The sequence below is a fragment of the Esox lucius genome, chromosome 2, assembly GCF_011004845.1.
Source record: "Esox lucius isolate fEsoLuc1 chromosome 2, fEsoLuc1.pri, whole genome shotgun sequence".
Classification (NCBI taxonomy): domain Eukaryota; kingdom Metazoa; phylum Chordata; class Actinopteri; order Esociformes; family Esocidae; genus Esox; species Esox lucius.
Genome location: NC_047570.1, coordinates 17042284 through 17157543, shown reverse-complemented (window position 1 = coordinate 17157543; position 115260 = coordinate 17042284). Strand labels below are relative to the sequence as shown.

General features: G+C 41.7%; 3 protein-coding genes across 14 annotated transcripts; 2 read left to right on the top strand and 1 right to left on the bottom strand.

The window, feature by feature from the left end:
- The first annotated feature begins 4707 nt into the window (after positions 1-4707).
- On the top strand, positions 4708-54632 carry rnf111 (ring finger protein 111). Of its 11 annotated transcripts, none has more exons than XM_034297250.1 (17): positions 4710-5008; positions 5274-5316; positions 10364-10567; positions 10646-11625; positions 28647-28773; positions 37667-37824; positions 42664-42861; positions 42986-43344; positions 45589-45841; positions 49888-50248; positions 50397-50522; positions 50666-50783; positions 51316-51396; positions 51586-51681; positions 51886-51978; positions 52447-52550; positions 52932-54632. In XM_034297250.1, exons 4-17 carry the CDS (start codon positions 10731-10733, stop codon positions 53050-53052), a joined length of 3090 nt encoding a protein of 1029 aa, XP_034153141.1. In that variant the 5' UTR covers positions 4710-5008; positions 5274-5316; positions 10364-10567; positions 10646-10730; the 3' UTR covers positions 53053-54632. The 11 variants fall into 11 exon arrangements, with proteins under 11 accessions (XP_010878821.2, XP_010878795.2, XP_010878805.2 ...); XM_020053512.3 differs by having other exon boundaries at positions 4710-5048; XM_010880467.5 differs by having other exon boundaries at positions 4710-5107.
- A 537-nt stretch (positions 54633-55169) lies between these two features.
- Positions 55170-57739, top strand: ccnb2 (cyclin B2). The gene is made up of 8 exons (XM_010880529.4): positions 55170-55338; positions 55658-55774; positions 55855-56115; positions 56195-56353; positions 56445-56681; positions 56788-56928; positions 57259-57369; positions 57478-57739. The coding sequence occupies exons 1-8, from the start codon at positions 55312-55314 to the stop codon at positions 57592-57594; spliced, it is 1170 nt and encodes a 389-aa protein (XP_010878831.1). The 5' UTR covers positions 55170-55311; the 3' UTR covers positions 57595-57739.
- Positions 57740-58246: 507 nt separating this feature from the next.
- On the bottom strand, positions 58247-110486 carry myo1ea (myosin IEa). Of its 2 annotated transcripts, XM_010880538.4 has the most exons (29): positions 110158-110486; positions 87448-87591; positions 85976-86065; positions 85444-85538; positions 79969-80056; positions 78016-78105; positions 77068-77199; positions 76481-76615; positions 76110-76242; positions 74666-74862; positions 74490-74570; positions 73443-73529; positions 73233-73319; positions 72007-72174; positions 71342-71427; positions 69823-69904; positions 69344-69450; positions 68137-68235; positions 67339-67483; positions 65186-65300; positions 64927-65096; positions 64676-64821; positions 63108-63254; positions 62744-62901; positions 62535-62624; positions 62225-62429; positions 61875-61910; positions 60243-60412; positions 58247-60087 (listed from the first exon to the last, which is right to left on the bottom strand). In XM_010880538.4, the coding sequence occupies exons 1-29, from the start codon at positions 110158-110160 to the stop codon at positions 60011-60013; spliced, it is 3363 nt and encodes a 1120-aa protein (XP_010878840.1). In that variant the 5' UTR covers positions 110161-110486; the 3' UTR covers positions 58247-60010. The 2 variants fall into 2 exon arrangements, with proteins under 2 accessions (XP_010878840.1, XP_010878847.1); XM_010880545.4 differs by lacking the exon at positions 61875-61910.
- Positions 110487-115260: the final 4774 nt, after the last annotated feature.

Below are 115260 nucleotides of genomic sequence, written 5' to 3'. Positions count from 1 at the left end.
GATCAACCTGTACCAGAATGATGGGAAGAAAAAAGTATGGAGGAGGCTTGGAACGGCTTATGATCCAAAGCATACCACATCATCTGTAAAACACGGTGGGGGCAGTGTGATGATGGGTATGCATGGCTTCCAATGGCAATGGGTCACTAGTGTTTATTGATGATGTGACCAAAGCAGCAGGATGAATTCTGAAGTGTACAGAGATAAATTGTCTGCTCAGATTCAGCCAAATTCAGCGAAGTTGATTGGACGGCGCTTCACTTTACAGCGGGACAATGACCCACAACATACTTCGAAAGCAACTCAGGTGTTTTTTAAGGCAAAGAAGTGGAATATTCTGCAGTGGCTTTGTCATTCACCTGATCTCAACCCGATCAAGCATGTATTTCACTTGCTGAAGACAACTTAAGGCAGAAAGACCCACGAACACAGCAACTGAAGAAAGCTGCAGTAAATGCCTTGCAAAGCATCACAGAGGAGGAACCCCAGCATTTGGTGATGTCCATGCGTTCCAGATTTCAAGCCTGCGAAGGATTCTCAACAAACTATTGAAAATTGAAATTTTATTTAGGATTGTGTTAATTTGTCCAATTATATTTGAGCCTCTGAAATAAAGGGACTGCGTATGAAAATGGTCTCCATTAGTTATTGGATATTCACTTGTCGAGTATTTTAGTTGTGTGTGCGTTACTAAGAAGGAAAAAACCTGAAAAGTATCCGAGATGGGCAAAAACCTGCAGGTTTGACAAAAAGTTATGTATTCTTTATTGATTCTTTCCATCCAGGGATTTGAATGTGTCCCTTCCCAAGGCAAAAAAATCTGTATACTTAGTGTTATTTTGGAAACATTTATGTTGTACTTTTGTACACTAAATACTATTACACTACTATTTAAATAGTAATAGGTATACTTCAATGTGTTAAAATTGAACCACTTATTTCCACTTCCAGTATACTTATATAATACATTATTGGAATGGCATTCAAGTAGACTGAAAATATACTCCTAAGGTATTTAGAATATATTAATTACATTTTACAAATTATGTGTACATTTGCAACTTTGTCCAACCAAAGAAATGTTCCAATGCAAAGTCTGAGGGGTAAAAATTAGGGTCGTAGAGAACTTCAGTTTTGTAATGAGTTCCGATAAAGAAACAATGCAGCTGCAGCACTCTGCAGCTGCAACACACTGTCAGTATATTAACTTAACTGGGTAGATTGGTTGTCTATACAGAAACACATAGGTTGGCAGAGGTTGACCTGTGTCTTCACAAGGAACACCCACACTCCAATCCATTTGCTCAATCCTCTTAATGACATCCTCTCAACTCAATTTGAGTAAATCAGAATTCCTAGCTATTGTTGATTTAGCAATCAATCAAAACTTTGTTGAGGCCATGTCATTTTTTTCAGATAACAACATAATAACAAACAGGGTTGGGTAGGTTACTTTTTAAATGTAATCCGTTACAGTTACAAATTACCTGTCCACATTTGTGATCAGTAATGTAACTTTTTGATTACTCGAACTCAGTAATGTAATCTGAATTAGTTTTCGATTACTTTCATATTAAGAGGCATTAGGAAAAAAATAGGAATAGCCTATAACCAATTGAACACCTTTTGCAGGATAAATCAATGCTAGAGTTTACATAGATGGCCAAAAACAGAATTTGGATTTTACCTTATGGGTTATGTACAGTGCCTTTTTGAAAGGGTTTCTAAACCATTTCTTTCTACTTCAATATGATTTGGCTACATCTCTACATTACACGCTAAAGGTCTGTCAGATATTCAGTCATTCCAATTAATCAAATAACCCTAGATTTTCCAGAATCTGACTTTTTATCTGAACATAACCCAAAATCTAAGGATTTTAGCCTTTTCTGTTCTTTGTTTCATTCATGTTTTTAATTGCTTAAAAACATTGAAAAATTGTATAAAAATATCAAGATATCCTTAGTTTTTCGCACATGCACTAAATCTACAGTAGTCTGTTTTGCTCCCCAACCACTAACATGGTCAAAATGTTGCAGAAACCCCAGGCATGCGAATGCACGTTTGCAATCGTGAACACCCGCATAGAAATAAGATTTACCAGAGCGAACATAACCTGTGATTATTAGGGCCACCAGTGATGGATTTTCAAAACGCAAACAAAATAAATATATTGTAATCATAAACCTGCACTCTTAGCCAATGATTACCAATGAACCCAATTTTCAGAGATGCAAAGCCAGATGCAAAGCAGAATCACATGGCCTACCTGTATGGGATTTGATGTGGCTGCATCAAATGCAAATAATCATCCTTTGGCAGAGTGCTTCCCAAGACATCTTTTCTCCTCAAATTTCATGGTAAATTCCATATAATATTTTATCTTGAAGGCAGCGCCATTTTACAGATATTTAACAAATAGTTGCCTAATCTATTAAACAACTCCTCCTGGCTGTGTTGTTCAGGTGCATTTGACAAAAAACCTTGAAACTTGAAAGATATAACACCAGGTAGGCCTATCATTGTTCTGAGAAAGATGTGTAGAGTAGATAACTGAATAACATTTTATACGGATTGGCTAATATTGTCGTAGATATACTCTGTTTTTACCAGCCATCCAACCAACCAAAACCGGAGAAAATTGCGAGGCCACCTTTGCGCGCCATTTAAAAAATAATTACATTTCCCCTGACATTTTGCTAACATGAACCACATAAGATGCAAACTCCATCATAAATTTAAGACAAACTGTCAGTTTCTGAAGATACCAGATAATGAATCTGCAAAAACTGATTGCCACAAATTACATTTGTTGAGTCAATGTTTTCACCTTCACAAGAAGCATATTGGACCAATGTTATGTTTGCAGAACAAGAAATGCGTTAACTTCTCCCACAGGGAAGTTCTTGCTTAATTCGACCTCATAAATTGGGATAAAATTATATTACAGTAGGTAGTCGGAAAATAAAAAAACATTGCATTTATTGCTAAAGGCTATAATTAGCTGGTTAGATTCTCTTTTGTATTGGAAAATGTGTGTGATTGAAGCATTCCAATTACTGTTCAAATGTAGCTGTATTTTTATAATTGATTATGAAGTCACACCTCATGGTATTTTAATTCACTAAAATCAAAACAAAAGTATTTTACTCCGTAGGGTTACTCCTATAGAATGTTAAGGCCAACATCGAATTGTAACTGTTCCTGGCTTTTATTAATTGTGCACATTAGCCTGTGGGTGATGTTGTTACAAGATTTTCTGTCATCATTTTGTGATGCCCTTAGCTTCAGAATAAGTTATTTTAATTAAATCTTTGACCGATTAATTTGTAAGATGTTACATTACCTTCATTCCAGTGGTTTTAAGTTTGAATCCATGGAGATATAATTATTATTTCTAATTATAACCCTAACCTTAACTATATTAATGTAATAACTAATCTTAAACCTAACCTTTGTTAACCTTAACACAAGCATTAACCCTAACCTCAGTACTTAACTATCTAAATTGAATTTGTAACATCATACATTTTTGTAATTCATAAGGTATGAATTACATGTTTTATGTTTCATGTTTTTGTTGCCCATTGTAGTGCAGTGGCGAACTGTGATTATAGGGCCTTGGCCTTCTGTGGTGGACAATATCTTCTAAAACATAGTAGAAAAATCACATCATTTCTTTTATGTGCCTGATATATAATCCAACTCTAATGCAAGAGAATCAATGCTTTTCGAAGAGATCTTAAATTAATCAAACAGGCCTCAGCCAGAGTACATGTGCAGTGAAGCAGGAAATGGGCATCTGCACTGGCGTAGCTAACGGGGGTGTAGGCAGTGCTGCTGCACCAGGGCCCACGGTGGGTGGGGGGCCCGGGTTTGGCCTCTGATAAAATAAAAATTGTTGCATTTTTATTTTGTTGTTGTTCTATGTGGTTATCTCTGTCAGATGTCAGCTGTGAGGTTATATAGCTGCTTTGTTTTATGCTTTTAGCAGCAAGACAACAGTATGGCTTAGAATAATGTGACAATTGCTACACTCACATGGGACACTGAGACAAACTATGGTACGCCTGCACTAATATGTACACCTGCACTAACCCATCTGTGACAGTTGATGGTGAGAGTAACCATATCCACTCCATGTAGCCTAGGCACTTTTTATGAAACATATCTACTGGGTTGATAGAAATTCACTCTCAGTTAGTGATGGTTTTTGGGTCCCTCTAGAAGTCCTAATGTCTCATTTGCCCCCTCCAAAACAGTCCCTTGCATTGCAAGTCTGTCGTTGATTTTACAATAATTACAATATTTTTTCGAGATTCTGAAAGCCTGGCTGAGCAGCTTAGAGACGACGAAAGAAATATTTGAAATTGATACTCTTTCCAACCCAATCCAAACTGAAGAAATTTGATCAGAAGACTTTAAAAGAAGAGATTCAAATGATTGATAAATTATTATATTTAAAATTACAATACAAATAAAAATACATATTTGTATCTATTGTGTCTCAAAGATTAACATAATGTATTACGTATTTCTCTGAGACCAGGTTGATATGAAGGTTTTATTTTACGTGTTTAAACAGGTGGCACTAACGCTACACCATTGCTGCTCTCAATGGCGCTACCCATGCTGAAAACGCAATTTTTGCCACTAGAGGCCTCTATCACCCTCTATGCTAGGCAGAGACCAGGCCTACTGCACATATAGAGTTAATGATATCTGATCAAAATAAAGAAATGTATACACTTAAAAACCAAACAGGTATAATGATTAGGAATTAATCGGTAACAATTTGTTTCAATATAAATCTGCCAGTGATTCAGTAACGTCGTGAAGTGTCGTGAAACGTTGAAGGCAACGCTCCCTGTGGATTTGATGAAAACATATCAGGCGAATGCAATAGCCTGTGCTGCGAGAATAGACTAGACCGACGAGTCGATCTGGCTGGGTAAACAACAGTGGACGCCTCGAAGAGGCAGGAATGGGGACTTCATCGAGGGCCCTGGTGACAAATGAAATGGAATTTGTGTTTTATACAGAAATCTGTATGTCTGGTGTGCGATATATTTTGTAACGTCAGCGTGTTAAATACAGCCACATAGAGGTAGGGAAAATTGCAAGTATATTTTCTGTGTTCTCTACTGATGTGTAACGTTGCTATTTCCACGGGCCCACTTCGATTTTGTGTTGTCAGTTTCACAACCCGGTTACTGTCGCGATTTACTTTTGCCTTTTTTCTTTTTTACTTCCAATGCATTTGCACTTCAAAGGGAGACATAAAATAACACTGAAGTCCGTCGCCAAGAGAATAAGGTATGTGTTGGTTTAATATACCTAGCAAACTTAACAAGCTGCTGTCTTTGTTTTTTCCCCCTTCTACTTAGCTAGTGAACGTTAGCTAGCTATCTAGCAAACACGGAGAATTCAGTAGGACCAAGTGCAGCTGTAGCTAGCTGGTATCTTAACTAACGTTAGCAAGCCATTGTTTGCGCTGATTCAGTAACGTTGCTAACATTAGCCAGTGTTAACTATAGTCGCTTCTAATGTAACATTCAAAATACAATATTGATTAAGCTGCCATGTTAGCCATTTTTGGGTTGGATAGCTAACTAGCTACTGTAGCAATTTATCTACTCAGCTTCATTGGTTATTATCAGGGATGATGTTATCAGAGAGTTCATTAGAGAAACCCAAATGTGAAGCGTTGCAGCCCTGCCATCTTGCTAACTAACCAAACTAGCTACGTTAGCGTTCAGGCCATGTTTATTTTGCCTTTTATCACCTCGGAGGCTCTGAGACGCAACCCAAGCTAACTAGTTAAATAAGTTAACCAAATAATAACGATATACAATTTAATTTAAACAAGTAACTATAATAGTGCTTGCTAACGTTGAGCAACATCAACGTATTTGGCTTTTATGACTGACATGCATCAATCAGATGGGTGATAGTGATGAATGATTAATTTCCATGAAATGATCAGCCTTTTATCAAGCAATGATAGACATGCTAGAGAGGCATACTGTGGCCCAGGTACTGACATTGTTAGCAGCAGATTGCTTTATGGTTAGAGCATTAGGTCATTTTATATGAAGGTAACTGATTTGAATGTCCAACCTGATAAGGTAAAGCTGTACAGTGCACGTGCCCTTGAGCCAGGCACTGTGCATTAATTGCTCTGAATATGAGTATGTACTTAATTACTGGGAGAAAATTAGTGGGACCCTCACAACATGGTTCTTTGGCTTTTAAAAAAAATGTCATCTTGATTTGAACAGTGATATGGGCCTGTTGAAGTTTACCTAATCAAAATGTAAACGTTCTGTTCTCTTTTGAACTTGTCAATCTGCAATGTAGACTAACATTGTGCCTTAACTATGTACAACACACTATTAGAAAAGCAATGCTCAATCTCTGTTTATCAGGATGTTCCACCTACTTTGCATGCAGAAAGGAGTTTATTACAAATGGCCATCAATGTCAGCACATTTTTTTTGCAATATTAAATTCTTTCCATATTAGTAATACTGATTTGTTGTGTAAGGTATTGATTAGGACAATCCCTGTGACTGTGATGAGGATGACTAGAAATTGACAATCAGAGAGCTAATATTAATAGTATGGATGCCAGAGACTGGTTCTAACACTGCTTGTTTTTATGGGTTTTACACTCTTTGAAAGTGATGTGTGCAAACATCATACTGGATCGTCTTCCAGCAATTGCTCCACCTGGCTCAAATGTGAACTCGGTCCTACCACTTGCCGTATTGAATGGGCTTTCAGATGGGTTTTGTCCGCAGGCCTTAGATTGCCAACACCTGACATCGAGTCATGACTACATGGAAGTCTCCAAATGCGGTAGCCCAGATGAGCTATACATGAGCTTGAGTTCTTGATTAAAAACAACAGCTCATGACAAAACGGGGACTGTGAGGACCCACGCAATAGTTGTATTTCATTTCTTAATTATTTAGTCTCGTGTACTTTTGTTTTTATTTTGTCTGTAATGTTTAATCTACATCTTGACATTTCTGTTAAATGTATGCCCATTGTAATGTTTTGTTTGTTGTCGGATCCCAAGAAGACAGTTTTTGCCATGGTGTTATGGAGATCCAAATCATGATAATCCCTGCATCTTAGCTGTCCCGTATTAAGCACTGTTTAGTACCCTTTGTTACGAGCTGTTTCAGTTCATGGCTTTGTCCTTCAGAGACAGATACTGATGATTGTTGGAATATTTCTTCATGGCTATCATGTTGGCTGACTTGAGCAACTCTCTTATACTGTTTGATAAAGCATAGCCAGGTAGGAATAGTTATTTTGGTTATAGCATTTATAGTGACAAGAATGTGTAATTTCCTGTTCTGAACTTCATTGCATTTTTGTTGTTTACTACAATCATTGACTGGTAGTTCTATGTCCTACATAATGGCAAGTCATGAGTCACCCCATAATTTGACTCACAATTTCCATAAACCACTTTATCTAACTTGCATTCCAAATACAAAACCAAAAATTAGGTAAAGGTTTGAGTGGCTTTTTATCTAGCTCACTTCCCCTGAGTCAGATTAACTTTTAGATACCATTTTTATGTTGCTGCGCACAGTCTGAAGGAATGCGCAAAGTAGCTCCAGCACAAGTATTGTAGCATGTTAACAGATACTATAGAGTTCCAGTCAATGCCCTTATGCTAATTAGTGTTAGCTTGCAAGACTGCCTCAGACATACACATGGTTTCCCTGAGTTAATCTAAAAAAGGCACAAAATTCATATAATGCTATAATCTGGGTCCTTACATAGGTGGTACATTTTGTTTTGCCGCAGCCGTTCGTGAAATGTCTGTTACTGAAGCTCAAGACACATTAGGTCTATGCTATGTTCCTCAAGGAATGAATTAAAGCAGCTTCCCATAAATGCCCTCCTCTTTTGAAATGTCTCCACCTTGATGCCATTGGGGATTGTTTGCCACGGTGGCTGTTTTCCGAGGCCGCTGTGTTGCTTTGTGTCATGTTGCTGTTTGCCCCGTGGCACAGGGGCTCATCAGTGGCGCACAGGGGGAGCCCCAGAGGAACATGGTTTGGGGCTTTGGTTCCTTGGCAGCAGTTCCACATCTGAACCTAAGGGACTCTCCATATTCCCCCACAAGCCCCTCTTCCCAGAAGTCTCCACCTGCTGCATTCTCTTCTCTCTGCTCATGTGATAGAAACAGATATTCATGTTTTTATAAATACTGTCAATCAGTTATGTCTAATTATACTCACTTTCTAGTTCTTTTAGTGTGGATATATGCTTGATTAAACTGTGGCGGCATTGTTATTTTATTTCTGGTGAGCAGTCAATGGCCATGCTTAGTGTTTGTAAGGAATTGTTGATTGTGGACAGAACCCCCTCCTGTTATCTAGTTTGGTGTGGATGTGTTTGTGGTAGTCAGCTCAGGGCCATATCGTTTTTTTCTTTTGCTCAGCTTAGCTCTGGAGAAATCGTGATGGAACTTGTCAGTCCAGATTCTCTACCTGCCTCCAGTGGTAGGGTTTCTACAACATGTACAAAGAGTCCTTGCTTTGACTGAAAAGTCTGGTAAAGGCGGAACCAAAATTATAATCCAGATTATTCTGTCAGTTCTCATATGAACTTCATTGAGAGGAAGCACATTTTATTTACTTTTTACCTTTTTATATTATAGGCCAAATCATACATAGTCATGATGAATGTGGCACTTTTTTTTTTCCATCGTTGGGTTAACATTTTAAACAAATGGGCCAAGCTGTCTTGTATAAGAGACTGTGATTTATTTTTTTTGCGGAGTGTGTATTGGATTCCCACAAATCTTGGGATTTTTGGCCACCTGGGTATAAAAGCTTCATTTCGCTGAAGTGGGTCCCCTGAAAGTGGCATGTGCCATGTGAATAAGTTGCTCTAGTTACCCAGAACTTTAAATTCTTTAGTTGATTTAAAAAACAAACAGAAAGCAATAGCCCAAATTTAGATTGTTACAAACAATATTTTTGTTTAGCTACAGTTAACTAACTATATTGGAAACGTTAGCGGTTCCTGTTGGATGTACATGCAGGCTATGTTCTGAACTCTGGTCTGCACTAATGGCATCACTTCAGAAATGGAACTGACTTAAATATTTTAAGTCGCTTTGTTTTAGCAGACTTTATGTGCACTGCCCAAAATGCTGCGTGAATCGAATTTTTGCATCCTAGCCTTTATTTAAAATGAACAGGCCACCATGTCTACCACATGTCTGTGAGCACCATGCGTGACTACAGGGCATACGGTAAAGCTCCTTTGTCACCAATCCTTGCTTCGTTTAAGCCTACCTACAGAGGAAAGATTATGATGTCTTGAATTAGGACTAGGTAAGACACTTGGTGAAAATGCATGAATATTTCTGTTTTTGTGGCATCTTCATTAGAATTCATTGAAACAGGGCCAAACCTTACTGGGTTGTTTGTGTTGTGGGATGCATTGTTGAATGTTTTAGCCTATGCCAGGAACAATACTGTTCTGTGTTTTTATAATGTGCCTTGTCAAGTCACTAGACATTGCTGTTTGGAGTGAGGCAATTAATATGCCTTCAATAGGTCTACCATTACATGCGTCTGAAATATACCTTACTGTGTTCATTTCAGTAAAACAATACAGTGACCATGAATATGCACATCAGCTTATCTTCTTGATTTAAGGTGTTTACTGGTGGATCTCTTATTCTTTGAGGTGTTTACTGGTTGATCAAGTGAAGACAAGTACCACACTACCAGCTGGGTGCACTCTTGTTGTTCCACTCCACTCCACCACACCAAGAAGTAGGCTAATGAACGGAGCCCATGTGCCTTTTTAAACAGATGGCTGCTTTCATAATGCAAAGGAAAGGACTTGAGGTGCCTGCACTGACGCAGAATGCATTTGGCTCTGTCCTTCCCTTGGTGGAAGGCTTCTTTTTGAAGAGGAAACGGTGTGATAAGACTAGACAATTTATGGAATTGAGGATGTGTGTGATAAATGGTAAGGGATTCAGAGGGGCAGGAAGTAGGCTAACCAGAGAGGGTGGATGGATAGGAGGGAAGCTGTGAGATTAGGTCTATGTGATTTGGGTCCTACAATTGGAATCTTGGTGTGTCCTCTAGGGTAGTGCTTTGTTGACAACATGCTTCTTTTTAACTGCAAAATGTTGATCAGATATTGATGCTTTTTTTTTTGCATGGTTTGATTGGTGCTTTTACTTTGTGAGGAATCGGAAGCAAATTCTGCTGTGCATTCTTTTCCAAAAATGTTGCTTCAGTGTTTGCCCTTTTTCCATATTGGCATGCTGCATGACCTTATATTGCTCTTCACTTTCCTGCTTTCATTACAGCATCCAGCCTAGTGAGCGTACTGAGCTGAGGCCCAGATTTCCACCCTGCCTGAGTCATGCACTGCCAGGAATGGGCAACAAAACAAACGCTATACAACTGACTCAGCCCAAGGCCTCGATTCAGTTGCTCTTGCAAACATGCCACGCTCCACCTTTCTCATCATGCACCACAGGATAGCAAGTTTCACCAGTACTTTCCACAGGGTGCCGTTCTCTACTTCCTGTTTCCTAAATTACCCATTTTGTACTTTCTTAGTCTCTTATCTTGTCTTTTCTTCACAGGTCTAGGATTGTTGCGGTGCTACCAATGGAACTATAGGAGCTGGTGGAAGTGTTCTGGCGATTGTGTCTGTGTGGACCAGGCACAATGAAGAGTGAGTTGCCCTCTGAGGCCCAGGGCAGACAGGAGCACCTGAAGGGACCGCTGGCCAACCCAGAGCCCATTGAGACCGCCAAGAGCTTCCCTGACAACATGGAGGTAATTGGCAAGGCAGGGAGTGAGTTTGCACCACTTTGTGCCGAGACCAGGCACCGGTCCCTGAGGGACACAGGGGCCCGCAGAGACACAGACAGGGTCCTGCCGGGACGTAAAAAGCGCAAGAGCCAACAGGCAGGTCCCTCAGACTGCACCCTGAAGGAGGGTCGGATCGGTGAGGATTCTCTGCCCCCTCAGCATCACCGAACAGAACTCATAGAGCATCAGAGCGAGGATGAACGCAACCCGGAGTCCTCGTTTAGTGACTGTGCCTCTTCCCCCTCCTCTAGCTTGCGCTTCGGGGACTCTGACACTATGAGCTCAGAGGAAGAGGTGGAGGCAGGAGGGGCGGGAGCAGCACTTGGACAACACAAGGCTCCTGTCTCCACCACAGAGGGTGGGGCTGGGACAGGGGTTGGGCTGCGCACCATACTTGGTCGGACTCGGGGAACCCGTTCTCATAAGTGGGTGCGGTCAGAGACTGAGCCCGTGCTGCTCAAGCGTCCCTGTCTGAGTGGACGCCGTCCGCTGCACAGAAAGCGCTTTGTGAAGGCAGGTCCCGGTGGAACACAGCGGACTCAGAAACAGAAGGAGCGCCTGCTGCTACAGAGGAAGAAGCGTGAGGTGATCGCTCGCCGGAAGTATGCACTTCTCCACAGCACCAGCAGCTCTAGTGAGGAGCTGACCGGTGATTCGTCCTCAGCCTCATCCACAGAGGCAGAGGATGAGCTGTATGTGGATGTCAGCAGCAGCAGCAGTCAGCCTGGCAGCGCAGCTGTGGCCACAGGTAATATAATCTCTCCTGGTGCACTCTGGTGTGTGCTGTAGGCACACATCAGAACATATACCTTTTGTCTCGCACACATTCACATAGTTATGTTTATATTGGAGCAAGCCATGCATGTGTGTGCTTTTATACTCCTATTGTTTATTGACTGTTATTCAATACTGTTATATCACTGTCTCATATACAACAACGTCCTGGGGAATAGTTACAGGGGAGGAGGGAGGATGTAGGAGCCTATTTCTAATCTTTGCCAGCTAATTAGTTACAGTAGCTAATAACTAGCTAACACAACCATACAGAACACAAAGAGCTGTTAGCTCATGGCTAACCTATGTAAAATAGTCAGACAATTTGAGTAATGGCAGATCTCATAGGCTGGCCCCAGCCTCAACATGATCATACTTCAATTAAACATAAAATGCATGTTTGCTATAATAAAGATTAAGTCACTGTATAGGTATGAAAGCCAGATAGGCAATGTGGCCCTGACACTGGGGGTAACACACCTACTATTACGATCAGTTCCATGAGATCTTTAGTGACCACAGAGTCAGGAAGCCTGTTTAATATTCCATCAGAAAAATGGAAAGAGAGCAGGTCTGTTTTTTTGCTATGAGATTTCTCTAATATTTCTCCCTAGTAGCCCTCCGACACCCTGTCACTGGTCTCACAGCAGCCTGTCACTGGTCTCACATCATGGGACACCTGGAACTGCTTTAAGGATGAACCGATCCAATATTGGGATCAGAAATATGTCCAATACTGGTCAAAAATGAGATTGGGTCTCTGTGACAGCGAGTCAACGTAATGAGCTGATGCCACAAAGCAGCTTGTCCCAATGTGCCGTATATACTCCAACTGTTGATGATGGGCGGACCAGAAACATGAGGGCTTTACCTAGTGTACAATAACCACAGTCATGGAATTGACATCTGGAATTGACATTTGAAACAGCAACTAGTAAAACTGGTAGTTGCAATCTTTGCGACGCAAGTGTTTGAAGGGGTGATAGTACTCTAGTAACTAGATACCTCGGTAATGTCAGACTAATTGAAAATAAAACACTTGTCTGTAGAGTTGGTGACTGAAGTTGCAGACTTGGACTCAAGTCGCACTTAAGTCACCAATAAATTGACTTGTGACTTGATTTGCGACCTGTTCAAAAGACTTGAGACTTTACTTGGACTTGTAATACCTCCTTATTCTGGTCTGGTACCTCATGCGATTACATTTGAAAGTCACCTAGGTAACGTTAGCAACAGTGCAACTGTTCCATTCGTGGTAGTATTTTGCTACAAAGATGTTTTACATTCAGTGAGAAGCCTAATGGTAGCTCGCTGTCAAGAATTGGGCCCATTTCTAATCTTTGCCAGCTAATTAGTTACAGTAGCTAATAACTAGCTAACACAACCATACAGAACACAAAGAGCTGTTAGCTCATGGCTAACCTATGTAAAATAGTCAGACAATTTGAGTAATGGCAGATCTCATAGGCTGGCCCCAGCCTCAACATGATCATACTTCAATTAAACATAAAATGCATATTTGCAATAATAAATTAAATGTTGCAATTCAGTATTAGTGTACTAGATTATCAACTGATGATTTAAAATAGTCCATAAAATAAGTCATCCCTAAAAAGTGCACTTTAAGTTGAAAATACTTGCTTTAGACTAATGTACTATAACTATAGCCTATAGTGCTTAAAAGACTTGACTTGGACTGAAGTAACTTAAAGACATGTCTGCTTGACTGTGTGATTCCTAATCTCCAAATCCATTCAAATCCATAGCTAAATAGCAAGCCTATCTGTTTGGTGCCATAGCCATTCATTTTAGCTTCATCTTCATTTAATTAGGTTCCTGAAGTTAATCTAGTGCCACATTAATTATGTTGTGATTGGAGGACAACAAATGTTCCAAATGGGAATTGTTTTTTTTTATATTTTTTTTTTTACCAAATACCAATAAGAAAATGTCTGTAATAACTTTAATGACAATTGCCAGTTTGTCACTGTGGTTCTTTGTCCTATATCCAGTTTCTCATTCTACATTGCTATTGAATGTCCACAAATGCCTTTTTCCTACCTTAGTGTCCATGAAGTGTATTGGAACATGTTTTAATTAGATTTGATGTGGTTAACATGGTTAATATAAGACAGTTGTAAATATAAATATGTATGACAAACTATAGTCTTGTAATCATTTTAATGGCACTATTGCATCAGTACTCTGAATCTGTATCGACAATTTATCGATGCATTCATTTTGCTTAGCTTCGGAGGCAAACCTGCAGTGGGTCTTATGCTGCTGGCACATTGTGCTGGTGGAAGTTTCACACAGTGTCTTTTAGTTTGTGTTGATGATCTTTTACGAGGCTGCCTTACATGTGCTAGGCTACTTCAGTTTACGTCTCCAAGATCCGTCCACGATGGGAGACTCAGAGTTTAGAATGCTAATCCTGCACACCCAAAAATAACGTGTGATTAGAACTAGACTATTCATTTTTGTAATGGGAAGTTCGACTCTTTCTACTGACTCGGATCTTGTCGAATCGTTCAGTAAAAAGTTTAATGTAGTTAGTCAGTAATGCCTACAGCCCCCCATCATCATACTGTCGTTTACGCTTCTTTTCTACTTATATAAACGCTTGTTTTACTCTGATTACAACTATGTATATCATTACGATCAAATACAAAAAACAAATACTACATTAATTACTCTGTCATGCGTCCAGTTATCTGTTACAAACATGTATTTACAATGCTAGTCGCTTGATCATCTTTTGAGAACGTCACACTAATCCCCGTTGTACGGAGAGTAGGAAGCCAGCGTAATCGGCTGGAAGCCAGCGCTCAGGTAGTACTCAGCTGGCGACGTTGAAATGAACGAAACAACCGTTCAATTGGACGATTAAAGTGACAGAGTCGGTCGCTCACGAGTCTTTACTTCACAGATTTCATCTGTGTTTATCATTACAATCAACTACTACGTTAATGGTTTTAGACCTACCATGTGTCAGATTATGTTATATACATGCATGCATGCATGCATCCATGCATGCATGCATGCATGCATACATTGTCTTGATCTATTTTTCTTTGCCAACGTAAAACTAACAGCGTATTCCGTGGTTGGGTAGAACTCCGCTGCCAGTTGTTCAAATGAACGAAACAACCGTTCAATTGAACGATAAAACTGACCAAGTCATTCGTTTACGAGTCTTTTTTACTTAGGCAACAGCAGCGGCTCCGTGCTTGTTTTCATCTGTTTTTTCTTTCATGGCGTCAGTAATCAAATTACTATATTAAATATTAGTCTGTGTTCAATTATAAATTATAAACATGTCTTTATGAAGTTCCTGCCTTGAGTTATTTTTCCTGCAAATGTAGATATCAGCTGTCAAATGAACGATACACTTGAATGAGTCACTAGAAAAAAGGACTTGTGAGTCCCGAGTCACTGAAAAGATTTGTTCAAATTCGGATCATTACACGAATACATGTACCTTTACACCCCTAGTAAACACACAGTTTACAATCTAGGCTTTCTTTTTCTGATCATATTGGTGCAAATATAACACCTTCACTTTTGGCAAGTTCCAATCTGTAGTTAGTATGCTTTGCCCTATGTAAGTGCATTATCTAAGCTATATGGCCTTTAGCTAACATTAGCTGACCCGATAACCATCTAACAAATTAAATTATTTTAGGCAAAGCCTGCTTACTAAACCTAAAGCCGACTAACTGTTATCTCAACCCACTCTCTTCCCTTTGCGTACAAATAACACAGGTTTACACTTCACAATTTCGTGCTATGCATACGCCAACGTCCTTTTTTGCGTGCAGTTCAGACGCGATCTCCTCCAATTAAGAACAATTTAGAATAAATGCGATATTAAAGTTTTACCTTTACCCTTTTACGTTCTTTCAAGAAAAAAGTTAATCTACGGCTTTTAAACGATTAGTCACTCTTCGGGGAATCCGTGCCTCGATGATGGTGACGTCAAATAGGTTTCAGTTGGTGCGTGTAAATGAAACGATTTTATTGACCACCATTATTATTAATGGGAGGAGATCGTGTCGCAAATGCAAAAAAGGACTTTGGCGGATGCATAGCACGACATTGTGTGAACCTGTGTTATATGTACGCAAAAGGAAGAGAGTGGGTTGGTTATCTGGTGTTCCAAGCGCATCACACATATTTACAAACAACATAGTAGCATTTTTCTTGGTTTAGAGTTGTAATAGGAAAATTGTTAGCATGCTAAACAAAAAGGCAAAAGGTAGTTTAATGGCGGTAGTGTAGTGTTGTGCTGGATGCTAGGCAGCCACGAGTCCCTGAAAGAAGAGATTTATTTCAGAGAAAGAGCACGCAACGGTGAGTGGCTTGTTTATTCCAGGACCCAAATGATGACAGGGCAGATTTTTTTTCAGGCAGCCTAATGATCATACACTTTACAGCATGAAATAGGACATTTTTATTTATGAGACCACCTTCAAGAGACCAACCTTTTGAGTAGAGCTATGGGTTATTGAAATACATGGAATAGGGGTGTAGCCGCATATTTGTGAACTGGTACGGGACAGCCCAGTTTGGTTTGCACTTTTAACACAAGTACATAAAAACACAATATAATTGCAAATTGAAAAATTTAGGCCACTTGCCTTTTCGATCTGTTTGCTTGTTAGAACAAATGTTTTGCAACTAAATGGTTTTATTTGGTTAAATTAAAACTCCTCAGAGGGGCACTTATAACCGTTATAATTAGTTGGCTAGTAGCAGTGTGCTGAAATGTGGGTGTAACAAGTTCAGTGTCCTGAGCTTATACATATTTTGTTCAAATGTCTTTATTCAGGACAGGGCTTGGCGATGTGGTGGAAAATCATGACTGTATTTAGAATTTTGGATGATAATATAGCACACTATATTAATCTGTACCTTTTCGTTGTGTTTCTGCTGTGCTGTTCCTTTAGTATGCTACAATAAATGTCAGAACAATAAAATTAACAGATAACGGTCTTCATATAAAGGTTATTTAATGTACTGTATGTATGGGTATTGCGCTGCACAATTCAATTCAAAGTATTATATTTAAGAAAATGAACACTAGAAAATGTACTTTTCATTAGCTTATTATAGTTTCTCTTCCTTGTTTGAGCTGTCTCATATGTTTTGGTGTAATTATGTAAAGCTGCACTTCTTACTTTGAATGCATCTCCTTTTGGAAGGGGTTGATGGCTGATCAGAACTAAAAGGTTGCACACCTTAACCAGTCATCAGCATTGGCTCTCAAATATAAATTGCTTGGAAAACACTACCACTCCACTTTTACTGCAGATACATTTTTAGAATTTACAGTGCGAAATAAATAACCCCAAATAGCACTTTTCATTAGAAGGCCTTTTTGCCGGACCACGTAAGCAGAGCTGGCCCAGAAGAGTGAGTGGCTCTTACTGTCTTGTTAAGTAGCGTTGTGGTTCGAGACATGGACCTGCAAACAATTGTTCACGCGTTCGCATCTCATCATAGTCAAAACAATTTATACATTAGAGTTTGTTCTGGATAGACAAACACTTTGCTGGATACAACATTCAGTAGGTAAGTTATAGTAAGCCTAAACTAAAATTATTTGCGGTTATATTGCAATTATTTCTGGTGGATTTTCCAAGTATGCATCCGTGCATGCTTTTTGGGGTAATACCGTCTTGATCACAAACCCTTGGGCTGTAAAAGAGGAGGGGTTTCCACAATTCTCTGTTCTTTTCAGCATGTTTTTGTGCCATGAAATGGCTTTGGCATCTTCAGTCTCGCTAACAATTGCTCAATTCGTATACATTTTCCAAGTGGTAAGTTAGTAGATTCTAGTAAGCCTATTACTGGCTAATAAGCTGTTAAAACGTCTAGTGGCAAAAGACATACATTTTATAGACACTTTGTGGTGGAGGTAAACTTAAGAAACATTAGTCAGTTTAACACAATGCTTAATGGTGTCTAGCGAAAAATTCAAACTTGGTGTGATGTTAATGTGTGGCAAAATTATCTAATGTCGAGATGCTATACCGACCTTGGGTAGCCATATAGCATCGTGGTGTAGTGGTTAAGGACACAGCCTCTCACCTCGGGGACCCGGGTTTGATTCCAGTTAGGGCAACAATATTTATCACTTTTAATTGCGGGCTGGCTGAACTAGGCTTGACCGCTGAATGTATGCACTTCAGTTGTTTTATGGACCCTTGGAAAATAGAATGTATTTTCTAGGTCACAGGCTACCTTTTCTGATGCCTTCTTTTAATGAGTATCCCCTAGTCTGCATTACCTTTGTCCACATTAGCCAAAGTAATACATCTGTGTTGCATCATACCCCACAAGAATAAATGTTTAATCAATATGGTCAAATCTATTATTTGATTAATAATATAATGTTGCAGTCTTCAGTTTTTTCCTCAAATGAGATTAGTTGATGTTTTTATATCCTTATGACTGAGCTAGAGTGTTCATGCATGGGCTTAAGTGTTTTATTCAAAGACTAACAGTATTAGGAATTATTTTTGGCCTATGTCTTGCTGAACATTTTATGTATAACCTGGAGGCCTAGCATGTTTTTGTTCAAGCTTGCTTTGAGCTGTTTGAATATGCTCAGAATTGTGATTTTTTTAGTTTGTTTCACAAGGTCAGATGCACCCAATAATTGGTCATGTAGCTGAGAGCATCTGAAGATCTGTCTTAGATTGTATTTACAGGGTTTGAGCTCTGTGCAGCAGTTGCAGGTGACAGGGCTAAAGCCGTTGAAAAGGCCAGCATTTTCCATTCTGTTGACATAGCTCTTGTGCACTGGAATACACAGTGAAACTAAGCTAGGACGCTCACACTGACACCCAGGCCACTCCCTCTTTTTCTACATTGTAGGGCTGGAATCCATGGCCAAGCATGTTAGAATTTTTGTAAGCATACATAGGCTGAAAATTTCAGAAACAAAGAGACCTCTGTTCAAGAGTTTTTGCTAAAAAAACAACAACATTTTACTCGTCATTATGAAGGATCTTCAGCATTTACCATTAAAAGGAAATGTCCCTGCTGTTTTACATATCTGTGTTTGTAGATGAATGTGGTATAGAATTTCCTGATATAATGCAAATATGGGTATTACTGCATTTCACTGGTAGAAACGGTACCTTTCCTAAACCACAATATCCAGAATTCATTGTGTTATCATAGCAATTTTCAATCATCCGAAGCAGCCATTAATTTGCAATCTCAAATTGACTAGCTAGTTATTAAGCACACACATCTTTCAAATAGTACTGGCCCGTTACTAGGAAGTACACAACAAAAAAGTTTTTGGATTATCCTTTAATTTGATACTGGGATCATCCATATAAATTCTTAAAGGGAACATTTCAATGGTTATTGTAAATAACTATTTGTACTTAAAGAACCATATGAACACCCCACCTGCCCCAAAATGAGGAACTGTTAACAATTGTTTATAAGAAAACCTCTTTAAAGGGTTCTTGGAAGAATTTAGGGGTTCCCCCACAGTTTCAATGTAAAGAACCCCAAAGGACACTACAGTGGTTTTGTAGGTGGTGGACATGGAGTTGTTCTCTCCTTATCCTTCCTCATTGGTTCTCCTCTAGGTTTCTCCTCTAGTTGTCCCATCACTGTTGGTAGAATGAGGCGGTACCTTCAGTCCCTTTTGGTTGGCCTGTAGGTAGTCCTGCTTCGCCAGGATGGCACATCCGTACGTGCTGTCACAAGAAGGTTTGCTGTGTTTCCCAGTACAGTCTCAAGAGCATGGAGGAGATCCCAGGAGACCAAACTGTCAGAAACCGACTTTATGAGGGTGGCATGAGGGCCCGACATCTTCTAGTGGAACCTGTGCTCACAGCCTAGCATGGTGCTGCTCGATTGGCATTCGCTAGAGAATGCAAGAATTGGCAGGTCCACCATTGGTGCCCCGTTCTCTTGACAGATGAGACCAGGTTCACACTGAGTATATGTGAAAGAATCTGGGGACACTGTGGTGAACATTATGCTGCCTGCAACATCATCCACCTTGACCGGTTTGGCAATGGCTCAGTGATTGTCTGGGGCGGCCTATCCTTGGAGAGTCGCACAGACCTCCACGTGCTAGCCAACAGTACCGTGACAGTACCTTGCCAAATAGCGCCGCAGACTGTCCTGGAACTCACTGATGCCCTGATCCAGGTCTGGGAAGAGATCGACTTATGTTGTTTTGTTCTCAACTAATTACCCAGTGTTCAGTGAACATTTTGGTCTTTAATATATTTCATTCATGGAGACCAGATGTGATTCAATTGTTCCCTTAATTTTTTTGGGTCAGTGTATTTGATTCTGCATGCTTTGATGACATTCTTATCGATGTGATCTGCTTTGAGACATACAAATGACTAGGGCATTGCAAAATGGGAAGGTAAAAAAAACTAAAATGTTGTGCCGTGCTTAGACACAGTGCTTAGCTGTGATATTTTTCCAATGTGTGCGCAACCAGTTTTTTTATTTTATATATATATATATATATATATATATAAACAATTTAAAAAACTGGTTGTGTACATAATTAGCTGTAAAAAATTAAGTTACGTCATACCTGTTGGGATATGGTCTCATATATTACTGCTGACCGATTCAAACCACCTGCTTATAGTATGCCTTATCACATACCAGTCCCCTCTTCGCACTGCTGAATTAGTCAAGTCAAACACTGTGGACCTTCACTCAGCCATTCAGATCTACATCTATTAATGTTATTGTAGTACAGAACATGTGCTGGATGTCTACTGCTGCCTTCTTCTAACTCATGATTGGTAGCTTCAGAGCTAGCCTTTATGCATTAGAAAAGGCTAAATGGTAGCTAATGAATACAATTCAAACTCAGCGGCTGTAAATGGACTGAATACAAAGGATGCAAACGGTGACAGACGTAAAATTGATGTAAAAGATAATATATTGCAAGAGCTTTTAGAAAGGAAACCTCTCCCCCCACGAATTACATCATTGCTGAGAGCTATTCCCAGGGAACTGAACCTAATGCCAAGATCTGATATGTCATTCTAATAAATGTTTAGACAAATTGTGTCACTGTGTGGGAACTTATGTAGGGTATCAGCAAGACTAGTTTGCATGGTTGATGTAGAATGAATTTCCTGTTAATTGTCAGTTCTACAAATGAGGGCTGTGTGCTTGGGTACAAGGTGCTATTGTGTGGCCTGGTGCTGCACACCCACATGTTAAGTTGGAGACTTTCACATTTGAATTTCCTTTTGAGTAACAACATCACCCTCCTTCCAAAAATAACACTAACCCACTTTTTATTGTGTGTCGCGTTCTCTTTGTTTGACCAAGGTCACTTACTCTCTACTCTTTATCACACCTCTCAGTCACCCTCAGCTGTGAATAGGTAGGTATTGCTGACTGGGGATAACCGACCTTGCAGCAAAAGGGCATTATGTTCCATTTCTGCTCTGCTACCTCGAGCTCAAATCCTGGCACTCCAGAAACCAGGCCGCTGCCAACGTCTGGCTTCATGATTCCAACTCGTCCTCCTACACATGGCGCAGCATGGCGCAGCATAGCGCGCCTCTGACAAACACCTGATTTTTCTGGACTTGCATTGCAACTTACAAAACCTAAAACACGTAATTTTTAATTGCTGCCTTTCTCCTCTCTGAATGTCTTCATGTAGCTGAGCTGCAATAGGGTTTCCACTTTATTAGACTTGGGGAGGGATGAAGGGGGCCATGGGGAGAGCCTGCTCTCTGTCTCTTTGCTATGGGAAGTAGGTGGGTGGAAAGGACTGACTGGAGCACTCTGAGCTCGAAGCCCTGCTGCAGCCTGCATGGAAACAACAAGGGCTTTCAGATGCGCAACGGAGCCATTGTTTATTGTAGTTGCGCCAACTCTATTGCTAGGGTTTAACTCAAGTTCGTAAGTTCAATAGAAATCCCCCCACTATCCAGCCAATATCCCTCCAATATTGATCACAATGTGCAAAGCAACATAATTTGAGGTATTTAAAATACTCCCTCTTATTATCAACTGTAAACTGAAATGAAAACCGCTATAAAAATGGATTTTTATCATAGCCATTTACATAGGAAATTAGAGGATTTTTTTTGGGGGTCTGTGTTGATTGTTTGTTAGTTATATCCGGTGCTCAGAAAACATTAACTTATTTTGGCCAAATCATACCTACCTGTTCTGTTCATTCTTGAACTCAAATGTTCGCCGCGGGCCTCTTCCAATCTCAGCCTGGAACGGAATGAAAAAAGCCAATCTCAGATCCTGTTTGTATCTGACGTGTTCACTCCAAGGAAGGTCTGTCTACTAACGGCCTAACTGGGAGTCTGCCCCCCCCCCCCCCCCCGTGTGTTTATAATCTACCAGCCCTGAAATACTCAATAGCAGATCTGCTACTTCTGAACTCCCAGAGCTACACTGCTCCCCCTGTCTTGTTTGCTAGCAGTGACATTTTCTGCCAACCAAGATCTATTCACCGTGGATGTAGTTGAAACTTCACACAATGTAAGAGTTCCATGATCCGTTCTTTTTGTCCAATCTGTGTACTGTTCTGAACAATTGCCGCAGTGCTGGTCACCGGAATTGTGGGCTTTGTGTTATAAAGTATGTCGCATAACCTGTTCATAATGTGAACTGTTTAAGATTCGGTCTCATTAACAAAGTCTTACTGATGAATGAGTATCTCTGACAATAAACTGGACATAATGTGCCTCAAGGAGACCTGGCAACAGCCAAATTAGTTTTACAAGCTTAATCAAGCAATCCCTACTGGTTACACATACAGTAGGAAAGAAAAAGGTGCAGTGGTCTCTTAAGTTTTTCCAGAGCTGTACATCAGCCAACCTCGCACTTCTGGATTTGGAGGGCAGTATTGCCAGATTTGACTGTAAACCGCACAATCACCCGCAGACTCCAGAAAAAAAATGCCTGAACCTATACTAACTTATCTGTAAATCGCCCCGCCCAAGCCCATTTTTGCCCGCACACTGTCGTTAAAAATAGCCCAATTTTGCGGGAAACCTCCCCATCTGGCAAGACTGGTGGTGGTGGTGTCGGTATACTTTCGTGAGGAGCTCAATGTTAAATTTGTCAATTTACCTCAAAACCTCATTTCAATATCTCGCAGTTAAACTCATTGTCCCTCAATCTCTGTTCATTTTAACCATTTATAGATCTCCAAAACCATCTTAACTCGTTTTAACTGAACTTTCTTCATTGCTGACTTCTGTCTGTGCCATGTCTCCCAATATGTCTTGTATGCGATTTAATACTCATGTTGACAAAATAGCCTGCTGTAATTGTGCTGCAGATTTTATGTCCCTACTTGATGGCCTCAATATCACACACAATGTCACTTTCCCCACTCATTACAAAGGTCACATATTAGATTTACAACCCTGTTTCCATAAAGTTGGGACACTGTGTAAAATGTAAAGAAAAACAGAATGTAGTGATGTTCAAATCATTTAAACCCTCAATTCAATACAAAATAGTACAAAGACAACATATCAAATGTTGAATCTGTGATATGTAGGTTTTAAAAAAAAATATACAAACCCGATTCCAAAAAAGTTGGGACACTGTACAATTGTGAATAAAAACAGAATGCAATAATTTTATTCAGAATACAACATAGATGACATATCAAATGTTTAAACTGAGAAAATGTATCCCTTTTAAGGGAAAAATAAGTTTATTTTAAATAAATCAACACATCTCAAAGTTGGGACAAGGCCATGTTTACCACTGTGTGGCATCCCCTCTTCTTTTTATAACAGACTGCAAATGTCTGGGGACAGAGGAGACCAGTTGCTCAAGTTTATGAATAGGAATGTTGTCCCATTCTTGTCTAATACAGGCTTCTAGTTGCTCAACTGTCTTAGGTCTTCTTTGTCGCACCTTCCTCTTTATGATGCCCCAAATGTTTTCTATGGGGGAAAGATCTGGACTGCAGGCTGGCCATTTCAATACCCGGATCCTCCTCCTATGCAGCCATGACATTGTAATTGATGCAGTGTGTGGTCTGGCATTGTCATGTTGGAAAATGCAAGGTCTTCCCTGAAAGAGACGACGTCTGGATGGGAGCATATGTTCTAGAACTTGGATATAACTGTCAACATTGATGGTGCCTTTCCAGATGTGTAGGCTGCCCATGCCACACGCACTCATGCAGGCTTGTGAACTGAGCGCTGATAACAACTTGGGTTGTCCTTGTCCTCTTTAGTCCGGATGGCATGGCGTCCCAGTTTTCCAAAATGATCATCAAATTTTGATTTGTCTGACCACAGAACACTTTTCCACTTTGCCACAGTCCATTTTAAATGATCCTTGGCCCAGAGAAAATGCCTGCGCTTCTGGATCCTGTTTAGAAACGGCTTCTTTTTTTGACCTATAGTGTTTTAGCCGGCATCGGCGAATGGCACGGTGGGTTGTGTTCACCGACAATGTTTTCTGGAAGTATTCCTGAGCCCATGTTGTGATTTCCATTACAGTATCATTCCTGTATGAACGGGAGATTGACAGACGGATCGGTGCAGCTTCTGCAGTAATGCGGTCAATGTATCGGTCTGTCGTGGTGAAGAAAGAGCTGAGCCGCAAGGCGAAGCTCTCGATTTACCAGTCAATCTACGTTTCTACTCTCACCTATGGTCATGAGCTTTGGGTCATGACCGAAAGGACAAGATCCCGGATACAGGCGGCCGAAATGAGCTTTCTCCGCAGGGTGGCTGGTCACCCGGGAGGAGCTCAGAGTAGAGCCGCTGCTCCTCCACATCGAGAGGGGTCAGCTGAGGTGGCTTGGGCATCTGTTTCGGATGCCTCCGGAACGCCTTCCCGGGGAAGACCTAGGACACGCTGGTGGGACTATGTCTCCCGGCTGGCCTGGGAACACCTCAGTGTCCCCCCGGAAGAGCTGGAGGAAGTGTCTGGGGAGAGGGAAGTCTGGGCATCTTTGCTTAGACTGCTGCCCCCGTGACCCGGCCCCGGATGAAGCGGAAGATGTATGCATGTATCATTCCTGTATGTGATGCAGTGCCGTCTGAGGGCCCGAAAATCACGGGCATCCAGTATGGTTTTCCGGCCTTGACCGTTACGCACAGAGATTGTTCCAGATTCTCTGAATCTTTGGATGATTATTATGCACTGTAGAGGATGATAACTTCAAACTCTTAGCAATTTTTCTCTAAGAAAATCCTTTCTGATATTGCTCCACTATTTTTCGCCGCAGCATTGGGGGAATTGGTGCGCCTCTTATTGCTACCTGTCCCAACTTTTTTGGAATGTGTAGCTCTCATGAAATCCAAAATGAGCCAGTATTTGGCATGACATTACAAAATGTCTCACTTTCAACATTCCATATGTTATCTATATTCTATTGTGAATTAAATATAAGTTTGCGATTTGTAAATTATTCCATTCCTTTTTTACTCACAATTTGTACAGTGTCCCAACTTTTTTGGACTCGGGTTTGTATGTCCACATGGAATTTGATGCCAGCCAAAAAAGCAGGGGAAACAAAACACTGGGAAAGTTGTGTAATGCTTAAATAGCAACTCTGGAGGAACATCTCGCAACACTGTCAAATGTCATTTCTGTAGCATCCCTTCACTAAAACTAAGGAGCTTAGGCCCAACCATGAAAAAGCCCCTTACGTATATTCCTCCTTCACCGAACATTACTGTTGGCACTATGCTTTTGGGAAGTTAGTGTTCTCCTGGTGTCCACAAAATCCAGATTTGTTCTTTGGACTGCAAGATGGTAAAGCGTGATTCATCACACCCGATAATTTTTCCACTATTCCAGAGTCCAATGGCATCGAGCTTTTCACTGTTCCATTTGACGTTTGGCACTGTCTTGTGTAGCTCATGGAATTAAAACTACATTGTATTCCTTAAAGGAGTTCCTCTGGTAAAAATGTTGCGGTCATATATTGTTACTATGAATAACTAGTCTGAACTGACAGAACGTTTACTGAGTCACAGTAAATTTGAATGAAGGTTAATGCGGAATGTGTCACAACACGCAGTGCATTGCACCCTGCTGCCAATGAGGCTGTGTAGCCGCAGACCGGTCAGAGTGCCCATGATGAACCTTGTCCACAGTCAAAAGCGCCTTGAATAGACGTGTGCATCAGAACTTCGAGCAGTGGAAGATGATCGCCTGGTACGATGAGTCCTGTTTTCTTTGACATCACATGGGCAACTGTGTACCTGTATGCAGTTTACCTAGGGAAGTGATGGGTGCACTGTGGCAAGATGACAAGCTGGTGGAGGGAGTGTGATGCTCTGGACAATGTTCTGCTGGGAAACTCTGGGCCTGGGCATTCATATGGAGGCGATGGCCTCTTTCAGCAGATAATGCGCCCTGCCACACTGCATACATTGTTCAGGAATGGTTTGAGGAACATGAGGAAGAGTTCAAGAGTGCACTGACCTCCAAATTCCCCTTATCTCAATCGTATTTGGGCATCTTTGGGGTGTGCTGGACCAACAAGTCCGATCCACGGTGGCTCCACCTCACAACTTACAGGACGTGAAGGATCTGCTGCTAATGTCTTCGTGCCAGATTCCACAAGATACCTTCAGGAGTGTTGTAGAGTCCATGCTTTGACACGTCAGCGCTGTTTTCATGGCTTGCAAAGGACCAACAGCATGTTAGGCAGATGGTCATAATGTTTTGTCTCTTCAGTACTCAAATCTCTGAATGTGGTCATCATTCAGCCTTGCGTTTTATAATGTTTTTTTTAATAAATGTTCACACTCATTGCTGTCTTATATGCTTCAGTTGGAATGGAGTCACTGATAGCTGGGATGCCAGACATTGGTTGAAAACAAATGTCCTGACCATCTAACAGAGAATTTATTGGAAGAACAGCAGTTACCGAACACCCTCTCAAGACAACATACCGCAGGCTTATTCAGAACTACGTAAAACCGATTTTGAAAATGTTGCCCCCCACTCATGGAATGCCATTGAGGGAGTCTGGGTATGCCATGTCTTACTGATTATGTTTCTGTTAACTGTGATTGTTTCTCTTCATGCATGTTTTTTTTCTAATTAGTATGTGTTTTTATTGTTGTTATTCAGGGCTTAGCTGTATTTCTCTCTTGATCTCTCAGTATTAATGAAGGTGAATAAATACTATACATTGAAATTATGATTTCTTCAAATCTCTTAGCCAGCATGGTTTCTTTTTGTTACTATAAATCAGGGCCGTGCACAGACCATTCGAGGCATTTTCTGATATTGAAACATATGTGCTAATGTATTACATGTGTAACGAGAACAGACAGGCCCATGTCAATGGGAAACGGCACTGTATAGCAAAGGAGCTTCTCTTCTGCTCCGGTTGACTGTTACCTGTGTACGTTCCAGCTTTAAATTGTCAAACTGTGTTTTTAGGGTTAGTTTAAACGGTCTTCTAAAAAATTCCCAAACCAGGTATTGTGTACCACGTTGATACATGAAGGAGAGTGGTAGCTAGGCTGTGAGAGGAGAGGGTGCTAAGCAGCAGCACCCAGTGGACCACTGGAATAGAATTGACTCCGGGGAGTGCTGATGTTCACTAGAGCAAAAAGCCACTGCTTACTGCAGAGACACAACAACAAAACAGGATTACACAATCAATGAGGCAATACATGTCATCCAAAAAGCGTGACTTTCACTCAAGAAATGGACAAACAAAGTTGAAGTGAAATGTAATGCAGTGTAGGGTCTGTACACCCCACCCACCCAAAGTGGACTTTTAAATATTGGCATCAGTCTAATTAGAACCATTATGGATGTTTCAAGGAATGGAAAAGATGTTCAAGTCGACTGAACAAATGAGCAAAGTCTCTGTGAAACGTGTTGCCATTTCAAAGAAAACCTTAGCTGAACACGAAACAGAATGTTGTCATCTTACTTTGGAGAGGATAATTGACCTTTTAAGAATGTTTCACCCCACTGAGTTATTCCTCAAGGCATAGTAGCATTTGGATTTTAGAACTACGGCTTTTAGAACTACAGATTTTAGAACGGAAGTTTAGGCATATTCAATCCCACACTGCAGTAGTTCATGTGCAGTACAGGCAGCTGGGGAGAGAGATGTTGAAGTTGGTGATCTCTCGGTAACAGTCTTGTTTCACTAACGCAGTGCCCCAGTTCTGACCGTGTGCTTTGCAAAGGAAACAAATCCGCAAGAAGTAGTGGAGATCGCAATGCTAGAAGTGACTTAATCTTGTCAGGGGGCGCTGAGGCTACAATGTGGCGCACTGAGGTTAATGGTGTGGTTATTCACCCAGCTTCCAATAGGCTCGTTCATCCCTTTTCCTCCCCCCATGTATAATGTATTTGGTTTATGTAGTTCAGTGCTAATGTGCTAAATGTAAGAGAATTAATGTAGGTTGCTCTTGATAAGTGTGTCTATTAAATGACTCAAATTTAAATGGTGTCAGGGAAACTGAAACTCTCTTTACAATGTTCCTGGTTGCAGCATTATGAAATGTTAAGCATGCACATTGGGTATGCCAGGAATGAGAGGTCCTGGAGATGGAACCAATCCTGGTGAAGTTACAGAGATCGGACTGCAAATTCCCAGTCCTGCAAATAGTGGAGATCAGAGCAGCATTATTTGACCTACATTTCACGTAGGCACTGTACAGAGAATGTTAGCCTGCACACCATAAACACTGTTTATACAGATACTCTTTCCTTTCTTGGTGAAGATAAAACACTTGAGGAGCTTGTTCAACCTGCTTTGTCAATTCCGTGCAATAGACTAACAAACTTATATTAATGTAATTTAGTGCACATAAAATATTGTGTAATGTAAATTTCTGGTCCCTTTATGTGCATACAGTTCTAGCTTCGTACATAACAAATAATCGAATCTGTTCATTTGATTACCAGTTCTACAGTGTTTACACCAGGACTAGATGATGACCAGGTCTTTCTCCTCTGTATCTGACATTTTTTATTTTCTTGGTTTTCCTGTTGAAGGTGCTCTAGACGAGGATGTGGTGGTGATTGAGGCGACCCCTGCAACCGCTGTCCCAGCTAGCGAAGAGATCAATGTCACCTCCACTGACAGTGAGGTCGAGATTGTCACTGTCGGTGATGGCTTCAGGTGAGCACCGTCACGTCGCCTCTATGCGGACATCGACACTGTACAGTGATAATTAATCACAGTGGAATATCAGATAATGTGAGGTGTTAAAGGATATTGATTGGCAGTGTTTTTCTAATAGGAGTAAACACTGTAAAAGCAATCTAAATTGCGCCAGCTTTCATAAAATGTCTTAAGAGCAGCCTGGCAGTATTGGTTGCTTTGGTGATCATTTTGATAAGTACATCTAGTAGTGTATGCTTCTCATCCCAATCCTGAGTGTCAGAACATTTACTTCCACTTGAACATTGGGTTGGGCTATTTTTCAGTTACCTCAGAAATGCCGTATTGGCTATGAGTTTTGTTTCCATGACCCTTCTTTCACTCTTATCCCTAGTCAGTGAACTTCAGGTTCAGCTTAAGGTTCTTCCTGGGTGCGTTTAAGATCTTGAGAGCCTGGAAAGTGTGGTTTAATTTTTGTGGCTGGTTCTTTGATATTACTTCTTAAACACAAGAAGTTGCATTTTAAGTGCTTTTGACCAAATTCATTATGTTAGAAAATACATCATTTTCTGACAATGTCCTCAAGTAAATTGTTTTCAGTGTGGGCAGAAAGGACTCTGTACCAAATTTCTAAACTTTGTCAAACTGGTGAGTAGTGTGAGTTATTCCACCACCATCTGGTGTTTTCATGCCAGATCTCTATTGCAAGACTCATGATAAAATATGGAGTTAATGGTGTCTAAGATTGTATGTAACGGACAGAGAACAATCCTACTTCCCGCCTTTATTTCATATTGGGGGACAGCTTTCTTTTCCTCAAGTGTGTTATCCTTTGACACCGCTTTGATAGTGTTGATATAATTTATTGGACCTTTTCCAATAGTGCCAGTTTGAGAGTTCTTTGCTACTGATGCTAACTACACAGCTATGACACTGCTTTCTGTTGTCTGTTGTCTCCCCCGTCTTCCTCTCTCTGCATCCCCCCTCCTTCACTTTAATTATTATTGAGGTGCCTTAGTCCATGGTGCTGAAAATCATTTCCACCAGATTGATTTCATTATCCCACCCTCTGTTGCCAGAAATAGCAAGCCCTGTGAATTTTACTCCTGCCAGCAAAGTCACTGTCAACCCAAATGAATTGCTCTATGTTTGGGGTATGCAATGTCTCTCATGCTTCAGGAATCAAATGGTCAGGTTCTATTACTGTAGCAACATAGAAATTGTATGGAGTAGGTTCCAGATGATATTATAGTAAATAAAATATGGTCAATTCTTTTACGGTCAGTCTTTTATTTCAATTGACAATTTCATTTCAATTGGAATTTCCTTCAGTCCACAAGAACAAACATTTGAATCACATTTAAAAAAATAAAAATAAAAGATGATTAATGTCAATGTAATTGAAACGGTATGTGTTTAATGTGTATTAATATGTAGCTTCCTGTTGAAGTGTTGGTCCAATTAATGAGACATTCCTTGGTGATGATTCATTTGGATTGTTTAAAATCGGTTTAAATGTAATTATACTTCCTTCAATCCAAATTCAATTAAAACGTTGTTTCTTGTGGAGCTGGGAATATTCACATTTATTGTTTGAATATTGAACCAAACGTTAATCTTTGTTCCCATTCAAGGTCAGAACCTTGTTTTAACACACACTTTATATATATTTTGTATATACTTCAGACAGTTGATGCTTTTTTTGAAAATTGGGAAAACAGCCTTTGCTGAAACAGTAGTGGGCCGGTTTCAAACCCATGGTACAGCAGTAAATCAGTAGCAGAGGCTGCAGCTTAGACTGCTGAACCACCCTAGGTCACTACCTTTTTCAATAGTGTTGTTTCTATGGACACTTTCACAAGAAGCAAAGTAGCTTTAGACACAGACTCATCTAACCGGAATATATTTCAGATATCTGCATGCTACGAACCAGAAGATGTGGGAACAGGAGTGTCTGGTTTATGCAGCTGTTCCGGGATCATGACCTTATTAAACAAATTCTGGGCTCATAGACGGAATATGTAATTGAAAAGTACACATTTTGGGGAAATGCATGCCAGTTCATTGTAAATAGAAAAAAGGGAAGTATCTCATGGTATCTCGATTGCATTCCGACCCTTTATTCACTCCTTTGTAGAAGTGCTTTTGGCACTCATCAAAGCTTCAAGTTTTCTTAGGTATTCCTCTGTCAGCTTTGCACACCTGGATTTGGGCAACATTTTATGAATAAAGCATACTTCTTCCAAAACAGAGTTCAGTTTTCCTCCCTGTTTGCTTAAGCCATGCCTTCAATGAGCATGTGGGGTGAGGTTTCTGGAAATGTAACATCCAATTGAAATCTTAGCATATGCAGTGAGTTCTCTATTCAAAGCCAGCTCTCTATTTTTGTATTCCAATTGTTTCCAAACCTCCAGGGATGCATGGTGCGATTTGGAGGTATGGCCTTGCAAGAATACATTGATGTTAACGTAAGAGGGTTATGTCATTCCGCTTGCACATAGATTGGTGGATGCGTGTTAGTGTATTGTTGGCTAAATCACAAATGTACCTTGTGTAATCGTGGTCTACTCCTCACTGATCCATAGAATAGCCTGCTAGCATTGCTAGCCTTAAACTTCATTATGTTAAACCCTGTCATTAGGTTTTCAGGAAGACAATAAGCCAAACAGCCTCCGATTTGCAGGCTAGCAGTGTGCACAACTCTTCCATGTCATGGAGTGTTCTGTGTGGACAGGCCCATAGAGCCTCAGGACAGAAGGTTCTAGAAGTCTGTCTCTCTGCCCTGACCTGTCATGTGGTATCATTCATTTTAGCCCCCTCATTCTAAATACAACAATTAGATTCTGATGATACTAGATATTGATCTATCTTATAATACATGTGGTCTCTGAGATGTGAACATGTTGTTTTCAAGGGTAGGTTTTTAGATTTAGGGTATTTGTTCAGTATGTAGGGCAGTGTTTTTGGTTTGGTTGTTCCCAGATCGGGGCCCTGGGTGTGAAACCTAAGGTCATTTGATGGGGCTCCCTCTCTCAGGCTCTGACTGTTTATATGTTTCATCTCCAGGCTTCCAGCTCTCTCTCTCTCTATCTCTGTGAGTCTGTGTTAGTGTGCACTTTTTCTGTGGATGTGAACTGTGTGGAATGTGGGTTTGAACCCCTGTAGGAGAACTGAAATTGTCTGGCCTGATTGACTGGAGCTTTTTAGAGGCCCTGTAAACATTCTCTCTTCTCTTTCTCACTCTTCATTCTCTGTCGCTTCATATGTTTCTAGTAGGGATGCACTTATATATCTGCCAGCAAACGGTATCTGCAAATTGCTTTAAACTTACAGGATATATTGGACCAATTGTGCTTTCCAGCGTTCTGGCAAAACCTTAGCCGCCACAACACTGTACACTGTACATGTGAATATAATTTTTTGTTTATAGATAATCTGTCGAGTTACAACACTGTTCTTTGTGGGTATTGAGCTCCTGGTGCTATTGTATTCATCTGCAACTTACAGAGCACACTGGATCCAGCCAATGAACCAAGCACACTATGCCTACCACCCGCACAAACAACTTCAGTGTTTGCATGATAGGGGAAAGGGAAAGAGAGCATGCAGCAACACCCTGTGCAGTATCGTGGCTTACCGGAGTGGATTATTGAACGATTAATGTCCAGCGCACAATACTTTTCACCTGAAAATCTCTTGAAATCCAGGGTTTCTGTTTTTGTTTTCCATTTTTTGTTCACACGCATTGTGCTTTTTAATGTTAGTTTGAGCATAAACTGTAACTGCTCTCAATGACCTGAAATTACTACAGGACTGTCAGATTTTAGCCAGCTAGCGACTGGTGGCAAACAGACGCACAGAAAAATGCTATTGTCTCCAATATCTCTATAACATCCTTTCAGGCATAGCACCACATTTCCCACCTGTGATATTTTGGATTAGTGTAAACTTAGGTGAGATCACAAGATTTTTTTGTAAATTGAGCAGCAATATACAATGTTACTTGATATTAGTATTATTTCTATTTATTTTATATAGAGTAATTACAGAGCATACTTGTTTTGTGTTTCTTGGTGTAAAGAGATTGGGGTTGGCTGAGTGGCTGGCAGATTTTGAATCTACCTGGTACGTTTGCTGGCAAACCAACAAGTTAACTTGATGCCATGTCTCGAAGAATTCATTGCTTTTAAGGCAGCAAATTATGTCAGACCACTTAATACTCTTCAGAAACACAGCGAATTTAACAAATTACTCCTTATCCAAAGACCAACAATGACAGTTGTGAGTTAAATACCTTATTTAATACATTTATATCCAGCATTGTATAATGTACAATTACAGATGGGGACTATGTATTTATCATATAATCTATACATTTTCCATTCATTATTGAACTGATGTTGAAAAGACTGTTATTAAAATATATAGAAAGATACATTTTGTATTATTTGAATTTGGATGTTTTGAAGCATTGTCTGAAGCAACATTGTTTATTAAATTCATGCCCGGGTATGCAGGTACAGAAATGACAAAACACTGGCATTGGCAGATTGTGGTATATGAATATCGGCTATTGGTGTCGGACAGTTTGTATTGCTCTATACCTAGTTACTACAGTGCATATGATGTTCTTCCCTCATTGTGCTGCTCTGTAGCTTCAGTCAGTCAGTGCAAAATTACTTATTTTCAACAAGGAGTTAATAGACAAATTTGACCTGGCATTTTCAGTAATGTGCCGAGAAGAAGGGCCTTCTAAGAAATGGATGAAGGCTGTCTCTTTCTGAGAATAGCTAAATATTTGGAGTGTGATACAGTTGGGTTTACATAAGCATTGCTGTCTCTCCCTCACTATCACAGCCTTCCCCACCCCCATCCCTATCTCTTGCGCTGTTTTTCACTCACTCTCTTTTACTCTCTCGCTCTCTCCCTTAATATCCAGGCTTCCCCCATCTCTCTTAATATCCAGGCTTCCCCACCCCCATCTTTTTCTCTTCCCCTCTATCGCGGTCTTCTACTCTACTCTATCGCTGTCTTCTACTCTACTCTATCGCTGTCTTCTACTCTATCGCTGTCTTCTACTCTCTCTTTATCCTTTCTCATTTCTATCTAAAGGCTTTATTGGAGTGGAACCCATCTGTTTGTGTGGGAAAGTGGAAAATAAGAAAGGTATCATAACAGAAGTAAAAAAAAAAAAATTCTTAGTAAATATGGATGAATGCATTTGAAATGTTATAGTATTAGCTATGTATAATCAGGGCTCCAGGCTAATCTTTTCCACTAGTGAGTCTTTCAGTTGATTGAACCAGCACATAATTCAAAAATAAACCTTATTGCGTCATTAGAATAGAAATGACATATATGGCTTAGTTTTGTTTTTGTACGTATAGATTAATTGATTTATTTCATTCGATTTTATGTTTGGGGTGTTGTCCTTTACATCTATGATTGGGTTAGCATTAGCCTACTTCATACAGCTCTTTATTTTTTGTTAAGAATGCAATCATGGCTAGACTTAATAGAGCTATTGTAAAATGTAATTTTCATGGGTGGTTTTACCTATTATAATCATACATTTATGTTAATGCTTTTTGCAAGCATTAGCTAGATTTCGATCTGTCCAAAAAGGACTAGTGATAGGAAGTTCAAATCTATTTACTGACTGGGCCTTTGAGTTATTCAGTGAAAGTAATTGAGTTAATGTGAGTCACTAACACCCAGATTATGCCGCCACAGGACTTCGTACTGCCGAACGACAAACAGAATCTCATGGAAAGTTACTATTCATAGAGGGATGTCTGTGTCACTATGCAGTGGGACGAGGCAACTTGATCTGTGCTTTAATTGTTTATGTTGGCCAGTGTGACATCAATAAACCAGGCTCATAATGTGTCTTTAACGTACGTTGGATTGAGTGGGAGCCAGTCGTTTTTAAAGAATTGTATCTGATTTGATTTGTCAAAGGCATCTTTTCTTTGGCAAAATGATAGGCCTTCGCGCTCACTTTGCTAGGTTTCCTTGTGCTCACATTGCTCTGTCCTGTCTATTCTGCCTCTTCCTTTGGTAAATTCTCTTTGCTCAGCTAAACGACAGCATGTTGAACGACTGCATACTGTCTAATCCTACCTAGGATTTGTTTTGTGCGGTATCAGAATACTGTTGTTATAGTGACTCCGTCATCGTAAGGAGGGGTGAATGAGAGTGGTTCATACACATGCAGCCACAAATGCACCTACAAATACTCATTTTCATTTTTGATATCTGCACAAGAATTATGAACTTCTTCTGTTTCAAAGGGCAGCATTGTATGTTTTTCTGCAAAAAAAGTCCTTTGTTTTCAAAGCAGAGAGGACCCGTTGGTAGGGAAGAACATGCGTCTCACTTCTCAGCGTCTGTGCAGTCAGTCCTTCGATTGTCCCCATTCCTCCTCTTCCACTGCCTTCCCTTTGTACACCCAGTCTGCAGATCCAGTCCCTGCAGTCAGTCCATCATTACCCCGCCCCCTGTAAGCCCCCGGGCATTTGGCAGAGTTCACTTGGAGATGGAACAACCCTGGGGCTGCCAAGCCCCCTGTTCCCAAAGGGTTCATGTTTACTGTGTTATGTTTTCCCCTCACCTCCACCCCTCAGAGGCCACAGTGGTAAACAGGTATTTACAAAATAATCCCTGGTCTACATTGTGGGTAATTAGGCACTCATTCCTGGTGGGCTAGCCAGCTCCCTGAGCCCCATGGTGGGAGAGAGGAAGTGGGCTTGCCTGCTCCCTGAGCCCCATGGTTGGAGAGAGGAGGTGGGCTAGCCTGCTCCCGGAGCCCCTTGGTGAAGGAGACGAGGAGGTGGGCTAACCTACTCCCTGAGCTCAGTACTGAGCAATGTACCACCCATTGCTCAGTATGCTTCTGTGTGTGTGTTTGCGAATGTGTGCCAGATAAAAGGTGAATGTCTTTTGACATGTCTACAGCACACACCAGAGTGCATCAGGAGGTTGAGATGATATTACCTGTGGCCGCTTTCTTTAGCTTTGCTATGGCCCTCTGGCCCTGTTTACTGCTTTTTCTGTGGGTGAAACGGCTGTTGCCCAGCCTTGTCTCTCCATGACAGGCTGCTTTACGGAAGGCACACTATCCCCTAGGCTCATCCCTTACCTCCCCATTCTTCCTGCTTTACGGCAAACTGCTACTCCCTTGACTCCCACATAACACATAGAAATTCAACGAGAGACAAGGAAGGCAGGAAGAATGAGTGAAAGGGAGGCGTAGAGATGGAAAGAGGCAGCAGAAAGGGGAGAGGGGGGGGGGAGAGGGGGAAAGAGCGGAATGGATAGCATAGAGATGGGGACGGTGCTCTGCGACTGCAGCTGAGAGAAAAAATGCTTTGCCTGAGTTATCAGAGCGGAGATAATAAGGTCTCTGTACCTGGTTTTATATACTCTATTCATGTATCACAGTTTTTTTTTTTCTCACATGATTTCTTAAAATGAGTCTCCTCTCCAAAAATGTATTTGATTACATGATTTTGGGTTCTTTAAAGAAAGAACATTGGCGTTTAAGTTATGAAAAAAAACCTAATAATTCATATGGATTATTGCCAGAAGTCCAAGAATTGCCAGATGTATTTAGTTTTTTTAAACAATCTACATGTTTTTTAGGAACTGTTCATATTTACATCAGGGTAGAGGCGCTGAGCTCAAAGTTCAAATAATGACCACTGAAGTCGCTAATGTCAAAGTGCAACCAATCGGGCTACCACTGAGACAAGACTTCACTGAAGGGTATACCAGGACCTTGCTAAGGCACATGGTTGGGGAAGGTTGGCACTCATGGGGCTGCCAAGTAATAAATATAACAGCCATCAAATTTGAAGTTATAGATTTATTTTCGTTCCTAGCCATGATAGTTATTCAATGAGGGCTGGTATAGTTCCTAGCTAATATCAGTTAATGCCTTTCTTGTGCTTTGCCCTATCATTTGTGTTTTGACTGGAGTAGGAACTGGGGAGAGTACTGTAGGTGAGTGGGCAATGGGGCTTGGGTGAAGAATAATGTGTAAATTTGCCTGTTCCTTAGCTTGGTATTATTTATGTTTGATAATGTAGATATCTATGATATTTGAGAATTTTTGAAATTCGCCCTCAAACCTTTTTCCCATTATGCTGATTTTCATCAGATTTTAACTTAAGTTGCCACAAGCAAAACCAAGAAACAAAAACAACATCCCTAACGTTTTCCAGGTTGGCAGGTCTACTGTGTAGTTGCCGTCAAATTAGTGTGATAGGTCTCATTTACTTTAGTCAATCTGATTGTATGTGTTGGATGTTGAACATGTTTTGGTGTTTGTTATTGGGTGTGTGGGAAACATGTCAGTTTCTCCAAGGTGTACACAGCTGAATGGGTGGGTGTGGATGTGTGGGTGTCTTTTTGAGTTAACTGCATCGCCTGCCTTCATGTCAGCTGGCTCTTATTTACATTCCAGCCGTGCTTTCCAGCAGCTCCCAAAGTGAGCTTTATTTCTGTTCCCTGTACAGAAACACTAGAGCAGACTGGTCCTGTCCCCTGCCTCCTTGTGACAACCCTTTTTATTTTATTTCCTCATTACTACATGATAAAATTATACAAAATGTTCAGTTTTTCATGTTTATTTCCAGGACCAATCTGGCTTGGATAAACACAAGATTTGCTTAGAAGACAAATGGGCCAACTTTAATTGTTTGTTTTAAGCTTTTGAGTTTTGTCATCTGAGGTACTTTGGACTGGATTTCATCTACCACTAACCTCCAGTATCATAGAACTGTTAATGTTCTAGCACCATAGTCCTGGCCCAGGACAAAATGATTAGGCCCGTAGACTGAAGCCTGCTTTAATTTGGTTGTTTGATCCCATCTCCTTCCCGTCTAACTGACCGTGTTTGTGTCCACAGGCCTCGATCTGTCGGGGGGCATGGCAGGATGCACTGGGGCCCCAGCTGCTCTCAGAACCGGCCCCAAGAGTTGCGTGGCCGCCACCGTCTCTCCACAGTCATCCAGCCGCTGCGGCAGAGCGCTGGTGAGGTGGTGGACCTCACCGTGGACGAGGACGGTGAGCATTGGGATGGGCCTGAATATAAGGTCCTAGACTTTAGTGTGATTGGCCCACTGTCCATCTTACTGCCTTCTGTGGAAATGACAATGATTCTCTCTGAAATAAAAAGGCAAAGTCTTTTTCTCTCTGACCAACCTACAAAGACAATCTCTTTATTGAGGAACAGCTTCTTCGTAGATGCAGCATACAATATCGGGCCTGCCAGCACTGCATATGAATGTGGGCGTCCAATCCTAGGATTTAGATGAGTTTAATGCTTTGTTAGATGATCCAGCTCAACACAGCATTGGGGGTTGGAAAATATTTCATGTCAAATTAAATACTCTAATTTACACACTGTTTAATGGGATTAGCTGGCTAGCCTCCTCTATGCATATCTCTGCACACTTTGGGGAGAAAGGGTGTCGCCAACCTGAATAACAGTTGTCCTGTCTTCACAATTCCATTTAAATCTTCTCGTTACAGAGTACTTCATATGACATTAATGTTTAATCTATATTTTCATAAAATGGAATATTAATAGGGACTGTGCCCCTAGGGGAGATGAGACTGTCATTGGTTGGCCTTTATACATCAAGCCAGTGTGTTTCAGATTCATGCGGTTTCCTACTGTAAAGTCTGTTCTGTTTGTGCCATTATGGAACATGACAGTAGTAATGCCTGCCACTGCAGCAATGGCCAAATTCAAGCTCTTTATTGGAAAAATGTAAGCGGTAGGTCCAATGATTGACAATTATTAATGCTTAATGTGGCACTAACTGGATTTAATGGCAGTAGACCCGACACCAGATTACTATAGCCTGCAATTAGTGAGTGAAAGGTCCATGTAAGATCAGCGCACCTCTGAAAAGAAAAAGATGTGTACATCTGTTCATCCCCACCATATACATACATTTGTTCATCCCCACCATATACGTACATTTGTTCATCCCCACCATATACGTACATCTGTTCATCCCCACCATATACGTACATCTGTTCATCCCCACCATATACGTACATCTGTTCATCCCCACCATATACGTACATCTGTTCATCCCCACCATATACGTACATCTGTTCATCCCCACCATATACGTACATCTGTTCATCCCCACCATATACGTACATCTGTTCATCCCCACCATATACGTACATCTCTTCATCCCCACCATATACGAACATCTCTTCATCCCCACCATATACGTACATCTGTTCATCCCGACCATATACGTACATCTGTTCATCCCCACCATATACGTACATCTCTTCATCCCCACCATATACGTACATCTCTTCATCCCCACCATATACGAACATCTCTTCATCCCCACCATATACACGTACATCTCTTCATCCCCACCATATACACGTACATGTCTTCACCCCCACCATATACGTACATGTCTTCATCCCCACCATATACGTACATGTCTTCATCCCCACCATATACGTACATGTCTTCATCCCCACCATATACGTACATCTGTTCATCCCCACCATATACGTACATGTCTTCATCCCCACCATATACGTACATGTCTTCATCCCCACCATATACGTACATGTCTTCATCCCCACCATATACGTACAGGTCTTCATCCCCACCATATACGTACAGGTCTTCATCCCCACCATATACGTACAGGTCTTCATCCCCACCATATACGTACAGGTCTTCATCCCCACCATATACGTACAGGTCTTCATCCCCACCATATACGTACAGGTCTTCATCCCCACCATATACGTACAGGTCTTCATCCCCACCATATACGTACAGGTCTTCATCCCCACCATATACGTACAGGTCTTCATCCCCACCATATACGTACAGGTCTTCATCCCCACCATATACGTACAGGTCTTCATCCCCACCATATACGTACAGGTCTTCATCCCCACCATATACGTACAGGTCTTCATCCCCACCATATACGTACAGGTCTTCATCCCCACCATATACGTACAGGTCTTCATCCCCACCATATACGTACAGGTCTTCATCCCCACCATATACGTACAGGTCTTCATCCCCACCATATACGTACAGGTCTTCATCCCCACCATATACACGTGCATCTCTTCATCCCCACCATATACACGTGCATCTCTTCATCCCCACCATATACACGTGCATCTCTTCATCCCCACCATATACACGTGCATCTCTTCATCCCCACCATATACACGTGCATCTCTTCATCCCCACCATATACACGTGCATCTCTTCATCCCCACCATATACACGTGCATCTCTTCATCCCCACCATATACACGTGCATCTCTTCATCCCCACCATATACACGTGCATCTCTTCATCCCCACCATATACACGTGCATCTCTTCATCCCCACCATATACACGTACATCTCTTCATCCCCACCATATACACGTACATCTCTTCATCCCCACCATATACACGTACATCTCTTCATCCCCACCATATACACGTACATCTCTTCATCCCCACCATATACACGTACATCTCTTCATCCCCACCATATACACGTACATCTCTTCATCCCCACCATATATACGTACATCTCTTCATCCCCACCATATATACGTAGTCATGGCCAAAAGTACTGGCACTCACTCACTTCACAATGCACTTTTCCTTCTGTAAAACTTTTGAAATCTATGTATCCACATACAGATTTCTTTATTGAGTTGCACATATAAGTCACCTGAGCTCACTCACACTGAGTTGAAAGTTAAAGCACATATTTTAGTAGAATAGAGCTCCTCGGGTCTGCATCGTCACATGCACAAATACAGACAATGAATACATGTCACAGCCAAGTGTATAATCGGTGTCTGATCATTCTACACACGTCATTACACTTGCTGATCCAATCGTCGGTACACAGAGAGAGCCAGAAAATCACTTGTGACCTAAAGCCAGCACTTACATGAGGAAGACTCCTCTGATCTGTCTGGAATCAACCCTGAGGCCAGAACAGTGGTCAGCCTGAATCACTGAAGGTCAGCCACTAACACTAGAATATATCAACTTTACAGTCCTACTGGTCAATACTAATACATATATCTCTGTCTCTTATTCTACATTAGCATTACATTTCATGTGTATTGTCCTTTCATGGGTGATGTGATAAGAACTTCCTAATGTCAGAAGTTTAAAATGTATGTTAACAGTTTGCTGTTGAGCAAAACCAAAACATCTGAATAATTGACTAAATCTTAGCTTATGCCATATTAAAATCCCTAAAATGGTCCAGACTATAATTTTGAAACCTTTCAGAAGTAATTAGAAATAATTAGATTTTAAGACAGTGATGTATGAAAATTACACATACAGGCCATTCGAATAGAGAAAATGACGCGTTCTCCTGTTTTGTGCCACTGTTTTTACCACAATGAGCATGGCGAAAAGAAAGAGCCTGAGAATTGTCTGAGGTCAAACACCACATTGTAGCTCAGCATTGGCCATCTCAAGGCTACAATGCTTCTGTTTCCACCATATGTAATGTTATCTGGCCGTATAAGGCCCATGCCACTGTACCCAACTTCCCTGGATGTGGCTGTAAGAGATTTTGATGGAAGATCGCAGCGCTGTCACACCTTCAGTCTGGACCATCCGTCACCAGCTCAATGAAAGAGGAGACCCAGGAGGTCCTTACTGCTTAGATATAAGAGAGCCTGCAATTGGCCAAAACACACCTGAACATACATAACACAATCTCTTATGGAGAAATGTGACAATTTCACAGCTTTTTGGCAAAAGCACACAATCTTTACAGGAGAGAAAATGTAGCCTTCAAAGGAATAAACACTTTCCCCACAGTCAAACATGGAGGAGCTTCAGTGAGGTTTTGGAACCTTTGGCGCTGGGTGCGTTCAATGTGTGTATGGCATCATGAAACCTAGAGAAAACCAAGACATTTTGGAATGCAATGCAGAACCACAACCGCAATGTGTCACAAAGCTCGGTCTCTGTGGAAGGTGTTGGGTCATCCAGTAGAACAATGATCCCAAAACCTCAAAAAGCACCAGGGCATGGTTTATGACAAAAATGCTAGAATGTTCTGATGAGGCCAGCAGATTAGTCCTATTGAAAACCTCTGGTGAGATCTGAAAACATCGGCTTGGTGGAACCCTTCCTAGTTGTTAGAACTGGAGCAGTATGCACAATAATAGTGGACCAAACTGCCAGGACAGAGGTGCAGGAAGCTCATCCATGGATTTAGGAAGTGCTTGATTGTACTTATTTGTAAGTCTTCTTGGGTGTACATTTTGTAAATGCCAATTCTGTTTATTTTCTGATTTAAAAGGATATGTTAGGTTCTGAATCAAAAACTGTTCAGTCATTAAAACAGTGAAATAAAGAATTTTGGAGCACATATCCTTTAGTCAATAAAAAAAATGGAAACGTGTGAGTTACTTGATGAAAGTGATAGGGTCCCAATACTTTAAGCCTCAATTGTACATTGTTCTCATCAGTTATATAGTACAGTGCACATGTTCCTGACAGTCCCAAGCTATTGCATGTGTTGACTGATTGTATTTGTATTGGCCTTTGCTTGTATTGCATTGGTTTTCCTACACTAATTTACCCTCTTTAACTGGAGGCGTTAGGAAACCAGACCAAAGCATTCATGTGACTTAGAGCAGAACACGAAAACTGTGTGATATATAGCATTAGCATTTATTTGGAGGAGGAGAAATTAATTTGAGTTTGAATAACAGATGGAAGACATGCTCCAGAATGCTAATGAAGCATCTCTCTGACTGCCAAGCCACTGTAGCCAGTGGTAACATATGCAACACAGATGACAGATAGGAGGACCTAAGGAATTCCATCCTATTTACTCTGGTCATCTGTCTCTTCCTCAGATCTCTCTGTAGTGCCAACCACCTCTGACAGCTTTCACCCGCAGACTGTCAGCTCGTCCTCTTCATTCTCCCATCATGCCTCTACCTCAGAGCCCCACGATGCCCCAGGACCCTCCACTAGCTGCCCCGGTCCTGGCCCAGTCCCTGACAGCACCCTGGCACAGGGGCCTAGTGGCAGTGCGGGCACAATCACAGAGGGTAAGCCGGACCAGATACTATATGAACAGCCATGAATGAATTGACCTACTGTGCCTTAAAAAGTCATTTCCAATCTATGAGTAATGATTGAAGCTTAAAGGTGTTATCCATCTCCCTGTGTCAGACGAGAGCAGAAGAGGCCCGTCCAGCGTTTCAGGAGAAAGTGGTGGCACGGCCATGCCAAGGTTACCCTCCTGCTGCCCCCAGCACTCCCCCTGCGGGGGCCCCTCCCCTGGTCACATGACCCTGGGCCACTCCCACTCCAGCTGCCTCCAGGCCCAGCCCTCCCAGCAGCCGACCTCCCAGCCGAACAGTCACGGCCACGCCCACCACTTCCACCATCACCATCACCACACACCCCAGCACCCGCCCCCACCCACTCTGCCTTTCTCTGAGCCCAGCTGCCCCCTAGAAAGGCCCACAGCCCTGCCTGCACCCTGTGGAGGGGGAGGTGTCAGCAGCTCCAGCCAGTACCATGACCAGGTAGGCCTGAGGGTCTCAGCCCCTTGTATTTTACACTGCAGCATTGATGGAGATTTGGCTTTTACTTCATGTTTTGGTTTCCCCAGTAAATTAGCTTGACCAGCACAGAGAATGTATGCACTCTTTGAACAGTTATATTTTATAAATAGCCTTCTTGTAAAAGATTAAAGAGTAATTTAACTATGAAAACATTAAAAGTATTTGATCGCATTCCTTTTTTTTTGTTTAAATGTTTAAAAAGTAGGCTAGGGATGCTTGAGAGATTAATAGGTTTTCTTTTCCTCCCATGGAAGCTAGAGACCATTTAGAAATAATTCAGAAGCCTGCACATACCCCATGGTTTTAAATATGCAAGTCATGTTCTTCCTGGCAGATGGCAGGAGATTGAGACCATATGCAATAGTTGGGAATCTTCAAGGGCGCCTTCACATTCTAATATGTCTTTGACTGAAGATACATCCGACTTTGTGTATCTTCACAAATGGAGGCACTGACATCTGCCCGAGCCATGGACCCATCCAGCTACATTCATTTGGACTGAAAAGGATATAACAGGGCAGAACAACATTTTGAACGTGTACATACAAATAACGACTTTCCGATGAAGTTTCTGGTAGCCTCCGTTGAAGTCAAATTCACGACTGAATAATTCAAATTCTACTAATTGTTGGGAGCTGCTGCGTTTTATTTTTCCCCATCAAAGGGGGGTGGTGTGTATTTAACGCATAATGAGTGGAGTTGGAACAGGGCTGAGAGCGCCGTATCTGCAGGTCAGGTTAGGGGCTCCCTCTATGGACACTGTCTCTCTGTCTGGATGCTCTAGGATTCCTACATAATTAATTCAAGTCATGGGCAAGAATTCAACACTGGCTCTTCAGGTCCCTACCATGAAAAGTAGAAAGTTGTTTACGTCATGTCATTTCATTTCAGGCAAGGCGTGTGTTAGGCATATGTGTAAAGACTGTTCCTAGCTAAGGCTCAGGGAATTGAGGCATATTGGCTGAATAAGGTGAAAGAATCATGTTTTATGTATCAAAGTCTGAGACATGAAAATATTTAATGAGCCAGGACTTCTGTGCTGTTATAAAAAAAGTTGCGTTTTGTTCCAGCTGGACTAAATAGCCCTGTTGTCTAAGTGTTTACTCTTAGTTACATAACTCCATCACTATAGTAATCAAAGTCAATAAAATCATTGTCTGGCTCTACTCAGTTCCCAACAGCCCTGTAACTTTGTTTTCTCTAACCCTCCTCTATCTCTCCTCTCTAACCCTCCTAGATCTCTAACCCTCCTCTATCTCTCCTCTCTAACCCTCCTAGATCTCTAACCCTCCTCTATCTCTCCTCTCTAACCCTCCTAGATCTCTAACCCTCCTCTATCTCTCCTCTCTAACCCTCCTAGATCTCTAACCCTCCTCTATCTCTCCTCTCTAACCCTCCTAGATCTCTAACTCTCCTCTATCTCTCCTCTCTAACCCTCCTCTATCTCTCCTCTCTAACCCTCCTCTATCTCTCCTCTCTAACCCTCCTCTATCTCTCCTCTCTAACCCTCCTCTATCTCTCCTCTCTAACCCTCCTAGATCTCTCCTCTCTAACCCTCCTAGATCTCTCCTCTCTAACCCTCCTAGATCTCTCCTCTCTAACCCTCCTCTATCTCTCCTCTCTAACCCTCCTCGATCTCTCCTCTCTAACCCTCCTCGATCTCTCCTCTCTAACCCTCCTCGATCTCTCCTCTCTAACCCTCCTCGATCTCTCCTCTCTAACCCTCCTAGATCTCTCCTCTCTAACCCTCCTAGATCTCTCCTCTCTAACCCTCCTAGATCTCTCCTCTCTAACCCTCCTAGATCTCTCCTCTCTAACCCTCCTAGATCTCTCCTCTCTAACCCTCCTAGATCTCTCCTCTCTAACCCTCCTAGATCTCTCCTCTCTAACCCTCCTAGATCTCTCCTCTCTAACCCTCCTAGATCTCTCCTCTCTAACCCTCCTAGATCTCTCCTCTCTAACCCTCCTAGATCTCTCCTCTCTAACCCTCCTAGATCTCTCCTCTCTAACCCTCCTAGATCTCTCCTCTCTAACCCTCCTAGATCTCTCCTCTCTAACCCTCCTAGATCTCTCCTCTCTAACCCTCCTAGATCTCTTACCCTCCTCTATCTCTCCTCTCTAACTCTCCTGGATCTCTAACCCTCCTCTATCTCTCCTCTCTAACTCTCCTGGATCTCTAACCCTCCTCTATCTCTCCTTTCCCAGCAGACACTGCCGGTGGACCTGAGCAGCAGTGGTGTGCGGAGTAGTGGGGCTGGTGGTTTACATGGCACTTCAGCCTTTGATCCATGCTGCCCCGGCTCCATGTCCCGGCCCCCTGCCTACAACCCCCAGAATTCAATGGGGCCAGGGCCCAGCCAGCCCAGCCCAGTGGTGGATTCGTTCAGCTCAGCCATGGTGGCCCAGCCACAGCCCCAGCCACAGCTGTCCACCTGCAGGCACTACATGCACCCCTCCTGTGAGTAGTTATTATTTTATTTTGTTAATTTATGTGGTTTGTTTTTTGTCATGTATTTTATTTTTTGATGCTGCAGGAGTAACTATATTATTTCCTTGCAGAACCTGCATACCACTGTCTTGTACACAAGATCCTTTAGGCTGTATAACTGTGTATCAGTGCTTGAAGCGATAAAATTATGCATAGAACGGCACGCTTCAAACCCCGTGTTAATAGTAATTAGGAGAAACACCTGATGTTTATTGTGCTAAGTGCTGCGGATGCACTACCAAACAGGGCCTGTTAATTGCTGATTTTCCTCAGAATAGCTCTATGTAGAAGGGGGGAGAGTGTCTGGGCTCCCTGGTGGGGACATATTTAGAGTGATAATTGGAGCTGGTTGGAGCACCTGCCTGGTTACCTATACTCAGTCATATTAGTCAGCCCTGCTCCTGCCCTCATCCATCTGTGAGTGGAAAGGAGTGACAGACTGACGGAGAGAGGTAGGTGGGTGTGTCTGTCTGGGAACTCGTGGGATATCTGGTCGGCACACAAACCAGCCAGAACCACACCTCCAGTTTCAGAGAATAGTCATTACTGATCACCATCAGGTGTCCTCATTTGGTAGGGTACTTTGTGGAACTGATAGCTGTGTAGAAACATGTATTAAATATGTTAATGTATATCCCAGGAATAATGCCGGTTTTTACGTGTTCTGTTTTGCAAGCATGGAGAGCATGCTAATTTAAGTATTCATACTTTCGTAGAATGTTTGGGAATGACAGAGAAAAGTATTTGTAAAATCTCTAACAACATACTGAAGAATGGAAAAGCTGTAAATAAAAACTTGGCAGTCTAATTTTAGCCTGGACCATAAAACAAACTGGAATGCGATAGCCAATCAGAGCCACTGTAGGTTTATAAGCAAATAAGCCATTTGACCCATGCACTTTATGATTGACTTTGAACTCAACTGTGTTTACAGTGCGACTTTAGATCTTCGGAAGCAATCGAAAAGCCACCAAACATATCTGAATGTTTTTAAATACTGGGTCCTCTAACAGTTGGGAGCAAACCAGTCAAACCTGATCAAACTTCAAACAGCCATGAACAAGTAGACTAACTCCCCCGTTAGTTGTGTTGGTCAACAAGAATAATAACTAGAAAGTATTCGACCGAGTGAGATGAGCTAAAAATGAACAAGGGATCAGTAAATGAGCCGTCTGAAACTCTCAATGTCGCTTCTGTCCCAACCCACCTAACAAAGGCTGCATTTACACAGGCAGCTCAATTCAGGTGTGTAATTTCAAAGTAATTGTCAATTCACAATATTTTTCATAGAAGGCTTAATCATCGCCTGATTTGCCTTTTCCTACCCAGCCATACAGTGGGGCAAAAAAGTATTTAGTCAGCCACCAATTGTGCTGAAAGACCCAGCCACGTTCCATCTTCAATGCCCTTGCTGATGGAAGGAGGTTTTCACTCAAAATCTCACAATACATGGCGCCATTCTTTCCTTTACACGGATCAGTCGTCCTGGTCCCTTTGCAGAACAGCCCCAAAGCATGATGTTTCCACCCCCATGCTTCACAGTAGGTATGGTATTCCATGTCCAGGCCCGTCTAACCTCAGACGGGCCTGGACATGGCCTAAGCAGGGGGACACATCTGGCACTGCAGGATTTGAGTCCCTGGCGGCGTAGTGTGTTACTGATGGTAGCCTTTGTTACTTTGGTCCCAGCTCTCTGCTGGTCATTCACTAGGTTCCCCCGTGTGGTTCTGGGATTTTTGCTTACTTGAGATCATTTTGACCCCCATGGGGTGAGATCTTGCAAGGAGCCCCGGATCGAGGGAGATTATCAGTGGTCTTGTATGTCTTCCATTTTTTTTATAATTGTTCCCACAGTTGATTTCTTCACACCAAGCTGCTTACCTATTGCAGATTCAGTCTTCCCAGCCTGGTGCAGGTGTACAATTTTGTTTCTGGTGTCCTTTGACAGCTGTTTGGTCTTGGCCATAGTGGAGTTTGGAGTATGACTGTTTGAGGTTGTGGACAGGTGTCTTTTATACTGATAAGAAGTTCAAACAGGTGCCATTAATACAGGTAACGAGTGGAGGACAGAGGAGCCTCTTAAAGAAGTTGTTACAGGTCTGTGCGAGCCAGAAATTCAGCCTGTTTGTAGGTGACCAAATACTTATTTTACAGAGGAATTTACCAATAAATTCATAAAACATCCTACAATGTGATTTTCTGGATTTTTTTTCCTCATTTTGTCTCTCATCATTGAAGTGTGCAGACAATGAAAATTACAGGCCTCTCTCTTCTTTTTAAGTGGGAGAACTTTCACAATTGGTGGCTGACTAAATACTTTTTTGCCCCACTGTATATTTTAATTTCAACACAATATTTCACACAACATTATGAGTAGTACGATTTATTTATTGACTACCTTAGTCATCCATCACCATGGGTTAAACCAAAGAGCTTTCGGCTGAAAGGAGATGGATGTTGACTGACATAGATCAGGTTATATAAAAAATTAACAGTTGAAAATACCACTAAATACAGTCAGGTCAATAATCAAAACGAGGAGGCATGTTGCTCCCACGCACGGTGAAAAAGATGGTGACGGAGGCAAAGAAGAATCCAATGATTCAGAACTGCACAGTCTTGTGGAATCATGTGGTAATCAAACTTCAAAATCAAGTATTTGACGCCACCTGCATGTCAACAAGCACTTACTGAGCCCAAACCAGAAGTTGCAGCGCCTGAACTTTGCCAAGGATAATTGGAACTAAAATTGGTAATGTGTGTCGTGGTACGATGGAGGAACATTTTCATTCTTAGCCGTACACACAGATGGAATTTTTGGCAATAAATGGGTGCTGCATACAAGGAAAATGACCTGATACAATAAAATATGGTGGTGTATAATTGATGCTTTGGGGCTGTTTTGCTACTAATGGTCAAGTGGCTTTTGTTAAGATCGATGGCATAATGAATTCCACAAATTGCCTCTGCCAGGAGATTGAGACTTGGCCATGGATGGATCATTCAACAAGACAATTGCGTCAAACATACATCAAAATCAACAGTTTGCGTGATCACTAAATTAATGTTTTACTATGGCCTCAGTCTATGGACTGGAAGCCAATTGAAAACGTACTGGCTGAATGGAACACGGCAGCCCACAAGTGCAAACCTAAGACTATTTGGGATGTGCTGCTTGGAGTAGAGGTGCAAGATGCCTCAAAAAGTATGCACCAACCTTGTCAGTCTTTACCGAAAGAGGCTCAGTGCTGTTATACACTCTAGGGGAGGCTTCCCAAAATATTGATTGTAGGTGTGCCAGTCATTTTGAAACCTATTTTTCAGACAATTATGCTGCTCATTAATACATTTTGTGTTTGAGAAATGATTGTGTTGAACTTAACGTGTACACCATAGTTTGAGCCCAAAATAGGAATTATTATTATTAATCCCTTTTTTGTTTTGTTTTTTTTTGCATTCACTTTTGCTTAATTTCATGGCGGTTGCCAATACTTCTAGAGTTGACTGTATTTGATTAACAGAAAGAGGTAATTAGCCAGCAAAGTTATTACATTTTTTGTCAGCTAACCAAATGACATCAGCATCAAATATGGTGTTGTATAAAGATATGTGAAACTGCTCCTCTAGTAGAAATCCCTGATCCCATTTGTTGGCAATGTCATAGCCATGTTAGTACAGTTCATTGGGTCTATTGGCCATGTCTTACATAGTGTATGGACAGGCCATCATCATAGAAAGGCCATCATAAAAAAAGCACAACATTAGGGAACCCCAACCGATTGTGGTACATGGCTACAGTATATACTTTATGTAATACATTTCTGTTGTGAGTTTTACATTGTACCTTTTCTAACATCTCCATAGATGCTGTCTTTGGAGGAGACAAGTTGTAGATATTCCCCTTCAAGGGGAAGTTTTATGTCCAAATATACAGAATATACCAAAAGTATGTAACATTGTGATTGTTTTGGTTCTACGCAGCAGTTAAAACGCCCTCTCTCTTCCTTCCCCCCCAGATGGACCCCTGGCACGCTCCCTGCACCATCAGCCCTCTAACTCCTGCCCCCACTCCCACGGCAACCCTCCTCTCACTCCCCAGCCCCCTCCGCAGGGCGACTACGTCATCCCTCACCCGGTTCATCCCTTCCACACACCACTGCCTTCCCACCCCTCCGGCCACGCCGTGCCCCCGCCGGCACCTCTGCCCGCCCACCACCTCTCAGGATCCAATGCCCCTCTGCCCCAGCACCTGCCGGCAGACCATCAGGCCCTGCAGCACCACATGCCCGCGCTGGGGACCTCGGTGCAGAGACTGCACCAGCATGAGATGCTGCAGCGGATGGAGGTCCAGAGACGCAGGATGATGCAACACCCTACGTGAGTGGCCCCCGTCCTGACTGGCCCCCCCTGGCGGGACCTGCAAGCAGGGGGATATTGGCGCCCTGTTTTCCCCCCGATTAGGCGGCCGGAAGCTTTGTGTTTTCCCTCTAGGTTTGCCGCTAACCCTGTCCTTCTCTCCCCGCAGACGAGCACACGAGCGCCCCCCTCCACACCCTCACAGAATGCACCCCAACTACGGCCATGGGCACCACATCCACGTGCCCCAGACCATGTCGTCCCACCCACGGCAGCCTGAGCAGAGGACTGCATGGTCGGTACCGTTTTACGGGCCTCTCGGCCAGTGCCTTGTGTGTGCAGGGGGGCGGGACTTTCTGACGCTGTGAGTGTTATGCTCTCCAGCTGTATGGCCCTGTGTGTTGATGGTGACCGTGTTGGTCTGGTTGTCTTCTGTAGGGAACTGGGTATCGAGGCTGGAGTGACCGTGGCTCCGTATACTTCTGGACATCTACACCCTCACCTGCCCCACTACCACCCACCACCTAGGCTGCACCACTTCCCCATCCCCTTCATGGTGAGGCCCCCAGGCACTAACACAGCCAGGCATGGCAGAAATGTAGAGGCTTTTATTTGGAGTGTGAAATAGATCAGTCATTTTAGCCCTTTATTTATAACCTCAGTTATTTCAAGGATGCTTTGTTGGGCCATGTAAATAATTTGTTAGCAATTAATGGTGGCCCATCAGGCATTTCAAGTACATATTCAACATAACCAGCAGCCCCTTTCCTCTTAATTGGCCAGTGAAAACTCAAAATGAAATGTTTTCACTTTACAGAGCTGCGTGTGTGCATCCTATCATGTTGTGTTCTTGTAATATAATTTAAGATGATCATTCCATTAGTGCATGATTGTACATCTATACACAGTCTGCATCTAAATGGAACTGTGATACCTAATCTGTGCCACTTATTAGTAAGAAGCCAGGCAAACCTGTTTGATGAAGCTGTGGCCGTGTGTGCTTTTTAAACTGTAGTCCACAGAAACTAAGGCCTGTACTCCAGTGAAGTGACTGTATGTTCATGGATCTGTTCTGCATTCTCTCACAGCACACTGGCATGTCTGAAGTGACCTACCCGCACATTCGCTACATCTCATCCAGAATGACTGGATTTGGACGAACTTATGAGGTAGCTTCATTAGTAATAAGAATGACTAGGGCCTAGGGTGTTTCCTGCTCATTTTAGGTTGTGGGGAAGATCATTTTAGGCTGTGGGGAAGATCATTTTAGGCTGTGGGGAAGATCATTTTAGGCTGTGGGGAAGATCATTTTAGGCTGTGGAAATGAGTTTAGTCTGTCTGTTGTTCTACCCTCTCAGGATCTGCTGCATTTAGAGGAGAGATTGGGGACCGTGAACCGAGGGGCCTCTCAGGGAACTATAGAGAGGTGCACTTACCCACACAAGTACAAAAAGGTGAAAGAACTCGTATAAAACTCTGTGTTTGTGTGTTGTGTGTGTTTGTGTGTTTACGTTCCCTCTTTTCATGCTGTTTGTAGAAACTAGAAAGTGTCCCTTTCAACCAAAGTTGTAGCCTTAGAAAACATTTTAGGGGAAGATTCCATCTAGTTTTCCAAATGTATTTAAATCAGTAACCTAATGCCCTGCCGCCCAATACAGAAGGTGTTGGAGACTGAGAGAGACATTGACCAACAGTTAACCCCTGAAGCATGGGCAACTATTGGAAAAAATATGCACGCAACCTCAGCCTCGGTGAGAACAAAATGAACAAATTGAATTTGGAAACATGTCTCTGCTCATTTATAGTTGTTAGTGGTAGTAGTGTTGGGGGCAAGGGGATTCGGCAGTAGAAACGTTTGATTTTTAAAGGTATAATTACATCCATATTGCCTTGATCCATAGAGATGACATGTTTGTGTTGCTGGGACAGAATGACAATTCCTTCAGTCCTTATAGGGAAATGTGTGTGGTCAACTCAACACTTGTACTGTATACAGTAAGCCATCTATAAGTCATAAAGGATTGTATATTGACACGGTCTCTATCTGTAATGTTAACACCGTGTTTGACTTGAATACATTTATACACGTCTGATCATAAAGTCTATAAAATTGTCTCACCCTTCAAAGTATGTAATAAGTCATTAAATAAGAGTTGTCTTTGTGGACCCTGTGTTTGGTGCTGTGTATCTATAATGTTTTCCAATGTCTCCATAAACAGAGAAAGCTCCATGGTAAGCAAGATGAAGATGAGGGGGCGGATGAAGACACAGAGGAGAAATGCACCATCTGTCTGTCAATACTGGAGGAAGGGGAGGACGTCAGGTACACGCCTAAAATGCAGAGCTGTTCCTGTGTGAGAAATAACTCACATTGTCTGTTGATATGCCCTAGAGATTTTCTCAAAACCCAAAAGCATAATAATCAGCAGTAAAGCCAATCCCCTGAGTGCCTGAAAATGACTGGTGTCAGAGGACTTTGCTGAAGCTCAACATACGCATGTGCACTTGTGATGAAGTGGGTTTCAGAGTTTCTGCCCTCTCTTGGTGTAATATGTGAATTACATGTTCCATTTTTAATCTGGCAACAGATGAAATGGAGCTGAATGCATTCAAAGTATTGTGCCTTCCAAATTTTTGTGCCCTCATTTCAGTATGAAGATGGAATTCAAAACCTGTGTCTCATATTATGTTGTTTCTTCCTCAGACGTCTACCTTGTATGCACCTCTTCCATCAGCTGTGTGTGGATCAGTGGCTCCTCACCAATAAGAAGTGCCCCATCTGCAGAGTGGACATCGAGGCGCAGTTGTCTGCCGTTGAAAGTTGATGCTGTTTTTCTAACAATCCTTTTGTTGGAATTTTCTTTCATTGTTTAATGTTTTACTTTTTCTTCAGTACCGCAGTCAACCAAAGATGGCATGAATTACCTGCGCAGATCCAGTATGATAAAAAAATAAATTAAAAAAAAACACCAGACAAAAAAAGCATTGAGCCTAGAGTGCCAGCTATCACAGTACAATACTGCTAGAATTTACATCTCCATTAAGGATTTCAGATGTTATTGTATTTATAAAGCTTTTATGTAGCTTTTGATCGTTTCCTCAAGTGTCATTTTCTTTTTTTTTGCATGGTTCCTCGCAATGCATTTCTTTGCACATATATTGTGGTCTTCTCATGGCCTAACAACTTGCAGGTGAGGATAACATGAGCTGCTCTAGTAAAGAAGCATTTCTGTATACCTAATGCCTTGCTTTACTGGAATAGAATGTCAACCTCCATTTAAAAAAAAAAAAAAGACATTGCAGGACTCATTTTACCAATCATTGTATTGATTAGTTTTAGACAATGTGGTTTGCTAGTGAAAGATGTTTTTTTAAGGAGATCACAACATTCCTTAATTAGGAAAATATCATGTTAAACAGATCAGCTGCTGTATTCGTGTTCACCCAGTATTTTGAGTGGGAATAAACTCAAACTTCACCTCAACTACCAGAAAATGCACATGCTTGTCTGCCATTTTACACTCCCCTGCACCAAATTGATTTGACCAAGCACCACATTGATTTGACCAAGCACCACATTGTTTTGATTAAACACCATTCATGCATCTAATGTATTTTAGAGAAAAAGAAAATGAATGTCACATCTGTCTCGACTGTTCTTTTTCACTGGAATAATCTGCTGAGGGTACAGTCTCTGTTTAGATTTCCCAACCAAGACAGGCCACAAACTGGGTTCTATATGGGGATCTCAGGCCCACAGATGGTAAACTGGGTTCTATATGGGGATCTCAGGCCCACAGATGGTAAACTGGGTTCTATATGGGGATCTCAGGCCTACAGATGATAAACTGGGTTCTATATGGGGATCTCAGGCCACAGATGGTAAACTGGGTTCTATATGGGGATCTCAGGCCCACAGATGCAACTAGTTTCACATGAGCCTACATCCTGCGGATATCTGTTGTTTGGAAGCTAGGAACAGCCTTGGTTTATCCTTGCTTGTCATTTATCCCTGTTTCTTTTTTCAGAGGGAAATACACAGCACTCAGCTCAGAATAATAAAGTAGCTGATTATTCTCTCAATGTTCTGCAGCCATCCCTTTTCTTGCTGCCATGGAAAAGATAACACTAATATTATTCTCGACTAGCTAACTTGCATATACTTGCACAGGAGAGAAAAAACGGGAGTGCTGTGAAGTTGACAGTGCGTTGAGGCCATGTATTTCCACTCTGATTGCAGAATTTTGGACAGAAAAAAAAGAAACTGTAATAATTTCGAATGGAGTGTTGGAATGCAGTACTTATGGCAGGTATCCATGCATTCATAGACTTAATGGCACCAGGATGATATTCCATGGGATTTATATTAGTTTTAAAATAATATTAATAAAGTTAGATAACTCTTTCCTGTGTCACTTTTGTGTCCCCTTACTATTCACATTCATGTTTGTCGATATTCCACAACGCTGCATGTGTTAGCAGAATAAAAAAAATAACTACTAGCTAACCCAATCGAATGTTTGTGTCATACCAGTTACATAAACGTTATAATATGCTATAGGACGAATTAATTATTATAATATAATATTAATTATTAAGTATTTCGTAATGTATCAAGGAGCCTATAGCAAGAATACTGGCAAAAAGTATATTTTTCAGTACATTCGGGTTTTCGTAAGACTAGAGTAGTTCAACGAACCCTAAATCATGTATTTTATTCAGCTTTTTTGTAACTTCGTGTGAAATTCGCAATATCAAAATAGGTCCTAAGCTGACCCGGCAGATGCGGGGCGGAAGTCCGAATGTGGTGTTAGAACGTAAGATTGGGATTCGGGTGACGTTAGACGTAATTGGCGCCGCCACTTTACCAACCAATGAAATAGGTGCATTCTATGAAGTGGTATCCAATGAGAATCAACAGAGCAGTATTTGAACGACTGACCGAGAAGCACACACACGCATTATTTTGTTTATGTTTATTTAGGCCTTGAGAAGTTACTGACTGGTAGTCCAAGACAGATTTTAAACGATTGTTTTTCTGCACATAGCTGTCTACTGTGACTGGTTTCCAACATATTTTAAAGATGTCATCATTGGAAGTTCGTGCTATGGTGAGTTTTTGATACACTTCGCAAGTTTAGGACCTCAAGTTAGCTTAGTTAGTTGTATTTATCATGTTACTCGCTCAAAGGCCTGTCTTTGTTTCGCTAGTTTGCTACGCTAACTAGTTGTTAAACAACAAACGCTAGCAAGTTAACGTTGTGGATTTCGGTTCATTCTATTAAAATTGTTTCTACTTTTATAAGTGAATTTATTTGCCTGACTCGATCCCCGCTATTGCGTTAAACATGCATGTCTAACCCCTGACTGTTAACTAACTAGTGTTTTCTCACGTAGTTGGTTAGTTCAATAACAATGCGGTTCTTTCAGCTAGGAAACGCAGAAAACCCAGCCCCGTTGGGAAAAGTCAACCTAGCTGGAACGAGAAGAGCTGCACTTGGAGAGCTATCCAACTTTCCCAATGCCACCAAAGCGGTTCCGTCCAAGGTATGTTGTCTTGTTTGGCATTGTTTATCTTTGTCACGTAATTATCCAAATCTCTCAAACCTGCTCTTCACCCACTGCAGAAGACTGTTCCTGCCAAGGCTTCCAACAAACACTGTAATCAAAACGTCCAGCCAGCAGCTATTCAACATAAACGTGCGCCAGTTCCTCAACTACCTCTGCCTCAGGAGGTGGCCAACGTGTCAATGAAAGAAGAGGAATTGTGCCAGGCGTTCTCCGACACACTACTTGCTATTGAAGACATTGATGAAGGGGATTCAGACATGCCACAACTATGCTCTGAATATATAAAAGACATCTATGGATATCTGCATACCCTTGAGGTATGTTGTAATACTTCTAGGCTGCCTACGCGCTGTCTTGCTCAATGTCAAGCTTGTAATGTTGTCCTTTTCTCAATAGGCCCAGCACACTATTCGGCCCAAGTACATGGAGGGCTATGAGATCAATGAACGTATGCGTGGTCTCTTAATTGACTGGCTTATTCAAGTGCACTCCAGGTTCCAGCTACTACAGGAAACTCTCTATCTGACTGTGGCCATCCTGGATCGCTTTCTTCAGGTGAAGCGCAGACCAAATGAAGTAGTGCTTGACTAAATGTGTTTCAGTCTGTGTAATGGCTTGTCTAATGTTCATTAAACCTACCATCTAGGTGCAACCTGTCAGCCGCAAGAAGCTCCAGCTTGTTGGCGTGACTGCAATGTTGGTGGCATCCAAGTATGAAGAGATGTATTCCCCCGAGGTTGGCGACTTTGTTTACATCACAGACAATGCGTTCACCAAAGCCCAGATTCGGGAGATGGAACAGCTGATTCTGAAGAGTCTGAACTTCGAGCTTGGACGTCCTTTACCCCTACACTTCCTCAGGAGGGCGTCCAAGGCTGGCAATGTGGGTTGATCAATAACATTCATGTCTTTGAACATCTGTTGACCAAATGGGTGTATTTTGAATCACCACTGAGCATTAACTGCAACTAGCCGTGTTTGTCTTCTAGGCGGACGTTGAGAAGCACACACTAGCAAAGTACCTCATGGAACTGACTCTCCTTGACTATGATATGGTGCACTACAACCCGTCTGAGGTGGCTGCTGCTGCCTTGTGCCTCTCCCAGCTGCTGCTTGATGGTCTCAAATGGGTAAAGTGCTGTTTCTTGGTTATTGAGACTTTTGTGTTTTTTTTTTTTAGTGGAAATGTAGTTTTATTAGATGGTTCTATTTGTTGAGTCTGTGCCAAGAGGAGCTGATCTGCTTTCAACTTAATGCTATTGCCATGTTTGACAAATGTCAATATCACATGTGAACCCAATGATTCAGCTGAAGTTTCTACTGCGGTTTAGAAATCTAGATATATTTCTCTTGGCCAATAGAGCTTTTCAGTGTTGGGGACCATTTTATCACGTGCTGACCTGTTTATGAACAGATGTAGAGCTTGCAACAGACTGTCCTCATTTCCACCCCCTTTGCAGACTCCAGCCCAGCAGCATTACTCCACCTATGATGAGAACCACCTGAAGCCCATTATGCAACACATTGCTAAAAACGTGGTTTCTGTCAACGAGGGGCGAACAAAACTTCAGGTAAACGGTCCACTTAGTTTAACATGGCTGCAGTCGTCTTTAATCTTGTGCCACTGCTGTAAATTAACTAAATGTCAATTATAACCATACTGGGTAACTGTGTTCCAGGCTGTCAAGAACAAGTATGCTAGCAGCCGACTAATGAGGAGTAGCCTCCTGTCTCAGCTGAAGTCTGCCATTGTGGAGGAAATGGCTGCCGCTCTTCTCCCGGACCGTAAAATCTGAAGTTACACCACGTGTATATGGCCTGTCTTAATCCGCTGCACTTTATTTGTCATGAACAATCTTGTTGGTGGCCTTTTTGGCCTGCTTTTATCATGTAAATATTGGTTTTTATGAATAAACTTGTTCTTTAACTATTTTAAATTTGGCCTTTACAGTGTTTCTTAATTTGAATATGTTTACTCTTGGACATGGCTTTGTAAATTTTCTGTTATCTGGGCTTGTTGCTGACAGTCATTAGAACCCCAAGGCCACTACCTGGGTTTTCTGTATTTTATGGGGAAGTGCCTCACTGAAACAGGTTTGCCTCTTATCCAGTCTTTTTAAACACTTTCAGTAAAACTTGCTCTGATTTTTGTTTCTAAGTCTTGATTGTTTGAGACTCGCATAACTGCAGCTGGTCAAGTTGGCAAGACAAATCTTGGGACCAGGTTATGGGTTTAAGTACTTCCTAACAATTTCCTGCAGTTGCGCTGTGAGTACAATAAAGTATAGAATTGATGAAAGGCAATGCATTGGGAAGTGCATACAAAATGCATGTACATGCTTTTAGACTTAACTGCCATTTTGCTGTGGCATAAGGACGTTTCCTACCATGTGCCACTAACCAAGCCATCTCAAATTTCTTGAGTGAATGGGGAAAAATGCAAAGGCATGAGTAATGGAAGATATTTACTGGAGATCAGCAAGAAAACAAATCCTTCATAGCACCATTAAATACATCAATGTGCTTCTATACTTGACCTGATAGAGACCCTGTCTGTGCATACATGGTTACATTTAATTGTCATTCCTGTGTGTTCTGACTCACCATGGGTAACAATTACAACCAGCTATCAGTTGGGGAATATCTATGTTTCAGTGATGGAGTTGTGGCTTGAGATGGGCAGCTCTTCCCCTAACAGGGCAGTAAGCAGGCCAGAGATGCCCATGTAAGCAAAGTAATGGCAGTGTCTGAGTGGGCTGTCTCATTTCTTGTCCTGTGTTTGGTTGTATTATGTGTACAGAGCATGGGAGGGAACCACAATCAACTTGCAAAGACTTATGCACATGCATAAGGCAAGTCTGAATTTCAGCTTCTAAGTGATTAGAAATGGCATATTAAGTCAAAATCTGACACTGGAAATGTGCATCATATTGAAAACACCTGAAATATCAAAAGCAGAGTCGTAAGAATCGAATCCTAGAGAGGAAAATAACATGAATTTGCAACAAACAGTAGACGGCTTAATTCAACCAAACCCGCAGTGCAGTAATATGTAGATCTTATTCCAATTATAAAATGAACACAGACTTCAACTACCATGGTGACCCTCTTCAAAGTATGCTTTCACTTTCCAGAATTAGACATGGGCACTGGACTAATATTGTATATAAAGACAGCATTGTTATGGCAGGTTTAAATCTATCCCAGACCTAATTCCATAATGTCAAATGTACATACATAGATCTAAAATGCCTGTATTATAATTCTGTGTAAACAAATGATTCTCTCCAGAAATTAGGCTCATTATTTTGGCAATCCACCCTTCATTACATTTGAGGATTACTGGCTGTGGCGGGATTGACCAGTCTGTGTCCAAGTTAGTACCTGTAGCTACTGATAAAGTGCTTTCAAATCATAGACAATACACTCAGAGTACAGTACATGGTGTGGCCTACAGTTCTGGCGATATCTCTGGGAAAGGTGGGGTATTGAAAGTCACACTTATTAATTGTTCTGTGGACCAATAAACATGGGCAATTGGTTGGTTTTTCTAGTAATATCCATTGAAGTAGATAACATCGCAGTGCAACGAACCATTAAATATCCATTTCATGTTAATGTTTTTTTGGTATGTGTCAAAATATTGATTGTAGGCAATACTATCTGAATAAATTTTTAGCAGCACAAATTCCCACTAAAAATATACTGAACAACACTACACAGGCTATTTAAAACTTAATCTAAAACACAGAGAGTGACTTCTTGGCAACCACCCAGAACTCTTGGTTAAAACCCTTTCATTTCCAAAATGAGAAAAATTAAATTACAGTCTGGTCCCACATCATGCATACTTATCTCTACCCGTCCAAAAGATAACCATAAAACCATATCAAGGTGAAAAAGATGGAGGGGAATGTAGAAAGCTATATAAATACAATAAATAGTTTTGTTCAGTGCTCACAAGGATCGTGTAGCAATATTCCCCTGGAGAAAGTATTGTCCTCAGATCCCCATAAAAATAGAACTTGTTTGTAAGCCTGACACTCGTCTGTCCAGAGAAACAGGAAGATGAATCCAGAAGAAGGCCTCAATGCAGGAGTCGAGAAACTCACACAATCCCTTTGTTTTTGTTTGGTAGCTCTGTCTCCATTTAAAGTCAGTAGAGGCGTGTGCTTCTCTCTTGGTACTTCACAGGTGTTCTTCAGGCGTCTCCTAGATCTTGCTGACGTAGTTGTTAGGGAACAGGCCCTGCTTTGCCCGTAACCTCCCTGTCCACCAGCCAGAAGCATCTGATCAAGAAAGAATAATACTTAGCTTGCTGTGGGACAACAAAGGGTGTTAGATTTTCAAGAATATAGAGCAATGTGCATGTTTATGCACCCCACACCAAACAAAACTCTAGTCATTATCCTAGTATCTGAGGGTGTCATTTCTGCCTCCTTACCTTCCTTGATGATGTCGATGACATCATCTGCATTGAAACTGAGCTCATCTGTGTCTTGAGCATCATAGGCATACAGGGCTTTGCACTGGGGTACCTGGGGCTTGGGTTTTGGTGCAGGTTTGGGTCGCCCCCCTCCAGGGGGTGGTCTACTGACCGACTGGCGTTGGACACTGAGGAACAAAGAGAGAGAGCAAGACAATAGGAGTGAGCCTTAGTCATCATCAAAGAAAAGAAAACGTCCTACACTTCATTAGTTCTGGCACATTCTACTGGCCAGCTACAGTCAGTCAGCCATTAGGAAAGCTTCTGGTGATTGTGTGGCTTCAGCAAAGGATGTGGAGTTAGATTACTACAGCTATATCAATATTTAGGGATACAATTACGCACCATGTGAATTTGTGTGGTAGTTATTATTGGATTAATGTTTCCAAAACTTCTATCCAAGACCCCTGACTAAATAAAATAGGATGTGCATAGTTCTACCACAAGATGGCGAGCCATTGCATATATTTGTCTTAGTATAACTGAACCACAGAGTGGAAAACACTGGAAAGGTTACTGTAAATACGGTAAAATGACCTGAAGGCTAGAAATAAAATAAAAAAACACATACAACCCTCCATGAAGTCAATCAATAAGCAAACAATCACAGCAAACTCATCACCAATGAAAAAGCATTGTCTTGCTTCTCCAAGATACATATCCAGGATCTCTCTAGACCATTGACAAGAATACCCAGCTCAGGGTTTCTTTGTTAACTGACCAAAAAAGTTAAGAGCCCAGTAATTTGCAAGCAGAGCATCTACCATTATTATTTAAAAATAGATTACATAGCAAGGCTTTTATATGTATAATTATTGAGCAAACTGACTAACAAACAAATACATTACTGGGCTTTAATTGTTTTCGGTACTTTCCTCCAGTCAGATCATAGATTTTTGCCTTCTTCTGATTCAACATCAATTGTAAGAGAGACTACAAGCAAGAAGTTGAGCAACTAGCTAGTGTAGAACCAGGGAGAAATGTACACATCTTGTTACCGCAGAGCCAGAGAGATGTACACATCTAGCTACAGCAGAGACAGAGAGATGTACACATCTAGCTACAGCAGAGACAGAGAGATGTACACATCTAGCTACAGCAGAGACAGAGAGATGTACACATCTAGCAACATCAGTGCCATAGGGATGTACACATCCAGCTACTGCAGAGCCAGGGAGATGTACACATCTAGAAACAAAAGAGCCAGAGAGATGTACACATCCAGCTACAGTCGAGCCAGAGAGATGTACACATCCAACTACAGTCGAGCCAGAGAGATGTACACATCTAGTTACAGCAGAGTCAGAGAGATGTACACATCTAGTTACAGCAGAGCCAGGGAGATGTACACATCTAGCAACAACAGAGCCAGAGAGATGTACACATCCAGCTACAGTCGAGCCAGAGAGATGTACACATCTAGTTACAGCAGAGTCAGAGAGATGTACACATCTAGTTACAGCAGAGTCAGAGAGATTTGTACACATCTAGTTACAGCAGAGTCAGAGAGATGTGCACATCTAACTAGTGAGCTGTGCTTTGGCTAAGGCCTAAACCATCACCCAACACACCGTAAACACTCAAACTCACATTCCTCCATTTGAAGCTGTCCGGGCGTCTCCGTTACTATAAAGGAATACATCATCCAAGTTACAGCAGACACTGTGTGTGTGTGTGTGTGCGTGTTTGTATGTATGTGTGTCACGGACTGAAACAGCAGCACTGCACCATACTGACACAAACATGTCCTTACACACACATGATTATGCATTAATCCTAAGTATTTCCATGTAAAAGTATTTCCATTTACTTACAGAAACTAAGTAAATGGAAAATATATATTTCCTAATATTCTGTGTAGGTGTAGTAAGTAATTAACTCTATCAGTCCCTATGGCTCCGTGTTGGAAGTTAATCAGGGATATTGGTGCCAGCACTTACCCTGCCGCGCCCTGGTCAGGGACTTTCAGACAGTCCAGATTGGGCTGAGCCTTGCTGCTGTCTCTGTCCCTCGGGTTGATGTTGTTGGGTAGGAAAGGGCGGGACCCATGACCCGATGGCGGAGGCCTCTGATTGGAATGCTGTGAGGCGTTCCTGTGATTTGCCATGTGATTCAAGTTCTTCGGACCACCATTCTGATGGGCAACTGTGACAAAGGGGACATCGTCAACAAGTGTGGACCATTCTCAGTCTCAGCGGCTGTGTGGTTTACAGGGATCATAGGACCTTCATCGCCTGGAAGGTGTTTTACCTGGAGGCCCAGGTGCAGCCCGTGTGGGTGTGTTCTGGTGTGTTCTGGACATTCTGGAGCGACTCTGAGTGAAGCTCTTTTTGGAGGGACCTGCAAATGGGACTTTTGGTCAGTAAACTGTTTCAGACACCGCTAGGAAAATGCAACGTCTCAACGTCTGTTGAATCCCAGTGTGGACGGAGAGTACACACTATTCCTCCGATACTCACGTGTGTTCTTGGGCAGGCCGGCTCCGATGCTGACCTGCAGCATCTTACTGGAGGGCTTCATGACAGCCACGTCCCCCTGGCCATGGACAAATGTCACCTGTCTGGAGCCACCTCCACTCAGAAAGCCCCAGCTCTCCTTCTTCAGCTTCAGCTCCAATCTGAGAGAGAGGGAATCTCCCTTACAACCACATCTGACTAAAAACCATCCAGTTGAAATTGCATAAGAAACTAAACTGTTGTGGTTTTATACCAAATCAAAACCTAGATTTACAGAAGAAGAACCAGAGCACTGACAAACTGAAGTGCTTTGTCTTCTTCAGCTCCACCCATATATACCAGGTATGAGTGTGTTAAAAGTACATACGTGTTGCCAAACTTAAGTGGCAGCTTCCTCTGGGTCCTTTCCTCGAACCTGCGGGCCAGCAGGCTTATAAACTCGGTCTTAAATGTGCACTCCAGCAGACTGTCATACTCTTGCTCATGAAGGATCAGCAGATCATCCTGCATTGTACTGTGGGACATGGGCAGATAATCAGTGGGAACTGGGGAGTAACTCTGCGACAAAGTCATGCATTGTAATAAAAAAAATATGAATGAAGTTTGATTCAACTTTTAACTGATATTCAGGTCGGATGGGGTTCTTTCATCAGATCTCTTAGCGATGTGGCGAGTGTAATTACATCAAAATATTTCTACGTGAATTATTTTTGTATTTGATCTAGCAACCTTACATATACAGGTCAGATGTTTTAAATGCAAGCCGGTCTCTGTCTCAGGTTTTCATTTTGAATGAACTTTTATTTTACATGTTAGTCAATGAAGAACACACATTGTCAGTTCTTGTTGACGTCAACATTAAAGAGAAATCATATTGACAGCACCAGTCCAGAGGTCTTGCAAATTAGTACGAGCCAAATGACTCTATGAACCACTAAGCTTTTACATTTGCATATAACTAGCGCCATACACAAATCAGCAGGTATCTAAGGAGGGAGGCAAGCCTGTTCCTGTGACTCACACAGTTCTTCCAAATGAACTAAACTTCTCTCCAATAAGCTTTTTACAATGCCTGCTTTCCCGCCCTGCACCACCTGGTTCATATTACCCACAACCCCCCACTCACACAGACTCAAAAGCCACATGTCTGTACCTCTACAAAGTCTTCTACAATGTCTCAACCTAAAACAAAGCCCATTTCTGATATGCAACTACTGAACAACAAGCAAGAAAGGCCTGACAATCCAAGTTCCCTCAATATCCTTTCGCATCGCTTTGATCAGTCAAGATGTGAAAAGAATGTGTATGCATTACAAAAACACATCTTAGGTTTTCCCATGCAAAATCCTATTTTAGCCCAACACCTAACCCCAATTGTAACGTCACCCTAAACCAAACCCTTTTTTAGACCTTGTGGGGATTTTTGGACCTCATAAGTATAGTAAAACAACAAACACACACACACAGAGGATACTGGAGAGGAGGTTTGAATCTATTCCATGTGTTTGTAATACCTCATGTGTGACATTTAAGGGAACAACATGGGGACTTGAGCGATTTTAAAATCCAGACTTCGGCCTTTGAAGTACCTTCTTGCATTTGGGCAGATGGTTTGAGCTCAACATGTTGGGTTTCGGTTGAAATAATAACTGCATGTGTAATGGGGGTTTGATTCTCCAGCTGTTTCATGTTGAGATCCTGTGGATCTTGATTAAAATTGGTAACCTGTTGTCACCAAAACATTGTACATTAAACGTAAAACCAATTGGATTGTGAGTCAGATAATGTAATAATAACTCACAGAAAGGAGATTCTGTATGTACAGTTAATTGTGCAGCTATGTACTATCTGAGGCCATGAGTGTGACCCATGTGCTTTTAATCTAAGGACTGAAGACTAAACACTCATTATGGGGCTCTCAAGATCTGGGTCTACCTGAGAGACACAGCCAGGATCTTTTCCACCTCGATACGCCTCTTCAGCACCTCAGTCACTTGACCTTTCTCAGGGCCCTGTTTCACCTTTTCCCTTCCAATCAGGTACACACACTTCGGGGTCAAAATCAGGTCTCGCTTAATGCCCTGGGTGGATGTGAAGAGGGGAGGAAAAAACAATATATTCAGCTGATAATATCAGAAACCTTCAGAAGAGGACGAAAAGAGATGCCAGCTTTTAAAGACCCTTACTTTAAAGCGACGGTCGTATTTTGTGACTTTGTCAGCAAAGTCAATCTTCTCCCTCTTGGCCAGGAACTGTCGTAGCTCCGGCCTGTCGTCCATACCTAGGTAGTCCCCCACAAAGTTCCTGTTGAGGCTATGTCTCCTCCTTTCCTTCCTGTTCAACAGCAGGTCAGAGGCTAGGGACAGACACAGGGGACAGTCAGACAAGAATTCATCCATGCTGAACATTCTCAATTCAGTGACAGAGATAGACAGTGTCACTCACCTTCCTCCCTCATCTGAACATACTTCTTGCGGGCCACATATTTGCGCCAGGCTTTCTGGATGGCCCTGGCGTGGCTGTCAAACTTCCGTTCCCTCGTCTCCTCCAACAGGAAGAGCTGCAGAGAGCAACACAGGTTCAAAAATACCCAAACAACCTGTTACAGCAAAATACAGGGCAAACCTCAGTGTACAAACTGACCAAACTACAAGGTGGACTGTTTTTGATAAGACCTAATCAATTGGCAATGGATAGACATCCAGTGCAAAGACCCTTGATTGTAGATAGTTTTCTCCAGATGTCTAGACCCATGTTCGCACACATTAACACTGAGTGACCACAGGAACATGGGTGGGCTATCAAGGCTCTGTGTCCATATTCCTGATGGTCATGCCCCTGGACACCCAGCCTGACAATTCAGCCTGCCCAGTCCAGACTAAACATCCTGTCCAGTCCAGACTAAACATCCTGCCCAGTCCAGACTAAACATCCTGCCCAGTCCAGACTAAACATCCTGCCCAGTCCAGACTAAACATCCTGCCCAGTCCAGACTAAACATTCTGCCCAGTCACTCAAGCAGCCATGGCATGTACCAGAAAGGAAGGCTATACCACATCCTTTTACCACATTTAAATAACAAAACACATTCAAACAAGATCTGTCACATTACATATTTATAGTTTGATTTTACAATTGTTGAAATAAAATGTGGGGGAAAAAACAATAGATGGGCTATGAAAGACTGATATAACAATGGCTATGAAAGACTGAAGGAGCTCTCATTTAAACAGTTCTGGGGGTATTTTAACCATGGAGAATGATAGTCCTCTAAAGATATTTATCAGTTTTAGCATGGACATTAACCTTGAGGGTCTGCATAATTTTGAACTAGTCAACTCGGGTTGGACATCCTACAAGTTATGGAAGGATCATGTCATCAAGTGGGATCGGTCAATTCATTGTTCATGGGATCAACAGTCCATACCTACAGGGGGCAGTAAATCGTCAACATTGTTAACATTATCTGTTACAACAACATAGGAGGTAGTATACACATTTCCAGTGTGTGTACCAACTTGTAGAAGTAGAAGAAAATAGAATGGTTAAAATTGGAGATGGCTTCAACAGTGTTGTCCATATGCTTGCAGATTTCATAGAGAGTCTGTGCACAGAAGAGTCCTCTTATCTATCTCTATATATCATTAAAACCACCCGGACCTTTAACTCAGTCTAACTCATCAGTATCTAGTGAGACAGTCTTGCCTGAGCAGTGAGACATGTTCTCTGAAGAGTGAGACATTCTACTTTCTGGCCTGGCCTCAAACTATGTAATCGCATGAAGAGAAAAAGGGTGCTTTAGCCATAAACTTATTACTTTGTGTCAGCACCTTATCAGAGAGGGAGATTTGTTTTGAGAAGCTTGGCTGCCGGGTGAGCGTAGGGTCAGCCCCTGTGTGATATTTGTGTTTCACAAGTACACCTCAGTCACATGGGCTCTGAAGGGCAATCTGGGGGAGGGAGGGTGGCTGAACACAAGGCCTAATTCAGGACTGAGGCACACACACACTGTGTGTGTATGGGATGTATCTTCATGTTCCCGTGTCCATTTGTGATCTCAAGGACTAGCCACAAGCACAGCTTTCATTGGAGCGGTGAAGAAGGGGTGGAGTTACAGTGGAGAAAGCAAACACCTTCCCAGCACCTCCATGACCACAGCCTTGTGTTTGAGTTCCAGTGCAGTGTTGACTCAACAGCGCTGACGTGGGCACCAGAGCTGGGCTCAGACCCTCCCTCTCTTGGTCCCCCATCAGAGACACACTGACATGCTCTTGCATACTAATACCTTTTATGGTGTTTGGTCAAAAAAATCAGTCATGGATTTTTTCCCCCGTAAAGCAGAATAGCTCCATGCCAACGCACATGGCATTGATACGATGGCATCCTGCAGCCTGCCAGTGGTCTAATTCTATGCTATGTTCTAGCCTATTAGAAGGAAGTTAGGTAGGTGGTATTTTCTTTGGAAGAAAGCAGGTTTGTGGTACAGTTTCCTGGAAAGGGTTACATGAATGGTTATTTTTACTGGAACAGGCCAGCGTTAAATCTAGTCTGTACATTTTCACTGTATGTGGGCAGATAAGGAAGAGAGGTTGTCTTACCGATTCAGGAGCTTTAATGAAAACCTTTGTGCGTCCGAGCTGGAACTGGTCTTGGTCCATGTTGACTGCCCGTAAGAGATGGAGAACACCTTGCTTCTCATCTCCACGCCATGTAGGCCATGATTCCTTAGTCAGGATGGCATACCTGAGCAATGGAGAGAAAAATCAATTACAAAAACCGGACAGGAGTGAGTACATTACCAAAAAAAGAAAATGTGTAGATCCAAGTTGTTTTGTCTTATTTCCTCTGGATTGTATCTGTGAATTAAGGGACTTAAGTGGTAGAAAATAGTATTTGATTGCTGTCCCTGCCCTGTTTCATTCAAGGCACAGCAAAAATTCCTGGGACGTTTTGAGAAAACACACTCACCACAAGTCTTGCCCAACACAAGAACCAAACGTTAAACTCAGCAGTGTTTTTTCACAATGACTCTCATACGTGTATAAGTAATGCCCATACAACAGAAGCCCTGAGCTCATCCTGTGCGCTTTAACAGTGGTTATCATCAGCAGGCCCAGCATTCAGTCTGCTCCCTCCACCCTGCCAACACTAACATTAGCAAAGTGAGCACTTCCTGATTGCCTGCAAATGTCGACCGTATCCTTTCCCTGAGAGATAGAGAGAGAGAGAGAGAGACGCCCTACTCTGCTGGCTGGGGATGGGGGGTTACAAACTTCTGTCCTTATTCTGAGGGCTGGGCGGATGGTGTCTCATAGCAGTGAGTCATACACCTAAAGTGTAGCATTCATTCATACATTTCTTTGAATTCCCCTTTTCTCGAGATGGAGGGGCCTTACCTGTTTAAGAATTTCCTGAAGACTCTGCGGTAGGCATAGCCAGCACGCCTCACTCGGATGTTCTCCTTCAGGCCCAAGTACTCCACCTGGTGCTTCACCCTGAAAGAAGAGACATGGAAATACAGGGTAAGTCTGGGAGGTGTCTGGTGAGATGTACAAAGGAGTTTGGTCAAATGGTTCAACCAACTCTGATTTCACATTCATTTGTCAGCACACGTATCTGAAGATAAATGCATGTAAATGGATCAATTCTTTTTCATACTGCACCTATATACTGTACAATGACCTATGGTAGGGCTACTATAATTCCTTGTAAAGTATATAGAAGTATTTCTTTTCTGTCATGGCTTCTAACTAAGAATACTGTTAGGAACTAAAAGCATCTATTAATTCACCCAGACTTCCTGTGAAAACAGCCATTCCGGTGCTAATTAGGCCGTCCAACCTGATCCTGAGCCCAGCTCACTGCTGTTCACAACAGGAAGGCCAGAACAATACAGAACCCTGCATCGGTACATGTTGTACCAAGCCCGGAAAGAAAGACAGGGAAGGACTTAAGTGGCAAAAAATGGCCTTATTACCCTACAAGGCAACTGTTAACATACCAGCCCCTACGAATAATGCACCTGGATCTCTATGACAACCAGAATCATTTACCCAAGTTTAGTTAAAATCCTGTTTAGCAGATAAAGATACAAACATGTGCCTGTTTTAGAGCCACCGTGTGATCAACCGAATGCTCATACATATTTTAGATCTTGACAGTGTACAAAATAACACTTAATACTTGCCAGATTTGTTTACAAAAAAACTTCTGAGGGGCAGAGAAGCCATCAAGATGACCCAAGGCCAATGTGAGTCCTTGTGAGGAGAAGGACCTTTGTAACGGTCACATCCTGGTCATGCCAGTGAGACCCAATGCCCTCTCTCCCTCACTGACCAATCTGTGTCATCTTGTCATTATGCGTCATTCATCCCAATTATTTCAGAATCTGGCCAGTGGGGTCTACAATATTGAGTTTGCCGCGCGCAAGTATGGGCAGAGACCTGTTCATAATCCCGTCTCTGATCTCAGGGTCAGTAATGTAACAACCTTCTCAATAACCACTCCAAATTCAAACAGACCTCATCGACTGTTGATAGCGTACTTCCTCGACATTTCAGCGTACAACTACAGTGGTTATGACTGTCCCTCAGAGACACTCACCGGCTCTCCTCCCAGTCTTTGGGCTTCTTGGTCTCATTGGGTTTGATGCAGCGGATGTAGTGAGGGGTGCATTTCATCAGTGTCTGCACCAGGTCATTCGCTTGTTTCTGAACGTATGAGGAAAAAGAAGAGGGTGAAAATCAAGCATTCAGTGCTAGTTTAGGTTAAATACACTGTATATGAATTGTCTCTACATTTTGTGGTTGAGCCGTTGTTTTGACATCAAGGTGTAAGGGCTCACTGAAGGTTGTATTTCTGTGTTTGAAAAATACTGATGAGTAGCAGAGATACACCTGCCATGTTCCTGATTCACAGTGTCATCACTAGAACAACACTGAAACAACGCTGAAACAACACTGGAGTGAATTCCAGGTTTTGCACCTGGCAAAGCGGGAGGAGGACAGGTGGGTTTGGGGCCTACAGACACAGGTGTCACTGACGCACGGCTTATGAACACACGTCTCAGCTGTTCAACACACCTTGATTTTGCTGCCCGCTGTCGTCGGCCGACCCTTCTTCTCTGCATTGAGGTTCTCTGGAAACAGGGCCCTTATGAAAGCTCTGTAGATTACAACAAGTGTATAATAAGGAATGAAGACCAACACTGGCAACGTGTATGAAGATCACTGTAGTCCATGCTAATGGAGGGTGGCTTGAACTGAATGGCTAGAAGAATGTTTTCAACTTTAGTTTTGTCAGAAGCAGCGAACTCTGGTCTGTGGAATCACTGAGTGGGTCGCCAGTGGTTCAGCTCACATTGTTGTATAGCTTCCGGGCACTGAGCTGGAGTTGAAATGACTGTGGTTTTCAGCCCTTTTCCTGGCAAAATGGGACTTTCACATCATCGAACATTTGCCATTTTATTGCAACGTGACTGGAAAGTTATACCAGCAAATATGTTATTGACTGTATTTTCATTCCTTTTAATCATGCATTAGTCAGTTTGTCCTTACTCATAACATGGTCACTAAAATCATGATGGATGTGTGCGGGTCAGAATGTAGCACATAGTTGCCAGCATTCCAGAACCTCGGAACAGTTCTGGTCTCACTCTGTTTATCGTTTACGACTCAAAGAGCTTATTTTGCAGTCCTCAAATAAGTCTTCCTTGTAAATAACAGCTGACAAAGTTCATAAAATCTGCTGCTAAATTATTATTTCTTTGTTGTTGACACATGCTCAAGTTCAACAAATATCGGGACTTTAAGGACACAAATGTGCAAGCGGGCGAACATAAGAGGCACCTCCTTTCACTGCATGAGTATTTGTTTGGTCTTCATCTGTGTAATCAAGACGATGGTGATATGAGGGAGGATCAGTGGGCTTTGTATGTGCAGATGGACCAACAGCAAGCGAACAATGTCCTGCTGATCATAATGACCCTTTCTTCTCTGAGCAGACCTGCTGTGCTATAAGAAGAGAATGCTTTCACTCCACACATTTGTGTCTGCATGTCCTGTGTGTGTGTGTGTGTGTGTGTACGTGTGTGTGTATGTATATACATATGCATGTGAGCACGTGTCTGAATATGGTCTTGGAGGGACCCCCCCCCCCCCCCCACCAAAGACCCCACAAAACCTGCACACAAAAGGGCCCGGGGCAGTGAGGGTAGCCGAGACAGTGGGGGCTGTTTGCACAGATGGCCACTGGAGGTTGAAAGGAGGCCCAGGAACGCACAAGACGGCCAGGGAAGTCCACTCTTCACTGTGGCTCCCTAGGGAGACTGTGAGATGCTCACCAGACTTGACAAGTCCTGAGCAGACCTCTATAACCCAGACCTACAGAGCGACAGACAGACATAGAAAGGGAAGAGCGCCCCCCCAGCCCTCCGCACTTCTGTTGTATTGGCGATTCCAGTTGTACTAGCAATTTGAATGACTCCTTCACATGTTTTTATTCATTCATGTCTTAGTAGAAGAGTTCTCTTAACACAGTGGTCAGAAATAACAGGCAGACTGGCCTAGGCTCCGAGACAAACATAAATAAAGGGTGACTAACATTTCGCTGCTTTGCATCAACTCGATGAGGTCACTGAAGAGGACGTCACGGTTCCTTTCACAGAAGCCCTCTGCGTCATAGGACACCTGGAGGAGAGACGTCAGGTGTCAGAGATGATGACAGCACACAGTCTCCATTCAGATAGCAGTTAGCCCCCTCAGCTCAGTCCAGGTGTCTAATCCAAATGAACAGACAGAACGCTTGGATCTACGAGAAATCGTTAATCGACAAAAGAGAACTAATGGATGACAGGTTCTCTGCAAGACCACCAATTAATGTTACATTGTTAAGCTTGTCTCCTAACTACAACTTTATACCCAAAGTGGGCATTTATTTTCACTATTGCCACAACGCTTTAGGGTGGTACTGTAAGAATGTTCTAGGCCATGATGACTTGAGACCCCTCCTAGCCCTCATGACATGGCTCATTAAGCCTGTGGCACGTGTTGTACCAGGCTCAGACCCACATCTGGAGCAGTGAAAGGGACAAACACAGCACAGACCCTGATAATGACCGAGGCAGAGAAATGGATGAAGACAATGAAAGAAAATGGAAAACAGAAAAAGGGATAATGTAAGACGATAGCACAATAGTGGAAAAGACAGAATTAGAAAAACCTGGCGAAGAGACACGGATAGAGAGATGAGGGAGGCAAGAGACGGACCTTGCCGGCGTAGTGGTGGATGATGAAGCCTTGGTTCCAGCTGTTGAAGTGTTCATGGGAGTTGATGGCCACCCTCAGCTTCTGCAGGAGGGTCTGGTCGGCCCCCTCCCCCACCGCATGCATGGTGGCACACACATCATCCAGGATGCTCATGATGCCAGGGGGGTTCTGGGAGAACGACCAGGAGACGAGCACAGAGAATGACCTCAGCCACCACATTTGAATAGAGACCAAACTATGACTTCCTCAATGGAAGTCAATGAACTGAGTAGACCAAACGCAGCTGCTTTCAATATATATAACTAAGTTGTGGATTCAAATAATAATTATTGTGAAAAGAATAGGTAGCAGAATTACATTTGGGATGATCTGGTATATTACCGTTGTTATAATTACTGTATAGTGTTATTATTATTTTTAATAGTCTACCTAAAAGATTTTTACTACGAGGAACTGCAGTAAATAAGCTTCAAAAGCAACATTTTCTTGGGTCAAAAGTGTATCCGACATAGGACTGCGAAAAGGAAGGCTCTAAGGAGAACCCACAGGGAACCCCTGGTTCTTCATTTGCGTTCTATGCTAGCTCTAGTCATAGCAGCCTTAAATCAAAATTGGCTACCATATTGCCTCCATGAGCATCACACACCCGCACACCCAATGACATCATTACAACACACACACACAGAAACACACACAACTGCTGCCTTATCTGGTTGTAAACATTGTCCATGGACATGGCAGCCAGTGGCCTTCATTGGGGACAGAAGCGACTGTGTCTTTAGCTCTTGGGTTGTGGCAAACATACACAGAGAGAACAAACACAGATTTCTGTCACTAAAGAAAAGGCAGCGCTTGTAAAGTCCCCACAGTCACACACTTAGCCAACTGGGCCTGGTCTTCAAACAGTCAGAGGGTGACACAGAATCCCTGCTTGGCTGTCTCAGATCTCAGCTGGTTTGAGGGCCGACCCTTGTTGTGGATTGACTGGATTAAGCCTCTCAGCAGGACAGATGAATCAAATTAAGAAGCATGTCGGCACGTTTAGGGAAGTTTACACTGCTGGTCATGCGAGGGGAGTCTTGTGTGGCCCTGCTGTAACACAATTTACCTCACAGTGTTTGCTCTCATTCGGAGTGTAACGTCTGCATGAACAACAACAGACAGAGCCACTGGTAGTAGTCGCACAACTGTTTCCTGTTCACTGTGTGTTTGACATCAAGGCCTACCAGTTTGCTCTCAATGAGATCACAGACAATCTTGTTGTTGAAGTATTCAATGGGAGTCCATCGGATGCCTTCTTGTACATACTCCTCCTAGCGAGAAAGAGAGGGAAGGAGCAAGACTGTTCAAATAATAATTATTTACTAAAACACAGGTATAGGAGCTACTGTGGAGGAGAAGCTGTGATGAAACTTAATGAAAACTTGGAACATTACCTGCTCCGCTTTAAGAGTCAACTCAATGAAGATCTGCTGCAATTTTTCATTCACAAAATTGATGCAGAACTGCTCAAAGCCGTTTTTCTACACAGAAAGAGATTATACATCAGCAACTATGATTGTCAGAGAGGCTGTGAGAGTTAACAGATCATTTTGCTATGTTATACTTAGAAGGTTCCTCGCCCTGAAAGTAGTGTGTGGGCTAAGATAAACTGCAATCCAACTTTGAAGTTTGTAATGGCTGTTTGAAGAAAAGGTAACCATTGATGACAGTTTCTCTTGACCCATAGATTACATTCAAGGTTAGTTACCATCTAACATCAAACTGTACGAGTAAGAGTGAAGAGTGAAATTCTCCTCTAAGTCATCCATATGGTTGTAGAAAACTTGGGATATCCTCGGGATGTCCCAAGTGGGCTTTGTTAATGAACTGAGGTTATTGCGTACACAGCCTGGCATGGCTGGAGGAAACCATATTCACATCACTATTACACCACAATGGATGTATGACCTGAGACTTCTGTATGTGTTCTTAAAGAAACCCCTCTCACCACTAACACAGGACACCCATTAATAACAGTCCTGTTTATAAACATAAGGACTGTGGACAGACAAACTGGAGCACACTCCATCAAACCAGGTGACACTCCATCAAACCAGGTGACACTCCATCAAACCAGGTGAAAAAGATTTATTAAACACACAACCTAACGTCAAACGACAAACAGATCATGCTTTACACTGTAGCGATGGTAGGTCCCCTTTAAGTAATTAATCAAGGCCAATCTTATTTCAGGGGCATTAGTGAGAGCCTGAATAATGCAGCTAATCAGATTACAATGGTCCATTAAAACTGATGTTCCAATCAAGTGATGGGACATAATCCAGACACTTAATAAAATCAGTCTGATCCTCTCTCTTTAAGCTATGTTTTTGAGCAAAGTCTACTCTCATTATTGAGTGACTAGCCTGTAACAGACTCATGTTATGGTTTCCATATGTTAATCACAAAACACAGAGGGCAAACTGACAGAAAATACTTACTTGGAATATTTCAAATCCATAGATATCCAAGACACCAATATTTAACTCCTGATGAACCTTCACAATGGCTTTGTTGATGGACTGAAATGAAAACAATGTTGTTACATTTGGTCATTTAGGATGGGACAGTACCAAGTGTGTTTCTAAAGGTCTACCGGTCATGGAGAAGTTCATACCTCCACTAAGAAGTCAAAGACTCGTGAGTGCAGGGCCTTGGACAGGGCATCACGGGTGTAACATGCCTGCTCCACATTCAGCGTCACGTCAATGGACTCCATGGAACTGCCCCACTTGCTGTCCATCTTCCTACTGGTCAGCTTGTCCTTCAGCCGCATCTGGTCAATACCCAGCAGGAACGCGGGGAAGGCAAGGACTGCAGAGAGAGAATGGACAAAGGGAGAAAGTAAGAGACGTGTATCCTACTTGTGAAACAAAACACAGGTACATTCTGAAGATGTCACATAGAGAAAAACAACAAAGGGTTATGTAATAAAACAGATTACACTCAAGTCTGGTGATGACTCATTGCTCCCTCCCTCCCTCCACGCTCCTTACTCCCTCCCTCCACGCTCCTTACTCCCTCCCTCCACGCTCCCTCTCTCCCTCCACGCCGTAGCCACAACAACTGTGTTCCCCTAGCTGAGCTCTGAGCATGCTGAAGGCCATTAGGGCTAACTTGGCGTTCCCACTGTCTCCTGAGAGCCCCTCCCAGCCTCATTACATTGAGTCACTTCCCCGAGAAGGAAACTGCTCTCAGCGTCTGTGTCTGTCTGTCTGGTCTGAGTATGCATCAGATGGATCAAATAGTCCCCAAATGGGAAATGAGGGTTTGACCCACTGCACTCAACAGCCCAGGAGAAGTCTGTCCTCAGGATGGCGCAGTGACCTCCACTGTAGCCAGCCCAGAGGATAGGAACAATATCAATGACATTCCTTCAGTTCATCTACACCCAGAATAACTTCAAACATGCAGTTCCAGGGAGTCCTTGTAGTGGATCTGAGGAAGGGATTTGTTTGGCTGAGTGTGAGCAGATGTTTATGTGGACTTTAGTTAGTGTGCTTTTATATGGGGCACAAGAGGTCTTGATATGTGAAACACATTGCAGTCAGACAGGAAGTGAGCCGGGGGGGGGGGGGGGGGGGGGGGGTTATGGAGTGCTGGTCTTCTGCTACATCCAACTACAAAACAGTGCTTTGTACCTCTGCTAACCAGCGCAGCTACGCTGCATTATTTAGCCTGGATGTGTGGCCGAGAGGCGGGAACCGAGGGGGGAGGGGGACCAGAACAGAAAGCGGGTGCATTTCTCAGTGTAATTTTAGTCTGTGATGTAATATGTCCTGACCTTGACAACGTTGTTTTATTTTCTGGGGTAATTCAGCATGGCCTGGCACTTGGCCTCAGCCCTGCATTAACACAATGGAGCTTTGGGGAGTAACACAACTCTGTTCCCTAGCCTAACTATCCTATAAAGGGTAGCTGAGGACAGTGTCTGCAGTCTGGAGAAAAACAGAAAATGTCTAACTGCCTTTTAACCAGAACTCTTTATCCCCAACAACTCCATTTAACCCGTCTACCTATCCCTATACTACAAAAACAAAGTAACCAGGAAATGTACTTACACTCCTCACTCTCAACTGCAGCATAGTTCCCCGCCTCCCTGAAGTTGATGTTCCCAAGGTGCAGGACTCCAGCCACGATCTGCAGCACCATGCCGCGATCTTCCCCTGAGATGCCAATCACATCCATGGCATGCTGATAGAGGAGAAAGACAGGAGACATGAACCCAGGGCTGACGGGTGTTTACTCACAGCTGTGGTATCTAAACCACGTCCTCTCATTACTCCTGTCATGGTTTCACTGCTGAACAAAAACAGGTGGAGTCCAGGGTGCAAAACAGAAACCACAGAGGACAGTGGAAGAGTGACCAGCAATATGATAAGAACAAGTAAAACTTGAACCATAACAATGGAAAGACAGCAAATAAACATACCGTAGTTTCCTGGAAATCGCTTTTGTCATTGATGTCATCCACTTTGTAGGACCCGGACTGATTGAGATAGTTGTAATAATCTAGGCTTGTGATTCCCAGGCTGCTCTTCTGTTCTCCACTAGCTCCCTCTATCAACTACACACACAGATGTCAGTGTCACATGATTACACTTCTGTCAGGTAAGAGGAAGGAAGACCCAGTGCATTTGTTCCAGACACACAAACCTACAGGAGCTCTCAACCTGTGACATTACCTCTGCTTTTCTTTTATTTCAAAACGTTTAGACATTTGCGCCCTTCACACATTTAGATTTGTGATCAGCACCGGACGTATTACACACAGTTTAGCGTTATTAGCTTTATTCTACTTTTATTTGTAAAGGAATTCATGTTATGTGAATTTGACTGTCTCTGTACCAGAGGCCTGAGGCAGGAAGAAGTAAAAACAAATCAAACTGCTTTCGGCAACCAAATGGCACTAGTCACTGTTCACAGTTGTCCTAAATTTCCAGAGTAACTCAATACACATAAACATTGTTATTTAACAGTGAAACAATGTAAACACGGCATGTTACCGGAATACCTCACCTGATAAAATATATGGAAGCTCCTCTCGCCAGGATTCCTCATGACAACGCGTGATTTCTCCAGCAGGAAATTGGAGATTTTCCCTCCATCTGGCTCGCCGCCGGAGCTGAACTGGATCTCAAAGTATTTCCCCTAAAGGAAGAAAGCATGGCACTTCAGTATCAGAGCAGGCCGCCCTTAAGCTGAAACCCAGAGCCCTCAGAATGGGAACTAACAGTCATGGCACGGTTGTACTCAGTGCACACCTGCAGCCTGCTGGTGTATGTGTATGTACTGAGGCTTGACCCCTTCTTTTTTCTCTCTTTCTTGCTCTCTTTTCTCCAGCCAGGCCTGTCATCTGTAATGTCAATTCCATTCCCAGTCTAAAGCCCCAGAGTGCACTGAGACACTAGTCATACAGGTAGACTTCCTTAATAGCCATCTTCTCAGGCCATTTACGTCAGACCTCTTATTTGTTCACAGAACTTCAAATAAGGAGAGAGACCATACAAAGAGACAACTCAAGAGATGATACTGCCCAGCCTGTCATCTTGACTACAATCTTTACAACTCAGTTCCTGTGACTGCTGCGTGTGAGTGTGTAAACTGGTCCTGCAGGAAACCAGTCTGCATTTAAACCTCTTTCTAAGCTTAAAGTATAGTATGTCTTTCTATGTGCATTCCACAGCCCTGGTTAACCAGGCCACACTTGAAGTTAGTAGCCCCAGCCAAGTCGAGATGGGAGAAGGCAGCAACACAGCATATAAAGAAAGAAATACACGGTAATTCACTATCTCTCTTTTTTCTTTTCTGTATTTTCACTGGAGTTCCTAGTGTTTTTGCTTTAGTTTCGGAAACGACTGTGAAGCAGTTTCAAGTTGAGCCAGAAAAATGTGCCAATCATATGCTGTTAGTCATCCCCATTCCACTAATAAAAAAGGAGATTCAAAAAGACTTTGGGACCCGTACAAATCTGCTGGAGTTGTTGTTCCTCACTGTCTTGGCATTCCCGAAGGCCTCCAGGAGGGGGTTGGACTGGAGGATGATGTCTTTAACATGCTGTGAGGAAGCAGACAGACAGTAGGCTTGTTTTAGTGACTGACAGGTACGTAGGTACAGAGACAGTGGGTAAGGAGACACTACTACACTCCGCAGTTATCCACACCCCAGCTGGCAGGTCAACATGTACCGTCTCTGGAAATTTCCATCATCGCTCCGCTCTCACAGCGTCTGGAGCACATTATCTTTCCCATGAGCCATCTGCATATCAGAAGCCCATACGTTTTAAATCAGAACTATTCGAGCCCTCTATTATTTTACGCTGAAGTGGAGTGATAGCATTTCATGGAATCCTTTTGCGTCCCTCAGCTATTGTCCTCCATCAAGAAGAAAAACATTAGTGGCATAGCAGTTCAAGTTTAACACCTTTTAGCGCTTGCCCCAGGGCTCAGTTAAACCTTAAATATTTATGCAACTAATCACATTGCACTGTAAAATCCACCTTTTAAGACACAACCTTCTCTGGTAAAGGGTAAATGGGTCTATCATGCACATCTATTTGCATGGCTGAGGGACATAGTGATCTGCTTTGCATCTACTAGTCAGAAACTGACACAGGGTGATAATAATCGGAGGGGGAGACTGTTCAGTCAGGTGAACGTTGTGGATGTGTAGACATAGTTGTGAACTGAAAGAGAGCCAAACAAGGACAGAGAGGAAAAAGTCCTGTCGTGGTCTATACAGACGGCTTACAGTAAACATTACATTTCAGTGTTGAATCACAAGGCTCACTGATGTCAGTCACAGCTCAGCACCCAAAGTAATTACTATGGACATCACAAATGAACATGATGCCAAGTATGATATATGAGCTATATATATATAACAATTATGGCAGACTTTGATGATCAGACATGTTGTGTTCCCAAGCCACTACTGTATGGAACAAAACACAAGGGCATGCATTCACACAGACATACACTCACAAACACACACACAGCATGTAATAATGTAATACCACATGTAAACAGCAGTTGGGGGAGACCATGTAAATGAGACTTTTGGGACATCATAGTGACAAAACTAAATGGGGGAAAGACGGGTCTTGAGGGAGGGTTTTAAATTCAACAGAAAGGGCAATTTTGGTCAAATACTACAAAGACCACAAACGGATGATTTCTACATACACATATGTTTCCCATTTTTCCCTGTTAAAGCACCTTTTCAGTATCTTAAAAGTGTTGCACAAAAGTTGAATAGCACACAAGACTTGGCCTTGTAAAGAAATTATTTTAGTTTTTCTAAATACTTAAAGAAATACACAGAAATGCTCATAAACATCAGACGACTCTGAGCGGATGACAGCTAACATTAGCTTTGAACTTGAAACCTTTCATTTCAGTATAATAAGGGTGGAAAGGCACTATACTTCTCAGAAAAATGACTGCCATGCCATCTTGTGATTCAGCTTATTGTATATTCCCACTGACTGAAAATCCCAAGCGCCTTTAAAGTGTCTCAGTAATACTAGGGTTATACTAGGGAGGCTGGTGGAGAGAGAGGCTTGGGGCCAGGACATCTGTCGATCAGTGTGGCATCCAGATGGCCGCTGGGGGTTTGGGGAGGAGGGTACGGGGGAGGGGGGGGGGGGAGGGGGGGTGCGGGCTGGGCTGGACAGATAATGATAATGGGAGATTGGAGGGAGAGAGGGAGGGATGGCTGGTGGTGGTTCGGGTGGTACATAGAGAAAAGATTAGGACAGGAAAATGCATCAGGTCATAATGATGTCATATGATACAACAGGTCACACTGCCATTGACATGTGGTACATAATGGTAGCAGTAGATGTGCAATTGTCTAAGTTTTCAGAACCAAATGTAAGCAAACTGTGTTTCACAGAGGGAATTGCTATTCCGGACTCACCTGTACTCTAGGCCCTCCTCCGGACACTCTGGAGATGTAGCTCATTATGTACTTGGCTGCCACTGTTTTCCCTGCACCACTCTCTCCACTGTAACACAGAGTAGAGTCAGGTCAGAATAGTCCATAGAACATGGGAGCCCCTTGAAACACAATATACAGGTCAAGGATGCCCACACTGTTGCCCAATATATCAATTTGCAGTTACAGGTTTTCTGGGACCAGATCCTATAATTGCTCTGCTTGGCTTGTCTTGTTATTCCGGAGGACATCCCTCTCAGCACACTTGGAAACACAATTCTTAAAATAAATACATTTATGACAATAAAAGTTTTTCACAGTGAAAATTCAACTGAACTGGTAAGCTGAAAAAGCTTGTTACAGATTTTGGGTGCCAGACAACAGCATGTTAAATCATACTCCATAGGAATCTTCTCTAAGCCTAGTTTTAAGAGGGTCAGTGGAGGTTTATCAAAATGCTCCCTTATTGTCTCTTGTTATCCCCAAGCAGGAAGGTGGCAGAGAGTTGAAAGGGTTATTTTTCCTTATCACCTCAGTGTGCATTGTAAGAGCAGATGTTTGAATGGCTGTCAAGATTATGTTCTACTTATTCTCCCAACCAAGCCAAACTCTTCAAAGCGACTGTCTACTTTTTTCAAACTTCCTGAATAACCAGGTGAAATGCTATTTCTTGACTTCCCATCCATAGGGCCTCCACTTCCTGTCTAAACTTGGCTCTCCAAAATCAGACTTTGCTTACCAGTTAACATCCCCCTAGTGGAAAAAGTCTTGAAGGGGCAAAGCTAATAACACCAGTCCTGATTTGTCATGTTTGCCCAATTTCTTCTCTTTCCTCAACTTCTATTTCGATTTTTCCACCAGACCTTTCATTTGCCAGGGTCATACACAATGGTGTCACAGTTAATGCTATATATGCTTTTGTAGGCTTTTGTCAGCGCTTTAATCCAGTACTAACAAATGTTTTTCAAATATATAAATATATGTATGTATGTATTCATGCAAACAATCTAAAATGAGTGATTGGTAACCGGGTTATGGCCAAGTAAACATTAATCTCTTTAGATTATCTGGGTTTTCAGAATGAAGTATTGAATTTTATGATATAAAACAAACAGTGTTGACAAAGTTAACTAAAGATTTTATCAGATTATATATTGTATTTATATTCTCACCAATAACTGCATGTTATCAGTTTTGCATAAACTCAGCTGCCCCTAAAATAGAGCACAAAATAACATATTGCAAGAAATTTATCTCTAGGTCTATATTTCAACAACTATTTTCTAATTGCAAGATGACTATCACCAGCCACTGCCTTTGTTCAATGGGGAGCGCCATGTTAGTTACCAGTTAAACAACATTCAGTATCTTCCAGGACAGGAGGCCAACATGCTACGTGTTTGTATGTTAAGCTTCACTGAATTCCTCTGGCCCAGCAAGGATTTCTTGTTAAATAGTGCGTATAGACAAAAATACATATTATGTAATTCAATTTGTACTCAGGACAATTGATGTAGTCTAAATGTGATTGCTCATGTTGCTTACGCATGGAATGGCAATGAGGCAGAGGGCAAGTGTTTGACTCACATCCTATTTTGACCCTTATTTAGGGGTGTGCCCTATTGTTCTTGTTCAGCACTCGGACGCATAACACATAACGGACTTCCTGATTTATTGACCAAACAAGGACAGAGAGATTCATTTCCTCCTTAAGCATCCATATGTTAACAATGACAAATAAATTACTTCATTGTTTCCCATGTCCTTCCATGATTGGTATTGGGTCATTATTTCATTGATATGCCCTTGCATATCAATGGGGAGAAAGGACACTCCTTTACAGAACTACACTCATAGATGAAATTCTCATGAGAGGGAGAGAGGAGAAATGACCATTTCTATATAGATACGGTAATTTCACATAAATATTAGTGTTTCATTCCACTCTGAATTTCAGGCCACAGTTTTTGGGGGTAGAACTTTACACTCACCGGGCAAAAGCCTGGTTGAAATTAGCAATAAAACTGTGCATAATACAAAAGTGCTAAGTGATCTGAAATGCTGCAGCGTTAGTGGTTGTAAAAGCAGTACGAGCTCAGACATATTTCATATGGTATCATGTGTGTTTTAATTGGTCCGTGGGAGTTTGTTTGTACTTCTCTATAATAATATTCTGCGTAATCTCCCTCACCAAAAAAACATTGCTGAAGTTTGATATAGACAGAAAGCACAGTCAAGACCACTTCACCACATCAGATGACTCATGTTGAATTACACTGTTTTTTAATAAGTAGGAAAGGAAGAGGTCCAATACAGTGCAGTGCTGACCACACTGCCTGGACAGCAATTTCATGGAGGGCTTTGTTTGCTGATCTGGTCCATCACAAATCCACTTCCATTCCTTTTATGTGGGAAACTGTACTGGCAGCTGTTGGCTGTCTAAACAACGGAGAGAAAGTGCTGAACCAGGGGCCATTCGACATGAGGCAAGCACTACAGTACCCACCGGGGCCCTGCGCCCCAGGTGACCGGCCTACAGGATAAAGCCCCCACCATGAGACTACACTTTTCCCTTGGCACAGCCTCCCATGGGAACCTTTACACAGTAATGCTCCCCACTGGCTCAGCAGTGGAGAATGACCTCTGGACTACTACCAGCTTCCAAGAATCCAGGGCTGAGGCCAAATACATTTCCCAACTGACCACTGCTGTATATGAATGAGTTAATATCTGGCTCGGTCATACTTCTATCATCTTCAGCGGAGTGGTCTTATGAGGAAGCTTTATTAGGGGCATGGCCAAAGAATCCATTATGTTTTCAGACCAACAGTCTTGTTTATTCACTGTCACTCCAAATGTAATACACAGAAATCCTTACTCATCCACTCAGAAACCCAAACAACAGCAGTGTCTGCAGAGAAGTCCCACCCCCCCAATAAGTACAGTGAAAATGGAAGGACCAGAAAGGACCCAGCACATGCACTTCCTGTTTTGTGGAAGCTGGACACTAATGTAAATAGACGTTGTGTTTTGTTTTCATTCCATGTCCTGAATGTAGCTAAACATTTTCCAAGCAGCTGCCACAAGAAAAGAGCCTGTAGGTCATATATTTAGATTTTCAGGCAGTTGTTCCTTTTCTGCCTTTCCCAGCAGGCTGTGACATTAGAAGAAGTGGATTAAGACTGATGGAAAAACCCAGACAGAGCAGGTCACTGTCAGCAGCTGTGAGGTGGAGGAACTGGTTGGGTCTGCTTGTTCTCTTGTTCCCAACTATTATCACCTATAACATCACTTTCCATTGGTGCCTGTCACGCTGTCAACCAGCCATAGAGATAACAATCCTCTCTCTCTGTACCTCCTGAAAGGGAGAGGTTATAATAATCATCATTTATTGCATTTGCTAAGAGCTTTTCATTATTGAGGAATAATCTCAAAGTACATGAAAAAGAAAATAATAATATTAAATAAATAAAAGAACTATCAGATAAAAATGAGAAAGAATATTTACATTAAACTATAATGCTAACTGTGATGCCATAGTAAACTATAATAATAATACGTATTATTATATAATAATGTGCAGTATATTGTGATTAAAGGGGAAGGGCAGGCCAGCTGATGAAGGTGTGTCTTAAGGCCTACTTTAAACCCCATGACTGTATGTGTGTAGGGAGGGTGACATGAACAAGTCCGTGCCCGGTTCACGTCACACCTCATCTGGAACCAGCGTACCTCCCGGACCTCAACCTTCCACTCCACCTGAACGCAGCACTCTTCCCGCCTCGCAATCACCAGAATATTGAGCACCTGTGTCACTTATCTGTTGCTTTGTTCTCTCCCACTATTTAGGTAATTCCCTCCCAGCCTTCTGATTATTGTTTGTATGATTTGACATTACTGAGCCTTTCGTTCCTAGCTATTTCTTTCCAAGTTGATTTGTCAGTCCTTCTGCGTAATAACCTTGTGCTGCCCATGTTTTTGAGAACCTTGTATACTTCAGCCTGTATTTCTGCCATTCTGTGTTTGACCAAAGCCTGTACCACTGACTACACATCACAACTGGAACCACAAGACCTGCCTCCGTCGGGCATCATTACACTGTGAAGCCCTGAGGCTGTCGGGAAGGGAGTTCCAGAGGTCAGGTCCAATGTAGGAAAAGGTGTGGATTCTTGGTTCATTGAGCAGATTGGTGCTGCTGGACCGTAGAGGGTGTGGAGGTTCATAGAGGGAGAGCAGGTCAGGTAGGTAGACAGGTCCCAAGCCTTTGATAGCTTTATAGACTAAAAGGATCATTTTAAAGTTAATTCTTTGAGGGACAGGATGCCAGTTAAAGTCAGCAATGAGAGGTGTGATGTGGGCAGATTTATTTGATTGTCTCAGGATCCTTGCAGCACTGTTTTGGATGAGCTGTATTTTATGGATTGAATTTGCTGGCAGGCCCCCTGGTACTGCGTTCCCATAATCCATTCTGGAGAAAACAAATGAATGGATAAGCTTTTCTGCTTCAGAGATGGTGAGAGAAGGTCTTAGGCGGGAGATGATCTTAAGGTGAAACATGATGTTTTACAGACTTGTCTAATGTGAGCCTTGAGTAGGGTCAAATATCACACCCAGGTTGGTGATATCTGAGGGGAGTGATGTGGCTGTCAAAGGTGGGGCTGATGCTGTAAGAGGTGATGCACTGTGTGTCATCAGCGTAGCAGTGGAATTGAACACTATGATATCTAAAGATCTGGCCAACTGGGAACATGTATAGGAAGAGAATAGGTCCTAGCACGGACCCTTGAGGGACACCACAGGTTAATGTGAACTCTGATCTTGCCCCACTGACAGACTGCTTGTGGTTAGAGAGGTAAAACGTGAACCAGTTTAAGGCAGGCCCAGAGATGGCAATGTGCTCTCTTAGGCGCTGGAGTAGAATGGTATGACCTACTGTGTCAAAAGCAGCTCTGAGGTCCAGAAGAATCAGAATGGCCTGTTTCTGCAGCCATGAGCATATCATTGACAACCTTCACTAATGTTGTCTCAGTACTATGCATTGGCCTGAAGCCAGACTGGAAAACTTCATGAAGCTGGTTAGCAGTGAGATGTGAGTGGAGTTGAGTTGCTACAATCTTCTCTAGGACTTGAGATAAGAATAGAAGTTTAGAAATAGGCCTGCAGTTTGAAAGGAGGTCTGGGTCAAGGGATGGTTTCTAGAGGAAGGAGGAGATGGCTGCCATGTTGAATAGTGACAGTACCTGCCCAGTGTGTAGGGACTTGTTGAACAAATGAGTAATAAAATCAATGAGAGTGGCTGAGCATTTTTTTTTTAAACAGTGATGTTGGAATACGGTCAAGAGGGCCACTGGAAGTATTAATTTTTAATATCATTTCACAGTAGCAGATGACACCCAAGCAATGTCACTTAGAAAAGAAGCAGATGTAAAAGTAAAAAAAAATTATTAGCAGACTCACCTGATAATGACACACTGGTTCTCACGGTCAATCATCATGTTTCGGTACATGTTGTCTGCCAGGGCGTAGATGTGAGGTGGATTCTCATACTGGGCCTGTTGGTTCAATAGAACTCATGATCAAATAATATCTCCATGTATATGCCACTGGGTGGTTCCATTTTCTTGGTCCTAAGTGAAGAACTGACTGTAAAGAAAAGTTGCAGTTGGATCAAGAATTAAGAGTATTTTATTTAATGAAGTAATGTAGAAAGTCTCTGGGCAAACAGTTTTTATCAAACATTAAGAGTTAACATTTGATTTCCGAGACATGCTGTCGTGAATAGCCAGGCCTTGCAAATGGATAAGGGAAGGTTCTACAAGATCTGAACCACACCTAACTCAATTTTAAACCCTTTGTTCTGACCAGATAGGATCTATTGGGCAATTAGGATACAAGCTGAATAGATTAATAACAGAGTTTAATTTGAACCAAAACAGAAAAATCTGGTTCCTCTAGTGGTAATCCGGTCTAAAGATGAGTGCTTACTCACCGCACCCTGATACAGCTCTACTTCCTTGTCTCCAAAGTACGGCATCTGTTTGAATGGGTTGACAGAGATCAGGACTGGACCAATGTAAGTCTGTAGAGGTTATGGGTTAAGGGGGATGATAATGACACATGGAACAGTCAACCATTCTGCTCCCAGTGACTCACAATTCATGGAAAAACAACGCTAAGAAATCCCAGAGCTCTCAAGTAATTAACATATCTTCAAAATATTTAGCGACGTAGTCCCTCTTGGGGTGGATGAAGAAAAATGAGCTAACGGTCATTGGGCCCATGACGTCAGTGCCACGGGAGTCTGTGTGGTAACTCTGGGGTGTTTGGTGATTAGGCACATGCCTTGTGAAGACACAGTGTTCACACATCGGAGTGAACAGCCCTGCAGTGTAGAGATGTGAGGTTCTGGCCCCGCAGCCCAAAGCTGCTTCGGGCGCATAAAGCTGGTATTGAGCCCTACAGTGACCCCAGCCCTGGTTCGACGCTGGCTGAAACACTTGGGTGTTGTTGCTATTTTCTGACCACAATCAGAGGATTGACTCAGAGTTTCAAGACTCTGTCTAGAACAGCCAGCATCCGATCAACTCTATAATCCTTAAAACTGCTTGAACACAGATGAGGGTTTTAAGTAATGAGCTCCTTTGAGAACTTCCAACATCTTCCATCAATAGGGTAATTCAGAAACCCCAAAATGTCAACTCTACTTTGTTACATTATATGGGCACTTGAACTAAACATCTCAATATCTTTTATGTCTATATCTGAGAATAATCTAGCTAGTCTTTTTGGGGAATCATAGGTTCAGGCATTTTAAGGACTGCCTCTGAATATACAACACTAATTAAATCAAAACCATTACAATTGTGGAAAAGTAGCTTCACTGCTTTTATGCAGTAGGCAAGATTTCTCAGCAAGCCCACACTGGCTTTCTATATAACCTCATGCTAAAATCAAACCAGTGTAAACCTGTGAAAATGACCCATCCCAGCCTGGGGGACAAGGAAGCAGGTAGGAAATTAAGGTAAGGCATCCAGATATCCACATGGCCTTCCTCGGCCTGTGGCAGTGCAGGGTGGAAGTCAACAAGCCTCGAACCATACTGTACAGGATTAAACTGAATTACTACAGCAGTGTTTCCCAATCCTGGTCCTGGGGACCCAAAGGGGTGCAGGTTTTGGTTTTTGCCCTAGCACTCACACACCTGATTCAAATGAAAGACTTAATGACAGGTTGATTAGGTCAATCAAGTGTGTAAATGGTAGGGAAATATTTGAAACAGGTGAGTGAGTTCTAGGGCAAAAATAAAAACATGTACCCCTTTGGGTCCCCAGGACCAGGATTGGGAAACACTGTACTACAGAACTGTGAATGATCACTCAGCTACAGTGGGAAGAGCGGGAGTGGTTCAGGGGTCAGCCGTTCTTCATCCGGGTCGAAGGTGTGTGTAAATGGGAAGGATACAAAGATGTAGTCGTCCATGTATCTCTTCTTGAGGTTGTCTACAATGGCGTCCTCGTTAATCTTGGAGAGGAGGACCATGTCGTCCACTCCACTCTGCTTGACATTGTGGCTCTGCCAGTGGTACCGGTAATGGCCCCGGCTCCCCTAGAACACAGAACACAACATCTCAGTCAGTACCATCAGACCCAGGAACATGGAACCCAACACATCAGTCATTACCATCAGACCCAAGAACACAACACATCAGTCAGTACCATCAGACCCAAGAACATAGAACACAACACATCAGTCAGAACCATCAGACCCAGCAACACAGAACACAACAAATCAGCCAGTACCATCAGACCCAGGAACAAAGAACACAACACCCCAGTCAGTACCATCAGACTCAGGAACACAGAACACAACACATCAGTCAGAACCATCAGACCCAGGAACACAGAACACAACACATCAGTCAGAACCATCAGACCCAGGAACACAGAACACACCTCAGTTAGTACCATCAGACCCAGCAACACAGAACACAACCTCTCAGTCAGTACCATCAGACCCAGCAACACAGAACACAACCTCTCAGTCAGTACCATCAGACCCAGCAACACAGAACACAACCTCTCAGTCAGTACCATCAGATCCAGGAACACAGAACACAACACATCAGTCAGTACCATCAGACCCAGGAACATGGAACACAACACCTCAGTCAGTACCATCAGACCCAGGAACATGGAACACAACACATCAGTCAGTACCATCAGACCCAGGAACACAGAACAAAACACCTCTGTCAGTACCATCAGATAGACGCTTTCCTGAAATGAATTATAAACGGGAGCATAATATCTTTGGACAAGAGTTATTCATGACTGTGTGACCTGACCAGGAGAAACATACATAACAGTACACCTACCTATAGCTGAACTAATCAATTGGTAAGTGGAGTAGGCAGAAATGTAAAAACAACTGAAATTTACTTGGACTTTCCCGGGCCTCATTTTTAACTCATTCTTTATTTTTAATAGGTGCATGGTCAGGCTTTCCAAAAGTGCTTCAATGTGTTGTTAGCTATTTTAGTGTTGTGTCCCGACTGTTGTATGATATGTCCCGTCACCTCACTCCTCTCTCTCCCTCCCTCTTCTTATTCCTCTCTCTTGCCCTTCTTCTCCTTTCTCTGTTCCCGTTTTGTTTTTGCTGAGGGCCAGTCTCCAGAAGACTTAGGTCATTCATCATGTGCTATGAGTCAATGTCGTCTGGCTACTGTGGGAGAGGATCACAATGTGCTCAGAGGACTGAATCTCTTATTCCTGGACGGAGAACCAATCAAAGCCAGAATGGACAGGGAACATTACTCAACACTGGGGCACATCTCAATCCCTGTTACCCCTTTGTTTGCCTCTGGGTTCCACTGAGTGAACATTTCAAATAGTTTATTCTCTTCTTTTTTTTAATAGAAATTCACCTGGAGTAAGGGCTGAAGGCTTAAAATTGCTGAACTACAGGTTTTTTCCCTGGTTCTGGAATTCTTTTTTTATTCTAAACCTTTGAAGCAGTTCAGATTAGAGATTGCTTGTACATAGATTAGATGGCGACAAGCCTTCCATATTTCAAATTCCATAGGCAACAACAGCCCAAACAGTGGCATGTGACTATCACTTTTTGAAGGTGTGGTTGAATACCAAAAGACACAGTTGCCCTCATTTAAAATGTACTTTATCTACCAAAAGAACACAAAGCCATGGTGAAATTATAAGAAATCAAAGCACAAAAAACATGATATTGGCCAATGGAAAGCCATGGTATCTTACGATAATGTACTTGTACAAAGTCAAAAGAAGACAGCTCCAATTACTTAGTGTTCTCAGGGGTTGCTTTATTCTCTTAACACATGTTTTCTCCACAGTTCTAGCATCGAACATAGCAAAGAATGTTAATAGCTTCTCAGCCTATTTCATGTTTCATCAGGAGGAAAAAACGTTGATTTATTTATTTTATACATGATCCACATTATCATGATTCACATGATTTAAACAGAAGAAAGGGTTGCCGTCTCCTCATTGGCAAGCTAAGCAGGGTGCATTACATGTCATACCCCAGGAGCTCATAAACACCTCACATACACGCGCACATATGTGTGCACACACACACACAGAGCAGAACTTGGGGACAGTAACAGTATGGTTTTACCACATGCTCTTGATAAAACATGACCCAAGTCAATGGTTCACAGAATCCTTGACAGTATAACAGCCAAGTGAGGGAGAATCCATCCAGGCTTCCAGGCAGCTATCAACAACATTTGAAGGGAAGGACTCCAGTTGATCAATGCCATATTGTAGTCAGCTCTAAATATTCATATATAATACATGCAACACAGTATAGGTTTATAATACATGCAACACAGTACAGGTTTATAATACATAACACAGTACAGGTTTATAACACATAACACAGTACAGGTTTATAATACATAACACATTACAGGTTTATAATACATGCAACACAGTCCATGTTTATAATATATAACACAGTACAGGTTTATACATTCAACACAGTACAGGTTTACAATACATGCAACACAGTACAGGTTTATAATACATGCAACACAGTACAAGTTTACAATACATAACAAAGCACAGGTTTATAATACATGCAACACTGTACAGGTTTACAATACATAACACAGTACAGGTTTATAATACATAAGCCAGTACAGGTTTATAACACATGCAACACTGTACAGGTTAATAATACATGACACAGTACAGGTTTACAATACATGCAACACAGTACAGGTTTACAGTACATAACACAGTACAGGTTTATAATACATAAGCCAAGACAGGTTTATAACACATGCAACACAGTACAGGTTTATAATACATGACACAGTACAGGTTTACAAAACATAACACAAGACAGGTTTATAATATGTAACACAGTACAGTTTTACAATACATGCAACGCAGTACAGGTTTGTAAAACATGCAACACAGTACAGCTTTTTGTATTCACATTGCTGCTATTATATTAAATATGTGGCAACATGTTCACAACTAGTGGTACAAAACTCAGCACATCAAAAAGGCAGTTGTTTCAAAACCATTTAACCAAATGGTTAAGTTTTCTCAAATGTTGATGTTTTCTAAGCCAGAAACCTCACTCACATCAGTTCTAAGGTGGAGATTAATACTGTTTATGCCAATTAGAAATGAGAGGGGTGATTAGGATGTCATGATAGGAAAAGGCCCAGTTGGGGAATTTAGCCAGGACACAGGCGTAAACAACCCCCGTCTTACAATAAGTACCATGGGATTGTACACTTCAGAGGTGAGACAGCAGTGAATTCAGGGTGCTGTAATTACATTGAGAAAGAAAATTACTTAAATATGTACAGCAATTTAAAACAGGTATTATTTCTAGATTAATCATTGAGAAAGTATTGTGAAAAAGTGACTGCACTTAAATTGTATTGTCTACAATGGATTTTTAGAACCATCATCAAAAATGTCTGTGGGGTACAACAATATACATGCTCAAACAACTGAGGTAAACAGGACTCATATCCTCATGAATGCCGCCTCCATTCCTGTGACTCTTCTTCAGGCTTGTTATTGCTATGTCTGATGGTTTTCCCAGGTGGATGAACAATGAGGACATTTACTGCACTGTCAATAACAAGCTATGGGCAAAGTCTCAAAACAGGCTAGATGCAAGCTATTGCTTGCTAAAAAGGATGTGCCTTCGTTATGCTTGTTTCATTTGATTATAGTAGTGCTATGTTGTAATATCTAAACATTACAATACATTTTAATCGATAGTGCTTTAATAATCGATAGTGCTTTATCTAATTTAAAATGGTGTTTTATTCAACACATTCTTGTAAAAATATTACCAAAGTAATTAAAATACCTGTATTATTTATCTCATTATCGTGCTCTAATGCAGTGGCAAGTTTATAATCTGCAATATATTAGAAATCTACTACAGACGTCATAGTTCGGAACCCACAACCATTATCCACATAACAGATGCCCGAACCCAAGCAAGGCATTTCATACAGAACGAAAAATAAGCAATGCACCACACAAAAAATCTAATATTATCAGAGCAAATATTTAAAGTGCTATTATCTTGTTGCTGCTTTTTGGGGAATGATAATGTTCTATTTGAAGAGGCAGCGGTGGTAAGCCGGAGAAACAGGAGCCAAAAGTTAAGAGTACTTTCCATGGGGGCTACAGGAGAACGTTTAGGTTAAGAGTACTTTCCATGGGGGCTAGAGGAGAACATTTAGGTTAAGAGTACTTTCCATGGGGGCTAGAGGAGAACATTTAGGTTAAGAGTACTTTCCATGGGGGCTAGAGGAGAACGTTTAGGTTAAGAGTACTTTCCATGGGGGCTAGAGGAGAACATTTAGGTTAAGAGTACTTTCCATGGGGGCTAGAGGAGAACGTTTAGGTTAAGAGTACTTTCCATGGGGGCTAGAGGAGAACATTTAGGTTAAGAGTACTTTCCATGGGGGCTAGAGGGGAACATTTAGATTAAGATTACTTTCCATGGGGGCTAGAGGAGAACATTTAGGTTTAGAGTACTTTCCATGGGGGCTACAGGAGAACATTTAGGTTTAGAGTACTTTCCATGGGGGCTAGAGGAGAACATTTAGGTTAAGAGTACTTTCCATGGGGGCTAGAGGAGAACATTTAGGTTAAGAGTAATTTCCATGGGGGCTAGAGGAGAACATTTAGGTACTTTGAGATCTGGCCTACTTGTTGACTGAGATTTAGCTTAATGTTGAATGCTGTCCACTCTGGTAAGTGATTCCCCAGGTTGCTGGAAAAGCTGATGAGTCAGTCTGTGCAGGAGGTCTGAATGCATACAGTTCCAGGGTACAGATTTGACCAGCAGCTACCAATAACACAGTCAACATGGAGAAGCACGGACTTAACTGATCACATCTTAACAACCACCTTCTACACACAGCTCCCCTGGCATACAGCAGAGCATCAGTCATAACTAATGACCTTAGCTTCTGTACTGTTCCTGTCAGATAAACAGTATGTGTTTTACAGATGTCCAAACACCACTGATCCTAGAAAGTATGATTGGGACCTCTGTCTTAAGGGATTATTACATTATGATTAACCTGATTCATTACTTTACTTCAGGTCTCACTTTCCATATAAAATGACTACAGCTTCCTTAGTTCTCCTAGTTGAGTCATTTTCCCGAAAGTTAATCCAACAGCATTTGAGGAATTTCTGTACCAGCCCCAGATCCATAAGGCCAGGCTTTCCTTCATGCAAATACCATTACCATATATGGAGAGTGCCTAGCAGAGCTGAGCTCAGGGGAAAGGAAATGGCTGAGTTTGATTCAGTATCACAGACGGCCCTTTTCCCCCATTCCCCTCGTTTACTCTGTTCTACTTTTCCACCCCATGATTTGACAGAAAGCTCACCATGTGTTAAGAAGACATTCTGGGGGCTACAGTACTCTCTACTGTACAACTGAATGAATTCTTGCCTCCATTCCAACCCAAGGAGAAATGTTGAGATTCATGAAGAGCAAAATGATATTAATAAAAATAACTATGCTTTTTGATTAATTGAAAACATGAATATGAGCTTCAAATGACTTTCATATTCTGGGAGCTATAAAAGTTAAAACCCTTTTAATATCATATCATAAAACAATAAAGGCTGATATGAAGCCTCTCTCCCTTGTGGTTTTACTATGAAACAGCAGAGACCATTATCAACATATTAAGACAGGCTTGGTTAAAACAGTGATGATTTTCAGCGTTAATTGTAGTTGAGAGATGGGTCCCAGCTTCTTGCTCCTGATGGAGACATTGGGGAGGAATCTGTGTTGTCTTGCTCCTGATGGAGACATAGGAGAGGAATCTGTGTTGTCTTGCTCCTGATGGAGACATAGGAGAGGAATCTGTGTTGTCTTGCTCCTGATGGAGACATAGGAGAGGAATCGGTGTTGTCTTGCTCCTGATGGAGACATAGGAGAGGAGTGTACGTTGTCTTGCTCCTGATGGAGACATAGATGAGGAATCGGTGTTGTCTTGCTCCTGATGGAGACATAGGAGAGGAGTGTACGTTGTCTTGCTTCTGATGGAGACCTAGGAGAGGAGTGTACGTTGTCTTGCTCCTGATGGAGACCTAGGAGAGAGTACATTGTCTACAAGAAACCAAACCCTGCTGTAGTTTGAAAAGCCGAGTTAGGGTGTACAAACTGGGACCACATGGGAAGACCCATAGCTAAAACTGTACTAAAATGCTCTTGATAGGAATTGCTAGGAATGTGGTCAGGAACAGGCTACAAAAGTATATTGCTCTTGCAAGAGGTTAGCTCTGTGTAATGTCTTTTTGTAGGTCCTTGTTGTTTGTAAATTAAACTAACATGTATTTTACATTTGTATACTGTTTATACTTTTTAATTTGATTCCAAATGTTTTAATAATAAACATGCAAGTCTTGCCCAGTGTTGGATAAGTGTATACAAGAGTTAACAGGTAGCAGTTCCATTGGACTATATATATATAAAAGGATCAGGATTTCATATCAGATTTCATGTGAAAATCTTCAGTCAGTTGCAGATAAACTCGGTTTTTGAGTAAGAAATGCCATTATGCTCCCTCCCTCCCCATTCCTACGCAAGAGAATACTCTGTAATCCTCCCCACCACACTCAATACATCTGGCCTGGAAGACCTGATGTCAGTTTGAAGGTCCGGTCTCCATGACCCCGGCTTGAAGTCAGGTCACACAGTCATATATCAGCTTGGACCTTTGACTAAAGCAGCACTCCTCTCTACAGTAACAACAAGGCCCTCTCCCTTCAACAATTAATTGTAATTATTTATCTTAAACAACACTTCCTGTTTCTGATTTGGTCCAAAAACAAACTGATATTTAAACTAAACACAACTACATCAAGGTCACGCTAAGCAGAACATCCACCTGCACTCTATCATTTGTTTGAATAACTGCTGACTAGGCATTTAAAAAAAAAAATAATAATCCATAGCAGGGCCAGTAACAGAGTGCTGACAGAGAGTAAAACTTCCACAAAATCAAGAAGAGAAAAAATGAATCACCACGAGAGTGGGAGAAGAACCCCAGAAGATGATTCGCTCACTATGGAGGCATCTTGAAGGAGCAGAGAAGGAATAACAGGCAGGATGAGGCTGTTGGAGTCATGGGGTGGGATATTCATTAGGGTCACAGTGTAAACCTCAGTACCCTCCTCTCAGTCTGAGACGATGCAGCTGGAAACTTACTAACTAAGGCGGGGCCTACTGTCTGACTGGCAACAACACCCTGGGACACAGCCAAACGACTGGCCAGCACCCTGCCTGTATAGAAGCCCTCCATGCCAAGCCAAAGAACACTACCAGACTTGGACTGACAGTTGTCTCGGCTCAATAAGTCAAAACATTTCTCACTCTGTCTAGGTCTCTTAGGCTGGCCTGACACCCATCCCCATTAAGTCCAGCTATGCCAGTAGAAACAACACACGCTAACAAACGTCATAAGCGTGAACATATTGCTGGTGAATTTGTTTCACTGTAATTTAACCAGGTGAGTGCGTTAAGAATCAACTGTAATGTTTTCAATGACGACCTGGCCAAAGAGATACAATTGCAGAAGACCAGGACAGAAATTGGTTGTAATAAGTCTGGTGTCCTGTAGAGTATTTAGCAAGACCCAGGTGACCAGAATGTCAAGTCACAGTGATGAGTTGATGCTGGTCATTTATTGCTTATATCGGACGTGTCTATAAAGTGATCTGTGTCATGTGATCTAACTGAGAAGGAGGACGTCTGTCTTGGAATAAAGCCATGTTGAGCTCCTAATACTGTCTCTTGTCCAGACCTTATCTTCATTATATCCTCTGACCTTCCAAATGGTGAGAAACTTTATAGTGGCACACCAGTAAACTATGTCATCATAGTCCAGGATTGGCAGGACGGTCATTTTGACCAGGTTGTACTTGGCAGTGTGAATGAAGGATGCCTTAGTGCAGAACGAGAAACCAAGGTGGGCGATATGGGTATTGAATGAGAGTGACAAGTCCAGCCATACCAAGTTATTTGTTAATGCCAACATTTTCTGACTGACTATCACAGGGTGAGGAAGTTTAGGGGACAAACACGTTGGGGTAGACCAGTTGTGCACAGGATAGTGTCGTCTGCATAAAGCTGTGTAAGACAGTTAACAGAAGCAAGCTGGGTAAGACAGTTAACAGCAGCAAGCTGGGTAAGACAGTTAACAGCAGCAAGCTGGGTAAGACAGTTAACAGCAGCAAGCTGGTTAAGACAATTAACAGAAGCAAGCTGGGTAAGACAGTTAACAGCAGCAAGCTGGATAAGACAAGCAAGCAAAACACTATTATCATATAAAAAGAATACAGTTGTCAATAGAATGGAGTCAAAAATATGACGTGGATTGTATGACACAATTCCATTATTTGTGTCCCTTGGCTTTTCAGCTGAGCCTGAAGTCACCTGCTTAGTACAGACACCAACATCAATGATGCATTAAAAACCAGCTTTATTCTGGACCCATTGACCTTCTTTGCACTGGTTGTCCAGACAATGGCTGACGTACACATTTAATAGACTTCTGCTTAAGAAAAATGTAAAGGGAGGTCCTAGTTCTGTAAGATTTGGTTACATAATCGTACAAATTAACCCTATTCTAGAGTAGCTACGGGTAACGTGAGCTGGAGGGAGCAGCAGCTTGGTGGACAGGGTGGTAGCTGGCTGCCTGTGTCTTCCCCAGGAACAACACACAGTAAGAAAGGGAGAGGTGTAAGCTGAGATAGGAGCGATTTCAAAATGTCGGACAACTACTTGGAAATTCCGCCCTAAATTCAGCAGCACTTCCCCTATTTCATACGTACTGTACCATGGAAACGCGCATTTCCTATGAACACATCAACAGTTTCTAATTCCAACTGAAGCAGATACAGATATTGCAATGTTTATGTTGAGATTCACTTCTGGACACAGAAAAAAATAGTAGTTCAATGTAATATTAGATTATAGTATAGGGTGGAATGTAATAAAAGCTATATGTCACAGTGGGTCCTATTTTTAAAGACACCCACACTATTTACCTTCTGATTGAATGTAAACAAACCATTTGAAGCAGGCTCTTTTTTGTATTTGTCCAGAGCAGACTCAGGTTTCAGTCACACAGCTCCCAGCAAGCAGTCTTCCAATAGGAAGTAGACATATGCAAATGCCCAGTGCCTAGAAGATATACATAAACTTTTTGCAAAGTCAAGTCCTCGCTTTCTCTGTTTTTGTGTATGGCAATTTGCTCTCTCAGTCAAAGAACACCTTTCTGTTTATCTCAACTTTCCATACATTATGGATTATGCACAAGGCACCCAGAATTCCCTGTGCTAGATCTTCTAATTGGTTCCCATGGCAATGGTTAACTCTGCTGTAGCAACACATTCACTCTCTACCTAGACCGAAGTGTCCATCGCCTGTAAATATGGCTGATAAGAACATGCCAGCTGTGCAAACCGGCAGGGATACATAAAAGTAATGACATATTGCCATTCTGTATTTGTCGTGTTTGTACCACAAAACACATCTGAGATGACATGCCTAAAAAAAAGATTGTGGACAGCATTCTAGGAGTCAGAACAGGAAGTCAAAAAAACAAGTTACAACATTTCACTTAGAATTTTTTTTACATAGAATAAATTACAACTTGTGTTGTAGAAAACCCTTTATGATTGAATGGCCCAAAATGGGTTCTCAGCTGTGAAATTACTTGGTGGTCAAGAGCCCAGCTTCTTTTCACAATCCATCAACATTCAAAGGGTATCTTAAAGTTAGACATTAAGAATACAACTATAGAAATTGTTGACGACAGCCCTCCTCCTCAACTCCATCCTCACTGTCTGACAACCCCTGTTCCTCCTCAACTCCATCCTCAGTGTCTGACAACCCCTGCTCCTCCTCAGCTCCATCCTCACTGTCTGACAACCCCTGCTCCTCCTCAGCTCCATTCTCAGTGTCTGACACCTCCTGCTCCTCCTCAGATCCATCCTCAGTGTCTGACAACCCCTGCTCCTCCTCAGCTCCATCCTCAGTGTCTGACAACCCCTGCTCCTCCTCAGACCCATCCTCAGTGTCTGACAACCCCTGCTCCTCCTCAGCTCCATCCTAAGTGTCTGACCCCCCTTGCTCCTCCTCAACTCCATCCTCAGTGTCTGACACCCCCTGCTCCTCCTCAGCTCCATCCTCACTGTCTGACAACCCCTGCTCCTCCTCAGCTCCATCCTCAGTGTCTGACACCCCCTGCTCCTCCTCAGCTCCATCCTCAGTGTCTGACAACCCCTGCTCCTCCTCAGCTCCATCCTCAGTGTCTGACAACCCCTGCTCTTCCTCAGACCCATCCTCAGTGTCTGACAACCCCTGCTCCTCCTCAGCTCCATCCTAAGTGTCTGACCCCCCTTGCTCCTCCTCAACTCCATCCTCAGTGTTTGACACCCCATGCTCCTCCTCAACTCCATCCTCAGTGTCTGACACCCCCTGCTCCTCCTCAACTCCATCCTCAGTGTCTGACACCCCCTGATCCTCCTCAGCTCCTTCCTCAGTGTCTGACACCCCCTGCTCCTCCTCAGCTCCATCCTCAGTGTCTGACACCCCCTGCTCCTCCTCAGCTCCTTCCTCAGTGTCTGACACCCCCTGCTCCTCCTCAGCTCCATCCTCAGTGTCTGACACCCCCTGCTCCTCTGTCGCCCACAGGTTTTAGGAAATTATTTTTTACCCAAAATGTAAATAAATTAACCAATGGATGCAGATAAAATAGCGTATAAGCTATTTGATGACACATCTTGACACGCCTATTTTGTGGTATAATATAATGTAAATAAATTGGATTATGGGCACAGAGTTTAAAGGTAAAAATTATTTGATCATGGGTCCCTGATTTGCACTATACAGAAATATATATTCATGGTCTTACTCATGTTTCACAAACTAGGTGGTGTCAGTGAGCATAGCAGAGTAATTTGATAAAAATAGTGGTGTTTAATCGAGGTAGTGGAGAAAGTGAGCAGCACTTATACTGCAGTGTCCCAGAACAGGGGACCCACACAACACAATTACTCCCCAAGATGAATATCAGTACAGACACTAAATGGCAGATCTACCTGTACTTTGTTGAGGGGTTAATAAATATGAAAATATCTTAAATGGGTTTGACAGAAGACAATTAATTTTAGTGCTTTGATTATTATAACATGCATTTTATAAGATGGAAAAGGGTTGAAAATGTATAGCTTACATTCAACACCAAATTAGATGTGCTCCTAACTTTACATGTTGGTGCTCATGGGTCCCTTTGCACAAAAAACGACCAAGTGTCAATTGCCATTAATGGCCAACCTCCTCTGAATTCCCCAAGGCTTTAACCTAGCAGCAGTCATGGGTCATGGCCTGGTCTAATTGGCCCATTAAAAGAGATATTTGAAAAAGGACCTCCCAGGCCTAGACCTGACCACACATATATAGGAGAATGAGAAGAGGGAGGGCCACTCATTGGAGAACACACCCAGAGGCTGCCAGAGTTGTTTTTACAATGTGTACCAAAATTGTCTGGTTCCTGGTTCCAATAATGCCGTGGAATAACACTGCATGTGGAATAACACTGCACGTGGAATAACACTGCACGTGGAATAACACTGCATGATCCTAGAGGGCATCCAGTCATTGAGGGATAGGTCTGTGAAGATCACACATCCTGTTTAATGGTGTGCCAGAAGCAAAGAGAGGTGAATGGCTGTTCTTTAAGACACACCGAGTGCTTTCAGCGCCTGCATTTATATATCTGCCGTGGAGAGTGTGAGCTGTATCGTTAACAGTGACAGATTGGTGGTGGTAGTAGTGGCATGGGACACCAGAAAGAAACGTGAAAATAAAGGGGTGTGGCTGGCAGGGGGGGTTGCTAAAAGCTGGCCTTGTGCTTGTTCATGGTATAAATAGACAATGGCCCAGTTTATACATTGTATGTATGGCAAATGTTCCTCTGGCTCTAACACAACTCTATTGCTTGTTAACCAGTCATGAAACCGTCGTTTCAGGAGACCTGAGTAAGTGATCAGTTCAACAGGGAAAATGCAGAGACCTAATGTATCAGTCAGTATGACAACACAAAAGACTCTGCCTTTGTCAATATCATCAGTTGCATGATAAGCTGTCAAACAAAGGCAAACTAACAAAAAGCAACTTGGATGTAAGTCAATATTTGTTTTTGAGCCCTGCTGCTGTGCATATACAGAGAACAAGATGCCAACTGTACAGTAAGTCGACTACTACAGTGCATAAATTACAGCCTGCCATAAAACTGCACTGCCTAAACAAAGTTTTATAGATTTGTACAGATATACAACTGCTTTTAAGAGATATTAGCAGCCCACAAAAGAGGCATAACTGAGGAGTTAATCAAAGCCAGACATGTGGGAACTTGATTAAACACTACACTTTCAGAAAAGGCTCCAAAACGTTTTATTTGAAGAACCGTTTTTGGACAAAAGTTATTCGTCAGGCAGTGCGTTCCACCAAAACCCTTTAGCACAGTGAGTAACTTAATGGACAGAAGGATTCTGATTGTTCTTTGAAGGCAAAAACTGCGCTACATGTAGTCATTCAGCATTTTCCTCAGCATGCTCTATTGCAGGGTTTTTCAGAATTGTTTATGTGTTTTTGCATTTAAGGTTGAAAGAGTTTATGCTACAAAGAGTTACATAAAATACATGTTTGAAACTAAACCAATCTGTTAGAGCCCTTTCTGTAATTGGACATTTTCCACCTGTTACTGAGATGGTTGTTCCAATTTATATAATTGAGAGTCATACACTATTCCCTACTATTCATTATATACTGTTCCCTACTATTCATTATATACTGTTCCCTACTATTCATTATATACTGTTCCCTAGTATTCATTATATACTATTCCCTACAATTCATTATATACTGTTCCCTACTATTCATTATATACTGTTCCCTACTATTCATTATATACTGTTCCCTACTATTCATTATATACTGTTCCCTACTATTCATTATATACTATTCCCTACTATTCATTATATACTATTCCCTACTATTCATTATATACTGTTCCCTACTATTCATTATATACTGTTCCCTACTATTCATTATATACTATTCCCTACTATTCATTATATACTATTCCCTACTATTCATTATACACTGTTCCCTACTATTCATTATATACTGTTCCCTACTATTCATTATATACTGTTCCCTACTATTCATTATATACTGTTCCCTACTATTCATTATATACTGTTCCCTACTATTCATTATATACTGTTCCCTACTATTCATTATATACTGTTCCCTACTATTCATTATATACTGTTCCCTACTATTCATTATATACTGTTCCCTACTATTCATTATATACTGTTCCATACAATTCATTATATACTGTTCCCTACTATTCATTATATACTGTTCCCTACTATTCATTATATACTGTTCCCTACTATTCATTATATACTGTTCCCTACTATTCATTATATACTGTTCCCTACTATTCAAAATACACTGTTCCCTACTATTCATTATATACTGTTCCCTACTATTCATTATATACTGTTCCCTATTATTCATTATATACTATTCCCTACCCAACCATTATAATTACAAGTTGCAGGTGATTATACATTAAGAATCTGACATTCTAACTCAGATTGGTTTCCAATAGAAATAACATCTGTTTTTCTAATATATCCAGCCTCTCCAAAAAGCTTGTCCATGGATGTAACATCCATAGCACTTCTAATTAACTTAACTTCTTCAGCATGTCACTACACCCGCTGGCACTATATACACACACATCAAAAGTTAAATATTCATTTACTTTTTTGTCCATTCTGTACGACAACTAAATTGAGATTTTGCATCCAGGTCCACAACGCTGGAATAGACAAGAACGTTTTATAAACAACCATAAATAAAGGGTTCTTGGTGGAACTCAAGAAAGGGTTCTAACTAGCAGTAAAAGGGTTCCCATTATGGAACTCACAGAACTATAATACTTTTACTAAGCACATTTTTCTTAATGTAGCAAGAGCTCAACCTCTCTTTCTGTCATCTATTTCTGTCCTGAATTAAAGGTTTTTGTGATCACTTACCATACATTAATTTGCAATATCTAGCATGCCTTGTACAGGAGGGTAGCCTCAGAGAGGTTGTGGACTGTGTGTCCATAATGTGGATGATAACATAAAAAACAGGCACAGGAGAGCAACTAAGTTGGTTACTCCCAGCCGCTCCGGGAAATGGGTGCTGGCCGGCAACCAAGAGCAGCACAACTCCCATCTGAGCTGACGTTAAACATACAGGAAGTCACCAGCAACTAGCTCTCACCAGAAAGTCTCCCACACCTGAGAATGGCCTGAGAACTTGGCCTGCTTGTGAGAGTTCTGGCACAGATAATCTACATCACCGGGGAAGCTACTTTACAATGCCACCAATTACTTCGCACTAAAAGAATATAGGGTACACTAAAGCTGCCCTTAGAAAAATGTGTAGCACTTAGAAAATACAGTTTATAGGCCTTTTTGAATGTCTAGATTCAACGATTGGAGAAGCGATACAGGTTCAATTCAAGTCTACTGAACTACATTTTAAAGTTATTTAATTTAAACAGATTGTTCACCAAAATTACAAAATGGTACATTGGTGTCTTTATTTGGTAAGCAATCTATAGACAAAGTATGACAGAAATACATGCTTTGGTTTAGTTTTCCTGGTATTGTTTCTAAATGCTAGCATTTTTGCATCTCTTGTACAAATCCCTTACAAGCCCAGAGAACTGTATTAAAATCTTTGCCACATCACATCCAATTCATCCAAAAGTATTTGAAATGTATTGTGAAGATCATCAAAGGCCCTTGCAGATGATGTTAATAGAACATGCATACAATTATAATATCAGACTATGTTAATAGAACATGCATACAATTATAATATCAGACTATGTTAATAGAACATGCATACAATTATAATATCAGACTATGTTAATAGAACATGCATACAATTATAATATCAGATTATGAAACAAATCCCATTCATGTAACGGTACCAATATATCATCACTGGAGGCCATTTAGCAACATCAGCGGTCAGGCTCAGAGTGCACAGGCAGTATTTCCCTGTTTTAGTGACCATGGAGTGCAGGTGTGAACAGCAGAACTTCTCTTGCTGTTGTAGCTGACAGATAAAGATTTGTTGAGAGAAGGGAAGAACAGCTCTTATCGTCATCTACTAATCCGCTATCATATCATGTATAAAAACGCTTCCTTTAAAAGCCAGTTATAAAATGTGTAGTTTTGTATTAGAAGCCACCAATTATGATGTCAAGAGCAGCAGGGGTGAATGTTGTGATTTTAACTGTATTCTAATTAACTGTTCGGTGAGCAAGAAAGATAAGAGAAATGAACGTCAAAAAACGTAATGTATAAAAATATCCCCCTACCTCTCTTCGCCATAACAAGGGTTCAGCAGAACTGACTCTGCTGCTGTCAGGCACTTGGCACTTTGATGCTGCCGTCTACTAGAGTGTTTCCACCACACTTGCCCAAAGAAAACTACTATAAAACACTTACTTTAATACCTGGTTTTGTCACTTACTTTGTATCTTTAAATATTACTAGACCAGGTCTAAAAAAAAAAGATAAGGGAAAAAGCTAAAACTCAGTCATTGCTGCAAAACAGCCAATGTTGAATAGGTGTCTCACACAGCACACACACGCATGAATAAAGAAACTCTAGTATAAGTCCTAAAAAAAAGGATGTGAAGTGCATTTTCTGGAGTGCAGGCTGGTAGTGTCCCTCCAGTGGACCATTGGGCCGTCCTCCCTACTTTGAACAGCCATACAATGACAGGCAGCAATGCAGACTGAGGGTTTGTTCACAGTGGTACATGTGTACGATCATTAGGACATTCAGAATCTTCTGCCTTAGGCTCTCCTGAAGTCCCCTAGCAGCTCTATTCTACACTGAGGCTGAGGTCAGTAACCTGACACCACTCCGTACCGGATCTAACCACGTGCCTGAAGCTGCCTCATCCTAGTTGGAAAGACAACCTACCTTGGGAGTCATATATGGTTGCACAATCATGGGTGAACAAGGGAGTGTAGAAGGGGCTGACCACACACCATGAGGGGCCCCATGTTGGGGGTGAGGAAGGAGGTGGTGGTGTTCCCCACCTGTCAGGAAGGCATGTAAGAAAGTCTAGGATCCATTTGCATGGCTGGATCCAGCCCAAGGTCTTGCAGCATTTGGACAGGCTTTGAGGGCACTGTGGCGTTGAAGCTGTAGTTGATTAACAGCATCCTACCTCCGTGGCCCTGTTGGGACGCTATGCAACTTGTCCAGTCATTTAGCTCTGTGACCTTGGCATGTTTGGGTACTGGACATTTCGGTTTTGTTTCTGAATGTTTCCGTGATCACACTGAGTTAACCACGAATTAAAGTCCATCCCCTGGCTTTTACCAGAATGTCTCTCCTATCCACACGATTGACAGAGAAGGACAGAGGAGGATAGCAAGGGTTCTGTAAAGCAGATAATATTACAACGCTTAACAGTATCCTTCAGGTAGAAGATCCTAATCCTTACTTTCTAAAGATTTTTCCATAGGAGGAGATCGGATGATGGAAAGAAGAATGCTAGGTTGCAGTGGGCGATCTGATTGTCTGCTAAGGCTGACCAGAACACCACCTCTCCTTCCTCTCTGTTGTCTGGGCAGTGGAGAGTCACTGCAGTAAACAGGCCTGTCTTGAGGAGTAATCCAAACAAAGGCTCCAACACAGGGAAGTTGGATTTGTTAAAGTTGTGCCAAGCTATTGCCAATCTGATGCCCTGGGGTTCTTGTTGTCACTATTGTATGAAACCGGAGGTGTTTAACGTAAATAATGTTATATATAATACTGTGGGAACATAAATAAAAACTGCAAGATTGTGAAGCTGGTTAGGATACAGAGAAGGGCATCTGTGTTTGTGGGCAACATCTAGTTTAACTTGTATCTTTCATGACTGAATGTACTGAAAATACACAAGGAATCCAGTGAAAAAACTATATATTATAATCCAGTGAAAAAACTAAATTATAATTAACCACAATACCCTTTACTGTGTCAATAAGCAACTTTTGACATTTCACTGCAGTCCTTTGGACATATTTAGGCCTGACAGGCCTGGTACAGCAGGTGAGTGTAATTAATTATGAGGTAGAATGGAAAAACCAGCAGGCTCTGAACCTTGTAGGGTAAGAGTTGAGTATCCCTGGCCTATAGGTTACAGGAGGGTGTTTAGTAGTCCTCTCTAACGCCATAAAAAGAATGTAGAAGAAGGCTTGATTGATCTCCTTATTATCTGACATTAATAATATATATTTTGGATAATGGCTACTGGCTAAATAACTCCTTTTAATTAATCCTGTATAAAAGGCATTTTCTTTTACAGTGATTGAAATTTCACATAGATATTGGAAACTGTATAAGCCAGAGAGCTATACGGATTATGGTAATTACTGGCACAATACCTTGAAAAACCATATGGCACAATGGTGCTCTAGTTTATGACTACAGGGAAGCCATAATGAGATATTAGACCTCCATTGAGAAGTGATGCAGGATGAATTAACTTGAGATGTAGGGCCCAGTGACCAACAATGTACTGGTAAAAAAGATTAGGACATGGTTGTGTGTCCTAGGGTGGTCTAGCAGTCTGAGCCCGCCTCCAGGGCAGAGGTTCTGCTGCAGTGTAGGCTTTTATCCACCCCAGAACTCTTATCTCCTCCGCACCCTAAACTCAACTCCACTTGGTTTTATATAAGGTTTGACTAACTGGCTCAGCTACATTGTTATCTAAAATGCTACTTTTCCTGATTGACAATTGATAACAAACACTTGAGGTTGTGTGCATTGAATATTTGGATAGCTCGTGTTAGCTTTAGCTTGGTACCAGAGTGAAAACAATTATTAAAACTGCAGTGAATTTCAATATTGTTATTATTGATTTAGTAAAATGTAATTCTAGTAACTTTCTGTTCTATAGAAATCAAACTTCAAATGATAAAATAACTAAACAGATAAACTAAACTTATAAACTAGCCAACTATTTAGCCTTGCTGCCCAAACCAACAGATTGCTTTGACAATATACAAAAGTAAATGGAAAGGTGTATTTACATGTTGAGTAAATGTTAATGTTAACAACTATTGTTAGTATGAATGAACCCAAAAGGGTGAGAATACTCAAGGATGCAAATAGAAGCTTTAAAACTGTATTTATTTTTTAGGTCTTAAAATAAACTGAACAGACCTATCCACCTATTTAATGTGTGAGAAAGCAGAATGTGGATCTTTTTAAAAACTGGACCATTGTTTTCTTTGTAGAAAACAATGCATGGGGGAACCTTTTTGGCTCAACAGCTCTACCTTCACATCCAGCGGACAGTAATTGCAGACTGAATCTTAAATTGCAGGTTTAACAATAATAATAATAATAATAGTATATTCAACTAATGATTTTGTGCATCCTGGCAGATCTGGATCAGTACCCATGGAATTCAGAACATGATAGTCTATATGAATGGGTGCAAACATGTCAACACAGATCCAGAGACAAGACAGCAAATAGCCACAGGCAGATAGAAGATATTGTGACAATTTTGAAAAACGTATTACTACACTACCACTACTAGTAGTAAAAAACTTGAGTTTCCATTTACTATGCCTCCATAAAAATAACTGATGCCCAGATGAAAACAGGTGGATGCTGTCTGTGAAAGAGTAGAAAAAAGATAATCTGGCGCAAATTTGAATCAACACACTGGCCACATGTTCCCCATCCCTTTTCTGGGGTAGTGGGGGACATTTCTTGGCAGGACAGGCTGCAGCCCCAGTAGGATAAAGCAGACGGGTGACCTCACAGTTATATTGGTAGTGTTATGAGATTCACAAATGGAGTGCTATATCTGGGGCTAGAAGAAGGAAACCAGGGTGAGCCAGGAGAGCAGAGAGGGGCTGACTGTGAGCTGGCTGAAATGCACAGGCACAATCACTTTACAGAGAGTGAAAACCAACCCCTGACACCAACGTCCACCACTGGCTCATGTTCCTAAGGGATGTGTTACGGAGACCAGTGTTGACACAGTGTCATCACTCAATTGACCGAACAATGCCGAGACATCTAACATCGTGTTATGGTGAGTTCACTACACAAAATGTGAGGCGAAATATAGACACACGGTTGGATCTAAAGGAGAGTGTAATGTATTTCTGCTGGTTCTAAACCCACTGAATTGATGGGAAAGCCTACATTATGAAGGCTTCAAAGGCTGCAGTTAGCAGGTGGTGTCAGATGAACAATGGCGGTGGGTTGAGAGAGCATACTGCCACCATGATCTGCAACCTCGCTGTGTCCGTTGCATCATGAGTGGTCACCAATAAAAGGTTTCCTCTAACGAGAAGCATTTTATTAATACATGGCAGGATGTGACATCACATCAGACTTCTGTTTAAATGCAGAAAAGTCATAAGAAACTCCATAGAATTAAGGAAAGTGTTAAATAAAAAATAAAAAAGCAACATTAAAGCAATGCTAATTCAAGCTGTATAAAAACAAACCACAAGGGATAACAAAGATTGATTGACTGTCAACCAAAGGAGCTTCTCTGAGAACACAGTCAGACTGGTATGGACGAGACTTGCATTTAACATTTGTGTATACATTCAAATTCACCATTGCACAGCAATGGTTCAATCTGATTGGGCAATCTGCTGTGGAAGTCAGTGAGTCATGAACGTAGTGTGACGGCCTATGGAAAAACACAAACATGAAGATGGAGCTTTGTAACAATGACAAAGACGCGTGGAATTGATACCAAAATGTTTAATTTTGGTATCAATTGGTATCAATTAGTTAATCAGTCCTACAGCAGAGATGTTTTCACTGTTCTAGAGAAGATAAAGAAATCCAGCTAAAATCCTTTCAGCCACGCAGGGTGGAGAAGCGCAGGCCTTGAGATGGGGGAGGTGTCTAAGCATGCACCTCCCAGTAGCAGAAACTAATGCAAAACATATGCTGTCATACTGACCTAGTATTCAGCATCTGGCATGAAGTGGGGCGTATGAGCGATGCTACTGTCTGGTGCCCCAGACAGTCATAGTGACAGACTGCTTCTCTCCACATACTGGATCTTCCTCAATGTAACCCCCAAAAGTCTTTCAAAAGAAAGCGCTACGTGTGTTTTGGATCGGGACATTACATTCATTCTCACTGACGTCATCCGACTAACGAGAGTAAGATAGGATGATACAGAAATGTTGTTTTGATGCCCCAGGGTCTGACACATCCAAATGATGTACTATGATCTTGTACAAAAATAAGCTGCTGCTTTTGAGGCAAAACTGCACCAATAATTAAACCCTTTATTTCCCATCTTTCCAGTAGTGCAAAATGTTAACATACAAGATGTTTTAAATATATTCTACCTGGTTCATTGAAAGGACATACAGTAGATACTTATATACAGTAGTCCACAAATTTCATACTGTTTTGAATTTAACCATTTGATTCTGTAATGAATATTAAACCAAATACAATTTGTTGCTATATACAGTACATATTTCTCAATTTTTTCACTATTCAGCACCCATGTCAGGGGACTGTCCACTGGCTGTAGTGTTAATAAGATTGTCTCCGACTTGACCAGATCCCAAGGAAAACAGTTAATGAGTCAGATTGTGCTGTGTAAATCAATAGCTAAGACTGGCTCATCTAGATATTGTGCGCAAAGCATGTTCATTGTATCTGTCCTCATATCTGAGTTAATTTATTTTAGTAGAAGGAAAAATAAATGTTTTTCAAACCGATATGAACCTTCAGAAAAGTAGTGGTTCAGTCATTAGGCATGAATCGCTATTGTTATGTCATGTTTCTCTGTCCTAAATTCAAGAACAGCATTTTGCATTAATCCTTTTATGATGTACTCAAACAGAAGGACAATAGAAGTTAACAAAATATAGCTCTGTTAGAACTCCTTTCATTAGACCTTATTGATGTGATATAACATTAAGGGAGATTTTCATCTCTCAACTGTTAGACAGGGTTCAGAGCTCAGTTACAGATGTGCTGCTGAGTCTGCATTATGTAATTGTTCTGTACCAGTGATCCCTTGTGGTAAACCAGATATACAGGCTACATACACTGGGTGCAGAGCAGTGTGACGCCACAACAGGGCTGACCTGTTCTAGAAATACAATAGGTCAGATGTGGCTAAAGGTGAGAGTTGAAAATGGCAGTATGTGCTAGTCAAGCAAATTCATTCAGTGAATTTAGGTAAATTCAAACAGACTTAATTATACAAAATGTGAAACAAATCTTGCTGATTTCTTGATCAACAAAATTAGATTAAATAGATTAGACCAAACCTCTTCGCTTTAGGAGAATGTATTATTGAAAATGACATGTTGGATTCAATGAACAGATCAATGGCACAGTGGGATTTCTGGCCAATGGCAATGACCTTGGAAACGAAGGTAAAACATAAAGGAGGAACCCAGACAACAGGGCCAAGATCTTCTCCATAAGTCTCCCAGGTACCCTTAAGCTGCAGGGATGACATTTAGTAATCAGGAGAAACCGGTCTCTATGTGGATCACACACCTGTTTTATTCAAAGTAGGGCAGTGCCTCATACAGGTCCATGTACCTGGGAAGTGGTAACTGCAGGTGACTGTAGGCGGTTGCTATAGTAACTGTATCAGCACGCCACCTTTCTATTACAACACATTTCACATTTATGAAACACTGGCAGGACCAAGTCGCCCTTTAAGCAAAAATATATGAAATATGAGGTTTTACTACATGTTCTATAAGTATTATTTTGACCCAAATAAAACATAATGAATTATTATTTAACATAATATACTGACTATTACAATTCTATGGATTACATTTCACAAAGAATGATCCAAAACATTGTTTTGTTCTGTTTTTGAATGGAATCAGACTCATCTTACTACTTAAAAATGGAGGGATGGAAGCAGGGAGGGAGGGAGGGAGGGAGGGAGGGAGGGAGGGAGGGAGGGAGGGAGCGAGGGAGAAAGAGAACTTTCATCATAGCCATTTGGTAGATTTGGCAGCCATTTGAGGCTACACCTCAAATAAAAAATGAATGTTGATGCATTGTTGTCAACATTCTGCATAACTGGTTAGATTGGATTGGTGAGTTAAAGCTGGACAGAAGTGGCATTCAGTAAGCTATGACTCATGATGGTATGAACTTGAAGTTGAATTAGCCTTTACCTAAACGTTTCTCTAAAAGGTCTGGTAACAATTTACAGATTCCACAATTCGTATCAGGCTTATCAAAACATAAGACGTTTTATAAAATGACTGTTCCATGTGTTGGCACTTTATACTTTTGAAGAGGAATGAGCTGATCTTGATACTTCTTTAATGTTTTATTATGACTTGTGGTAAGATTCATTGTCACGAATCCACTGGAATGTATTCATATTTAAGAATGTATGAAAACGTTGGCATCCCTTTTATGATTCTGTGTTATACTTTTACTTCATTGCCATTTGACATGATTTTACAGAATAACAAAGATGCGCTCTCTTACCATTCTTGTCCTTTCCCAGACTGATACAATGTTTCCTTGTATTCCGTTGTGAACAGGGGCTGTCTTGCTACTCGTCTGTTACTAAAATCAATAAAATCTTGTTTTTTGCTGTTAGACGACTTCTATGAAAACAAATAAAACAAAATCCAAATAAACAATAAAATCCCAGATGCACTCCAAGCAGGAACGCACCGATTCTCCTCAGGACCAGGTTTCTCTGTCCATCCTGTAGCTTTAGTCTAAACACGCGTCGGCAGAGGAACTGTACCCAGGCGCCGAGTGCTGCTGTACGTTTGAGCGGCGAAGTTTAACTTCGAGACTGGTAGTTCACTGAGCAGCCTGACCAGTGACCAAACAATCCATAAATGGAAAATTCGTCCACAGCTATCAGCCAATAGGAGTCGGCCCTGGACGCGTCACTCCAGAGGGAATCCCACTAGATGATTTTGGGTACGTTGGAGAACGCCTTCGCTGTGGGTAACTGTTACGTTGGATAACGTATTCGCTGTGGATTAACAGGTCTGCTAATGTATATGACACTTTGCTCATCAATAAAACATATTTGAAAAGATAAGATAGGAATTTATTCTGAAAAAGGATCATATCGTACAAACATGATATACTTTATGAAAGGATTTATCCTTGGACAGATCAAATGTATAGGAATACCTAATGCTTATCGGTTCTCAAAATAAATCATGTTTTTGAAATGTAATTCTCATCTGAAAGATGTTCTGTGTAAACAAAAAAGAGGGATGAACGCAAAGCACTCGTTGTTCACCTTTTCAAACATAGAAGTAGCTAACCCGGTTCATTTCTAAGGGATTCATTTACATCATACAAATATTTCTTTGTTCTATCCCTGAACATAAACTGTTGACCCCAATCCGATTTCCCAGCAAGTTTCAAAATTGTATTTGTGTGAATTCATATTTGTTTTTTACAACTTTACACACTTTTAAAACACCATGGAAATGATGCCATCTCACATGCTCCAAGTCGAGTCCTGGGTGAGGTTTGGATCTAGAACGAGGCAGGGAGCGAGCTGGGCAGGATGAGTGCTATCAGTCTAACATTTTGAGTGTTACATGTCTGACAGGCAGTTGATTTCAGGCTGGCTAACCATGACATTATGCAACGTGTTATGCTGCAGTTTGAACCCATCTGTCAAAACACACTTGTAGAATGTGTGTGTTTCTGAAAGGCGACCAGACGTCCCCAGAAATATCTGTAAAATCTGACAATACAGTCCCCACAAGGATTTTAGGCTCAGCCAGTAAGGGTTCCATTTAAAGTTTTGTGTGTTTAGTTAGGTTAAGTAAAGGCATAGAGGTTAGATTATTGAGGTTAAGGTAAGGTTTATGTTAGGGTTGAGGTAAGGTTTATGTTAGGGTTAAGGTAAGGTTCATGTTAGGGTTAAGGTAAGGTTCATGTTAGGGTTAAGGTAAGGTTTATGTTAGGGTTTAGGTAAGGTTTATGTTAGGGTTGAGGTAAGGTTTATGTTAGGGTTTAGGTAAGGTTTATGTTAGGGTTAAGGTAAGGTTTATGTTAGGTTTAAGGTAAGGTTTATGTTAGGGTTTAGGTAAGGTTCATGTTAGGGTTAAGGTAAGGTTTATGTTAGGGTTTAGGTAAGGTTTATGTTAGGGTTAAGGTAAGGTTTATGTTAGGTTTAAGGTAAGGTTTATGTTAGGGTTTAGGTAAGGTTCATGTTAGGGTTAAGGTAAGGTTTATGTTAGGGTTTAGGTAAGGTTTATGTTAGGTTTAAGGTAAGGTTTATGTTAGGGTTTAGGTAAGGTTTATGTTAGGGTTTAGGTAAGGTTTATGTTAGGGTTTAGGTAAGGTTTATGTTAGGGTTAAGGTAAGGTTTATGTTAGGGTTAAGGTAAGGTTTATGTTAGGTTTAAGGTAAGGTTTATGTTAGGGTTTAGGTAAGGTTTATGTTAGGGTTTAGGTAAGGTTTATGTTAGGGTTTAGGTAAGGTTTATGTTAGGGTTAAGGTAAGGTTTATGTTAGGGTTAAGGTAAGGTTTATGTTAGGGTTAAGGTAAGGTTTATGTTAGGTTTAAGGTAAGGTTTATGTTAGGGTTTAGGTAAGGTTTATGTTAGGGTTTAGGTAAGGTTTATGTTAGGTTTAAGGTAAGGTTTATGTTAGGGTTTAGGTAAGGTTTATGTTAGGGTTAAGGTAAGGTTTATGTTAGGGTTAAGGTAAGGTTTATGTTAGGTTTAAGGTAAGGTTTATGTTAGGGTTTAGGTAAGGTTTATGTTAGGGTTAAGGTAAGGTTTATGTTAGGGTTAAGATAAGGTTTATGTTAGGTTTAAGGTAAGGTTTATGTTAGGGTTTAGGTAAGGTTTATGTTAGGGTTTAGGTAAGGTTTATGTTAGGGTTTAGGTAAGGTTTATGTTAGGGTTAAGGTAAGGTTTATGTTAGGGTTAAGGTAAGGTTTATGTTAGGTTTAAGGTAAGGTTTATGTTAGGGTTTAGGTAAGGTTTATGTTAGGGTTTAGGTAAGGTTTATGTTAGGTTTAAGGTAAGGTTTATGTTAGGGTTAAGGTAAGGTTAATGTTAGGTTTAAGGTAAGGTTTATTTTAGGGTTTAGGTAAGGTTTATGTTAGGGTTAGGATGAGGATTACGGTAAGATTTAGGGTTGGGGGATAGGTAGAATAGGAAATCCTTTCTCCAGTCCACAAAATAATAGAAAAACAAATGTGTGTGTGTTTTGTGCATGCTGGAGAGTTACAGATGACAATTCTGTTGATAATACGTTGCAGAGAAATTGCTATGACAGAAAAAAGTTTGAAGACAAATATTGCCATCTGCAGGACAAAAGCTCTAAGCACACATTGGGAAATGGTGAAGTGAAAACTAGAAACTAGGGAAAGGGGATATTTGTCATTCTGCACAAGGTCCAACCGAGGCTTGGCTTCTGCATTTAACATAACCACTCCAAAACTGGCAAAATGCAGGAAGATGCCATGATGATTAACTGCTTTGCTCTGGGTTTCAATCAAGCAACGTTTTTAGTTCATTGGTCAGATGCTCTAAACACAGCCTCCCCTGGAAATGGGAGATGATTATATGTTTTCTTGTTAACCTTTAGAATATTTGGAATTACCTCTCAGTCATATGCAATAACAAATATTTGACACATATATACAGCTCTGGAATAGTTGCGTTGAGACAGAGGAAGTACGAGTTTTGGCAGAGAGAGGCCAGGAAAACAGCTTCTCCCTCAGTATCAGCAAAACTAAGGAACTGATCTTGGATTACAGGAAACACAGGAGGAGCAATTTTTTATAGTCATCAACTGGACTAAAGTGGAAAGACTAAAAATATAGAGCATGACAAAACATAGAAACAAGAGAAATAATAGAAACTATCTCTATGCTTAATTATGGAGTCAAGGAACACACAGGCCTTCTTCATCATGATTAGCTGATCATTCCTAATGACATGTTCAACATGACTAGGGTAATCAGAAAGGATCAACCTAACACAGTTATCAATTAACTACATTAAAATGGTGGAAGCACTCAACAGCATTTTGACCCAGGAGGCCAAATTCACCATACACACCAGCAATGTGGTGAAGAAAGTCCAACAAACGCCTCTTCAAATTCAGTTCCACAGTTCTGAGACCTTTAAGTTGTTGTTTTCCAAGAGCCATGAACATGTGGTATGTGTGGGACAATGATAACTTCACTTAATGGGAGACTGTCAGGGGTTTTCAGGGGACTGCTGGTTCTGGCCTTCCTGAGGAGGACAGAAAGTGGAGGAAGCAATAATGTTTCATGTTTTGTTTGGAGCCCCACTGAAGTAATGCATTTCTTTGGCTGGATGTGTTGTGAGGCTTAATTGGGTTCCAACAGAAGACATAATTTGCCAGACCTTGAGTAGCATGGACCAAATTCCTGATAATAATTAGTTGAAAGCTGTGGGATTCGAAACTGTATACCAGTTATCATTGTGTTAGAAACCAGGTTGTAATAGCATAGGTTTGAGGTATATATGCCTTCTGCCAAAACACCTTATTGCTTAGTTATAAGCTATGAATGTAGTCACAATTAAGTGATCCACTTGTGCTTTAATCTACCAAAAAAAATTTACCTAGCAAGCAGCTCATGAAGTTTGACCTTTGTTGTCTAGTGATTTGTGTTTGTGATGATTTCAACATATCCATCAATGCTTTTCCAATCAGATGTGGCCATTAAAGTGCCATAAAAGGGGGTAACATGTCCTAGTGTTTTAGTCTAAATGGCAAAGATTTGACCATCTGTAAGAAAAAAAATCCCAAAATGCATTATAAATAACATGTATTATTATGTGATACATTTCAAATTTTGAAATGTTTTTATTTTTTATAAAACTACACTGCTCAAAAGAAATGAAGGGAACATGTTATCATTACAGTATAACACCAAGTCAATAAAACTTCAGGGATATCAATCTGTCCAGTTAGGTAGTATGAGCGATTGTGAAGCAATGTCACCTGTTTTGGTGCAAATGAAAGTAACAACAGGTGCACTGGAGAGGCAACAACAAGACAACGCCCAAAAAGGGAATGGTTTTGCAGGTGGTGGCCACAGACAATTGCTCTCTCCTTATCCTTTCTGATTATTTTCTCAAGTTTGCTGTTTTGCTAATGTCCTTGTCACTACAGGTGGTACCTGCAGCGCATTCAGATTGCACATGCAGTCCTGCTCCTCCATGATGGCAAATCCATACATGCCATTGCAAGAAGGTTTTCTGTGTTTCCCAGTACAGTCTCAAGAGCATGGCAGAGATACCAGGAGACCTCTAGTGGGACATGTGCTCAGAACCCAGCACTGTGCAGCCACACTGTGGGGACTTGAGGACCTATAAGATGTCTGTTTTTCAAACTAGACACTAATTTGTCCTCTTGCTCAGTTGTGCACCAGGACCTCCCAAATCACTTTCTATTCTGGTTAGAGCCAGTTTGCGCTGCTTTCTTGAGGGAGTAGTACATATTGTATAAGATCTTCAGTTTCATGGCAATTTCTCAAATGGAATAGCCTTAATTTCTCAGAACAAGAATAGGTTGATTAGTTTCTGAAGAAAGTTGTTTGTTTCTGGCCATTTTGAGCCTG

Excerpts from the sequence above, each read along its gene's own strand:
- rnf111 (XM_010880485.5), top strand. The coding sequence starts at position 10,731 with ATGAAGAGTGAGTTGCCCTCTGAGGCCCAGGGCAGACAGGAGCACCTG. Across the intron at positions 50,784-51,315 it reads ACTTCCCCATCCCCTTCATG|CACACTGGCATGTCTGAAGT; the intron begins GTGAGGCCCCCA and ends ATTCTCTCACAG. Across the intron at positions 51,682-51,885 it reads ACCCACACAAGTACAAAAAG|AAGGTGTTGGAGACTGAGAG; the intron begins GTGAAAGAACTC and ends CGCCCAATACAG.
- ccnb2 (XM_010880529.4), top strand. The coding sequence starts at position 55,312 with ATGTCATCATTGGAAGTTCGTGCTATG. Across the intron at positions 55,339-55,657 it reads CATTGGAAGTTCGTGCTATG|CTAGGAAACGCAGAAAACCC; the intron begins GTGAGTTTTTGA and ends CGGTTCTTTCAG. Across the intron at positions 56,929-57,258 it reads TGCTTGATGGTCTCAAATGG|ACTCCAGCCCAGCAGCATTA; the intron begins GTAAAGTGCTGT and ends CCCCCTTTGCAG.
- myo1ea (XM_010880538.4), bottom strand. Across the intron at positions 77,200-78,015 it reads ACAACAACTCCAGCAGATTT|GGGAAATACTTTGAGATCCA; the intron begins GTACGGGTCCCA and ends TTCTTCCTTTAG. Across the intron at positions 60,088-60,242 it reads CATCGACATCATCAAGGAAG|ATGCTTCTGGCTGGTGGACA; the intron begins GTAAGGAGGCAG and ends TTTCTTGATCAG.